General features: G+C 39.5%; 16 protein-coding genes and 7 long non-coding RNA genes across 28 annotated transcripts in view; 11 read left to right on the top strand and 12 right to left on the bottom strand.

Annotated features, from left to right (window-relative positions):
- The window catches only part of LOC135337303 (uncharacterized), a 2,049-nt gene extending 355 nt beyond the window's left edge, over positions 1-1,694 (bottom strand). The window contains exons 1-5 of the mRNA XM_064533219.1: positions 1,537-1,694; positions 1,306-1,443; positions 674-770; positions 514-608; positions 354-459 (exon numbers count right to left, since the gene is read on the bottom strand). Of these exons, the coding sequence (XP_064389289.1) occupies positions 354-459; positions 514-608; positions 674-770; positions 1,306-1,443; positions 1,537-1,626 (526 nt within the window). The 5' untranslated portion in view covers positions 1,627-1,694. The remainder of the gene's footprint in view (positions 1-353; positions 460-513; positions 609-673; positions 771-1,305; positions 1,444-1,536) is intronic.
- Positions 1,695-7,413: 5,719 nt separating this feature from the next.
- LOC135336757 (uncharacterized) lies at positions 7,414-8,578 on the top strand. The gene is made up of 4 exons (XM_064532602.1): positions 7,414-7,607; positions 7,670-7,860; positions 7,913-8,000; positions 8,050-8,578. Exons 1-4 carry the CDS (start codon positions 7,414-7,416, stop codon positions 8,384-8,386), a joined length of 810 nt encoding a protein of 269 aa, XP_064388672.1. The 3' UTR covers positions 8,387-8,578.
- A 6,373-nt stretch (positions 8,579-14,951) lies between these two features.
- On the bottom strand, positions 14,952-20,093 carry LOC135336758 (uncharacterized). 3 transcript variants are annotated; one of them, XR_010394927.1, is made up of 4 exons: positions 19,973-20,090; positions 17,660-18,003; positions 16,948-17,476; positions 14,952-15,098 (listed from the first exon to the last, which is right to left on the bottom strand). It is a non-coding gene; the product is annotated as an uncharacterized LOC135336758 (long non-coding RNA). The 3 variants fall into 3 exon arrangements; XR_010394928.1 differs by having other exon boundaries at positions 14,981-15,098; positions 16,162-17,476; positions 19,973-20,093; XR_010394929.1 differs by lacking the exon at positions 14,952-15,098 and adding an exon at positions 15,125-15,974 and having other exon boundaries at positions 16,162-17,476; positions 19,973-20,093.
- Positions 20,094-20,317: 224 nt separating this feature from the next.
- On the top strand, positions 20,318-22,115 carry LOC135336833 (uncharacterized). Its single transcript, XR_010394947.1, has 4 exons — positions 20,318-20,483; positions 20,720-20,854; positions 20,917-21,016; positions 21,821-22,115. It is a non-coding gene; the product is annotated as an uncharacterized LOC135336833 (long non-coding RNA).
- Positions 22,116-24,350: 2,235 nt separating this feature from the next.
- Positions 24,351-26,575, top strand: LOC135337817 (uncharacterized). Its single transcript, XR_010395323.1, has 3 exons — positions 24,351-24,495; positions 24,679-25,207; positions 26,442-26,575. It is a non-coding gene; the product is annotated as an uncharacterized LOC135337817 (long non-coding RNA).
- On the bottom strand, positions 26,270-30,957 carry LOC135337818 (uncharacterized). The gene is made up of 4 exons (XR_010395324.1): positions 30,694-30,957; positions 30,224-30,318; positions 26,663-26,735; positions 26,270-26,467 (listed from the first exon to the last, which is right to left on the bottom strand). It is a non-coding gene; the product is annotated as an uncharacterized LOC135337818 (long non-coding RNA).
- A 2,772-nt stretch (positions 30,958-33,729) lies between these two features.
- Positions 33,730-34,889, bottom strand: LOC135336857 (uncharacterized). Its single transcript, XR_010394961.1, has 5 exons — positions 34,777-34,889; positions 34,547-34,705; positions 34,198-34,469; positions 34,043-34,148; positions 33,730-33,989 (listed from the first exon to the last, which is right to left on the bottom strand). It is a non-coding gene; the product is annotated as an uncharacterized LOC135336857 (long non-coding RNA).
- Positions 34,890-38,512: 3,623 nt separating this feature from the next.
- On the bottom strand, positions 38,513-40,193 carry LOC135336873 (uncharacterized). The gene is made up of 6 exons (XM_064532744.1): positions 40,060-40,193; positions 39,884-40,009; positions 39,453-39,555; positions 39,093-39,208; positions 38,940-39,039; positions 38,513-38,827 (listed from the first exon to the last, which is right to left on the bottom strand). Exons 1-6 carry the CDS (start codon positions 40,060-40,062, stop codon positions 38,712-38,714), a joined length of 564 nt encoding a protein of 187 aa, XP_064388814.1. The 5' UTR covers positions 40,063-40,193; the 3' UTR covers positions 38,513-38,711.
- Positions 40,194-42,256: 2,063 nt separating this feature from the next.
- On the bottom strand, positions 42,257-43,080 carry LOC135337335 (uncharacterized). Its single transcript, XR_010395062.1, has 5 exons — positions 42,915-43,080; positions 42,782-42,861; positions 42,633-42,675; positions 42,515-42,576; positions 42,257-42,463 (listed from the first exon to the last, which is right to left on the bottom strand). It is a non-coding gene; the product is annotated as an uncharacterized LOC135337335 (long non-coding RNA).
- A 1,139-nt stretch (positions 43,081-44,219) lies between these two features.
- LOC135337334 (piggyBac transposable element-derived protein 4-like) lies at positions 44,220-48,399 on the bottom strand. The gene is made up of 2 exons (XM_064533264.1): positions 48,225-48,399; positions 44,220-46,176 (listed from the first exon to the last, which is right to left on the bottom strand). Exons 1-2 carry the CDS (start codon positions 48,361-48,363, stop codon positions 44,609-44,611), a joined length of 1,707 nt encoding a protein of 568 aa, XP_064389334.1. The 5' UTR covers positions 48,364-48,399; the 3' UTR covers positions 44,220-44,608.
- Positions 48,400-52,353: 3,954 nt separating this feature from the next.
- On the bottom strand, positions 52,354-58,868 carry LOC135337982 (uncharacterized). Its single transcript, XM_064534001.1, has 12 exons — positions 58,589-58,868; positions 57,712-57,879; positions 56,243-56,345; positions 55,904-56,031; positions 55,230-55,365; positions 54,983-55,063; positions 54,477-54,584; positions 54,025-54,154; positions 53,795-53,856; positions 53,569-53,671; positions 52,916-52,975; positions 52,354-52,605 (listed from the first exon to the last, which is right to left on the bottom strand). The coding sequence occupies exons 1-12, from the start codon at positions 58,747-58,749 to the stop codon at positions 52,487-52,489; spliced, it is 1,359 nt and encodes a 452-aa protein (XP_064390071.1). The 5' UTR covers positions 58,750-58,868; the 3' UTR covers positions 52,354-52,486.
- On the top strand, positions 53,644-58,418 carry LOC135337983 (uncharacterized). 2 transcript variants are annotated; one of them, XR_010395396.1, is made up of 6 exons: positions 53,644-53,759; positions 55,257-55,392; positions 55,763-55,800; positions 55,914-56,010; positions 56,424-56,520; positions 58,065-58,418. It is a non-coding gene; the product is annotated as an uncharacterized LOC135337983 (long non-coding RNA). The 2 variants fall into 2 exon arrangements; XR_010395395.1 differs by having other exon boundaries at positions 56,424-57,887.
- A 488-nt stretch (positions 58,869-59,356) lies between the features above and the next one.
- On the top strand, positions 59,357-66,775 carry LOC135336854 (uncharacterized). The gene is made up of 12 exons (XM_064532726.1): positions 59,357-59,619; positions 59,885-60,027; positions 61,483-61,606; positions 62,256-62,356; positions 62,975-63,087; positions 63,242-63,376; positions 63,525-63,697; positions 64,139-64,281; positions 64,449-64,528; positions 64,696-64,825; positions 66,003-66,194; positions 66,423-66,775. Exons 1-12 carry the CDS (start codon positions 59,501-59,503, stop codon positions 66,557-66,559), a joined length of 1,590 nt encoding a protein of 529 aa, XP_064388796.1. The 5' UTR covers positions 59,357-59,500; the 3' UTR covers positions 66,560-66,775.
- Positions 66,776-69,859: 3,084 nt separating this feature from the next.
- On the top strand, positions 69,860-78,068 carry LOC135337278 (uncharacterized). Its single transcript, XM_064533191.1, has 17 exons — positions 69,860-69,977; positions 70,130-70,222; positions 70,479-70,658; positions 70,904-71,032; positions 71,126-71,226; positions 71,816-71,955; positions 72,073-72,251; positions 72,467-72,555; positions 72,735-72,793; positions 73,241-73,475; positions 73,778-73,877; positions 73,937-73,980; positions 74,114-74,527; positions 74,924-75,027; positions 76,974-77,127; positions 77,417-77,514; positions 77,830-78,068. Exons 1-17 carry the CDS (start codon positions 69,931-69,933, stop codon positions 77,851-77,853), a joined length of 2,190 nt encoding a protein of 729 aa, XP_064389261.1. The 5' UTR covers positions 69,860-69,930; the 3' UTR covers positions 77,854-78,068.
- A 184-nt stretch (positions 78,069-78,252) lies between these two features.
- On the top strand, positions 78,253-85,042 carry LOC135337281 (uncharacterized). Its single transcript, XM_064533195.1, has 18 exons — positions 78,253-78,437; positions 78,661-78,765; positions 78,943-79,098; positions 79,256-79,375; positions 80,000-80,097; positions 80,380-80,463; positions 81,278-81,324; positions 81,513-81,700; positions 82,044-82,165; positions 82,293-82,351; positions 82,486-82,705; positions 82,936-83,035; positions 83,261-83,289; positions 83,456-83,617; positions 83,709-83,812; positions 84,032-84,185; positions 84,555-84,652; positions 84,876-85,042. Exons 1-18 carry the CDS (start codon positions 78,382-78,384, stop codon positions 84,900-84,902), a joined length of 1,929 nt encoding a protein of 642 aa, XP_064389265.1. The 5' UTR covers positions 78,253-78,381; the 3' UTR covers positions 84,903-85,042.
- Positions 85,043-85,165: 123 nt separating this feature from the next.
- LOC135337279 (uncharacterized) lies at positions 85,166-93,759 on the top strand. 2 transcript variants are annotated; one of them, XM_064533192.1, is made up of 18 exons: positions 85,166-86,542; positions 86,668-86,745; positions 86,888-86,980; positions 87,238-87,417; positions 87,672-87,800; positions 87,894-87,994; positions 88,205-88,347; positions 88,435-88,613; positions 88,815-88,903; positions 89,085-89,143; positions 89,613-89,847; positions 90,133-90,232; positions 90,301-90,344; positions 90,475-90,738; positions 91,138-91,241; positions 92,621-92,774; positions 93,079-93,176; positions 93,471-93,759. In XM_064533192.1, exons 2-18 carry the CDS (start codon positions 86,699-86,701, stop codon positions 93,492-93,494), a joined length of 2,043 nt encoding a protein of 680 aa, XP_064389262.1. In that variant the 5' UTR covers positions 85,166-86,542; positions 86,668-86,698; the 3' UTR covers positions 93,495-93,759. The 2 variants fall into 2 exon arrangements, with proteins under 2 accessions (XP_064389262.1, XP_064389263.1); XM_064533193.1 differs by lacking the exon at positions 85,166-86,542 and having other exon boundaries at positions 86,587-86,745; positions 90,484-90,738.
- Positions 93,760-93,902: 143 nt separating this feature from the next.
- LOC135337280 (uncharacterized) lies at positions 93,903-100,722 on the top strand. Its single transcript, XM_064533194.1, has 18 exons — positions 93,903-94,063; positions 94,283-94,387; positions 94,567-94,722; positions 94,975-95,094; positions 95,741-95,838; positions 96,155-96,238; positions 97,067-97,113; positions 97,292-97,479; positions 97,796-97,917; positions 98,035-98,093; positions 98,228-98,447; positions 98,673-98,772; positions 99,010-99,038; positions 99,206-99,367; positions 99,460-99,563; positions 99,777-99,930; positions 100,280-100,377; positions 100,587-100,722. Exons 1-18 carry the CDS (start codon positions 94,008-94,010, stop codon positions 100,620-100,622), a joined length of 1,938 nt encoding a protein of 645 aa, XP_064389264.1. The 5' UTR covers positions 93,903-94,007; the 3' UTR covers positions 100,623-100,722.
- Positions 100,723-101,307: 585 nt separating this feature from the next.
- On the top strand, positions 101,308-104,814 carry LOC135337282 (uncharacterized). Its single transcript, XM_064533196.1, has 14 exons — positions 101,308-101,511; positions 101,904-102,020; positions 102,134-102,298; positions 102,376-102,501; positions 102,594-102,691; positions 102,792-102,890; positions 103,123-103,202; positions 103,308-103,474; positions 103,521-103,618; positions 103,679-103,737; positions 103,807-104,029; positions 104,205-104,304; positions 104,363-104,397; positions 104,668-104,814. Exons 1-14 carry the CDS (start codon positions 101,432-101,434, stop codon positions 104,676-104,678), a joined length of 1,458 nt encoding a protein of 485 aa, XP_064389266.1. The 5' UTR covers positions 101,308-101,431; the 3' UTR covers positions 104,679-104,814.
- A 2,100-nt stretch (positions 104,815-106,914) lies between these two features.
- Positions 106,915-108,683, bottom strand: LOC135336756 (uncharacterized). The gene has a single exon (XM_064532601.1). The coding sequence runs from the start codon at positions 108,575-108,577 to the stop codon at positions 107,156-107,158; it is 1,422 nt and encodes a 473-aa protein (XP_064388671.1). The 5' UTR covers positions 108,578-108,683; the 3' UTR covers positions 106,915-107,155.
- Positions 108,684-109,400: 717 nt separating this feature from the next.
- Positions 109,401-115,341, bottom strand: LOC135336892 (uncharacterized). The gene is made up of 2 exons (XM_064532759.1): positions 114,968-115,341; positions 109,401-114,568 (listed from the first exon to the last, which is right to left on the bottom strand). Exon 2 carries the CDS (start codon positions 114,551-114,553, stop codon positions 109,532-109,534), a length of 5,022 nt encoding a protein of 1,673 aa, XP_064388829.1. The 5' UTR covers positions 114,554-114,568; positions 114,968-115,341; the 3' UTR covers positions 109,401-109,531.
- A 2,410-nt stretch (positions 115,342-117,751) lies between these two features.
- LOC135336846 (piggyBac transposable element-derived protein 4-like) lies at positions 117,752-119,037 on the bottom strand. The gene has a single exon (XM_064532723.1). The coding sequence runs from the start codon at positions 119,012-119,014 to the stop codon at positions 117,767-117,769; it is 1,248 nt and encodes a 415-aa protein (XP_064388793.1). The 5' UTR covers positions 119,015-119,037; the 3' UTR covers positions 117,752-117,766.
- A 2,011-nt stretch (positions 119,038-121,048) lies between these two features.
- Positions 121,049-123,845, top strand: LOC135336888 (collagen alpha-1(I) chain-like). Its single transcript, XM_064532756.1, has 5 exons — positions 121,049-121,722; positions 121,810-122,616; positions 123,297-123,416; positions 123,505-123,627; positions 123,683-123,845. The coding sequence occupies exons 1-5, from the start codon at positions 121,119-121,121 to the stop codon at positions 123,739-123,741; spliced, it is 1,713 nt and encodes a 570-aa protein (XP_064388826.1). The 5' UTR covers positions 121,049-121,118; the 3' UTR covers positions 123,742-123,845.
- Positions 123,846-128,616: 4,771 nt separating this feature from the next.
- LOC135337816 (uncharacterized) lies at positions 128,617-139,404 on the bottom strand. 2 transcript variants are annotated; one of them, XM_064533802.1, is made up of 9 exons: positions 139,274-139,404; positions 135,246-138,220; positions 132,679-132,948; positions 132,377-132,565; positions 129,967-132,251; positions 129,650-129,907; positions 129,443-129,508; positions 129,249-129,377; positions 128,617-128,724 (listed from the first exon to the last, which is right to left on the bottom strand). In XM_064533802.1, the coding sequence occupies exons 2-6, from the start codon at positions 138,178-138,180 to the stop codon at positions 129,851-129,853; spliced, it is 5,736 nt and encodes a 1,911-aa protein (XP_064389872.1). In that variant the 5' UTR covers positions 138,181-138,220; positions 139,274-139,404; the 3' UTR covers positions 128,617-128,724; positions 129,249-129,377; positions 129,443-129,508; positions 129,650-129,850. The 2 variants fall into 2 exon arrangements, with proteins under 2 accessions (XP_064389872.1, XP_064389873.1); XM_064533803.1 differs by having other exon boundaries at positions 135,246-138,236; positions 139,274-139,400.
- Between the last annotated feature and the right edge of the window lie 313 nt (positions 139,405-139,717).

The raw sequence follows: 139,717 nt of genomic DNA, 5'->3' as shown, positions 1-139,717 counted from the left end.
GTAGATAAGAGTAAGAGTGTTGAACTGCTATAGTATAATCGTGGAACCGCATTTGCCTTGACATGCGTCATCACTGTCGTCACTATTCAATTAATGAGTGCATGCATGCTGTTAAGTAAACTGTGGTCTGTGGTTTGTAGCACTGAACTGCGCAATCAAAGCATGTGCGGTTTCTGGGAAGTGTTGCTAACATATAACTAATCAGTACTGATTATACTATATCGAGTGATGACGCAGGAGCAGGAAATTGCAGCTGTTACTAGCAGTTCAACACTCTTACTCTTATCTACTCTTGGTGTTTAGCATATAAACAAGTAATTAAATGTATGTCATTATATTTTTTTTTCACTTACTTTCTCGAACAGGATTACAGCCATGCCAAGCAAACCCACATTTGTTAAAGGCTTCCTCAATAAAATAGCAGCTCTCATCCAGACAGTACGCTGTGAGACCTTCCTCCTATAGGAAGTGTGTTAACTGTATTCAAACACAGCACTATTATACGTAACTTACAGATCTTTTTCTTTGGCACTCCCCCAAGCCATCTCCAGTAGCTTCCACAAACAAGCATGTCAAGCTGCTATAATTTGTTGTTGATTCCTCGCAAGCTATATAAAAATATATATACATGACAAATTAATTGTATCACGCATGCAGTGTTAAATATGCTTACCCAACTGAAATGGATTGCATAGGCCACAGTAATTGAAGGCTGATGTGTAGTGGTTTCGACAAGTGTCATTAGTGCAGAATGTTGTTTGATTTGTCTCCTATATAATTATAATAGAAAGCATGCGTGGACAACAATTAAGGACAAGGGCTACTATGAGACATCAACATCTGATGTTGGATCCCCCTGTTTTGGTTATAATAATTCATAAGTAGTCCCTTTCACTAACAACGACAGTCAATAGGCTTTGCAGATTTTAGTGCTTGCATTGATTTGGAACAGGGAAGGTATTACAAGACACCATTGCAATTGGCTACGTCTGGTATATAGTCCTTCTCCTGCATGTCTACAAAAACAGTTACTCTTGTGGTTACAGATACCAGTGAATCTTACTATACATTATTTCACATTGATTTGGAACAGGGTATCGAGGTATTACAAGACACCATTGCAATTTACATTAATTGGCTACGTCTTATAGACAGTCCTTCTCCTGTCTACAAAAACAGTTACTCTTGTGGTAACAGATATACCAGTGAATCTTACTATAAATTATTTCACACCTATTAAGTATGGTCAATTAGCTTAAATTCTGTAGTGTCTGTGTAACTATTGTGATATCTCTGTCAACATACTAATGTGAGAGTTCTGCACTCCTGAAATGTTTTGTCACTGCTTGGTAACCTTTCAGCCAAACAGGTAAGGCCGTCTTGTTCATTGACACAGTAAACAAATGGTTGTATAATCAAAAGAATCAATGTCAGCTTGATAGCCTGTGCATGGATACAGTTATTATAGTACGTACTAACAGAAATACAGAGACAGGTCTTAATACACATGCATGCATATAAGCTATACTTGCTCACGGTATTCACAACAGCCATACTTGTCCAATGTTTAATAGTGTCCTCCAATCTTTCGTTTGGGCTAGTTAAGTGCAGAAACTGTCTCTGCATGCCATGCACGTGCGTGTATAAACAGTATCAAGTATTAAGGTGGGGTCACTCACTCAGACTATATATAATGGCTATGTGGCCAGTGGCGCCTTCATTTATTGGTAAACTACAAATAAAATGCATTAAAGTACATGGCGTCCATGCCAATAGATAATTTACTTACGTAAATATTTGCCAACTATACGTACTTAGAGAAAAAAATCGCTACTTTATGGATTCTATGTACATCATTGCATGTTATGTACAAGCTGCACTCATTATTTCTACACACAGTGTATAATAATATTATACCACAAGCATATATGCTCAGTCTGTGCAACTCACTTATATTTAAAGGTCTATGCCTATTTTAGCAGTTATAACCATGCAGCACGCTTACACGTTTTAGCAATACAAGACTATAAAGTAGCGATTTTTTTCTCGATTATAATCGGAATATGTGTGATAATTTTATAGAATAGTGCCAGCGTATAAATAGTTATACGTACTGTACTGCCCATGGTCCAAAACATCTCCATGTATGACTAAACGGCTTACAATCTGATACATGCACTAGCTGGTATGTAAAATTAGTCTGATAATGCAGGTCACTTATTTACACGCAGAGATTTCCCCAAGGAGTTGCACTAGTTGTGGGAAGAAAACCTAAGAATGTACTAGAATTCAGTAAAACTAATGAATTCACTAAAATTCACTCAAAACACGTCTTTTGTTACAGGAAAAACTTGACCAATCAGAAGAGTTTGACGTCATTGGGCAACAAGTTATTGCAGGCTCCTTCGTGCAACATGCCCTGCATGGATGACATATGCCTGAGGGCATTATGTTGCTCTAGTACAATAATTATAATATGGCATGTTGCACTCGTGCTGTGCAACTAATACATTATACACAATTTAGGCACGTGGTATACATATTTGCATATTTGTAAAGGTATATAATGCTAAAGTGGAACATTATAGTAGTTCATTCCATATAGATATTGCTTTTGGGAAAAAAGAGTTCGCATATATATGCATTTATCCTGCAAATTGGTCTTTCAAACTGTATATTTTTTGTGCTTTTTAGATTGAGAGGGCTTACTCTTCTTTCCAGTGGTGGATCAGGGAATTTAAAGTTATACCATTTATTACCTGGTAAAGGTATGATAGTTTCAGGTACAATCTTCTTGTGGAAAGGGACGGTAGGTCCACAGTATCTAATAGGGAATCGTAGTCCCTATTCCAAAGTTTTGTGCAGATTTTAAGGGCAAACTTTTGTACTTTTTCTATTTTGTGAGAATTTGTTTTTTGGTGTGGATCCCAAACAGGGGCAGCATATATTCCAGTTTTGATCTCACAAGTGGGATGTAGAGTTGTCTTAAACATTCTAGTGACGAGTGGCCATAGACAACCTGCTTGCAGGCATTTCTGCACATTCCTTCTATGTGTTTTTGACCATGAGAGGTCATGAGAGAGATCCACATGCCAAGGTACTTGTATAGAGGTCAGAGGAGGAAGTGAATGGTTGAAATTTGCATAAAACTGTTTGTTAAGGACCTGCATGGGCCTTTTCTTCATCCTGTTCGATTTTGCGGCCATTTACTATAAGACATGGGATAGAGCTATTAAGTATTTCAGAGCTGTCTAACATTTTTTTGACTGAGGTTTGAGGGTGCTAAAGAAATCTTGCTTACTCTGTCTGAGAGTGGTCACAACCTTATTTCTAATCTGTTTGTAGGTTGCAAAATCAGAGGGTTAATTTGTTGTATTTTCTGGCAAGTCTGTAGTAATAGCTTCTCTTTTTGATATCTCCTTTTTCGTTAGCCAAGGAAGATTCTTTCTGGTTGCGATTTCTGCTGTGGGAATACAATTTCTCATAGTGGTCATGAATACATTCTTCCACTCTTTCCAGGATTACTTCATCATCCATCGTGCATACATTAAAGATAGCTGTAAGTGTGTACGTAATGTAGTAAGACAGTCTGGTGTGGGTGGGACCCATGGCCAACCTAAATAGCAGCTGTTCGCCTAAAACTTTACTGGAATATCCCTTTTTACTGGGTGTGGTCAGTCATTAGCAAGTACAACACATGGCTCACAGACTGGGTGTGTTATAAATTGCTGAAAAAGATTATGTCTCGAGAAAACACAACTTTCTTATTTTGAGCAAGTTACCCGGAAAAATAGCCTCGTTTATAGGGCGTAATGCGGATAGTTTTCGAGGTTTTACTGCAGATTCAATGTAAAATGATCACGTGAACTGCTTCCGTTACCAATCCCTCTTACTCTTCTATCTATGGTTATATCCAGCTAAATTATGCTTAGCCTATAGTTCTACATAGATCTAACAAGAAATAGAACGCACCATTCACTACACTACTTAGCATAACTGCTATAGCTAACTTACATGTAGCAAAGCTATAGCAAGCTGCAAAATGTCGTGATTATATAATAATAGCTGCATGCATGGGTGGCCAAAGTAAATTTAACAACAGAAAAAAGCTCTTATCTTGAGCGTCCTTTTTAGTGTTTAATTTGCGCTGTATCAGTGTATTATGCACTTACTACGTATAAACAGAACAGGGACTTTATATTTACCACTTTGCAAGTTAAAAATTGCTGCTACGGAAATCCCAAATTTCCTTGTGCACAAAACGATTTTCGATTGCCACACCCTCCTAATTAATGCAAATCTATACTGTAGCATATTGTCTCTGCCGGCCTTGCAGCTGTATAGCCAGTGGCGTGTACAATGGGGGGCTTTGGGGGCTTGAGCACCCCCCTGTCCTCCCAGACAACCATGAAACTAATCGTATCACTCAGTAGCTAGCTAGCTAACTGTGCAGCTCTATCTCATTTGACCATAGATAGTAGTGTGATTTGACACAACGATTACAAGTCATGACCACGCCCAATTGAGCATGTGCAATCATTCCAATGTTGTTATGTAATGCTAATTGCATGCATAATAGATCCTCTGCACTATCCCAGTGAGTCACCTCTTGCTCCACTGAGAGACACTGAGAAGCAATGACTAACACTAGAATGACTGGACATCCCCATTGTGATTGACCAGTTTGCTAGGATGTACCCCAGAAGAATAGTGCATGGAGATCCTACAAGATGACTGACTCATAATTATGTCTTATTATCTGACACGCTATGCATGCATTAGATCCCATTTGAGTGTATTTGGCAGGGAACTATGAGCTATAGTACCGGTACTATAGATTACTCTGGGCTACAAACTACAACATTATTATATTGTCATTTACAAGAAGATACACAGAAAAATTATTGTAGCTAGATGCTTTGTCTAGTAACATAGTAACAGAACTAGAATGGAAGAGAGAAGCTCTAGAGGAGAATAGTAGGAGCCGCTCTTTTCTTGGGCAGTGTGCTGTACTTTTTTGCGGCAAGGCTGCATGGGGGAGGAGCTGGATGTATGAAAGATACGCTGCAATAAATGCGGGGGCGTAAAATCGCGCGCGCTATGCGCGCGGCTCCATTTTTTTTCTGTACTTTTGAGCACCCTCCTGCTTCAATCTCTAGAAACGCCCCTGATAGCTGTTCCTATTCAGCTAACAGTTCTGATTATCAGCAATCTGCTCTCTATATACGAGATAATTGATGGGCCCGAATATAGATCCTGCTCTATAATAGCATAACAAGAACTCAATTGCATTATTATAGTCTCGCAAACTTAATTGTGCGTAAAACGACTATAATAAGAGTTCATTAGGAAGAGTATGCAACTCCCACTAACCGTAGTAAGCATTCTGTCTAACCTACATCACAATCACATGCATGCTGTTGTATAAACTGTATAAAATCTTAAAATTAATCTGCGATGAATGGATGAATAAATGTTAGTGATGATTACCACTAACTGCTTTAAATTTTCTTATCAGCATTGTTATTGTTATTGTTGCATCTCAAGTGCATGGCTGTGGTTACATGCAATAGTGAGTTTGCCTCCTGTGTACAGTCTATTGGAGTAGCGTACTCTTCCTCTTGGTCCTATCTGTGTTATATGACTCTTTCTGTAGCTACACTGTAAAAACAAAACTGGTGATGTTCACCAACAATTGCTGGTGAAACCCTTGTCCCATGGCTCACCATTTTGGCTGTAGTGACCGTCACCATTTTTTTATTCACCATTATTTACTGGTGAAATTTTTAGGTGAGGTTCACTACAATTGTGCCTTGGGGCCATGCAGTATGTAAATTACAAATAAGCATGATGACATCATAACACTTAATGCTGATGAAGCAGGAACAAGAGCACATGGTAAAATAATTGCAATAATTATAGCTATAGATCTAGTTAGTTGTTTAAGTTGGTAGAGTTTTAGTTAATGCTAGTAAATTAAAGCGTTCAAGAGTTTTAGTTAAACACCAAGTGCTACCAAAAGCCTATTTACTTTAATCTTCGATGGATCTCTCTTTGAGCCAAGAAAAATGATCTCCAGTGCGGTGTAAAAGTTAGAACACCCTTCAGTGTACTCCATATTGAAGGCGTAGAAGGTGCTCAAGAGGACCAAAAGTGCTTTCTTTGCAGGTATTGTTGCAATTTTTTCTTTTTCAATCACCAGATCAACTTAGGTAGCCATGGTGCCCACACTCATCTCTTGACTATTCAATTCAATACCACATCTCCATTGACTGGTGTGGGAGGCTCCAAGCAAAATATTTCTAATGAAAGCATAAAGAAAGATGGTAATTGTTTGTGAAGGAAGGACATGCAAACTGAACATGAACGACTTTGTGCTCGTCTGAGGTATACAATTATATATATTCAGTATGTCTCACCATTACAAGATGGTTGTGCACCACTCCAAGTTCCCATAGTGACTGTCCCTCCATTAGTGTCCTCATAAGTCATCGATCGTTTTAACAACAATCATGGTCGATCATTACCCACTCTCTGAGTTTTTGCATGCAGCAAAATTTAATTGTTTTGCTATTAGTAGCAGCTTTATGTTATGTAGCTTTGACATCTCCACCGAGGCATCAGCACCTGCGGTGCTTTCATTGTTTACATATTTCAGTTCTTATTTTCGAATTCCTTGCAGTGATGTTTATGAATAACTAAAGAGAGGGTGATGTTAGACCAAGCTTTCAGGAACATGTAGCATGCATGATAGTCACCTTAGACGTTAAAAAAGACTATTGTTATAGCCCATAATATAATTATTAGCATATGCACACAGTCTACATGCCGACACATTCAGACTCCATTATTTGAGGCCTCCTTGTATATAATACAAACCTTCACACGTTGGTGCACTCTCACTCCATATTCCTGAGCTCCCTCCATCACTAACACAAGTCCTGGTAGCTTGTCCCACTAGTCCATAGCCATTGTTGCAGGAGTAGGTAGCTACAGCTCCCACACCAAGGTTCACTCCGTGTGTGCCAGTAGAAACACTGACTTCTCCGTTAGTCAGATGAGTCAACTGCTGACATCTAATAATCACTATGCAATGGTATGTAAGCATGATTGGAAAGTAAACAAAAAACTAAGTGAGAAGTTAATACAATCACAGGCAATGAGTTTTGTTTACAATACTCCAGCTATTCACTGTTTATTGTGTATACCTTCACATGCTGGCGTAGTTCCACTCCAAGTTCCAATTATCTCTCCTCTAACATCCTCACAAGTCCTGGTTACCAGGCCAACAAGAACGTACCCAGAGTCACAGGAGTAGGTAGCCATGGTGCCCACACTCATCTCTTGACTATTCAATACCACATCTCCATTGACTGGTGTGGGAGGCTCCAAGCAAAATATTTCTAAGAGTCAATGCATTGGGAAAATTTCACGACACTACTTACCATTCTTGATTTTGTGCTCGCCCTGTACACCACTGTTGCGGATGCTAATCTAGTCGCTAGTCTGACCCAAGATTTTTTGGCTGAGTTCAAGGAGCTGTACCCAGACCGACCACTGACACCCAAGATGCACTATATGATACACCTGCCATCTTGGATGAAAATGTAAGTGTCTGTTTGTTAGCTATTTCATTGTGCTTTGATCGTCATCATAATTACATGTGTAGGTGTGGTCCACTTTCTCGGTTGTGGTGTATGCGGTACGAAGCCAAACATAGTTTTTTCAAACATTGGTCTAACGTTATCGGTAACTTTAAGAACATTACTAAGACCATGAGTGAGCGACACCAACATTACATGTGTTATCAAATGTGTGAACCTACTCGATACCTAAAGAATCCTACAGTTTACCCAAAAGGTAAGTACAAGAACGTTACCAAAGTAAATTTTCACACATCTTGCCATATCAGGAAAATGCTGCACTCTAGCTTCTCTGAGCTACATATGTAATATCAAAGATGCAGAACCATCCTTAAAAGACGATACACCGTTGCAAAGGTACATGCATGTACATGTAGGTCCATGTATTGATTAATTTTTCCTGCAGAGTCCATACTGTGACTATTAGAAATGTCAGCTATGCAAAAGGTCATATTGTTGTCGTCAATGTGGACGAAGACGAGGTTCCACACTTTGCTATCATTGTGGAATTTCTCGTAACCCCACTTTCTGAGATATTGTTTGTTTGCCACTCGCTCGTTACTGTGGAATATAGTAAACATCACCATGCTTACCAAGTCTCGCAAACAAATGATGTTGATGTTGTAAAACACACAGATCTTCATGATTATCACCCGCTTTCTACCTGCTATGTAGCCGGAAGCAGTTACACCTTTGTTTGTGTAAAGTATCGCCTACTTCCCTCTGACACCATTACTCATTGACCTATTTTTTGTTACATAAATTAATTATAAATATTAAATGTTGTCTTATCTACTATAATTATAATAACGTACGTAACTATTATACCACTGCTGTTTATATACATAGGTCGTTGTGGGGCACAATCAACTTTTGGCTGCATTAATTGTTGTCGAGGCATTTATATACACAATTAATTTGAATAATAATTATGTGTAGCATCAGTTGGTCACAAATGTTGTGATTTAATATTCTGTAGCCTTGCATGAATCCTAACCACCCTCCAAGTATAAGCTGTCTTTTACCAGACCCTGTCACACCAATGTGTACTTGGGTACGTTTCCTATCAATTTAATTTGTAGCTACATTAATTTCATTAATTTTACCGCATTTTTTGCCACAACACATACACACATTGGATTTGTATGCTATTATTCTACATGTAGACCCTCTTAACCATCCTTCAACTGCTATAAATTTTGTTTGGGCTGTCTGGTTCTTTATAATGGTCGTTGTCAAGGCATTTTCACAAATTTGAGTACTGTACTAATTTGTAGCATATTTTTGGTCACAAATTTTGTGAGTTAATATTCTGCAGGTAGGCCTTCGATCCTAACCACCCTCCAAGTGAGCTGTCTGATTCTTTATACAGGACCCTGTCACACCAATGTGTACTTGGGTACGTTTCCTATCAATTTAATTTGTAGTTACATTAATTTTACCGCATTTTTTGCCACAACACATACACACATTGGATTTGTATGCTATTATTCTACATGTAGGCCCTCTTAACCATCCTTCAACTGCTATAAACTTTGTTTGGGCTGTCTGGTTCTTTATAATGGTCGTTGTCAAGGCATTTTCACAAATTTGAGTACTGTACTAATTATGCCTCGAGGCGTAGCCGCACGAGGGATACGGTAAAGCTGACTGTGTGTGTGTCTGTCTGTCTGTGTGTGTGTGTATTCCAGCTATAACTGCTCAACGGTTACAATGCGACGAAAACTAACAGCTTCTATAGGCTTCTAGCCACGTTCTCTTGGATTTTGATTCGTGGATTAGCAAACTAAAGCTTCTTTCTCGAGTTATGGCTAGTTTGACTCACATTGAAGGCTGTTGCAGTCTCTTCAGAATCTTTCATAGCATCATCTGTCCGCACAAACTTTCTATTCAACATATGAGTTAGCCTTGCACTAAAGCGCTAGCTTTTTGTTAGCTACAATACTCAGAAAATATCTGTTAACACAGCTAGCTAGCAGTAGCCATTTGTGAAATTGATCTCTTTGGACACACCCTTTAATTAACCCGAGGCGCGTGGGCGGCCACGGGTTATAGTAGTCGTTTGGTTTGTTTGTTTGTTTGTTTGTTTGTTTGTTTGTGACAGGTGAATCTACTCACCTGGATGCCACAGCACTGCGTTTACAGCATGGATAGCCTTCATACAACAAGTTATTAATTTTAATAGTGGCAGAATTTCATGTTAAACCTTCGTTGTCAAATAAAAACGAGCAAAAGCTAAGAAGCTTGTGACTGGGTCTGCTTACCTGGATGCTCTAGCACTGCGTTTACAGCATGGGTAGCCTCCACACAACAAGTCAGTACTTCTAATAGTGGCAGCTTTCGGTGTTAAAGCTTCGTTGTCTAATAAAAGCGAGCAAAATGTAGCTTGAACAGAACTTGCACATGCGTTACTTATAACTGAAGTGATCCTGTACCAGGTCCAGAAACAATGGAACAGGGTCACTAAAGTAGAAAGCTGTATATACCAGGAACAATATTGGAACAGGGTCACTAAAGCAGAAAGCTTGCTTTAGCTGACTGGGATCCATGCAGGACCTGGAGCCATACTTCTCTGAGACTCCATGCTTCTTTGCTGTGATCCTAATCCACAGTGCATATATTTATAGTACTACTACCTGTTCTCAAATGTTTCAGCATGCCTCCAGTCTGGTTTAGTTTTATTGCTCCTGAGTTGCTGTGCAAGTCATGCATGATGATGATAACAACATCACTATATGCACTGCATTATATCAGTCTTCTGGTTTCTTTATAATCATGTCACCAGCCGAGGGTTTGCACTTTAGTGCTCTAGTTTGTTTGTTTGTCTGTTTGTCACGAGTATATCTACTCACCTGGATGCCACAGCACTGCGTTTACAGCATGGATAGCCTTCACACAACAATATCTTGGTTTAAATAGTGACAGATTGTGATGTTAAAGCTTCTTTGTCGAGCAAAAGCTAAGAAGCTTGAACAAGCTTGTGACTGGGTCTGCTTACCTGGATGCTCTAGCACTGCGTTTACAGCATGGGTAGCCTCCACATAACAAGTCAGTACTTCTAATAGTGGCAGCTTTCGGTGTTAAAGCTTCTTTGTCTAATAAAAGCAAGCAAAATGTAGCTTGAACAGAACTTGCACATGCGTTACTTATAACTGAAGTGATCCTGTACCAGGTCCAGAAACAATGGAACAGGGTCACTAAAGTAGAAAGCTGTATATACCAGGAACAATGGAACAGGGTCACTGAAGTAGAAAGCTTGCTTTAGCTGACTGGGATCCATGCAGGACCTGGAGCCATACTTCTCTGAGACTCCAGGCTTCTTTGCTGTGATCCTAATCCACAGTGCATATTATCTATAGTACTAGACTTGTTCTCAAATGTTTCAGCATGCCTCCAGTCTGGTTTAGTTTTATTGCTCCTGAGTTGCTGTGCAAGTCATGCATGATGATGATAACAACATCACTATAATTATGCTATATCAGTCTTTTGGTTTCATGTCACCAGCCGAGGGTTTGCACTTTAGTGCTCTAGTTATTCCTGTGGATGTAATGCGCATGCGCGCTCATTCCCCATGTGTGAGAAAATAATATCCAAGATCCAGATCCAGATCCTCCTGGCAGAATCATCTTGTCTTGAGGGCCTGGTAAGCCACAAAACACTACCATATAACAATATAGATAACAATATGCATGTACACAGGTCTTTTCTTCTTAGATATTATATACACTGAACTACAGATCCTGGAAGAATCAATTTTCTTTTTTCTTGATGTCCTGGTAAGCCACATAATACAATAAATAACAACTTACAATAGATGCATGTAAATAAGTCTTTTCTTCTCAGTGACTTTATATAGATAAGCTAACTTTAATATAAAATTCATTATAGATAACACTCTAATACTTTTGAGCGAAAGCAAAAACATGGCGAGAGGCATTAGCACAGCGCCAGCTTGAACACTAGTTTCTTATTCTCATCAGCATTGTTATACATAATAATAACAATGCTGATAAGAAAAAGCAATGAATAAAATTAGTGGTACTCTCCCGCATGTGCAATAGCTGTGCATACATTGTACAGATACTCCCCTGTGTACTGTATGTCAATTGACACCCTGGTACAATGATTATACAATAATTATTATTGTGACATGTAAACTTATGAGTGTGCTTGATGGGTACAAAGTCTGAATAATTAAAGGTGGGTGTTTTTATTCCACAATTATTAGAAATATGAGGAGTATTCAAACCGCAGAATTTTGTACCCACGACATAAAAGTAACCTGGTAGCCCTTGTGCATGGGATTGGAACTGGTGCATTCCACAATGAACACTTCCTGATTGAATCAAGGAAGTGTTTCCTTTATAACCAACGACATAAAAGTGACTTGGTAGCCCTTGTGGGATTTGGAACTGGTGCATTCCACAATGAACACAATGAACACTTCCTGATTGAATCAAGGAAGTGTTTCCTGTATAAAACCAGTATGAACCAGGGCCATGTATGTATAGGGATTCATGAATGCAGATAATTGCTAAACAATTTTACCAACACCATAATGATATACAACTATGCCCTTTGGGAAGTTTAGGGCAAGCAAAAAACCACTTGAGATAAGTGTAACAGTTTACATAAGTAAACCACATACTATAGAGCAAGGGACCAAGTTTAAATTTTGGAATAGACCAGATCTTTGTGTTTTGTTGTTGTTGTAGTTTTTCACGCTATTTGTTGTAGCTCACATAAGCTCACGTGAAGTTTTGGCAAACAGTATTACTGTAAAATGCAAAAAACCACTTGAGGTAAATGTGTAACAGTTTACAGCTAAACCACAACTTGGCCAAATCTCTATCTATACAAGTACTCAGTTTGGGCTGTAGGAGTAGCTTCATTTACGACAAAAGCTGCTTGAGAAGGTATATATGAATCTACTAGACCTTTGCTCATTGGTGCAATCTAGTTAACTTGATTTGAGTAAGGGCCTGCTTTTTTGGCTCAATATGATTTTGGTGCAATCCAGCTGATGCATGGGTGTGTGCCCGGAAAATGGTGATGGTTGTTGTGGAGCTAGTTTAGTTATAGTTAATTAATTAAGTGTGTGTAGCTAAGTATATATTTCAACGATTATTAGTAGATATTAAGGTCCTGGCAAAATTGTGTAGCAATTATCTGCATGTAGTGAATCCCTATATAGTATTATACTTATAATGATAATTCTACACTGCTTGGGTTGCAGGAAACACTTCCTTGATTGAATGCCCACATGGGTCCTCCTAACCATCCACCAAGTGCTCTCACTCTTTTTTTGCAGTCCTGATTCGTTGTAAAGGCATTTTTTGTAGCATATTTTGGTCCCAAATTTTGTGAGTTAATATTCTGCAGGTAGGCCTTCGATCCTAACCACCCTCCAAGTGAGCTGTCTGATTCTTTATACCGGACCCTGTCACACCAATGTGTACTTGGGTACGTTTCCTATCAATTTAATTTGTAGCTACATTAATTTCATTAATTTTACCGCATTTTTTGCCACAACACATACACACATTGGATTTGTATGCTATTATTCTACATGTAGACCCTCTTAACCATCCTTCAACTGCTATAAACTTTGTTTGGGCTGTCTGGTTCTTTATAATGGTCGTTGTCAGGGCATTTACACAAATTTGAGTACTGTACTAGCATCATGTATTTTTGGTCACAAATTTTGTGAGTTAATATTCTGCAGGTAGACCTTCTATCCTAACCACCCTCCAAGTGAGCTGTCTGATTCTTTATACCGGACCCTGTCACACCAATGTGTACTTGGGTACGTTTCCTATCAATTTAATTTGTAGCTACATTAATTTCATTAATTTTACCACATTTTTTGCCACAACACATACACACATTGGATTTGTATGCTATTATTCTACATGTAGACCCTCTTAACCATCCTTCAACTGCTATAAACTTTGTTTGGCCTGTCTGGTTCTTTATAATGGTCGTTGTCAAGGCATTTTCACAAATTTGAGTACTGTACTAAGTTATAGCATATTTTTGGTCACAAATTTTGTGAGTTAATATTCTGCAGGTAGGCCTTCTATCCTAACCACCCTCCAAGTGAGCTGTCTGATTCTTTATACAGGACCCTGTCACACCAATGTGTACTTGGGTACGTTTCCTATCAATTTAATTTGTAGTTACATTAATTTTACCGCATTTTTTGCCACAACACATACACACATTGGATTTGTATGCTATTATTCTACATGTAGGCCCTCTTTACCATCCTTCAACTGCTATAAACTTTGTTTGGGCTGTCTGGTTCTTTATAATGGTCGTTGTCAAGGCATTTACACAAATTTGAGTACTGTACTAATTTGTAGCATATTTTTGGTCACAAATTTTGTGAGTTAATATTCTGCAGGTAGGCCTTCGATCCTAACCACCCTCAAGTGAGCTGTCTGATTCTTTATACCGGACCCTGTCACACCAATGTGTACTTGGGTACGTTTCCTATCAATTTAATTTGTAGCTACATTAATTTCATTAATTTTACCGCATTTTTTGCCACAACACATACACACATTGGATTTGTATGCTATTATTCTACATGTAGGCCCTCTTAACCATCCTTCAACTGCTATAAACTTTGTTTGGGCTGTCTGGTTCTTTATAATGGTCGTTGTCAAGGCATTTACACAAATTTGAGTACTGTACTAATTTGTAGCATATTTTTGGTCACAAATTTTGTGAGTTAATATTCTGCAGGTAGGCCTTCGATCCTAACCACCCTCAAGTGAGCTGTCTGATTCTTTATACCGGACCCTGTCACACCAATGTGTACTTGGGTACGTTTCCTATCAATTTAATTTGTAGCTACATTAATTTCATTAATTTTACCGCATTTTTTGCCACAACACATACACACATTGGATTTGTATGCTATTATTCTACATGTAGGCCCTCTTAACCATCCTTCAACTGCTATAAACTTTGTTTGGGCTGTCTGGTTCTTTATAATGGTCGTTGTCAAGGCATTTTCACAAATTTGAGTACTGTACTAATTTGTAGCATATTGTGCATCTCTTACATTTTCAGTGGTGTACGTCGGACTGACTTGAAGTAAGTACTAAAGGACTCTACTTAGAAGATGACCTATTGCTATTGGCTAACGCTCACAATCCCCTGTTGAAGGGCAGGAGGCTGTGAGAGTTGTCAGTGAATGCTCAATCTACACTTGTCAGATCGATACTGCTAATTTTTGATGAACAAGTTGTTATTGGACATAATCATGGACATAATTATAACACATATGTACGTACGTACGTTACATTTTCTATTGTACATGTATTTAAGAACAGATCGACTTTGTTTGTACGAAATGTACTAAGTATACATGCATGCATTCCATTAATATCTTGACAACTTCTAATCTTGACAACTTCTTTGGTTCGTCATTGTGCACCCCTGTAGCTATAGGATACAGCAATATAATAGTATAATAATTATTATACATAAAATAATTATAGACTAGATAGACATGCATGTACAGGTGTACAGTACAGGGCTAGGCTAGGGGTATTAAATTATTATTAGATTAGAATCTTAAAATTATGTACAGCTACGAGCAAATGTACAGCTACGAGCAAATGTACAAACCACAATGGTGAATGTGAACTAGTAAATTGGTGAACCTGGTATGTTGCTAACAAGAACTGCCAGTGACCTTCACCAATAAAATGGTAATAATAATACAAAATGTATCAAAGAATGCATGTATCAAGTATTGTTGCATTTTGAGTGGGCAGATCAAAGGAAACACTGTGCCAATATCTGCCATATGGCACAGGTCAAGCCTTGAACTGTGCCACTATCTAGATACTGGCATCTGCCATATGGCACATGCAGGTCAAGCCTTGAACTGTGCCACTACTATCTAGATACTGGCATCCGCCATATGGCACAGGTCAAGCCTTGAACTGTGCCACTATCTAGATACTGGCATCTGCCAAATGGCACAGGTCAAGCCTTGAACTGTGCCACTATCTAGATACTGGCATAGTATGGCTGAAGTTAATTAAACAGATTCAGTGGTAAGCAGAAAACGTTTTTCATGCGTCTGGTGCATTCCACCATAGATAGTATGATTCCACAGCCACCACAAGTAGATCTAGTTGAAACTAGTTGTCCTATAAAAGGAGTAACGTGTACACGGAAAGGAATGCGCAAGGAATGCGCAAGGAATGCAGTTGTTACACAGCTCACTTGTGCGCACATTGGATATAATTTTTATGCCTCGAGGCGTAGCCGCACGAGGGATACGGTAAAGCTGACTGTGTGTGTGTCTGTCTGTCTGTCTGTCTGTCTGTCTGTCTGTCTGTCTGTGTGTGTGTGTATTCCAGCTATAACTGCTCAACGGTTGCAATGTAACGAAAACTAACAGCTTCTATAGGCTTCTAGCCACATTCTCTTGGATTTTGATTCGTGGATTAGCAAACTAAAGCTTCTTTCTCGAGTTATGGCTAGTTTGACTCACATTGAAGGCTGTTGCAGTCTCTTCAGAATCTTTCATAGCATCATCTGTCCGCACAAACTTTCTATTCAACATATGAGTTAGCCTTGCACTAAAGCGCTAGCTTTTTGTTAGCTACAATACTCAGAAAATATCTGTTAAAACAGCTAGCTAGCTAGCAGTATAGCCATTTGTGAAATTGATCTCTTTGGACACACCCTTTAATTTTCCTGTGGATGTAATGCGCATGCGCGCTCATTCCCCACGTGTGAGAAAATAATATCCCAAGATCCTCCTGGCAGAATCATCTTTGTCTTGAGGGCCTGGTATATAAGCCACAAAACAACAATATAGATAAAAATATGCATGTACACAGGTCTTTTCTTCTTAGATATTATATACACTGAACTACAGATCCTGGAAGAATCAATTTTCTTCTTTCTTAAGATCCTGGTAAGCCACATAATACAACAATAGACGCATGTAAATAAGTCTTTTCTTCTCAGTGACTTTATATAGATAAGCTAACTTTAATACTAATATAACACTCTAATACTTTTAAGCGAAAGCAAAAACATGGCGAGAGGCATTAGCACAGCGCCAGCTTGAACACTAGTTGGCTCAGTAGTGCACTTGCCCTCGAGGCCTGCGGCCCTCCGGCCTAAGTCACTACCAGAGGCGGATCCAGGGGGAGATCTAAGGGAGCAAAGGAACCCCCCTTTTGCTCAAAATATTAAAATTGATTTTTAGCAATCTACAGTCATTTACAGTCATGTTTTACTTATTCTACTTATGTAGTAATGTCAATACCTGCATGTAGTCCACTCTAGAAGGAACAGAACTTAGCTAAAAGCAGTGGCAGGTTCTTTACTCTTTTTCAACTGATCGCGTTGCAAAAACTGCATAGTAAGCAGTAATTAATTGGATACAAGATGGGCCACATCCATGTGTCCAGTGGTCATGCAGCTTTGATTGTGGTAATTATGTTCAACCAGACTTACTTATTATACAACAATGAGTAACAGGAAGAGACCAAGTCAAGTGCCAATTTCAACATTCTTCAAAAAGAGTAAAGCAAGTACAGTTTCACAATAAATAAAAATCCAAATCATATAAATAAGGAGCTGCCTTGAGAGAGTGCCATGTGATGACATATCCAAATGTGAATCTTCTGTTGACATTGGCTCTGACACTTCCTATTACATCTTGTGAGAGCGAGAGGAGTTTCAGCCAACTAAAAACTTATTAAGACAGCCCGACGTGCTACCATGTCGGAAATCGAGATTGGGTTCACTTGCTTTAATGAATATCAATCGTGACCGATGCAACCAGCTTTTGTCTGCAGAAAATATGAAAAAACTAGTAGTATCATACAGCCAGCTACACCCAAGGAGAATGAAACTCCCTTTTATGCTACCTGCTGATGATTGAATGTCTTATAATTATGTGTTTTTTACAATTAATTATTAAATACTCTAAGCTTTTGTATAAAAATTACTCATTTACTCACTCACACACTTACCTAACTTCTTGATCTTACTATCACTGCACTGGAGCCATAGCTATAGCTAGACATAATCTTACATCTACTAAGGTACTATAATAGACCTCCCTAGCCCTTGGCCTAGCACTCAGGTGACAGGAAACGACACCGGAAATGGGCGGGTTTACAACGGAAATGAGCGTGGTCAATTTTTTCGCGCTGCGCGCGGCTTAATACTCGCCCTTTGGGGTCGTTATCCTTTTGCTTTTAGGAACCACCCTTTTCTAATGTCTAGATCCGCCTCTGCAATCACTCTACCCCTGGTGCGTGCTGCTGGCCAGAAGGGAATTACACATCAGGTGCAGCCCAGGGAATTCATATACCTGAGTGCATGCATTAAGCCACAACAGCAACAACACATGGTAGATAGCCCTGAGTGGGCCCATGACTTGAAAACCACAAATGCAATTATAGCATGGAATCTTAATTAGTGATAACTCAAATCCTATACACTTTACACTAACATGCATATATATAGAGTCAGTCAGTGTTGTTGCCTGAATCCAGAATGCCAGATAAAAATAGGGTACTGCCAGCAGTACGTACTGGAGTTAAAAGTCTCTTTGACTAAAATTAATGTGTTGAGTTTGACCTTCATTCATACTTTATTGAAATTCAAAGTTTCATATTCCATTGGATTCCTTGTTAAAAAGCGCTTCTATCTATATATGCTGTAGAGCTGGTAAGCTCCAACCAGCTAAAAGTTAGCATCCCAGGCTACTTGTCCACCACATAAAGCATAAATGAAGCCATAATTGACCACATAACTTCCGGGGTTGAGCAAATAGACTTTTATGAAAATGCTGATTCAGCAAACATTAATGGTTAGGCACACGGTTGTCGGACTTCCTCTGAGCCACAAAACAACAACACACTCTACATTGTATATATAGATGGGTGGGCCCATAACTTGAAAACCACAAATACAATCATAGCAATAATGGAATCTTAATTACTGATAACATGGTGGTATAGTTGATCTGCACACCAGTGCATGTATATTGTTGCCTGATTCAGAATGCCATTCAGTATATCAGTTTTAGGGCACTGTAGTACTAGTTGCATGGGGTTTGTAGAATATTTGCAACTTACACTGTCACATCAGTAAAAGTGTTGAGTTATGCTTCATATATATATAAGGAAAATGTTTAGGCCTATACATGCACTGTGGTCTGTTTTACAGGGCCTATAGCTATATAATATAGGTGTATATAGACTCGCAAGCTGTCACGGTTGCACAGTCAACATATCAGATACATAAGATTCTAAGACGTCAGTATAATTAAACTGCATGTAATAATTACACTTAGTGCTATGTCACTATCAATGATCTTATGGTAACCGCATGTGGTCTTAAGTTGCCACAAATAACGGAGTTTGACCAGCTATATATATAGTCTACTTTTCGCCGTGCAACAGTGACGGCTTGCGAATCTAATATAGTTCCTTGCATGTAATCACTAATAACTATAACTATACTTGTGCTTTTGTGGCACTCATTTCCATATAACTATATATAATACCTGCATGTACAGAATTATAGTTTTATGGAATATATGGACTTAGTCTAGCTGTTTTTGGCAGGAGATATCAGAGTTCTATTCACAAATCAGCGGGAAGTCTATAGCTTCCCCCTCTCCACTGTACTTAAATTAAAGGTCATTTGCCATCTATAATAATAGCATTCAAATTGCATTCTGAAAATCTAAAAGTCTGGGGAGAACCCTTACTTACTCCCCAAACAATTAATGATATCTTCTCTGATAGTTAAAAAACACACCTCCAGATTATAGGTACAAATGGCCAGATCATTAGCTTGGCTTGGATCAAAGGACACCCTATATATAGTTCAGCATTACACTGGCTTACTGCATGGTCTAATTATATTACATGTGCATGCATGGGCCCCATACAATATTGTATCAATGGCAAAATTAGAACCTTATTGTATTTGATACACAGTGCATATTTTTATAATGATGCACTGAAATATATAGGTTGCCATGCATAGTTAAGCTATATAGTGTTTTTAGGTAATGGAATGCTTTGATCTTAATTTTCAGTGGTCATGCATGCAGGCAATAAGCCCTAATAAAATGTTATGCCCATGCAGATGGCATTATAAACCGAAGATTGGCACCACTTTAATGATACTGGCTGATTAATCACAATCATTCACATCCATAATGGTATCATCACTATTATTATACTTCTTTAATTAAAAATTCACAAAAAGTTGCATGTATATACTATTAATAATCACTCTTGGTATCATACACTGTATACACATACTTTGTAGAATCCAGTCTTCAAGTCAAATTCAAATACAACACTCTCTTGATTCACACTTATATATAATCGAAGGTTAAATGTTTTAATCTGCGTGCACCGGCCAGCATTAAAAAACAAGTGATTTTGGATAGGTGTGTTCTGATTTAGTCTGTCATGTGATCTCTATATATATTCTCCTATTTGTATATTATAGCTTGACCTGTTAAACCAGTTTTGTACCTGCATGGCTGCATTTGAAGCATATGGTCACCTGACTACTTTTAAAAGCTGATTGGCTGGAGATCATGTGACAAGTATTTATTGCCAATTTCATCAATGAATATATTTTAGGTATCAGAAACAGAAACCTTTTTCAAAATTCCAGATTCCAATTTCCAAAATGAGAGTTGTGTATAAAATGAGCTGATATGGCTGGCAAATCACAAGCCATGCATAACTCCAACATCAATATCAGCAAGAGAGTAATCAGTCAAGAAGAAATCGCCCATACCAAATCGAACGGTTCAGCATGGTAAAAGAAATTATGCATGCTGTCCGCTATAACATAATTACTATAACTGTAATCATATAATTATACAATGTTATAGCCATGCATACTTTGATCTGATTTTGACACTATACTGTCTTCAAAGTATACGCATGGCGTGCATGAGACTATGTCATACGTATGGCAATTCTATATTATAATAATAATGTGCACTGCATGTAACAATGTGCATGCATGCAAGTGATTCAGTTCTTTTGCAGACAATGAAGATTGTGCTTTTCGTACTGTTGGCTTGCTTTGCAATAGTCAATTGTCAAAGTTCTACTCAACTTAATTGTGCATTTCGAGAAGCACAACAAAATCCAGCCCTAGGATCCTGCGTTACCATGTTTGGTGTGAGTTAACCCCAAGTTTGAATCCCCCTTTTTCTCATGTAACTATATATATATACATGCAGTCCTTCGAGAGTCCTCAAGAACTATGTGGACTGGCCTGCATCGACGATTTTGCAGCAATTTACGACACATGTAATTTTTCACCGAACCCCGTAACTCAGCGTAAGTCAACATTTATGTAATAGCAAATACGGGTAGTCTATATAATTTTATGCATAATTGTATATATAGCTTCTATAGTTATTATATAGGCTGCATGTATATGGTGCTTAATCGCAGCATGCATAATTATATAATGACTCCTGCCATGCATGAATTATACGTTTCTGTATCCGTGTGCCGTGGTGGCCTATGCATGGGATAGCTATTTACTAGTCAATTAACCAATTCTCATGCAAGACTAACATACAAAATGCTTTCGAGATACAACAATCCATAGAACTACAGTAGACTCTCGTTAATCCGGCCACCCTTGGGACCATGCAGCTTGGCCGGAATAGCGAGGTGGCCGTACTTCAGATAATTAGCCGCGGCTTAAAAAAGACCTTACCTCGAATCTAATCACTGATTGCAGTTCTTGTCTCGAGGATAATGAAAGATAAGGAATCATTCTGCTCTCTATTTAAGTGTAATCCAATTTTATTTACTAAACCACACCCAAAACATCATATCCAGCCGTAATACACATATAAAATTACATTGAAAACGTTATTTGGGACAGCCAGCACTGGCCGGTAAACGGAATAGCGAGTGGCCGTACTTTAGGTTGAGTTTTGTGTAGAAAACATATAGCTAGCATTCCGTGCCAAACCGAATGGCCGGTATATCGAGGTGGCCGCATTTCAGAGAGCCGGAATAGCGAGAGTCTACTGTATATTGAAGAGCTATCAATAATTATTAGCTGCTGAATAATTATCACACCTATATTATTTATCGATTTCTGTATCTATAAATTATATCTCACAGTTTGCGGTGGTGCTGCGTCTATTGTTGCCGTTCCAATGATGGTGATCACTGGAATACTGGTGACTTTGGCCACAATATTTTGAACAGTCTTTAAACAGCCCCCATGCAAGAGACTTTATACGTACATGCATGCATGTGCTTAGATTTGGACACAACTGTGTATAGTGCTATATATAAATAGATAGAGTGACATGCACATGCATGTACAATGTCGTGTATATAATTATATAGATCGTCAGAGACGATTTTGTGATGATGTGCATGCAATTGTCAAATTGTAATAACTATATTATAACTAGTGTTCAAGCTGGCGCTGTGCTAATGCCTCTCGCCATGTTTTTGCTTTCGCTCAAAAGTATTAGAGTGTTATATTAGTTTCTATAATGAATTTTATATTAAAGTTAGCTTACCTATATAAAGTCACTGAGAAGAAAAGACTTATTTACATGCGTCTATTGTTGTTATTTATTGTATTATGTGGCTTACCAGGACCTCAAGAAAGACGAAAATTGATTCTTCCAGGATCTGTAGTTCAGTGTATATAATATCAGACCTGTGTACATGCATATTGTTATCTATATTGTTATATGGTAGTGTTTTGTGGCTTACCAGGCCCTCAAGACAAAGATGATTCTGCCAGGAGGATCTGGATCTGGATCTTGGTTTCTCACACATGGGGAATGAGCGCGCATGCGCATTACATCCACAGGAATAATAAAGGGTGTGTCCAAACAGATCAATGGCTACTGCTAGCTAGCTGTTTTAACAGATATTTTCTGAGTCTTGTAGCTAACAAAAAGCTAGCGCTTTAGTGCAAGGCTAACTCATATGTTGAATAGAAAGTATGTGCGGACAGATGATGCTATGAAAGATTCTGAAGAGACTGCAACAGCCTTCAATGTGAGTCAAACTAGCCATAACTCGAGAAAGAAGCTTTAGTTTGCTAATCCACGAATCAAAATCCAAGAGAACGTGGCTAGAAGCCTATAGAAGCTGTTAGTTTTCGTCGCATTGCAACCGTTGAGCAGTTACAGCTGGAACAGACACACAGACACACAGACACACAGACACACAGACACACACACACACACACACACACACAGTCAGCTTTACCGTATCCCTCGTGCGGCTACGCCTCGAGGCATAATTATAGCTATAGTTTCCTATACTGGTACAGACAGTCTCATATCGCAATATTAAACTTTGAGGAATGGGTGATATCCAGTCTGGCCCCAGATCACTCCCTTGCACGTGATCTGACATGTGCCAAGGAGAGGGTCTGGCATTTAGAGTCACTTTCTTGGGTTCAGATGTCAAAAATTGACATCAATCAGATTGCAAGAATGCAATAAACTGTCACATGATTCCCCGTAAATGTTCTAATTATAGAACCAGTAAAAAATAATTATTTTTCTAGAAACAATGTACCCAAAAAAATGATTTTTATATGGTGGTATATGGGCGTTATAAAAGAGGGCGTCCTAACCGAGGCTGCATGGTTCTATAATTGGAACGCTTACACTTTCAGCATAGATAGAGTACGCTTTCAGCATCATCCACTACTCCATGAATGTTGTGCCCTGAAGCTATTATGTGGAAAATTCGAGGGGTGTGGTTGTGGTTAAATAACTTCCGTTCCTGACATCGAGTGAACAAAGCCAATCTCCTTTGTTCACTCGATGTCAGGAACGGAAATTATTTAACCACAACCATGTTATGCACACCCCTCGAATTCTTCACATAATAGCTTCAGGGGGGCACAACACTGATTCATAGGAGTAGTGGATGATAGTACAGCTCTAGGAGGCTTTCAGCTCTACTTTACTAAGTAGACTACTATAATTATGAGTACATTGGTACCAGGACTCCAACTATAGAACAGGTGCAGGTGGACGACGAAAACAGATCACCCATTGTTACCAAAATAACATTGAAATTAATTAATATTGAACATGATTAATTTGTAGGTAACCATTCAAGGCAATTAAATAATGTTCGATAGCATCCCATTATTGTTTCGAGCATTCGAAAACAGCATTGCGGTGCCATGTCAGTAGTTTGGTCAGCACGGTACTTTACTTCAACATCTAGTCGAACACGTCTCCAAGATACACGCGTACACACAAAGTGGGCTGTCCAGCACACATTCATGTATATGAGTTGATACTTCCCATCATTTGCTGTTTCCATTGAACCCAGCAATCATTCACTCGGATCTAGAAAACAAAGGCAACAAAAATTGCAGCTCTAACATATTCTTAACATAGAAGTGGAGACAACAAAATGTAGTAACATACGATGCTCTCGCGGAGACAAGATAAGACACTAAAACATGCAGGTATTATGTCGTTACATTTCAAAGTTGTGACACATGCACAGTGCTACATGGGATATATTGGCTCAGTAGTCAGAGGCGGATCTAGACATTAGAAAAGGGTGGTTCCTAAAAGCAAAAGGATAACGACCCCAAAGGGCGAGTATTAAGCCGCGCGCAGCGCGAAAAAATTGACCACGCCCATTTCCGTTGTAAACCCGCCCATTTCCGGTGTCGTTTCCTGTCACCTGAGTGCTAGGCCAAGGGCTAGGGAGGTCTATTATAGTACCTTAGTAGATGTAAGATTATGTCTAGCTATAGCTATGGCTCCAGTGCAGTGATAGTAAGATCAAGAAGTTAAGTAAGTGTGTGAGTGAGTAAATGAGTAATTTTTATACAAGAGCTTAGAGTATTTAATAATTAATTGTAAAAAACACATAATTATAAGACATTCAATCATCAGCAGGTAGCATAAAAGGGAGTTTCATTCTCCTTGGGTGTAGCTGGCTGTATGATACTACTAGTTTTTTCATATTTTCTGCAGACAAAAGCTGGTTGCATCGGTCACGATTGATATTCATTAAAGCAAGTGAACCCAATCTCGATTTCCGACATGGTAGCACGTCGGGCTGTCTTAATAAGTTTTTAGTTGGCTGAAACTCCTCTCGCTCTCACAAGATGTAATAGGAAGTGTCAGAGCCAATGTCAACAGAAGATTCACATTTGGATATGTCATCACATGGCACTCTCTCAAGGCAGCTCCTTATTTATATGATTTGGATTTTTATTTATTGTGAAACCGTACTTGCTTTACTCTTTTTGAAGAATGTTGAAATTGGCACTTGACTTGGTCTCTTCCTGTTACTCATTGTTGTATAATAAGTAAGTCTGGTTGAACATAATTACCACAATCAAAGCTGCATGACCACTGGACACATGGATGTGGCCCATCTTGTATCCAATTAATTACTGCTTACTATGCAGTTTTTGCAACGCGATCAGTTGAAAAAGAGTAAAGAACCTGCCACTGCTTTTAGCTAAGTTCTGTTCCTTCTAGAGTGGACTACATGCAGGTATTGACATTACTACATAAGTAGAATAAGTAAAACATGACTGTAAATGACTGTAGATTGCTAAAAATCAATTTTAATATTTTGAGCAAAAGGGGGGTTCCTTTGCTCCCTTAGATCTCCCCCTGGATCCGCCTCTGGATTGGTGTGTGCATGTGTCAGTTGGACACTGAGCTGTTTGAGCCATATACTCAGGGTGGTTAATTAAGGCATGATGTATTTAGTATGATATAGGATGAGTGCCATAAATATAATTATAATAATATATGTCAATTAATGAAGTGCCTTGTCAATGTGAAATGGCATCATCAAATGCATCTTTTTGCTCTTGAAGTATTATCTTATATGTAGAATTAAAGGACAACATCGTTGCCATAGTTACTGTCATATTGTGTACCGGCGTTACCTGTGACCATTTATTTTAAACAACTCTTTTGAGAATGCAGCCTCCAATACACGCTTTTTCATGATCCCATCTTAGTATGCTCAGTATGATAATACTATAGAGAGCCTCACCCACAAAACTACATGCAAAAATCAATGTGATCCAGCCTGTACGTAGCCACAGTAAATACCCTCAGTCCTTTGCTAAATACCCTCAGTCCTTTGCTATAAATACCCTCAGTTGTTTAGTAAATACCCTCAGTCCTTTGCTAAATACCCTCAGTTGTTTAGTAAATACCCTCAGTCCTTTGCTAAATACCCTCAGTCCTTTGCTAAATACCCTCAGTTGTTTGCTAAATACCCTCAAATGTTTAGTAAATACCACCAAAACCTTGTGTTTTTGTCATCAATATTTTGACACAAACGGCACCCCATAGTTATAGCTACATCATCATTGCTACTCCTACAATGTTATGGTTGTTAAGCTCAACATTGAAGGTTGTTACCACTACCAATATCATTCATATTACTAACATTGAAGGTTGTTATCACTACCTATATCATTGCCAATCTGACATATTACTAACATTGAAGGTTGTTATCACTATACCTACATGTATATCATTCATATTATAATTACTAACATTGAAGGTTGTTACCACAACTATATCCTTGCCAATCTTACATATTGAAGGTTGTTACTGCTACTCATCATGTTTGTGTATCTCAACCTATACTCAATATATACTACAAATGAACAATTTATCAATAATTACATAATTAAACATAATATGGCAATTGCCAACATTGTTCATTAATTGTCCAAAGATTCCATGCTGGCCTGCCTCTGCAGATGGTCCACCATGGAGAGAGTCTAATCTGTGAGGGTTAGACATGATAGTTTAATGGAGAACCAATGACAAAAGATACATTCTGTAGCACTTTAGAGAGGTTCATACATGCATGTATGTAACGTAACAGGATCTACATGTGTGTATGAGACAGCAGCCAGATACGCACAGGGAGGGGCCTGAACACTAAAAACCGCTAAGCCCAACAAACTGTCAGACTCACCAGATTCATGCTCGGCGTTGGCCGGCCTGCCTCTGGAGTGGCCCCACAGAGAGTCTCCTCCACACCGATACATCTGTGAGGGTTAGAAAGAGAGAATCGTTAATCACAATTAGTCAAAATTCAGTTAAAGGCACAAACAGGTAAAGGGTCACGAGTCCCAAAAGCACATTTCTGACATAGCACATAATCATACAAAGGGCGTATAAATAGAAGAGGGCATGTAACTACAATATTTTCTATTACAAATGGACGGGGGCGTATGTCTAGAGCACGTGCACTTATGCACCAGATGCTCAGAGACTATAGCCTCAGTCCCAGGCCGTTTTTTTTTTTCTCAAATCGTACAATGTCCTATTATTCACTGGGATTCGCACAGCGATTAATCGCGTATCAGTAATTGCATATAGCATATCCTGCTGATTCATCAGTAATTATCAGGGGCGGAGCCACCCAGGGGGTGGGTATGGGAGGGGGAGCATCCCCCTCCCGCCTCGCCGGAGGCGAAATTTTTTGCTTTTTACAATTTGCTCACACTTTTACTGTCATATGAATACTGAATATATATGAAAAAGTTAATACAAAAAACTCGTTCTAATCAACAAAAGGATGTATACTGTAGATGTTACATCTACATTCATGCACTCTTGGTACTACATGAAACTCAAAGAATCACAATGCCTACCCAGACTGCACTGAGAGTTAGAGGAGATAAGGCTGCTTCCTTGCAACTAGCTGAAAAAGTCTGAGATCTGCTCCATCCATGTTGTAGCTCAACAGCATGCATGCACAATAGCTCCTTCACAAAACATAGGAAAAGAGGCCTGGGATATGATCGAGAAAACATTGCACAAGGAGCTGACTCAGCAACAGCAATAGTTGACCTATGCACTTTATTAGTTCTATAGCTAGCTAGTTCTACAGTGCAACAACCAAAGAGAGTAGATTTTTTTTTATATTATTTTTTTTTACATTTTGTGGCATATCTTCTAAAGTAAAAGTGATATGATCTATTTGAGTGTAGGTACTGAAAGTTCAACTATTGGCGCTTCCATTGGACCACCACCTGTTACATCATATGACATCATCACTATGAAATGGCTGTCTAAAGATGTGTACCTCCGAAAATATGTTAGGAATAGAAGTAGCTTATTTGTTTGAGTTAAGATCTGAAATTTGTTGTGTATGTACCTGAGTATATTGCTCATCTTTTGAGCTTCAACGGAAGTCTGGGCTACTAGTAAGTTCTGAGAAATACTGCAATTTGCTGTTTTTTGGTGGCAAATATGTTAGGAATACAACTTTCGATTTTATGCTAGTTAAGGTCTGATTTTTGAGAAGGATGTACTACAATAGTGTAAAATTCATTTGAACTAACTTACAGGAGCTAAACAAGTCTCTTCTTTGCTAGAGCGGCCCTTCTTGTCAAAAATGGTGATTTTGCTCCGTTTTGCTACTTTTGCTGACGTATGCAATGATATTCATTGATTTGTGACATCACAAATCATCTTGTTGTTATTTGCTACATCCAAAGGTCATGTGATGTCTACCTGCAACTACACAGTTGGTATTGGTCATTCTGTGTCACACGGGCGTGGCAATTGAGATTACTACGTAGCCAAATCGCCCCAAAAGTCATAAAAAGCACCGTTTTTGACAAGATGGGCCGCTCTAGCAAAGAAGAGGCTAGCCTAACTCCTGTAAGTTAGTACAGATGAAAAGTACACTATTGTAGTACATGCTGCTCAAAAATCAGACCTTAACTAATATAAAATCTAAAGTTGTATTCCTAACATATTTGCCACCAAAAAACAACAAAATGCAGTATTTCTCAGAACTTACTAGTAGCCCAGACTTCCGTTGAAGCTCAAAAGATGAGCAATATACTCAGGTACATGCACAACAAATTTCAGATCTTAACTCAAACAAATAAGCTACTTCTATTCCTAACATATTTTCGGAAGTACACATCTTCAGACAGCCATTTTATACTGATGATGTCATGTGATGTAACAGGTGGTGATCCAATAGAAGCGCCAATAGTTGAACTTTCAGTACCTGCACTCAAATAGATCATATCACTTTTACTTTAGAAGATATGCCACAAAATGTAAAAAATGTGTACCAAAAAAAAAATCTACTCTCTTTGGTTGTTGCACTGTAGCAGAGATACAAAAGAAAGGGGATTGGAAACGAAATTTTTACGAAATTTTTGCGTGAAGCATTCCGCGTTATAGGGCGTGGCTAAAACTACAAAGGATTATATTTATAGTCAGCATGCTCATTACCTGTCTTGACTGCTCTACAATGTGCTGTACATAGAAACAGTGAAATTGATCATTTTTAATGTTGATTTTTCTAAAAAGTAAAGAGAATTTAGCTCTAAAAAGTCGACTAAGCCATGCAGCCACTATTACTAGACAAATAAATGCTATGCAAGAAGAAATAGCCTTTACTATGAAGTCGTAGGAGGGACAGGCCCATGGTGTGTCTAAAAGTATACTAAAGCAGTTTGAAGGACTATACTGCAAACGTTTATGAACAGTACAGCTTATTTATAGCATGAAGCCATTCTATGTAGCACTTAGATACATAATAACCAAGTCAAGCAATGTCCTTTGCTGTTTTGACTTTACAGGAGGGACAGAGAAAAGTTGACATAGAGTAATTCAAGCTAAACTCAAAAAAATTGGAAACAGAGTAAAGACAACGGACTTAGAGCTTGTCAGTGGTATAAGCTTACTTCTCTCAAGTATCTCCCAGGCCCTGAGTGATCTCTAGTGGATAGGAGAGCTAGAAACCAGGGATACAAAACCCTAACGCAGTCCTCCATGTAATTATTTGCGAGCGTAATAATTACACGGAGTGCTTCACCGGATGTCAGTCCTTTTACATAGGGCGTGGGCGGTCGTTTCCAATCCCCTTTCTTTTGTATCTCTGGTTCTAGCTAGCTACTAGCTAGTATAGTATGCATGTCCAGCTAGCTAGCCTACGTCCTTTATACTCTTAGAAGCTAGACTTGGCTATTGTCTAGCATATCTTAAGTCAGTGAGTCTACATGCAGATGCATAAGTAACAAGGTTGGTGGCAAAATTGTTGTAACCTCAGACTAGCAATACATAGGTAGTTTTTCAAAAGGGGGGGGCTTCAGCCCCTCAAAATCACCCCTGGATCCGCCCCTGAAATTTATGACACACAGTATACATTGCGAGTTGCAAGAGGGTCTTTATACGCCCTTGATTATACACGTAATTATTAGGGGGAGTAACAGGTAAGTATGTAGAGACCGATAGGCATGCAGTGTAATAAGTGATACACGTACAGTTATGCTACGAGAATAAGCATCCGAGTACAATGGAACCGGCCACCCCTGAATAAAAAGGCCAACTGCGATAAATGGCTAGGCACCCAGGTCCCAAATGAACAGTTTGTGTACAAAACAACCCCTCAATAAAGGCCACCCCTATAACAAAATGTTATTCCCCAAGGGTGGCCGCTATAGAGGGGTTGGTTCCACTGTACTTGCTATTTAAAACGCAAGCCCATCACTCTCGACAAACTAACCATATTCATCTGCTCGGCGTTGGCCTGACTCTGGATGGATCAGCTCAAAGAAGTGGCCCAACAGAGAGCGTTGTATCTCCTCCACATCGACACATCTATGAGGGTGATAGTTTAATGGAGAATCATTCATCACAATTAGTCACTTCAATTAAAGGGAAATAATGCATTCTGCATGTAGCGCTCTAGCTATGACGAGGGTACTGAACAGTACATGTATGTAATAATGTGTGTAAGCCAGATACGCATAGGGAGAGGCACCAGGTAAAGGATCACGAGTCCCAAAAGCAAATTTCTGACATATAGCACACACACACACACACACACATACACACACACACACACACGTAACTATTGGGAGGCAGGTGTGTAGAGACAGATGTAGTTGTGCTATAATGATAAGCATCCGAGTACCCGCGACCCGCTATATAAACCGCTAAGCCCAACAAACTGTCAGACTAAAAATATCTCACCAGATTCATGCTCGGCGTTGGCCGGCTTGCCTCTGGAGTGGCCCCACAGAGAGTCTCCTCCACACCATACATCTGTGAGGGTTAGAAAGAGAGTAGTCAAAATTCAGTTAAAGACACAAACAGGTAAAGGGTCATGAGTCCCAAAGCTGAATAGCACAGTAATTATTGGGGCGTTCCGAGCATGCAACGAGTAGAAAGGCAGGTATGTAGAGACTGATAGGCATGCAGTGTGTGCATACACGTACACACTGTAAAAAAAAAAGTGCGGTGAGCACACTAAAACCGTCGCATATAGCACACTTTTTCAAAAAAGCGTGCTATATGCGACGGTTTTAGTGTGTCCACCGCACTTTTTTTCAATCATTTTTTACAGTGCAGTTATGCTGGATCTGCAAGCCCAAGAAACTGTCACTCTTGACACGCTCATCAGATTCATTTGGAGCGTCTGCTCGGCGTTGGCCTGCCTCTGGATATGATAGAGCAGCTCAAACGTAAAAATACTCTTGAGTTGCATGTGTGAGAAGCTAAAATTTGAAGGGTAAAGATCATTATTGTAATAGTTCAAGTTGTCCCACCCATTATAAAGCTAACAACCCGAGGAGATTGTCCGCGCGTCATTCTACATCACTAAAAGCATGAATATCAGTATAGATGTTGACTCAGCAGATATGTTATGCACCGTCAGCACTATTTTTATTCTTTCTTGGAGAGTCTCCTGCTAGCTAGTCTATGTATCAATCTTAGTAGAAATAAGAACCATCACCTAGAAGTCTACTATATATATATAGGTGCTATTATTAAGACAGGAGCCAAAGAAAGCGCAACAAACACTTACATTGTAAGTTTCTTTAGTGTCTCTTTACCTTGACTATGACAAGGCTATTCACTTTCTAATGGCACAGATAGGTAGGCATTACTGCAACTACTGTGGAGTGCTAGCTAGGAGAGCAAGTTTTGGTCGTATATTCTTTTCAGGTGTTGTAATATATACCTAGACTGGAAACCACTCCCTTCGCTCTGGGCTCTTGGTAGCTTTACAATGGGTGCATGGGTTGTTAGCTTTACAATGGTGGGTTGTTTGGTATGCTAACAACAATGATAGTTACATTTACACATCTGAATGTTTTGACAACAACCCATAAAAATTGCAATAATGATAGGTTGTTACCAAAACAAATTGGTTGTTACCAAAACAACCAATTATTAACAGTTGCAGTTAGTATAGTTTGTCGTGGATAGAAAAAGTGAAATAACAACTATACTATTGCACACTTTAACTGTGTAATAATTATAAGTCATTTTAAACTATATACATGCAGTCATGCATGCACACGACTAGATTTGATGGATGCCAAGCGTTTTTTGGCTTTGTGTTAATGAATGAATGAAACATGTACAGTTATTGTTCTATCCCCTCGTCACATGATCAGCCGTCATTAATCCTATATACATATATATATTATTGTACTATGGTTGCACCAAAGATCAAAGGCTTCAGTTGTAGTTTATACTACTTATACAACCTGTCTGACCACAGCCATGGTATATGGCTGTTATACCCTAGTGTATAACAGCCATATACCGTGGCTTGTGGTCAAACTACATGTACAGCTAGAACTGAATACAGTATCCCACCTTTGCAACAAAATTGACACACTGTTTCAATTAAAACAATGACACACTACTCAATTCAATCAATATTAGCAATATTAGAGCTATATAGAGAGACTCCAATACAAAACAGACTACTAATGATTTTAGTCAACATAAAAAGAGCCGAGTTCGAGCGATGAATAGTTCCAAAAAGGAGGCAAATTTGGAAGAACTCCGTGAACCGAACGATACTGGTTTGTTTGTGTTGCTTTTTTTCAACTTTCAACATTGGTTGTCACAACCTGCTTATTACATTGCTGCATGGGACCAGGAGCATGGGTCCAGATTGCCAAGTGTTTCTCAGACTAAAGAGACTGCACTGCACTGGGCCAGTACAGTAGGCTTGTGGAATGATATTTTCGGGTACATTTGCACTCTTTGTAGACAAGTAGCACCAGTGTACTTTCTTGAAGTGCCTTCTATAAAGATGCAGAAACACAGCCTTCACAATTGCTTGCTTGAATCATAGACGCTTGCTTGAATCAGCCATCGCTTTTTAAAAAGATAGCAAATTCATTGCATAGCTATAGCAACAGTGACGTCAAACAGTAGTTATAAGCATATTCATTGAAGAAGCATGACAGGAAGTAGCTAAACATAGTAGTACAGTTCTAAACATAGTACAAGCCAGTTAAACTATGGCCTCTCGTGGTATATTTGCTTTACACGCTCGAGTAATCAGATAAACCAACTCGGCTGCGCCTCGTGGTTTATCAGATTACTCTCGCGTGTAAATCAAATATACCACTCGAGGCCATTGTTTAACTATAACTTATGCACACTCAAGCAACACAAACAGTATAAATTAATTCCGCTTCCTATATATATGCATGCATGGACGTATGTATATAGGTGTGTGTCCTGCATATCGGCTTGTTGCTCAGTGAGTGGGCAGATCAAAGCAATCCATGCAGTGCTCTGTATATGGCATGTTGCATCACCAGTACTTTCGTCACGACCATCAGCCTGAGGCCTATATACACACCATTTAATCCATATACTGACCTGTATATATACTTTCAAAACCTGCCTCATATATAATTGTTATAAAGGTTCACATGCATGCCAACATAATTCTCCAAAAAAAACGTGTCTACAATTATGCCACCAACCCATATTGCAGGCGCCCTCGTACAGCCGGGAAAATAATGCATTACTCCAGTGCAATATTTGTCATGTTGCACTCGTGCTGGGCAATAAGTAATTATTTTGGCTCAGTGATTTAAGCGTTTTTTGGCTTTGTGTGTTAATGAATGAATGAAACATGTGCAGTTATTGTTCTATCCCCTTGTTTATAAGTCTGTGCACCCCTATAAACACTATAGTCTTGATTGTTGATGCAGGGAGATCGCCCAACCATCCTGACAAAATTATTATTCACAGTTCACAAGTAAACCAACATGCATGGTGGTTGTTTGTATAATGTAGAAAGACATTCAAGTTCTATTCTCATTCTACAAAAACACATGATACACAAGTTGAATAGTGTGACGACTGATCCTTCAAAGTTTGAGCATGTGTTACTCAAATAATCATGAGCACAGAACCCATTATCAGAATCATATAATACTAGCCATTGATGAAGTTGGTTTTCCTCCACTGTTGCATTTCTGGCAGCACAGATCTGAAATGCTTATTGCAAGCTGCATGTTAAGCATAAAATGTAACTTATAAATTTCATTATTTTTTCACTTACTTTCTCGAACAGGATTACAGCTATGCCAATCAAATCCGCACTTATTGTAGGCTTCCTCAACAAAAGAGCAGTTCTCATCCAGACAGTACGCTGTAAGACCTTCCTCCTATGAATGTCTTAGTTATTCAAATCGTGTGAAGTATATAGCAACTCACTATTAATTTAGACTGACATGCCCCCAAACCCACTCCAGCAGCTTCCACAAACAAACATTCTAAATCAAGTGTGGTGCTGTAGTTTTTGTTTTCAATTGCGGATTCTTTGCAAGCTGTACAAATAGTATGAGGGCGTCATAATTATTCATGCATGCATGGTTAGCAACTTATCCAACTGAACTGGATTGCATATAGGCCACACACGTTTCGTAGGCTTGTGAGAAATAGTCTCGACATGTATCATTGTGGCAGAAAGTTGTTTGATTTGAATCCTATAAAAATAATGTGCACAATCAAGTAATAAAATCCGGTAAATGCATGTTCTTGCATGCAATAATTGTACGCATACTAATGTGAGAGTTCCACATCTCCTGAATGTATCATTACTGATTGGTATCATTCTAGTCAGACATGTAAGGCCATCTTCTTCAACAGCACATGCAGTTGACACTTATTGCATGCATGGTTGTACTATCAATACAGTGAGAAGAATCAACGTCAGCTTGATCTGTACAATAATTAGATCTATATAGGCATGCAATGACATACCGCATGCATTTATAAGCTAATTTTTCTTACCACATTCACAGCTGCCATCATACGTACTTTTACAGTTTCTAACTATTTGGTGTCTTGGGACTATATTAATGCAGAAACCTGAACTATTTTATCTCTGCATATGTGAGGTGGGGCCAACTCCTATACTACTCATTGTCTATAATGGTAATGTCAAAAGGACAACGCACTGTATAATTATGTAAACCACATTCATTTGCAACATAAATACATGGTGGCAAATATACTAAGTATTTTGTCAGCGATAGAATGTAAGGAGTATATGTGCGATAGAATAGTGCCAGGGTTATATGTACTGTCCATGCATGTGTAACTGGACTAGAAACTAACTTACTAGTATTACCTTAGCAGTAGTGATGTCAGACTGTGTGTATGGGTGTAACACGTGATGTGTTACCTTAGCAGTAGTGATGTCAGGTTGTGTGTGTGGGTGTAACACGTGATGTGTTACACGTGTTGAGTTGAATATAAGAATTCTAAGTTACACATGGTCCAAAATGTGTATGTATGATATTACTTACAATTTTTAATAAGCGGCTTACAATCTAATACATGCATTAGCTGGTATATATGTATAATTATACGCAAGAGCTCACGACAAAGATTATTGGTATGCATACACAACTATGCATGTTCATGCAGAAGCCCAATTGAGCCAACAGTTGAGTATATCAGTTTTCCATCGGTACATTTTCAACCAATATTTATAATAATTATTTTTTGCTCGTGACTATAAATCCTAGTAGTCATGTCAAACTACCAAGAGCCGTATAATATACAGCAAACGCTTTGTGTAAAGAGATCGAACACTCGTTGTTCGGTTATGATAATTATAATTTATAATTTTTATGTCAAAAGGACAACGCCTCTGTATTTGAACACTCGTTGTCTATTATAATGATTATGATATTATGTCAAAAGGACAACACCTTGATCAGTATTTGCAACATACATGGTGGCAAATACTAATAGTAAGTGTTTTCAATTTGTCAGCGATAATTATATAGTTTAAGGGTTGATTTTCAGACACTCTGGCTTTCAGATACAATTTTATTCTCACTGAACCAGCAGAGCTGCATTGAAGGGGGTGAGGGGGGTAATTCGCCCCCCCCCCCCCCCCCCTCTAGAATTTGGCAGGATGAACACAGACATGGCGTAGTGCATAAAAGTTGAGGCATAATTATATTATAGTCAGTTATTAAACAGCTATAATTATATTCTACAGATATCTGGCAGATAAAACCTGACGGTGGATGACGCGCGTCCAACCTTCCTTCCTCTGGGTTTTTCACTCGCATAATAATTATGCCTCGGTGCGCATGCGCAAGCGAGGTATACGGTAGTGTGTTTGTGTGTCTGTGTATCTGTGTGTCTGTGTGTGTGTGTGTGTGTGTGTGTAGACCGCTACAACTGCTCAAGGATGAATCAAGTGCAAGTAAGAGTTTCTATAGGCTTCTAGTCATGTTTACTTGGATTTTAATTCGTGGATTTGCAAAATAATGCTTCGTTCTCGAGTTATGCCTAGTTTTGCTTACTTGGAATGCCATTGCAGCCTTTTCAGAAGAGCACGTAGCCAAACTTGTTTACCGAGTGTTACTACTCTACTTAGTAGTTAGCTCTGTACTAGAACGCTAGCTATTGGTAGCTGCAAGAGTGAGGATGAGAGCTGCAAGGCTCTGCTGATGGCAGCCATTAATTTTTAGAATTGAACTTTTGGCATCGATCGTTTTTAACAACAATCATGGTCGATCATTACCCATTCTTTGAGTTTGCATGCAGCAAAATAATTATTGCAAAAATGTTCATCAGCTATTAGTAGCTTTATGTTATGTAGCTTTGGCATCTCCACCGAGGCATCAGCACCTGCGGTGCTTTCATTATTATACCTTTACAAATAATTATGCAAATATGTATGCCACGTGCCTAAATTGTGTATAATGTATTAGTTGCACAGCACAAGTGCAACATGCCATATTATAATTATTGTACTGGAGCAACATAATGCCCTCAGGCATATGTCATCCATGCAGGGCATGTTGCACGAAGGAGCCTGCAATAACTTGTTGCCCAATGACGTCAAACTCTTCTGATTGGTCAAGTTTTTCCCGTAACAAAAGACGTGTTTTGAGTGAATTTTAGTGAATTCATTACTTTTGCTGAATTCTAGTACATTCTTAGGTTTTCTTCCCATGCACAACTATAGTGCAACTCCTTGGACAACAAGTATACAATTGCAAGCTTGATGCACAACGCTATAAGACAATAATTTTCACAACAGCCGTACTTGTCCAATGTCCTTTAATCTGTTGTTTGGGCTGCATGCATGGTTTAAGATGCAGAAACGTTTATCTCTGCATGTAAACAGTATCAAGGTGGGGTCAATTAACTCTGACTGTCTATAATGGCTATGTGGCCAGTGACCTGCATTATCGGACTAATTTAGGTATATACATGGCGTCAATGCCAACAGATAATTCCTTTACGCAAAGACTTGCCAATTAACTAATTAGTGAAGGTTGAGTCCCACACCATGCAGAGTGCATGTCTGTCAATTATTAGTCTCACGTTCAAGCAACAAACAGCCTCTATTTTATTTTATTTTATGGTGGTTTCTGGTTAACATGAGCTCACGCTAAACAGAAACACTTGCATAGATTACAGGTAGTATACTTATATACCCAGTATAATTATAGTATAATTATATATACTGTGTCCAAAAGTACAGCTAAATGCACAACCTGTACTTTTTGTCCTGGTGGATTGTTCTGTTAGCGTACATCACGCTAAACGAAACAATCCACCGAATGAGTGCAAGCTATATATAGCTATATGAGACCAAAATGTTTTTCATGCACCTATATAATACTCTCTCGAACAAGATTACTGCATAATAATACTTATCGTAGACTCTTTCTCAACAAAATACAGTTCTAATCCGGACAGTATAATGTTATGTTACTCTGAGATATCTTAATTCCTCCTATTATATGCATTGACCTCAGTATATATATAGTTATTCAAAATTGTATAGTACGTCCTCTTCTGTCAGACCAACGGCTTTTATATGCACAAAAGCATTCCAAATCAAGTTATAGTATAGGGGTTGGTAGATTATGCTCGAGGTTATTATTACCTATTTTTATGCTCAAGTTAAAACAGCTTATTCAAACGGCCTATTATTCTTTTCAAATCGCCTATTATTGATTCCGACATTATTCTTCCAAAGCATGCACAACATATAATTATATAGACTCACTATATTATCATTTATGCTTTTTTCTACCCATTATTCTATTCTTAAACTATTGAAAAGTGTGCCTATTATTCTCACCGATTATTCTCATAAAAATCTGATTATTCCCCAAAAATGTAACACAATAATTATAGACGAAATTGAGACGTATATATAGCACAGCACACAATTAACCTACTGCCACAAGACATAATTAATATAATCATGATCTCAGAACTGATCCACCTTCAGCATTTTTTGCCATGAAAACGTCTTTATGCAAAACTTAATGTAATGATCTTTACCAAAAATGGACATTGATACCTATTTCCGATGCAATTATTCTTTAGACCCCTATTATACTATGTGCGTCTATTATGCTCAAAATTATGCTAGCATAATCTACCAACCCCTATAGTGTAGAGTAGCCTGAGTTAGGTACTGATCTGTGTATATATTCATACTCTATAGTTTCTGAGTGTGCTCACTATATATACCGAATTAATGCATGGCTCACCGCACTTCATTTTTTGCAGTGTAACAGTATTTTAATACATATTATTCCACAATAAAAAATTGATATCGGTCTCCCAAATTATGTAGTCTAAGAAGATTAAGGTTGCTCAACCATGCTATTTTCATCTATATATTATGTTGTAAACTGCAGTCATTATAGGTTTCGATCAGTGCATGCATGTATATATACTCAAAAGTCTTGGAGAAAATAGTAGAACATGACCATGATTGCAGTCAGGAATGTTGGACCAGCCGTTACTGCACTGTTGCATTCTTGTAGAGCTCCCATGAAGTGAGCATTACAGGCTGCATATATATAGATAAACCATTCAGGAATCAAGAATCATGCACGTTTTTACTATACATGTCTTATAATTATATCCTATAGTACACGAAGTTAGTTTTGATAACATTATACCTTGCCTGACAGGGTTACATTTGTGTATATCGAATCCACAGGTGTTGTAGCCATTTTCTATGAAGTAACAATCGTCAGCAAGGCAGTAATCTGTCAGGTTCTGAATTATAATGTAATAATATATTTTTGCCATGCATGCAGTAAATTGTTTACTTGTGATCTTCTCCTTTGACACTCTTGGAGATTTGGATGTGCTGCCACATCGTTAAACAAGCAAGACAGAGCAGGGGCACCGTTATTATCAGTCAGATTTAGACTCGTGCTGCAACCTGCGAAAAATATTAATTGCATGTTGTCAGGGAAAGCGCATGCATGCTTGGCTCAGGGGTGTAGTCAGAGCCTCTGACTGTACGCTAGCAGAGAGGTACAGAGGACGCTCCAGCATGCACCCCCTCTGGCCTCTGGCTCTTGATATACTGCGCTCCAACATTCCTTATGTATATATATAGCTTGACTGCGTGATCATGCATGTATACCATGGCATGTGTATGTGCATGCATGTGTATGTCATACCCAACTCAATCGGATTACAGAGTCCACAGTTGTTATATGCATCAGAAAAGAATGTTTTGCAATCTGAATCACTGCAAAAAGCATCACTTCCTCCGATTGTTGCCTGCATGTGCATGTACGTAGATGAGAATAAAAAAGGGCTTATAATTATCGGTATAATTATGGTATAAACTAGCCTCGATTCCAGCGACCTAGAATCGAGGCTAGGGGTATAAACATGTATGTGTTCTATAATTCTAGTAATCAAATGGCACTTAAAATTTCTCGGTGTGTATACATTGTCTGCATGGATGCATGTGGACACATTATACCATACATTTATAGTGCAGTAGAAAAAACTTATAGATGCCCACATAATACTGCACTTTTTAAGCTATATATAGCTATATGCATGCAGAGCAAGAATTCCTGATATTTTGTAGGCAACTCACATTTAGTATTATGCGGAGACAACGTTGGAATTCATCACTCCCTGCAGGTATTTCCTCTGCTAGACATGTTAAGCTCTGGCAATTCACAGAAAGTGCTCCCATCAGCACTAACAACACCAACGGTATCTAAAACATTGATATTCATTTATAGCGCAAGAAAAATAGTAGTTTCTTACCATGGTTATATAGTTCTGTGAATCAAACTGTTGTGGTATATAGTCAATCCTGCTTGCAAATCTCTCAATGTATTGGATTAGGCTTTGTTGTTCCGTATTTATACTCAAAGTGTAGCTATAAATATACACCTAACATTACTATATATAGACGTGTGTATGACATGTTGTGGGGACCATTATATACACACTACCTCCCACTGAGTCCCACATTCCAATAAATAATGCAGTGCAATATATGGTTGCTATGGTAGCGATGCATCATGCCATATACTGAGCACTGGATTGCTTTGATCTGCCCACTCACTGGGCAACACCATGCTATACGGTAATAATTATTAAACTGACATTAATTTTATGATTATAATCATTCTTGAAAGTAATGACTATAATTATAGATGATAGTTTTGCATGCATGCATATATATCACAAAATGTCAGTTTCATAATTATTACCGTATAGTATGTTGTTGCCCAGTGAGTGGGCAGATCAAAGCAATCCAGTGCTCAGTATATGCATGGCATGATGCATCGCTACTTGTAAAAGATCCACTTCTAGACTATTAAGTTCTCACAATTCAATTCAACAATCTTCATTTAACAACATCAATTCCACAACATCGCATAAACTTTAACATCACAAAAACAACTAAAACTCAAAATCTAACACACTGTCCTTTTATACACTCCTGAACACTTCCTGTTTGTCAGGTTCTAAAACTGGTTTGACGGGATCTTACAGGGCAGGAGAGAGGGATTAACACCTTGGGTGTACAGTCGTATACTATTGCACAACATACCAAATAAGTAAATGTAGTCTATTTAACACTATAACAGCTATAATCAAGCTAAGGCAAGAATCCTTGCCTGGCATACATGAACAGTAACCCTATACAATAACGAACAAAAGCACAAACAATAACCAACTAAGAAACATAAAAAGCACAAACAATAACCAACTAAGAAACATAGTCTTTCACACTACTATATAGCAAGCATATATTGCACTGCATTATGCACTGGATTATATGCACTTGCACTGTAAGAGATATCCATTTGGGACTTATACCCCACCATCCCCACCCAATAACTCATTTGGTCCCTTTTATATAGGCTACTACTTTTAGCACTAGAAGTGGGAAGAAAACCTAAAGATTTACTATGGAATACAGCAAAACTAATGAATACACTAAAATTCCTTTAAAACACATGTCTTTTATTACGACTTATATGACCAATCAGACGAGTTTAACGTCATTGGGCAACAAGTTAGTTATTGCAGGCGTCCTCATGCAATATATGGCATGTTGCACTCTGGCTGGGCAATAACTAATACTAATTTTCGTGGGGTAAAATATTCATTCTTTTCGTGGGCAAGCTGACATCTACGAACTTTTCCCCCACGAAAATGTAGGCGTGGCTTATCGGAATGCATGCAAGCAGTGCAAGAAATAAAATGGAACGAAATTTTACTCACCGTTTTCTGAAAGAATTTTTTAACCTCACGGAATTACCCGCTACGGCCGGTATATACGTACGCATGCATTTAACCTCATAGCAGTGTTCTTAACTTGCATGTGTGTGCCGTAATTATGGCATGTACTATACTGTACAGTGTGTATGAGATTTAAAAGCCCAAAGAAACTGATGCATGTATATAGTATTCCGAGTATGTTTTGATACATACAACACAAATACCTCCATATTGAAATAACAACGAAGCATTAGTGAGTGTGGGCACCAATAGACAAATTGGCAAAGTGCACTTATTGCCTTTTGATGTCATGTACGCCCTCGCTACTACCCACATTCTGCTATCTTTTTTATTACTGTATTGGGTTGCTTAGCTGTATATACTTATTGGCTTCTGTGTACACTTAATTGTTATGTAAACAACAAGGTTTCAACATCTTCAGTTCATTTGTACTCGAAAGAGCAGATAATGATCATGACCATCATCATTGCAATCAGGAATATTGGACCAGCCTTCACTGAACTGTTGCATTTCATGTAGAGTTCTCATGCATGAAGTGGGCATTACAGGCTGTACACTGTTAAAAATGGTGCGTTAATTAACACACTTTTAGTGTGCTCGTTGCACTGTTTAAGTTTAACACACTGAGAGGTGTTGATCAACACACACTCTTGAGTGTGTTAATCAACACTGGTGGTAGTGTGCTCACATGACATGCATATAAGTGTTACAAGTACATCACATTGTCATAGCAACAAGAGACATTGCATTGATACAGCATACTTCAAATTAAATGATTAACAGTGAACTAAGTAAAACATCCTATGACTAATCTATCTAAGAAAGTGTACAAAATAGTTACATCGTTTGGTACCCTCTGCATGTTTGATTTCTGCTCCCTCGCAAAGATTTGACAACATTAACAGCACTCCACCTATAATAGAAAATTATTATTCCTGAATAACAGAATCAATCAATTTCTCACCTAAACAGCAGCGTTACAATCAGCTTCAGAGTGATTGACCAACTTTATGACGGACCTTTTTTCTATGTACATAAAACAAGACATGGCTGTAATTAATTAATCACTAGTTCATTCTTACCTTTTGTGCTGATGACTTGATACTTCTGCTCTCCTTTAGAGCTCTAAATGTAAAGAACAGCACGGTGTGAAGGGACTTAACTTGACAAAAACCTCATGATTATTATCTATAGAAGATTAAGAATAGCTCTTTACAATTTAAAAACTCACCTAAATTGTAGCATCACAACAGCTTTAGAGTGGCTGGAAATTGACCTTCAACTTAATGCCCAACGTTTTGAAGTTTGTTTCTACATGCATAAAACAGCACAGTTATTTACGCAATTAATAAGTTCACTCTTACTTTTAGTTTATGACTTGAAAACTTCTCTTCCCCTTGAGCTCTGAATGCATAGAACAGTACAGGTCTAAAGACTTCTCAAAGGATCAGGACTAGACTTGGTACGTGGACAAGAAATAATAGAAAAGCAGCTGCTTTGAAGATTGCTACGGCAACTACACTGCTGCGCATGCGCATTCTATAATTAGTCTATAATTATGTTCTATAATTAGATAGCAGGAAAACTGATCATGTGATCCAGAGCCAGTGGCCACATGGCACAAGATGAGACAGAGAATGCAGCAGTAGTCTTTCCAGGAGGCTGCTCTGAGAGCCAAGAGAACAGCAGGGTATACTAAAGATAAGTTAAGAAGTTGATCTACAGTATGCAAATTCTTTCAAGTCCCCATTGTCAATTTTATAAACTGGACCAAGCTATATATAATATTATATGAACTGATTTTCTCTTAGCTGCTCCCATTTGTTATAGCAGCATTGAAATGTAGTATTATTACACCACTGTGCTCATACTCATATAATTCTCTGTGCAGGTGCAGCTGGCTGTGGTTTACTCACAAGATTAACTGCTATAGTAACTTGAAACCTTTAACCCTTTCCTTGCCATTCGTGAAATCTGGAACAGGAGCGTCTTTAGGTCGATCAATTAGTGTGGATCCGGCCTCACCACGCCTCCAAGTCATTCTATTAGTCTAGATCCGGCTAGCAATTCTAGCTGGGACTCCCAGTTCTAGCTCCTTTTGTTTAGCGTGTCAGAGACTGGGAGAAGATGATTGGCACTCCCTGGCTCCTTTGGATGTACAGCTGTCCAGATCCCTAGAACATACCCTCCATTCTGACGAGTTATCAGTGCATAGGGTGCTTACTAGATTCTTGCCAGCCAGTACAGTTCAAGCTACACACAGCACCGCTCAACTATTCTCTACCCCATTATCTAGCTAAATCTGGTCCAACTAGACAGCAGACACAGCTAGTTAATTCAGTAAAGCCAGGGGTAGCCCTACTTCTACGGTTGTTCAGTACCCACGGTAACAATTCCTCTGGGCTGGGCTAACTAGTTGAGCCACGCCTCCCAATTCTCAAGGCTAGGTACATGTCTCTGTCTAGCTGCTTCTTCAGCTTCTTGCTCAGTTTTGTGGCTTAGAGAAAGGCCAGCTACTCAGGGGGAAGAGTCCAGATGAAAGTCTGGCAGCCAGGTGACGTCCAAACGGTCAGTTATTCTTTCCACCAACTTTTTAATCTAGTCTAGTCCTGCTTGCACTGCTACTACTACTGCTGCCTACTGCTGCTACTCTTCCTAGCTAGTCAAAGGTTTCTTTTTTTTTTTTTTTTTTTTTTTATAACTACATATGCACAAAGAGACATCAAAGCTTACATCAAAGGACACAGATTTTTAGCCTACTTGACTGATAAGGCGGTTACCTAGACTACAGTTTGTTTGTCAGGGAGGAGCTCACATACAACTTCATCTAATTCATCATAACGATTCCTTACCCATTGTTGTAATTTCTACAACAGATTGCCAAGGAAAGAGATAATTACAACAGAATTTACAACAGAGTGGGTTAGGGCCTCTCATATACAACTGAATTCTTTATCACAATTTTATTAATCATTGAAATAATACCCCTTTCCTCCCCTCTCCAAGGCCAATTTAGACCAGGAGAGTACCATCTAACAAAAATCAGTCACACAGCACATTAGCTAGCACATGTGTGTCCGATAACAGAGTGTCCTTTGCATATTCTTATGCGACAGTGGGGACATGCCATTGCAGTGTGTTGCTGCTCTCTGCTAGGGATCTTCTCCCGAACACACACTTGACAGCGCCCACGAGACACTCCGACACTATTTGCACTCACACGTGCGCCCTGTGATGGGGGGAAAACGATATTTAGACTGGCCAGACCTGAGGCACTGCTACGAGTACGTGGCACACCCAATAGACTATGAATTAGTTCCAATCGAAACCCTTTCAAAGGCATGGCCTTTGAACCCACCCTGACACAGTTGTGCCTGTATAGAATGTATGCATTATTCACACTAACGTCAAGGAATTGAAAGAAAATCCTGAACCAATACCGCCGACACTTTCTATCGTACCCATAGGTTTTCCTCATACGCCCTGTATTGTCAACTCCTCCCATGTACATGTTATATGCAGGGAGACAGGGGGGGACACTCTGAGAGCGTAGGGTACCGTCTTTGTGCATTCGCATTACAGTGTGGGGCATATGGTCAGGGAACACATTTGTTGCAAAGGACACAACTCTACGGTCGTTAAACATAGAGTAAGAAATATCACCAACAGTCATGGACGTATAGTCACCTTTGTCGAGTACCACATCCTTAAGACTTGCTGGGAAACCAGCAGCATTCTTCAAAATTGTGCCGACAGTAAACACATTTTGCTTAGCCAACTCTTCTATCAATGGACCGGACGTGTAAAAGTTGTCCATGTACACAACATGCTGATGACCATAAAAAGGAGTGAGTAAACGATGGACTACATTTTTCACAAGCCCTTTCACAGCTATCTTTTTCCCAGAGGAATCGGTGAGCTTACCACTGTATACATCAAACACACAGAGATACCCACAGCATGAACATGAGCAGCACCATACCTTGAACCCCAGTTTAACAGGCTTCTTGGGCATATGAATTTTCCCGCTTTTACGACCCTTGTACTTTATCATCATCTCATCAACGGAAAGCTCCTGACTGGGATTATACCTCATGAAGTAGTTGGCTTTAAGAGTCTCTAAAACAGTTTTTAGCTTGCTAGTTACCTTACGTGCATCAGTGATGGACGTATTGTCCTCACAGTGCAGATACCGCCATAAACTTTGGAACCTTTTGAGCGACATTACATTGCTCACACATTGTACACCTAAAAGGGGATCCTTGGACCAGTAGTCCGTAATTTCAGGGAGCCTATGAATGCCCATCTCTAGTACAATCCCCAAAAACACCCACAATTCGGCACTGTTTGTAGCTGACCAACCCTTAGCACCACACTGCCTAGCGTACAGGTTGGTCTGTTCGGCTATGTACTCACACAAACTATCGGGCCAAAGTAACTTAACAAAATCTAGGCATGGAGTTACAGACGGATCAAGTTGATCGACAGGACCGACCACACCGCCAAAGACGGGGTATCTTCCTGTGGACTTAGCTTTTTGGAGTCCATTGTCCCTCGCCAGCTTCCTCCGTTTGGGAGTCGGAGCCATGCCATCGACCATTTCGTCATCATCCTCCACTGCAGCATCTGCACGGAAACAAAGCATGAATATCATTAGAGTACCACAAGAGTGCTCGCCAGTGCAGGTGGGGGACAGGCTATGAATGTCATTATGTGGGCGTACCACACGCTAGTGGTGCTATGAATATCATTAACTACTGGGGGGGGTTAGGGCGCATAGGTACAGTACAGCAGAGGAAAAGGCTCGTCCACATCAAAGGCTCGTGGGAGGAGCCCAACAAACCACAACAACCATGAATGTCATTAGTGGGCGTACCACACGCTAGTGGTGCTATGAATATCATTAACTACTGGGGGGGGGTTAGGGCGCATAGGTACAGTACAGCAGAGGAAAAGGCTCGTCCCCATCAAAGGCTCGTGGGAGGATCCCAACAAACCACAACAACCATGAATGTCATTACGTGGGCGTACCGCACGCTAGTGGTGCTATGAATATCATTAACTACTGGGGGGGTTAGGGCACATAGGTACAGTACAGCAGAGGAAAAGGCTCGTCCCCATCAAAGGCTCGTGGGAGGAGCCCAACAAACCACAACAACCATGAATGTCATTACGTGGGCGTACCGCACGCTAGTGGTGCTATGAATATCATTAACTACTGGGGGGGAGGGGGTTAGGGCACATAGGTACAGTACAGCAGAGGAAAAGGCTCGTCCCCATCAAAGGCTCGTGGGAGGAGCCCAACAAACCACAACAACCATGAATGTCATTACGTGGGCGTACCGCACGCTAGTGGTGCTATGAATATCATTAACTACTGGGGGGGGGGGGGTTAGGGCACATAGGCACAGTACAGCAGAGGAAAAGGCTCGTCCCCATCAAAGGCTCGTGGGAGGAGCCCAACAAACCACAACAACCATGAATGTCATTACGTGGGCGTACCACACGCTAGTGGTGCTATGAATATCATTAACTACTGGGGGGGGGGGGGGGGAGGGGTTAGGGCACATAGGTACAGTACAGCAGAGGAAAAGGCTCGTCCCCATCAAAGGCTCGTGGGAGGAGCCCAACAAACCACAACAACCATGAATGTCATTACGTGGGCGTACCACACGCTAGTGGTGCTATGAATATCATTAACTACTGGGGGGGGGGGGGGGGTTAGGGCACATAGGTACAGTACAGCAGAGGAAAAGGCTCGTCCACATCAAAGGCTCGTGGGAGGAGCCTAACAAACCACAACAACCATGAATGTCATTACGTGGGCGTACCACACGCTAGTGGTGCTATGAATATCATTAACTACTGGGGGGGGGGGTTAGGGCACATAGGTACAGTACAGCAGAGGAAAAGGCTCGTCCACATCAAAGGCTCGTGGGAGGAGCCCAACAAACCACAACAACCATGAATGTCATTACGTGGGTGTACCACACGCTAGTGGTGCTATGAATATCATTAACTACTGGGGGGGGGGGGGTTAGGGCACATAGGTACAGTTACAGCAGAGGAAAAGGCTCGTCCACATCAAAGGCTCGTGGGAGGAGCCCAACAAACCACAACAACCATGAATGTCATTATGTGGGCGTACCGCACGCTAGTGGTGCTATGAATATCATTAACTACTGGGGGGGGGGGGTTAGGGCACATAGGTACAGTACAGCAGAGGAAAAGGCTCGTCCACATCAAAGGCTCGTGGGAGGAGCCCAACAAACCACAACAACCATGAATGTCATTATGTGGGCGTACCGCACGCTAGTGGTGCTATGAATATAATTAACTACTGGGGGGGGTTAGGGCACATAGGTACAGTACAGCAGAGGAAAAGGCTCGTCCACATCAAAGGCTCGTGGGAGGAGCCCAACAAACCACAACAACCATGAATATCAATATGTGGGCGTAATGCACGCGTGTGGTGCTATGAATATCATTAACAACTGGGGGTTAGGGTACAGTACAGTACTGCAGTCAAGGCGACGCCAAAAAGAGGCTCACACAATGTAGGAGGAGCCACAAAAGGCATGCACATGACGCCTCCGCCAAAAAGAGGCCACATATCGTTAGGGCATCACAATGCTGCCTCCCCAACCACTATTTAATGGTGCAATGACACAAACCTGAATCACTCTCCAGATCTGTCTCAAAATCGTCATCACTGGGCTCGTCATGGTCATAACAGACTTCCTGGTCCTCCTCAAGCTCTCTGACAGTGTGCTCAAGCTCGCTGACAGTGTCAAGGAGTCCAATCAGCTCCATTTGGATTCAAAAGTTTTGAAAAATAATCTGTTTTTGTTTAATGGTCATCCATAAAAGTTTGTTGCGTGGATATTTGTTGTTATCGATTATAAGTTTTATAATTGTGACATAATCTCTGGGCTGTTTTGCCTGTACAGTGGTGTAAAAAGCGTAGTGTGTATGAATTACAGTTGGGCCTAGGGTATCAGTGTGTTCCTTTACACCACTTGAGTGAAGTGTGTGTGTGTTACGTTACACACTACTTAGTTGGTGTGTTCTGTTAACCCACTTCGTGTGTTAGTGAACACTGGGGTGCTCATTAACACACACTGACATTCACCAATAAAATTTAGTGTGTTGATTAACACCCCGTTTTTAACAGTGTACTGCCTCAAGAGTGACAAATCCCATGCTTGGCCAGATAGTTTGTCCTAAATTATTCTAGGAACAAAAGTGATGACTCCATAGGTAGAAGCTTATTAAACGTACCTTGCCTGAGAGGGTTACATGCGTGCATTGTATCAAATCACAAATGTTGTATATAGCCATTTTCAACAGTATAGCAGTCATCAGCAAGGCAGTATTCTGATTGCATGTAATGTGAGCCGGATATCTTACTTGTGATCTCCTCAGATAACACTCTACGAGATTAGTTTCTTGCATGGTATAAATAGTAACCAGTTGACATAGCAACCATATATATACAGTTGGAAGTTGAGTAGCACTGCCAATGCTCTATTGTATCCGACTAGAAAAACATTTGCAATGTGAAAAATTGCTAGGATTGGCCAGGGGAACCACAAAAAAGCGTGGGAACAAGAAATCAGACGAGAGCATAACTCCAATCCGTTACAACGTCAATCACATGTATATACTGGTAGTTTTCCCATGTTTTCCCAGCCAATATGCCACGCAATTTTTACTGGTGGAGTGATGACCAATCCCTATATATATTTATTATACATCCATTTTAGAATGTGGGGCACATAATCATGATGATTTGTGATGAATTGATGTTCCTAATACATGCAGTGTAGAGCACAGGTACACACAGTCCATCCATGCGTAGTAACATGCACGGACCGTACTGGTGACTGCATGGAATGATGTGGTGGATGGAAGCTGATAGGTGGATCTGGAACACAGTCTATTATTTAATATACTATGTATTGTACATGTTCATGACGTTGTAACGGATTGGAGTTATGCTCTCGTCTGATTTCTTGTTCCCACGCTTTTTTGTGGTTCCCCTGGCCAATCCTAGCAATTTTTCACATTGCAAATGTTTTTCTAGTCGGATTCCCTTTCTTTTTCAGTACAGTTTACGTATCATGACATGCATAAGTGGAACGTCAAGAGGCAGTACAAGAAGAGAAGACAGGACTAATCAGATATCTTCTCGAATATCTCTGGACTAATAATTATAGTTTAATGAGTAATAATTTATTGCTTGATAATTATGTTGAATTTGCGAATCATTATTAAATGACAGCCATTTTAAGAGCATGATATCTAGCCAGTGCATATAGCATGCCTGTCAGAGAAAGGGAGCTAGAGCTGAACAGTGTGAAGAAAAGGAACACCTCAGGCTCTGGAAAAGCACTGCTGCACTGATTTTAGGCGCACGGTTTATTGATTAGCCACGCCTATCTATTATTATTGGCCACAACGCAATTGCTGAGTCATTAAAGATGGCGGAATTGTCTAGGTAAGAGAAATAGAGACTGAGAGGTCATCTGCCTCGTGGAAGCAATCGCAAATCTGAAGAAGCGCTTTGTAATCCAGGTTGTAGTCGTTTGGAAACCCTGTGCAGAATGTCCTGGAGATGGCTGTACTTGGAGTAAATGCTGGGCAAGAAACTTACTTACTTACTCACTTACTTACTTACTTACTTACTTAGTCAGTCAGACAAAGAGCGGTGAAACGTCGAAATAGTGCAATTTTTAAAATGAAAATATTCATTCATTAAAATGTTTATGGATTATGAAATGAGAGATACAAAGAGAGAAAAGGCTAAATAAACTATCTGTTCAGCCAGTTTCTTGATGTGGCCTTTCCCTGCAGAGATAGAACAGTTTGAACATGAGTCAAAATAATTGAAATATTGCTAAACACGGGCAAACCCACTGCCAATCCTATGTAAAACCTACTGGTTTTACTAATACCATACAATTGTGTTACAGTATTGTATATAGCGTTATAGTGTGGCCTTCCAGAATGGTACCGACTGGTATAATTATTAATCAGGGCCGTAGACAGCGGGGGGGGGGGGGCAGGGGGGGCTGTTGCCCCCCCCCCTGGCATTCTAGATCTCTGCAAGAATTTCGGTGAAACATTGATCTGCACATGCCCAATGCAAATGTGGGCAGGGCTATCTGATGTGCATGCTTACTGCAGAGAAAAGTGACGGTAAAATTCTGAGCTCTACTACGCCTCTGGGAAGCAGGAGCATCTTCTTAGTACAAGCATAGGATGGTACAAGCTACCTTGTTTTAGTTGCTTCATGAATATCTAAGTTGGTGCCACAGCAAGTTACAAGTTGCCATACTCAGAGGATATGAAAAACAGTTGACCTAGTAAAAATTTTCAGCTGTTATTTTTCCACCCCTGCAAACCTAAGCTATCTACGGCCCTGATTATGTATAGTGGATATATAGCTACTTGTGCATTCTTTGATGGTCTGCATGTTACACGGTATATACACTCTGAGTCAATGGCTTAAATAATTATCTCACAGGAGAAGCTCTCTCCTTTAAACGGACAGTATATATAGAGAGAAGGGAAATTGGTGTTGTGAAATTTTTTGCCCCACGAAAGGTGTTAGCTAGGTGTGATCTGATTCAACTCACATTTAATATTATGTCCTGGAATTTAATATTGTTAGTGAGTATCTCCTCGTGCTAGACATGTTAAACTCTGGAATTTCACAGAGACTATACTCTCATGATTAGAAGTGCGAACAACACCAACTCTTCATCTGCATAAGATTCCGACAACACACTGACAAACAACAGTGCTAATAAGATTAGTGGAGTGATTAGGCAATGTGACCATCTCCGACAGTACGCTGACAAACAACAAGAGTGGTGGAGCTATTGCATGGTGTTCAATTAGGCAATGTGACCATCTCCGAAAGTACACTGACAAACAACAGTGCTCAATTAGGTAAAGCGATTAATATAATGTTAACTCAGGTAGTGTATCTATCTCTGACAACACACTGAAAAACAACTATGCATGCGGACGAGAATAGTGGAGCAATTCATATACTTACTCAGTACGTTGGTGTGTCCATTTTCAAAAGCACACTTAAAAATAACAATGCTGAGTGGTGGAGCTATTGGTGTTTATTCAGGCCGTGTGTCCATATCTGACAGTACACTAAGAAACAACAGTGCTGACGGGAATGGTGGAACAATTCATGTATGGTGACCTTGGCAGTACTGTGTCCATCTCTGACAGTATAATTATGCTGAAAAACAACACATCTACTTCGGGAGGAGGGATATTTCTGAGAGTGAGAACACTCTTTGTGTCCTTACCATTGTAAGCTGTTACATGTATATAGGCTCAATCAGCCTATAGCTCTCAGTTTGTGTCAGCAAAGTTCGTGTAAACAATACAAAGGTAGGATCATTTTCCACATATTCTGGCTAATGGCTATAATAGGTGCATGTATATTGCATGGTAAAGCACAAACCAACACTAGCAGGCATCGTAATTAAATTACCGATAATAATGTGCGTTTTTGGCTCTCATACTGGGACGTACTATTCACACCACCCTCAAATGTTATTTCACAGACATTATTATTTTACATTTTAGGTCGATCTATGTGTTACATGTACTATGATAGCTAGCTCAGTACATGTACATATAATAATTATCATCCCAGCATCTATTCACACCTGATGCTGCTTGGGTGCATGCATGACTTGGTTTGTCTAGGACCACTTTAACTAACGTTTTACTTGATTGAGTGGTCAGTGTTGAACGTTAGCATTTAATATATACAATAATCAGATTAGTTTTGAAAATTCTACATAAAATGTACTGACCAGCAGTAGTAAAACATTATCCTGCCATTTAATGGAGGAGGGTTGGGTTAAAACAAACTAAATGATGTCTACTCTGAAAGTTTTGATCAGTTAATGAGCTCTAGTACGGACTGTGCAACGCCTCTCAACACAGCATTGCAAGAATTTACTCCTCTTCTTGCTGCCTCGATGACCTCTGGCTCAATAGCACTCAGTTGACGCTTTTCTGAGAATATATTACATGCATCAGTATACGTGTGTTAATAATGCGTAAAAATCAGTGAATATTTTCAATCCTCATCACAAATAAACACACAAATTTGCCAACCAATTGCACATTCCTGAGGGTTGCTTTAAGTGAGGGCTCAGTAATGGATGTGATTTGTGCCAAACATGCTCGAAAATTGCCTATTGTGTATGTACGCACAAACAGAAGCCCTATAGTGTATGTTGCTTTTGTAGGTATATGACTCATATGAGACCTATACGTTGCAACTAACTTAATAATGCATACACAGAGTAATGGTTGCTCTCACCTCGAACATTGCCAGCACCGAGTCCTGGTGGTGGGGAGTCAGTGCCATAGTAATAGTGATCTGTGTTTGAGTGTGTGTGGTGTAACATGTGTAACATGTCAAATTCCGGCATCTATACCGATGGACCATTATTTATTAATTAAGTCAGTTGATGCTTCAAACCCTGTACAGAGACCACTAAAGTAATTCTGTGCTAGGATAATTATACTGTATACTACTGCAATCTGTTTATCACTGCATGTCGTTTTCCCTGCATTCAATTTGTACCAGCTAGTTATTAGTATATACAACCTTCTACAGGACCATTACTATACCCATAGCCTTTAATTCGGGTGCAGGCAGTGCTTTAGGAAAAACGTCTTGTCAAGTCCCATGTGAAACCCGTGCAAAAATAGGAAATTCGGACGTGCACGCCCACGATCAACTATGAATACAATGGCGATTCATAATTATTTCATGATTGATTGTGGACGTGCACGTCCGGTGCGGTTAATTACCGGTCCAGAAAATTCCTAGACTTCTACACGAGTTTGACATAGGAACTTGACCATGCAGACGTTTTTTTCTAAAGCGCGACCTGGACCTACTACCATATTGGAATACTCATGGCTTTTACCGTTGCACCACTGTCATTTTCCTTTATATATATATACCTTTATCCTCAATAACAAAGTCTTGTGGCGGCAGATTGAGCATTCTTTCCTCTACTTCCATTAATACTCTGATTACAATCCTCTCATTCTCACTAGGTTGAAACTGAAAGTGGAAAGAACGTTTGGATAAAACACAACTCTCGGCATCTGAGTATACACTGTTTGCATCATCTACATGACCGGCTGTATAGGTATAAATAACAGTACTTAAAAATTTGGGGATTACCCTTTCAAGGTCCAGTCCGTAGGTAACATAGAAAGCTGCGTTGTTTATAACAGTCAGTACTCCTGTATAAAGATAAATATGCGACATTAAGTGTCCGGCTCCAAAAGACCATAGCAATAGTACATTACTATATCCCATATTGAACAAGAATTGTCTAGTTTAGAACATTTTTAATACATTATGTGTTAAAAGCACGTTTCTTAGTTTAATTAATAAGATACGTGTGTTACCTCTTCCTCTAAAAGCTTGTAGGGTGTCTGGGTAGCTATGGAAACTCTCAATGCCATGGTAAACATTGTAAGTGTGTACTACGTCAATATTTTGAAAACTGTACTTGACAAACGTCTTGTTTACAGACACCTGTGACAGAGAAAGTGATGTGTGTGTGTGTGTGTGTGTGTGTGTGTGTGTGTGTGTGTGTGTGGAGGGGGTCATGGTAACCAATAGTATTTGCATTCACTATTATGACTACATCTTATAAAAAGTGTGTCTACAATAAAATAATAAGAAAGGTATGCGTGACCTATTGGTCTGCTTGCTAACTGTGCATAATGAGGGGGCGGTGTGTTAACACACTGTGACAGGTCCAAACACATGCATGCTATATTATAGAGACCACTTTGGGTCACATTAATCTGGCTATAATTATTATATAGGGTGAGTATAAGTTCATTGCATGTACCAGTAAGAGGTTGTCCCTAAAATAGAGTGTGGCAGTTTTGTCAATAACCATTTGCTCTGAAAGTGACCTTTTCCTTCTCTCTCTTGTGTTTCCTAGTATTGGGGACACCTGTGTGCATGCATATGACACATCATTGTGCTCAGAGGTGTACTTTTTAACTGGTAGCCTCTCTTTTCAGGTGAAGTCTGCTATTTACGCCCTGTTGTATTACTTCTTTCATGCATGTCTATAATTGCATTTAGACATTAGCCCCAGGAAATCCATATGGACAAGCAAGTGTTGTGTGTGTTGATGTGTGGCTATTGTTCCCACCAAAGTCGGGGGAGTTAATGTGTAGTCTAGACTAGGAGTATACACGCATGCATTTATGACAAATTTGTATTTTCTCTTGGCAACAAGATTATTATTAGACACAAACCTACGTTTCCACTAGACATGCATAATTATACAGACAATGTGTGTGTATCATTAAGTACTGTATGTACGGCATTGTTTCATACACAAACCTTATCGAAGTATTGCAAGTATCTGGAATGGAATGGAATTTTCCTTGTTTCATTTTCTTTGTTGAGTGAATCTTCATTCTCCTGTATGTAATCCGTGCATTTAATTTACATCTTCCTACCACAATAGTAACAGCACACTGTTTGCATTGTTTACAGTTCAGCCCCCCCTTCCCACAATTTTCATAATTGCGTTATCCCGGCAATATAGCGACTCTTCTTCCATATTTTTTGGCGTATATCTACTAACCTCATGCACATATCTTTTCTTCCTCAGGCTCTCTAGTTGTTCCAGTGCAATATCGTCAGTCGGTGAGCATCCTTCCAGATCTTGTAGCTCCGGATTGAAACAGGCAATTCTCATTCTGAAACCAGGGAATCTCAATCTATATGGAATAGGAATATTTATACAGGCAAGTCTCATTCAGAATTCTATGGTGTGTATAATTATGTGACTATAGCCTCGTTCCTGGCCCAACTTTTCTCTAATTGAACGCTAGGTCAAAAGAGTGTTTTTCTTTCCTGTCTATTAGAAAAAAATCTGCCTGGGACCGAGGCTATAGTATGTGACCATTAGGCCATTATGCTGGCATATTTTTTATGGCATAATAGGTACTGGCATATTTGGGGCATAATAGGTGACTAACACTTAGGTGCAAATGCAAAGATCTTCTGTTGCTGCTGAACGTGTTTTTCTTTTTTAAATGCCTCTTTACGTCTAACAACTAGAATTATAATTATGTTACAGTAATGTGTTGTGTATACTACTCTAAAACACCCCAGCATTTGTGGCGCTCAAAGAAGACTTTTGACTATCTAAGGTAATTTGACTGACTGCTGCTTATAATAGTGATGATCCTTACCTAAACTTTGGCACGTCTGGTAAAAGGTCATCATTATAATAAGGCATGTTTGATGTCTTACTTTGTATTAGATCTGAACTCCATTCTGATTCTGTGTGGCTCCACCTCTGTGTATGGGTTTCTGAATCCACAGGAGTTCTCTCTTCCAAAATCTCGGATCAATTCCAGGTAATCCGCACACACTTCTCTCTGTATTAAAACAGTGTATAGTCAAGATCAACACATTGATTCTGCTAATTATTTAATTAGCAAGGGATTCTATTTTCTGTACAGGGTAGTCTCGCAGAAGCCAGACCCAAAAATAGGCATGCTAGACTATGCAAAGCGTCTCCCGTAAACACTTCATGCATGCAGTGTCCCCCCCAAACAGTTTAGCTTTTCAATCAGTAGTGAGTCTCACCCTGAATAAAGATGACTGCTGCTTTGGTTCAATATTGTGCTCTGTGACGTCCAGGTAGAGAAGCTGGTCATTCCTGCACTCCACATTCCATCTACACAGCAGCCTATGTAATATAGAGCATAATAATTATACATGTACGTGTAATGCTTTATCTAATTAACTTGTTTCATGCCCTGTATAGGATATACTACTACACCTATACGCGGAGGCAAGAGTAGATAGGAGTACTACTCTTGGCGGAGGATATACGGAGTGCATATCCTCCGAGTATAGATTAGGTGAGGTATATCTGACCATAGATAGAGTAGAGAGGGATTGGAAACGGAAGTGATTCACGTGATTGTTTTACAATGAAGTCTACGTAGTGGCTCTGGGACCATCCGTGTATCTCTTCATAACTCCCACAAAAGCCCGGGAAACTTATTGTGTCCAATGCATACATCTCAGAGCTACCCCCATTACTGAATCACATGCCCCCTGATGATAGTATAGGTATCAATTGGAAACGAAGAAAATATAATCTCGATTGTCGTGAAGTAGCTAGAGGTACACAGAGCGCTTTTCATGCTTGTGTTCCTATAGTACCTTTGATATAGCTAAGGCTGAACTAAATAGTGTCCTGTGTCTCAAATGGCCTTGAGTATGAGATGAAAGTTGATGTTTAGCAGCAGAACTGCTCGTGGACTTCTTACAGAGAGCAAAACAATTCTCATGAATTATTCATGTTTAGCCCTCGTGTTAAAAAATAAGCCTCGATTAAACCGCGGAGATGCACAGATGGTACTTCGAGGGTACTTCCGTTTCCAATCCCTCTCTACTCTATCTATGATCTGACTTAAATACCACGTGACCGCAGCACGATAAAAGAACCTCCCCCTAGCAACGATTCAGTGCATCACAATGCATATAGCTAGAATAAAAGCTATGCCGGATTTTTCAGCGTCAAAGAGCTATAGTTAAGCAAAAAGTCGTCTCCTATATATTATACAGAATAATGATACTGATGCTCAGGAGCTTAATTCCTATAGGTCCAAGCGTTGTGCATTCTACGTCCTCTTTTTAAATGCATGTAAACCATGCCCATGAGCCCATGCCTGATGGAGGCTTAGCCATCTTGTTGGAGAGCAGCTTCTGTGTTTCTGCCGTCGCTTGGATTCACCTTCAAGCATGACTCCTTTCTGTTTGCTTACTTTCTTGAAACTGTGCACCTGCATGTATTATGTATCTATGTATCGTACAGCTGTTGACCAAAGAGATCAATTATATAGTGATGGCCCCAAGTGTGTAAAATGAAACATGTCACCCTCTATATACCTATCATAATGATTGTTGGTTAGGGTTGAGGTTAGGGTTAGGGTTAAAAATTCATTCTTTTCCTAGCACTTGATGGTCTTCTTTCCTTTGAAGTGTTCTTTTTACACTTAATTAATATGCTGGTGAATTTAACAGCTGCTGTCATAACTTCTCACCTATTGTTGTAGCTTCTGCCCCTGAGGCGGCCTGGAGTCTGAATATAGAACTGTGTGAAGTTTTCATTCCCAAACAGCATAGGAATCAGAGTCTCTCTCACGAGTGTAGCATCACACGTTTGGAATGGTCCCACTGATCGTGTCCTCGTTCGATAGCAAGCAAACTGACTGATGCCGTGTGTTTAATAAAAAAATATGTTAAATTAGCTGTAACAAATGCCCATCCACAAACACACACACACACACACACACACACACACACACACACACACACACACACACACACACACACACACACACACACACACACACACACACACACACACACACACACACACACACACATTCTCTAGGTGTGTGCATCTGTGTTTGTGGCTGTCTCTATGGTAACCTGTGGCAATGTTGTGGCTAGTCATATCCTTGGAAACACATCAACCCAAGAAGTCACACATTGTGGAAATGTTGTGGGTATAGTCAATCTTTGGGAGCACATCAACCCATGCAAGAATCACACATGGCTTCACTGTGCACTACTACAGTCATGTACATGTATTAACTGAGAATCCTAGCTGCCTTATTTATTCTAAAATCTAGTCTTGATGAGAACATTGTACATACTGAGCAATTACTGAGAGAGTTAACTAAACAGCTCTTGTTTTGTATGAGTTAACCACAAACTCATTAATCACATTTTTAACTTGAATAGAGACATGTGAAGTTTATACAGAGAATGAACCCTCATTTTAGTAAACCTCTATTACATGAACCCCATTCTAGAGTTGTGTTGGGTAGGGTAATGTATACTCTGTGTATTTTACGTTGCTATCATTTTGTCCAACACAATTATTGATTGGGAACAATGATGGTGTTTCCTTACTTTGGTGGAGGGTATCTTGGCAATATGTTAAGACATTCTGTGATGAGGGAGCTCACATCTTCTCCAGTTGTAGAGGCTTGTGTTGTTCTCACTCCGAGTCTGTTGATGTTCACGCTGAGTATAAAGACTAGGGTAAGCGCTAGTTTCAGCCCAAGGTTCATCTTTAGCTGCCAAATGCTGCTATTTTGATGTTGGATAAAAATACTACTATATAGTGGCTAACAAACAGTTGACTCAAAGTTTTATCTTTAGCTTGACTGTGTGGATCGGCAAGAGTTCTGCCTGTTTTTATTTCACCCATTGTTGTATGTAGACATGCCAAACAGTATAGTGTCTTTGTTTACTCGTTGCTGCACAATGGCATGTGATCTCATTTCATTTCAAATTTTGAGTGTATCAACAGTTGAACAATTCTGGTACCCATTTAAGGGGGGTGGACTGGGCAATGACATTTTAGGAGTTCTGCTTCATCACATTTTGGCTCCCTTATTTTCTGTGTGCATTCGTAGTGGTGGGACAGATTACAATCTATACTATGCAGAAGAGATCACAATAGGACTGATGCAAGATATAGAGTTTTAGTATTCCCTTCACTAATAGTCAGTGTACACGTACATGTATTTGCATAAGATGATGTGTTATGCCAGACGGAAAGTGTTTACTAGCTAAAGAAACCACAGTCATTTTGAGTCAACACAAAAGCCTTTGTTGCGCGTATGCGCCGCTAGACCCCGCACTGCGCATGCGCCGTGCTGCTGACCGGCCAAAAATGATCAAGTGTATTCTAAGCTGTGCAAGAAGCTAGCGTTTCTTCTTACCAGGGCGTATAGGTGTGTGCTGTGGGACTCACAATACAGCCCACTGGTTGCAATCATTTCGATCGTAGCTACTAGATAGCTTGTGCAGTCAAGAATGAAGTGCCTTGCACTTTTATTGTGTCTACCCATGCTGGCTCTAGCAAACTTCGAAGCATGCTCAAATGGAATCGCTCAGGTAGAGGATAGACCCATTTTCCCACCAATGAATGAAACGTAAGTAACCATTTAAATTACTGGTGCTAACTTGAATAAAAATTGCAGGCAAACACTGTATAGAGTGGTGCTGTTTAATTAGCTAGTTAGGTGAGAAGCACAGTGCTGCCAGTGATGCTTTATTATTTTATGTGCAAGGTTATGAAATCCAGCTATCTAGATGCTGAGTTGCATAATCATAATAATTATAGCCTGAATGACCTTTGCTGCATATTTAGTGTGATCGTGGCATGTTCCTCACTTGCACTCTGATTTGCTCATTCAGAGGCTATCGAAGGTACAGTTATACGACTGATGTAAATGGGATCTGTAACAGTGTTGATCTGACGTGTGTGGCTGAGTTTCCCCGTGGTAACGAAGATCTTAGAGGTAGAAGTTGGTACATAACGGAGAACAAGATAGCTGATGGTAAGTAGCGGTACGGTGTACAGTGTCATTTGTAATAGCTATAGGGGATAGGGGTGGTTTTTCCATCCTCCACTCCCCCTTCCCCCCGTTTTTGGCTCACTCAGCTAGTACCGTACCCTCGCGAAAATAAGCCCATCCCCTCTTTTGCTTCTAAGTTCTTGCACAAGGTTTATTTTGACTCGATTATACGCCCATGCACCCAGAATGAAGAGTTTGAAGAGTTTGAGCATGCGCAGTAGCTAAATGCCACATGATCACTATCAGAGTGAACAACCAATTTACCTTTTTTTTCATTATAATCTCCAGTGTAGCCATGACGTAGAACTGGAAAAAATTTGAGATTATGAAGAAAAGGTGTTAATCGTTCGGATTTTAATGGCACTTCTGCACTTTTTTAAGAGGCCACCATTGTCTAACAGCTTGCAATCAGACCTCGAAACCAGAGCTGTACATAGTGTACTAGTTGTAGATTACGGTTATGCATTGTAGCTAGCTGTTTAGAGCCTTCTGTCGATACGAGAGAGAGAGTTCGAAGAATCGTGGCTATGTTTGAACTAAATCTGTTCCGTGTTTGGCCCTGTCACTCCGCCGAGGAAGCTTTTTGCTGGCCGTGAGTTCGGACTTGAATAGAGCCTTACCTAGTCTATACCTAGGTATTATCAGCTTAGTGCTCTGAGCCGTTGTCCTCGAGAATAAGCGTTCAAAAATAGAACGTGTTCGATAATAGGTTGTTTACTAGCTCTAATTTTAGTGAAGAAAGTAAGTTTTAGGTAGTACAGCTAGTTACACTATACTCCTTGCTGGACCAAGATCAGACATATAAGTTTCTCTGTTTGCCCTTGAAGAGGTATATGCAGGGAACAACTATAGTCCTATATGCAGAGAGGGAACATCAACACAAATCTGAGAACGAAGTCATCACCCAGGCCAATTTTGCAGGTTACCTTGCCTTGTCTGAAACAAAGTATCTAATAGCTCTGTAAGAGTATGACCTACGGTACCATCCTTTGGAAAGTTCCTGCTGCTACATCTGATGAGTAACAAATAGGGTCAGAGTCCACTTCTTCTTATCATGCATTAATCATACTCATGCATTAGTTTATAACATTGTTGTGTTGTGAATGAAATGTTCATACTATGTATTGAAATGAAAATACAATATTGTCATAAAGCTAAGTACAAGCCTTGATTTAAGGCCGCGGGTGGGCGTATATTCAAGTGAAAAGTCGCCGTTCGCGATTAAACTCCCAGTTCCCTAATAAGCCTAAACTTTTTGCAGAAAAAAGTGGGTGTATTTTCGCGAGGGTACGGTAGTCTGAGAATTAATACCTGCTCTATGATTGACTGTGAACGCATAGATGTATAGATCAATTTCTTGAGAAAGAGCGTGTTTTTATGTTTGTCAATGCAATTGAAGAATTGAGATTCTTTTTAACGAGGAAAACAATTCTGCAGGTATTACATACGGAGCCTCCTCCATGCAGCTGTACAATGTGCAATGTCCGACGGGCACCTATTTGCACCTCTTACCTCAAATGTTGCAAACAGAATCTCCAGCACCCGGAGCCGATTGTCTAAGGTAATTTGGAATTTTGGATTCCATGCAACCGCTTGCTTTTAAGTAATTTTATTGTCTATAGTTATGTGTAGCTTTCCACTGAGACATCAGCACCCACACCCACGATGCGCTTTCATTTTGATGGTTTTACAAACAAATTAACCTTTACCACATGAATGATACATTTCACTTTTAACCTAAATGGACATGACATTGCTCAGCGTTGTCCATTAATCATTACTTAAGAACATCATGTATCCACCTTGGACGCTCACACTTAAGCCACAGAGCTAACTTGTATCAAGTATCAAGTATCCAATGCCCCACCCATATTTGTTTGCACATGCATGTAACTGTTACTTCAATAATTACTAATTGAGACAAACGTAGCTAGCTAGCTAGAGCTGAGACTGGTAAGTAGAGATCCAGAAAAAGGGGGGGGTATAATTGCCCCCTTTACCACCTTCTGGCTACGCCACTGATTTTGCAAATCTACGAATTAAAAATCCAAGAAAACATGACTAGAAGCCTATAGAAACTCTTACTTGCACTTCATTGATCCTTGAGCAGCTGTATCAATTTACACAGACAGACACACACACAAACTATCGTATACTACATGCGAACCGAGATAATGATAGTACTGACGGTATACTATTTCACTCTTCAGTGCAGACTTTGTTCGAGTCATAAACCCTGAATTGCTTGGTGGAGAGGAAGTAATGTGTGGTGATGATGAAGACATCAGGCAAACAGACCTGTATAATGGCGGTGAGTGTTCTGTATATTTTGTAGCAAGTATATTTGTTGTATAGTTGTTTCCCAGCACTTATGTTGCTCCAGTGCAATATTTGGCATGTTGCACGAGGGTGCTGCAATAACTAACTTGTTTCTCAATGATGTCAAACTCTTCTGATTGATTACGTTTTTCCCTATATTAATAGACAAGTAAATTCATTAGTTGTGCCGAATTCCATAGTAAATTATTCGTTTTAATTCGTTTTGATTTCATCCGCATTCAACATGCCATTTGCACTGCAATATGCAGAATTATAATAATTATTGCAGTCCAATATAATTATATGGTTGTTATAATAATTATTATGGTATAGTGATGCAATGTGCCATGTATAGAGCACTAGCTAGATCGCTTTGATTTAGCCACTCACTAGGCAATAAGTATGGTTGTATGGATTTTTCTAATTATTTTCTGAATGGACAATTTTAGTTAGCTTTATAATGGTAACCTTGAGCTTGGAGCGTCCAGTTCAAAGTCTTTCTGTAACTATAAAATCACTTCAGGCAGACTTCTACCTCTCCGATTTCTGATTCTAAATTAGATTTTGCTTGTAGCAATGCTATTTTGTATGTAACAGTATTCTTTTGTAGGTTTGGGAACGGTCTTCACCAATGGCAACGCAGCCATTGAGTTCTGTTCCAACCCTAATCTGGACGTAGGAATTCCTCCAGACACAGATGCTGGAGATCTGAATAATGGTCAGGTATGAATACAATAATAATGCAAAGCATGCATGCATGTCAATTGCAAATCATAGTTGTCTCTGTGCATTGAGGTGTGTAGGAACTTGGTAATATGATTTACTAAAAAAAAACAGGTATTGTGCCACTCAATCAAACTGTTGTATTCCTGCTTAGGTTTTCACTGGATTTGTGATTCGAGCTACTTGTGTTGAACCAACCGACCAGCTACAGGGAAATTGCGTTACTTTCGATTTTGTTAGGCTATGGGACCCAGAGTGGTTGAATCAACAGAACGATCCCTATGAGAAGGTATACCCACAATAGCTAGTTCACTAATACTATGTGTACAATGACAGGTGAAATCGAGTCGATTTTCTTTTCATTTCCTAGCTACCAATTTGAAGAATATATGTACTGTAGACTACTGTAAGAATTCCCGCATATCTATTTTATGTAGCCATTAACATTGGACGTACCTCACAAAAGAAGTGCTGAGACCCCTAAATTTAGTCGCGCAAAATTCCTAAAGACAATTCTAAAACACGAAGGGGCGAATCGAATGGTCAAGAGGTTCGTATCTCAACAGAAAATTGAATTCTCCGCAGGGCAAACTGTGACATACATTAACGGGTAAGTTTTTTCTAATGCACTGCATATTCTCTCTTTACAGTGTGCAATGCCTCTAGATTCAGAGTAGACACAACTTGACCTTTCTGCTAATCCACACAGGATGATTGCCTTGCAACTATGTGTATGCTGATGCTGATAATATAGTTTTGAGTAGAATCATCAAGCTATTGCTTTGTACTTGTATAAAACTATAGACTAGCTCTGACACTCGAATTCAGGTGACTTGTAAGTAGTATTGCCACTTAGGTAGTGATCAGGTCATGTGAGGATTAGCATTAGATTATCACAATTAGCAGAAGATCAGGTGATCGACCTCCTCTGCTCTAGATTACATCAAAAGCATGTTATAATTATGTTTGACCTGTTGTTAGTTAGTTTGCATTGTTGGTAAGACATTTTTGTTGAGCCTGTAGTTTATACGTTGTTGTGAATTTATTGCAGGAGATTTGCGTTTAATTTCAACAATGGTTCTACCATATTTGTTCCCGATGGACAGTTCTCCTGTGTGGATACTGTTAGTGACTTCCTCGGATCGCGTAAATTCTTTGGGTCAACTCCAAATAACTTTGTCTTCACTGGGCCAGGTAATGTTTAAGTCGCTTGTAAATCCTCATCACCTAATCAATGTAACAGTAGATCGGCCATGCACTCTCGACTCTTTCCTACTCTTTGATTTGATGTATACTTATTTTATTTTCAACAGCACCATAGTTAATTTAAGTTGCTTTTGTAACGTTTTTGTGTCCTATAGGCGTACTGGAGCTTGATCAAAATAGGGCTGTTCTCCAATACACGATCAACACAACTGACGCAGGAGCTGTGTCATCTGTGGTGAGTAGCATGCACCACCCACACAATGCATGCACTAACATACTCCCGCTCACATACATACACATTCATCCACTATACACATACACATTCATCCACTATACACATACACATTCATTCACTCCACATACATACACATCCACCACTCACACACACACACACGTTCCCAGTTGCTTCCATCACCTGACGTTATGCAGAGAATAAACCTAATAAATGAATACATATTCTGCTGGGTTGGTGCCTATCCTGTGGTGGACAATTTTCCCAGGAGTAGCACGCGGCCAGTTTACCCCCTCCCAAGTAAGTTGGTTATAGGGAACCTTCTCTCGTACAGTTCAATAATCGTTTGACTATAGCTAGTAGGAGCATTTATATCAGCCCTTCTCATCTACACACTATATAGAAGCTCGCATAATTATTTTCCCAGAACATAATCCTATCACTATGAGCGTATCGATCAATCTAAAGGGGGTGAGGGCATGCAGCTCAAACTGAGTGAAATACATGTATAGGATAGACTACACCTAAGAGTAGAACATGCGTCTATGTAACCTCCGCGGTTGCGGTTAGCCTGAGGCGCAAAGCCGAGGGAATCTAACCGTAACCAAGGCGGTTACTAAGACGCATATTCTACGAGTGGGTGTGGTCTATCTAACTTGGACTTCATTGCGCATGCGCGAGGCATGGTTATAAAAAGCCAGGTTTGGTGCGTAGCAACAGAAATTGAATTTGTGCGAGCTGGACGAGCTGGAGAGACACCAGTTGACAGAAAAAGACAAGAAGACGGCTTCAAAACAATGAAAAAACTTAGTAAAGCTTGTGAAACGCTTCTTGAAGATACTGGAAAGAACAGACAAGTAAAAAGAACCTAGAACTATGCTAGAACTGACTGCAACACTACAAGAAGAAGAATGAAGCTCTGTGGTGGAGTGGAGGGGGTATAGAGCAGACTGGACCGGCATGGAACCTTAAAAAACTCAATAGAAAGTGTCAAGCGACTGCTAAAGTGTTTTTGATGCTTCTTGGCCCCCTTTCCCATGCCCAACTGGAAAAAGCAATACAAGCAACAGTGGTCATGGAAAGAATGGATATTGACTGAACAAACTATTGCATTCATAATGTTTTTGTCATCTTCTTGTCACTTTCACTAAAAATGTCGTTCCAACTTTTGAGAACTTCCTGCAAATTATTTGTCACTTCCTGTAGAATATGCGTCCATTTCCTGTAGAATATGTGTCCAATTCCTGTAGAATATGCGCCCATTTCCTGTAGAATAAGCACCTTCTTGTAGATTATGCTTCCATGTAATCTACTGTTTTTAGCCAATCAGATCAATTACAGATGATGTAATGTAGTCTAAAATTATTTATAGGTATTTTTAGACTTTTTTTTACATGTAAATGTCGACTTTATGCATATTAATACTGGATCTGTTAACTTTGCCTAGTATGTCAATGCACACTTCGTTCTTTAACAGGGGCTGAATTTGTGGATGTGTTCCTCGATCAAAGTAGGAGAATGTTTGGTGAAATATTAGGGGAGGAAGGTGCGGCTGTAATGTTCGGACGAATCAAAGCATCAAGGCATTTGGGTTTTCTACAAGAAGACTTCTGGCCAATTGCTGATCGTTCTTTTGATGACACATGTTACAGAGGAGCTTTAATTAGGGGTAAGATTTCCGAACTCACTTGATTGCAGTAGCAATTAACATATTGTATAGTGGGCACACTGCACTAGCACATCAGTGGCTCTGTAATAAAGAAGTGGCCTGCTATACCACATGCAGATGGTTCCAAACACTATCATGTCATGGGGGCTTAGGAACCCGCTATGAGAGTGACCAAAATGTCATTGTACACCTTATTTTGGTCACCGTCTTTTCTTTTCTATTTTGCAGCTGCTCCAAACGCGGAGGGCACTGTACCTCGACGCATCTCGGACTTTTGCCGATTATTCATCTTTTCATGTGATACCATGTTACGAATCACCTGCAGGGAGCTTCTCCGCTTAGACCCAGTTGGAGCGCAGGGATAAAGGAAGACTCTACAAACGATTCATTTGTGTTTAACTTCTTACAATTATAGTGTTAACATTCTTTGTAGTCTGCAGCGGTATATTAATTTGTTGTGTATTATATCTATAAATGATTTTCTTGCATTTTGGTGTGTCTTTGGTGCATGTAATAACACATATGATATAGTTATATCCACAGCAAGTCTGTTTCCTTGAAATGCGAGTTTATGTTGTCAAGGTTATAATAAGTGTGTAATAAAAGTCATACAGCTGAAAGTATGCCTTTTTCACTAATTTTGTGGCTGTTATAATAATAATGCTGTTTAATTAATGATTATCAGGCCACAGTAAGTTTTTGCATGGTCTCCATAACATAAGTTGTGGCTCATTTATAGCTAAGTGAAATATACAGGAAGTTTAGCTTGTGGTACATGTAGATTTCAATATGCACTAACGTACAGTATATACTCAGAGAGCTGAGGACAGGTATATACAATGGTGACTTTTCATATATCAAAGACGTTGTTTGGTATGTCCACAAAATGTTACTGTAGTTACGGGAATCAACTTTACGTATGGTACAACATTGTGTGTCTGGATGGATACAACACTGCATCTGGAGCCTGAAAAGCTTTAATCCAAACCTCAATCAATAATTATCAGTTCCAGGATCACATTCAAATTGCAGGTTGTATAGCGAGTACAAAGAACTGACTGACATTCATGATAAACCATATAACTAAATTGGTACTAATTTTAGCAAATTTGTATAATATAACGCTTTAATAAGCCTATAATGAAAGTGAGAGTATGCTAAGCAAGCTAGAGCTTTCTTTCTCTGTATCGGATCATGACTCCAAACTTTCCATCAACCTCATACTCATACAAAGAGTGCACTTGCTCATACTTTACTGTACTAACGAGTGTTGCAAGCGTGCGCTTGCTAATGCCTCTCGCCATGTTATGCTTTCGCTCTAAAAGTATTAGTGTTATAGTAGTTTCTTTTATATTAATAAAGTTAGCTTATCTATATAAAGTCACTGAGAAAAAAAGACTTATTTACATGCATCTATTGTTGTATTATGTGGCTTACCAGGACCTCAAAAAAGAAGAAAATTGATTATTCCAGCATCTGTAGTTCAGTGTATATAATATCTAAGAAGAAAGACTTGTGTACATGCATATTGTTATCTATATTTCATTTTCACAAATGGCTACTGCTAGCTAACTGTTTTAACAGAGTCTTGTAGCTAAAAAAAAGCTAGTGCTTTAGTGCAAGGCTAACTCATATGTTGAATAGAAAGTTTGGGCGAACAGATGATGCTATGAAAGATTCTGAAGAGACTGCAACAGCCTTCAATGTGAGTCAAACTAGCCATAACTCGAGAAAGAAGCTTTAGTCTGCTAATCCACAAATCAAAATCCAAGAGAACGTGGCTAGAAGCCTATAGAAGCTGTTAGCTTTCGTCGCATTGCAACCGTTGAGCAGTTACAGCTGGAATAGACACACACACACAGCGTATCCCTCGTGCGGTTGTTTTCGAGGCACAATGAGTTTGCTGAAAATCCACCAAAAATAAGAGAAAATTTTGAAAACGCTAAAATTGCTACCTGATAAGTGACCTTAAAGGTACTTCCTCTAGATCTACATGCAGGTGTGTAGATTACACCAGAGTTACGAGGCTAGGTGGATTATGGGGTGTGACTGAAATCTGCAAACGTTGAGCAATTGGACAGTGCATATAGTGAGAACAGCTTACACATTATCTTTAATTCACTATTATACACCAGGACAACTAAGTTGATCCTTTGCATCGAATGAAGAATAGCCAGATATAGAGTACTGTAACAGTGGAACCCCTCTATATATAACGGACACCTTTGGGGAACAATGTTTTGGCCTTTATACAGAGGTGGCCTTTGTTGAGACTGAGGTTGTTTTGTACACAAACTGTTCATTTGGGACCCGGGTACCTGGCCGTTATATATCAACTGGCCTTTATTCGGAGGTGGTTGTTAACGCAGGGGAGGTTCCACTGTAGTTCATTACATGCGGAAACACTACCAATGTTTATATTTTCTTGCATGGGTTTCGAATGAGTGACACGGGGAGATTTTCTGGCATTGTTGTTGTCTCGAAGGAGCTGCTCATAGTAGTGACATAAGAAGTGATCTTGAAGACTTTGTGAAGAATTAGCACTTCAAATTTGGTGAATATAATTATGTTCATGCAAACTGGAGGTCTTGAAGTTTTAAACTGTACCCTTGTGAAAGTCAAAATGCAGGAGGAAAAGAATACTGCATGGAGATGATGAAGATAATTATTATGGGAGGTTTCGAAAACAAGGAGCTGATCTGCATAAAATTATGAGATTCAGTTCCTTATGGTGCTGCATGTATTGAGGTTTAAACAGAGTTTTCATTATTGACAGACAAAATATTGTGCAAAAAAGGTATACATATAATGTGTACAATAAGTGTCCATAAATTATATATATACCTGTATATACACATTGATATGTATAATTATAATTAATAATAATTAAGCTCATACTGTATTAATAGTGCATGTGTACTATAGTCAGCCATGCAGCTTCAGTGATGTAAGCTTTGTTCATACGTTCGATGGTGATGGAGTAAAGACAAGTTCAGTGGCCCACGTGTACAGCTGTGTTGTGATGATGCAATCTATAATTATTATAGAGAAGTATAATTATATATGTAAGTTGAGCTTCTTGTTATTATTCATTTCACTGGTCCAGGAATTTCTTGGATAGATAATTAGCCACAAATGCAGGACATGCATGGCGCCCACAATCGTATAACCTCACATTCTAATGCTGTCCATTTCATATAATTATGTGATGTTAGCCTGTTCTAGTGATGTTAGCCTATAATTATATGTATTATCATTTAATGTTAATGTAAGTGTCATGTGACTGACACATGCCTGTGATAACGTATTAAAGTGAAAGTTAAATAGCAGGCCAGATAGCCTGTGTTGAATAATTATAGGGAGAGCATCATACTTCGCTTGTATATACACACGCATGTCTGATGATGAACATATTATATTACCCATGCATGTAATGCACACAGAGGTCTGCACCCACACACTCGTACATTGTGACACATGCATGCACACATGCATGCACACACACTAGGTTTGTTAAATTGGTGGTGGTTGGAGAACATGCTTATACTTGAAAGGTTCCATCCCAGAGTGAGCAGGCCAACACTTAGCAATCAATGGCATCTCTATAATTAGTTGTTTACAGTAGCTGTTGCATGGGTATAAATAGTCTACATGCATGAGTTTTTCCTGCATTGTATTTAGCCTGCCTTCACACCAGGTTATTAAGTCTGCACTGCATGACATTGTATCTACCAGGATGAAAGTTTGGATACAGCTGATTGCTCTCAGCAGTATTTTGTCAATGTGAGTGTGCCAGAATCTATAATAATCGTATAATGACATTGTGTAGACATAGCTTAAGCCCATATATAACTATAGCTATCTTATTCTATAGCACTCACTTTATGCATGGGATATCTAGTTATATGCTTACCTATATGCTTACCTATATACAGAGGTGCTGAGGGTATCAGTAACTGTCTTGCTCACCGCATTGACCTTGTGCCGTGCAACTTCAGAATCACAAATACCCCTACTCCCGGCATTGAGTAAGTAGAACCTTAGCTCACTAGAAGATTATCTTATACGCTTATATATACTTCATCAATGCATTGTGTTCAATTATGTCCCTTGCAGGCTTATTATTTTTAAATGAGGACACAACTTGAGTATGCTGCATTAAGTCAATGTGTCAGCTAGAACTTGATAATGACATATGCAATATAATTATCATAATGTAGACTAAATAATAGGCTGCTTAAATTAATGTATAGTTACTCCATAATTATAATATTATATGCACAGTCAATACGGCATCTACACCACGCGCATTGGGAATGGTCCAGGCCCGACTCCGGGTCCTCCAGTATGCATATGTGATATTCGTAGGAGAAACCACCAGATTAAAGACGTGGATACAATAGGAGGTGATTCAAGAGTTAAACTGATCTACTCTCCAGGGATAGAACTGGAGTCTCAAGTACCGTAAGTCCAATTATAGCATTAATTCTGAGTAGATCTAGAGTGTATCTATATGGAGCCTTTTTACTACTTTTGTGGCTGTTATTGGGTGTGCTGTATCATGTATGTTGCTTATCAAACCACAATAAATGTGTAGTACTTGGAGAAAGAGGTGGTAGCTTTTCATAGCATCTATATGATTATGTGTGCTATAAATAATAATACTATTGTCAATTAGTTTGAAGTTGTTGTTTGGTATGTTACTGTAGTTACGGGAATCAACTTTACGTGCGGTACAACATTGTGTGTCCGGATGGATACAACACTGCATATTTCAACATCATGTTTTTGGATTTGGAGCCAGAAAACTGCTTTAATCCAAACCTCAATCAAAATCAGTAAGTTTGTTTCCAGGATCACACTCATAAATTGGTCGTAGCGAGCACAAAAAGTGCTGACTGACATTCATGCGTGATAATTCCTCTGTATAGGTGTAGAGATTACATCAGAGTGACGAGGTTGGGTGGATTAGGAGGTGTGACGGAAAGCTGTGGATCTGAGGGGGGGCAAAACGTTGAACAATTGGACAGTGGTGAGAACATTAATTGCTAATTGCTTACACAGATCTTTATTTTCGTATATGCTTGATCAGAGGCCGCTCTTGTATAAAGGCCGCACTCAAATAGTAGCCTCCCTTGCTAGCAAAATGAAACATTTAGTACCCGCTCTCAAATAGTAGCCTCAGTGAACTTTGACTCTAGCATTTCTGCACGTGGCAGCCAAAAAAATTATTACTAGCAGCTAGCTAGCTACATGTACGTAGCTACGAGTAGCAGCTTGTTAGTGCTTCACAAAGACTTTCTCATGGCAGAGTTCAAGTTTATACAGGTGAAAACAACTTTTGATGACAAACTAGAGCTAATAAACGCCGCTCTTGAACAGTGGCCCCTCTTGAATTGTAGCCTCCTCTTCCAGCAAAATGAAACATTTAGTAGCCGCGGCTCCTGATCAAGCATATAAGGTACATCAGGACAGCTTTACGTTAATCCTTTGCATGGTATGAAGAGTAGCTATAATTATTTTATATATAGGGCCAGATTTATCATTATGCAGGAACCTTAGCTATACCAATTAATGTTTATTAATTTTGTTATCACTTCTTGCGTGGAATTTTATACTAGGAAATCTGGAAATTCTGTTTCGAACGAGTGACACGGGGAGACAGTCTGGTTTCCGTGGTATTGTTGTATGTCTCGACTCCACGGGAGCTGTTCCTAGTGGTGGCACTGGAAGAAGAAGAAGAAGAGATCTCGAAGATTTTGTGAGGAATTCAGCAGATCAGTGGCTATTATAACTTGTATTGAAGCTGCATGATGCAAGCTGCAGCTTTTAATATTTTAAGCTGTAGCTTTGTGATATTATTATTAATCACATGCAGGAGAACGATTGGAAAAGAAGACTGGAGACATTGAAAATGATGAAGGATAAAAAAATTGGAAGATTTCGAAGACAAGGAGCTGAGCTGAGATTTGAGGACCTAACAATTCCTTTTGGCACTACATTGACGTTTGAGAACAGAGTTTTCACAATTGATGGGCAAAATATTGTGCGACGAAGGTATTAGTGTACAACAATAAGTCTCAACCTGTATATAAATTATACACAACCATTGCCCTATACCCACATTATTATGTACATAATATTATGCTCACTCAGTTTCATGTAAATAAACACTCTGCATTAGCTGCTTCCAACATTTTATGTAATGTAGAATGTAGTATGAAACACCTGTGCTTGACCATCGTATAAGGCACCTGTACTTTACCATGCAGCTTCAATGATGTCCTCTTTGTGCATACGTTTGATGGTGATGGAGTAATTGACGAGTTCAGAGAAACTGCTCCCACCTTCAGTGGCCCAGGTACAGCTGTGTTGTGATGATCTATTATGCAATCTTCATTTATCCAAATACTGTCCATTTGGAGAATCATAATTCATGATCAGTTGTATAAACTCACGTACACACACATGACTCAAGATCACATATACACCCATGCACACATGCACACACATAATTATTGTGACACACACACACTATAGGTTTTCTTGTGGTTGTTGGAGAACATGTTTACTTCGCAATGTTCCTGATTGATCCCAGGGTAAGAAGCCAACGCGTATATGAATTGTATTTGTTGTTATCAGGGCCGAGGCTGCATTTTTATGGGCTCTGTTATGGATATCGTAAATTCCACCATACCAAAACAGCTCTTTTATTTTGGTGCTTCCTGCGCTGCGTGCTCTCACTTGGTGGCACTAGTCCTACTAAATCTTTCTAAGTGCATTAGCAGTGTGAATAAAAGGCTTTGCCAACTGTCAACATATGATATATACATAAGTCCCTTGAATGCCAAGGTTAACTTGTTTTGCCTCTATACTTATTAGAATGGCAACTTACTTTATAACTGAAGTAATGAAGCATGCAAGGACTCACTGAGTGCATGATTAAATTTATTTTTGGTGTCTCATGGCATGAGATTAACTGGCACTTTACAGACTGTACACAAACTTAATAAGTGACGTTCATTGTATTACTTGATGACATTCAGGGCATCCTTCCAGCCAATGAAGACGAGAGACGTATTATTAATCAACTGAGCACATCTTTGTTCGACAACTTCAATTTAGAAGAAGATGTGGAACGATTGTGTGACGAGCTACTAGATCCACCGCCAATCAATTTTGAGGAGCTTCTGTCAGGCATTGTATTTCCCACCTCTCCCATCACTGAGACTGAGCCTCCAGAATGTCCGTCACCAGGGAACATCACCCCTGACCTTTGCAGTGAGTCATTTGGTAGGATATAGGAGTTGTAAAACAATTTGTCGATATTTCAAGCCCGTTGTTCTTTACATTTACAATCTATACCTACGTATATTGCAATGATTTCAGTGCATATCAATAAGTATAAGACCTTAATAACAACATTGTTATAGTTATAATAATAGTGAGAAAGTGGTGTGTATCACTTAATTTGAAAGAGTAGTGACTGTTACAGCATTAACTATAAAGCTGACTTTCTGTACTCGAGTGTACTGTTATATGACTGTGTTAGTAGTCTGTATTATGCTTAATCTCATTTATAGACTTTACTGATGCTGATCTATTCCTGGTGCTCAACAGTACAGAAGCTACCAACTTGGTCATCAGGCAACTAGTCGACGTTATCATGGCCTGTACTGACCGGTAAGGACATACTTTATAACCATAGCTTATCCCTCTCTCTATCTCGTATACACTCATAGATCTCAACCTGGGAGGATTGACAATCTGCGTGCTACATTGTCTCGTAAGTCTTCACTAAAAATTTATGACCATACTCACTGTCAGTGTCAGTCGTTCACTCTAAACCTACAGCCTACAAGTTTTTGTAATCTTGTTTTTATCCATACTTGCAAGTTTTTAAATCCCAGCTTCTGCAGCACCCACGTCCACTCCTCCCCTCACGTCCACTCCTCCCCTCACATCCACTCCTCCCCTTACGTCCACTCCTCCTCTCACGTCCACTCCTCCCCTCACGTCCACTCCTCCCCTCACGTCCACTCCTCCTCTCACGTCCACTCCTCCCCTTACGTCTACTCCTCCCCTTACATCTACTCCTCCCCTCACGTCCACTCCTCCCCTTACATCTACTCCTCCCCTCACGTCTACTCCTCTCCCCACGTCTACTCCTCCCCTCACATCCACTCCTCCGTCAGAGGGCCTGATGATATTTTGCTCAATCACACCGGTTAATGTGAGCGTTGGCGTAATGTGTGCGTCTAATCGGCTTGGAGAGGCTGATGAAGTGATTGTAATATCTGAATGTTTTCTGGATGGACTGGAGTCTAACTTCTGTTAGTTCCCATTAGTGCATGTGTGAAGTGAATGTTGTGAGATATGAATATTATAGGTAAAGATCATTAACCTACAAGATGAATTATGTAAAACCAGAGATGTAACAACCATGTGCTAAAGATGTTTAGCTAGCTAGACAGTCACACAGTCCACTCTGGACACAGTCAAGACACTCAGGAGCACCTGCATTGTTACTATGTTTAGTGTGTCTGTTTGAGTGCTTCCATAATTTTCTATGACCATGCACTGGGTGATAAGCAGCATGAAGCTTATACTATACACCACCCGTCATGAGCCGACCTTACTACTTACATTTTAATGTGTTTCGTACATAGATCTAGATTTATTTTACAACTTTTGATCTGCCTTAGCAAAATCTCTTGACCCTCCCCCAGGTCGGTACCCCAGGTTCACGATTCCTCTGGTGGGAGCGGGCATTATGCTTGGAAGCCATAGACTGGATGTGACGTTTGTAGATGGGTTTGGATTTGAAAACACGGTGAGATTACGTACATGCATGGTACTGACCTGGAGATAACAATCATTCAGGGCCCCAGGCCGCACTTCTTCTGAGAGTGGGCCTGGTATCGACTGCTTGCGCATGCGCTAACCATCCGAGGGTATCTAGGGGCTTGGATAACAATGTATATGCTCAGTAAAACAATGGCGTGACAACGAACGGAATGGATTGAAGGAAGTAGATAGAAAGCTCGATTGAAGGTTTCTAGCCCATCTAAGTCTGATAGCATTCTGATAGCTACCCTTAGCCTGCTATGCTAACAGACTCACAGCCTGCAACAGTGTGGATGACAATCGTCTGAACAGAGTGAAAGCTGACAATAGCCGTATGGACAGCTTCCATTCAACTCGAAATGTGTGCCTATATATAATTAAGTTTCTGGCTCATTAATGCTTCTAGCGTGACTATATGCTACCTGGGTATTTTTAACTACTAGTATGGAGTGCTACAATCGTTTGCAGTACGTCTTTTGGCTTAGCTAGGATAGCTACTATAATTATCTTTCCATGCACACATTTCCTCCGTAATTAAAACATTATAATACGTGTCGAACCTCCTCTGAGCCTTGCGTGGGTCTCAGATGTGGAAGTCTGTTGTCCAGGTTAATAATTTCAAGTGCTTTGCTGGGTTTTCCATATCCTTCGTGGTTTTGAGTTCAATCCCTCTCATCTCTCATCTTATGCAGTTATAGACTCTCTGTGTTGTAAGTGTGCATAATTAAAGTGTGTCTTTTCCTGTTACTCATAAAGCAAAAGTAGAAAATAATGTTGACCTCAGAGCCTATCATGTGGTCCCGTGTACACTCTATATGGTTGATTATATGTTTTCTACACAGGGTGGTTGACTGTAGTTTAAAGGTGAAGTGTCAACCATGACCACTAATTGCATTATTAGAAAGAAACACACAGTACATGCATAGTTGTGGTTGACTGTACTTCAACGTGTAATAAGGTTTCGACATGACCAAGTTGCTTATGTATATTATCATAATTATGTGCACAGTTAAAGCGGCTAGTCAGAATGCTCAGCTGACCTAGTAGCTGCTAGATAGAGCAGCCCATACAGTCACATGATTGACTATTGTAGTACATTCAAGTGTCTAACAAGTGTGTCTATTCTTTAGTCCTTTCACAGATTCACACATGAGTTAATTTTCGAGGGTCAAATTTTTCCATAGATTGGCTGGTTTTGTGAATACCGTATATCTTCTAATTTATCTGACACTCTTTTGGGCAATTTTCGTTGTTCTAATACAACGGACACTCCAGTGCTTTAATATTACATTTGTTCTAAATCCGGACAATACCTTGAAAAGTTGATTTACATTCATAGACGGCAAGTATAAGACTTAGAGTGCTGCAGTTACCGTATAGCGTGTAATTTTCGTGGGGCAAAATATTCGTGGTTTTCGTGGTTGGAGGTCTGACCACGAATATTTTACCCATGAATAAGCGACCTTGCCTACCTTTACCTGCAGTGCAAGCAGCAACCACGAAAATATCACCCACGAAATGTCTCAATATTGCTGAACCACGAATATTTTGTCCCCCGAAAATTACCCGCTATACGATATATAGCTTTGTGTAGCTAGTTTTAGATAGCTAGTGCAACTATTCAGTCGCACACTGTTCTATTAAACCTAGCTAACTCGCACGCAGCTGCTTGCTTGTTCTAATTATTCCGGACACTTCGCATGCTCTATAAAAATCTGTTCCAATTATACCCGGACAATTTCCAAAATAATTATTTTTTGCTGTCCGATAAATTAAAAGATATACGGTAGCCAGTTTTTGTAGCGGACTCGTATAGAAAATGCAATTTCGCACTTGGTTAAATTCATGCCCTCAAAAATACCTCTATACGGTACTATACGATCATGCATGTGTACACATAGTTAATATTTGCTCTTGTTCTCTTGCTACTAGGCAACGGTAACTTTTATCACTCCATTTGCTGTGACCTGTGACTTGTCGCTACCTCTAGAGGGCGGACAAGCGTCTGTCACCTGCAACTCCAACACCAATGCTGACATATTCTCCACTAGCTGTATCGTGGATAGGTTTGAAGAGGATCAGTTTTGTGAGTGCTCAAAATAGCAGTATAAAACTATACCTATTATAGTCCTTTAATATTGAATCATGTTTTGTAGAGCTCTTTTTAAGAGTCGTGGAAGTATCTTCCCGTTTTGCTATATATTCAATAATTTTAATATCTGATCACAACATGACTGTGACAGAACTCTTCAAGAGCTACAGTGTGAATCGTTTCTTTTGTCTCAATTTTGCATACTATCGATTAGCAACTCTTTGTTTATGCTAAAATGGGCCAATTGCAGATACAAATTAAACATAATTTTGTTTACATGCAGGTGGCTACCCTAATTTCTCGTTTGATACGACAGTATACGAGCGAGGCAGCCACACGTTGAATGTCGGGTTCAGTTCCTCGGGTCAGATGTTTGCTGAGGTAAATTTGTTGACCTTATCAATAATTATTTAGACATTTTGCTTGCTCTCCTCCCTTACTGTAAAAATTTATCCTTGCTTTCACATTACTAATCTTTTATCCCCACTTCCCTAAATCTAGGTGAAATTTTCTTTGTACTACATATATCTTGACTTGTCATGCATATCTCTTGAATTAAAGTAATCCAAGGGTAATATACAAATTGCAAGCTAGTGTTTGATTCCCTTCAACTCATAGAGTCGAGTTTATATGCAGTGTTATGCGTGTTTGTCTGTGCTAACTATAAATTCTACCTATATTCTTGTACATTTACAGGTTTTACTGAACTTCACAGTATGAACGTATGAAGGATATTTGAACGATGACCCTTCGCAGTAGTGAGACGAATTGTAGAATAAATTACACATGTTAACAGTCATATTCATTGTGCCATCATTACGTAATGTTATGTTAATGCTTCATCATCATCATAATGCAACTAACTTGTTTACTGCTGTGTCTACTCACTTCCATCTATGGCTCTATTATAAGGAATCAGTATTACCCTATGAAAATTGAAGAAAACTCTGTATGGCGTAAACGTTTGCAAGGGTGTAATTGTAATGATCAAGTGTTGCAGACATCCTGGACTCAGGGCCACACATCCTATTGCAGTATTTGCAGGGGAAACCACAAGCCTTGCTAGTGCTCTTAATGTGGTTGTTGTGACTTATAGTCACCACATCCAATGCAATATGCAGCTGTGCAATGCACTATGTGAGCACCAAACATTAATTGTAGCATGCCAGTGCCTATAAAAGCTCAGTCTATTAGCTCAATGCTATCAATTTTTTGATTTTCCATTACTGCTCCAGTTCTTAGTGCAGAATGAGAGTACTTGTAGGAGGCCTATGGCTATGTTTGCTGATTGCTGCCCTATGTTGGTGAGTTTATAATTATAGGTTAAGCGTTGAGCAGTGTATTAAAGGTATACTGTACATTAAATGTGCAAGTATTATATGTATTTGTGTCTTGCTTCTATTACTGCATTTGTGAGTTTTCAATCCAACTCCAGTAAGGCTTTATGTATATAAGTGGTTCAGTAACTATACACAATCATGCTGGTATACTAGCTGCAACATAATTATATTGTTCTCCCAACTACAGTCTCCAGAGAGTGGAGGGTCAATTGCAATCTTGTGCGCTGAACAGAATTGATGTGAATCCATGCAGCTTCAGACACACTGCAACCACAGACATGCCCGAGGAAAAGTAAGAGATATTTTGTAACTCTATAAAATCAGTTGACTAGATTCTTTGCCTATGTCGTTGTTGCTCTGTAATAATTGCTGTGTTTCCAAGTGCGGAATATACGTCCCTGTATACATATGCTTATATGCACTGCACTTTGAACTATGCTATACTTATCACTCTCTATAACACTTGCAGTGAATATGGAATATACAGCACCAGGATATTGGCCGGTCCGACATGTTCCATTCGCCGTAGAAACCATCAGGTGAAGGACATCCAAGTCCTCGGTGGTGACCCTCGACTAAAGTTCATCTTCTCACCTGGTTTTGAGATTGATGATGACCCTGAAAGGTTTGTGGAATATGTACTTTAGGATTTTTCAGTGATAGCTCATGCTGTATTGTTTGCATGTGCATTTTGCTCTAACATAACTAGAAGCGAATATTCATTTGGCAAGGAAAAAAGTTCTCTGCTAATTAATTGTTACAAAAAGCGATATCATTTGCAGCTATGGCAATCAGATGATTGTCATGTACAATGTCAACTGTCCCCCTAATCACGATGCATTCTTCAACATCACCGAGATCATTATGGAGGAACCCAATTGCCCTGTCGAAGATGAGCGTAGGTAAGAATAATTATTCACACTATATATATGACTTAAGTTACACGTCTTCAAATCAAGCGTATATGCCTCTGTCGTACATGTACTATATCTTTTTGAGAGTGCAAAGTAAACTAAAATACCAACAATATGTAGAGATATATAGTTATCTGACACTTCACTTGGGTCTGTGTCGAATCTCCTTTGATTGTTGCAATTATCTCTCTCCTGCATGGTTTTCCATTAGCAGCTGTTGCGCCATATCGGGTTTCGAGTTTCCATGTAAAAAAACTCAAAGCTAACCATAAATTTTTGGACTTCCACCTCCACATTTTTGTAATGCAATAATTATGGTGCCTGTCCTAAACTTCGGCAATGGGATAATATATTAATTCATTTTGCATGCACGAATGACTGTTTTATTCATGATGAGGCTATAATACAATGTAAGCGGTAATCCAGGTTCCTAGTTAATTATTCAACCTATATACTGGACATTGTGACCTACTATCAGTATCAGAGAGTACGAAGTATCCGATCTTGCATGTGTGAAGATGATATAAAACTATTATAGCCATGCAACATTAATTGTGCATACATAGTTTGTATAGTATTGCAATTATCGTTGTTATTGTTATTGTTGTGCAGATGTGTGGATTATGTACAAGTGGTACCCAGTGGAAGCTTCGGACGTTCAGAAAGTTGTGGCAATGACCCGGGGTTGAATTCTGAGCTCCTCATTCCAGGTTAGGAGACTCAACGTCTCTCGCTAATAACTATATCTACAGTAGTGAGCATAATATCGATCCTACTGAGTACCTGTTAGTGTAGTCACTTCTTATTTCCCTATTTCTAGAGTGGAAAAGTGTTGAATGCCTGATTTTCAGTAATATAGATTAAGGCATGTAACTGCTTACACACATTGCACTCTCTGTCCTGTACCCCTCCCCCGTTCATTTTCCTATAGAGAAACAGTTCGTGCTGTATTCATACACAGACTACGTTATAATGGTTATTGTGCCACGTAGGTGTTTTTCAAGTCATCTTTCGTACCAGTAGCAACAGACGGTTCCCGGGTTTCAAAGCCACAGTCACCTGTCTGGATAGAAGCGGTGAGTGTTGCTAAGATACTTGTATGTGCACAATATAGGCACCATGTGTCCGGTCAGAATCTACGAAGAACCAAGGCCTTGGATAGGCCTAATTCTATCTTTTATTGAGTGTCTCTAGAAGGTGTCGATGTCCATCGTTATGTTTGCTATTCACATGAGAGTGCTACTTACATGAGAGTGCTTTTTACTTGCGAAATTGAAAGCAAATCTTGCATTACTTAATTTCAATTGAATTATGCATGAGAACGTAGACACATATTGTGTACAGTAAAGGTTAGGGTTATTGCATTCTTTTACTCGTGTTGAGGCTCTGCCCTGTGGCCACACAGGAATCGTGCATCAGTGGCCATCCCCTGCATGTGCATGTGTGTCAACACCAGTGTTTATGTACACAACAGAGGCCATAGAAATGGCAGCACCCACATGTGCTGCCATGGTGATTATGCTAACAAAGACTATTCTATAGTGTGGGTGTATAGGTGCAAATTTAGTAATTGGTTTCTTTCAACCATTTTTGGTTAAGCTGCTACTTCCTGGTTTTGTAATCTCACTTCCTGGTTTTGTCTAGGCCTGGTGTTAGATTATGGGATGCATGAGTGATGTACCTACGTAGTATGTAATAGCAATATCGTTGTCTACGTAGCTAATATGGACTGTCTGCGTATGTGATGATCTAGTTGTGAGGGAGTATAATGTTGCGTTCTTGTTACCGAGTAAGCCAAATAACTACCTAACTACAAATTTATTAATTGCTAAATTCTGTTATTGCTGTCTGCTCTGCACATTAATTAAGAACTTATATTTCCATGTACAGCTAATACTGGCAGACGAAAGAGAAGTACTGACCAAGTTGAATATTTTGTGAGTTTTTAATTGAATAATTCACCCATCAACAATTAGTTGACCACCCTTAGTGTGTTTTGGTTGTGTATTTTGTCTTCTGCTTTCATTGGATCTATTAGTTCAATAGTTTTCTTCTCTATCTGTTTGTGTTCTATGTTACATGAAAATATTAATATTTAACGTCCTCCCATTTGACCCCTCTTCAGGAGACCAGTCTACAAAATGACAAAGAGTATGTACAAAGTTTCACAGACTACTACAGACAAACTGGCTACCTTGCACTGTATCAACGATGGTATCCATGGCTGTTTAGGATCCAAACCATTATCATTCAGTTCGAAGGCAGCTTCACTTATGCCAACAACCGGTTGACCATCTCACCAGGACCAAACCAGTAAGCTTGACAAGTAGGGTAAACACTAAAGTATACAGTTTTATATCCGCATTCAACAACACTATGATTTTCTATTTTCTATCCCACTGCTTCACGAATTGACCAAGCACATACATTGTATATAGATCTAACTATGGGATATGCTTTTGGCAGTTACATACACTACTTTACTGTTATCACTTAGCGTCTTTAAATGTATTCGCTGTGCAACCACAGTCTCACTGCATTGCTCTGATCTCACTAGCCATTGGTAATCACAGCCCTTTGCTGCACTGCCATTAAAAGCCAATGCTGTACAGTACATGCAGTTACAGTCATAATTATATGTACCTCTGCTATGCAGGGACATGATTGAAAGTGAGCAGGTCTTTGCACTCAAAGTACTCGACCCCAACAGCAATTTCAAGATTTTCAAACGATCCGCCCGGGACAGAAAATGGAAACAGATTGTGTTTGAAGGAGCAGGTAAGACAGTACATACAGTGCTTATAATTATAGGAAAGGGTATCGGAAGTAGTAATGGTTTTTCACCCGATGACCCTACAATACTCTCTCTGTCGAGTGGATTTAAGTATTGACCATTCTTCTGTAGGTACTCTAATTGTGGTTGGCTGTAATGCGTTCTACAAGCAGTTTATTGTGAATCCCAGGGTAAGTCAAGACATCATAATTATGCTATATATATTGCACACACTCAGTGTACAGTATTATAAGAAAATGATGCCTCTTGTGCGAGCTACAATACTGACCCATCTTAACCGATTTCCTCCCCCCTCCCCCCATAGGGCATACTACCTCTAACTGAGGAGCAGAGATTCCTTGTGTACGACCTAACCACGGCCTTCTTTGAACAATCACTGGAGAATCCCGATGAGCGTCTGTGTGATGAGGTGCTCAACCCGACACCCTTTGACCTTCTCAATCTCCCCGTCAATGACATAGACGACGATAATTTCACTCTACCACAGTGTCCAAGATCAACCAACATTGCCAATAGGACGTGCAGTAAGTGGAGGTTATTAACTCTAAAACATCAGTATGGTTATATAGTATTTTTCCTTGCCAGTCCATAATTTGATCCCTCCTCATGCTATACATATTTTTATGATCTGTAACTACTCTAATAATTATACCTAAGTGTTCACATGCATACACGGGACATTCGGTATTATATATGTACGTGTCTGTGTGTCTCACACAATTTCAGTGATACTGACTCCCCCCTTCCCCCTTAGACTATAGCGACGAGAGACTACTCATGGCCTTGGATAACATTGACTCCCCCAACCTCTTAGTGAGTACTGTGGTCGATGTACTGCTCTCGTGCACACGCAGGTGAGGGCAACTAGCTGTACGTAATTAGTGCTAGCATAGATGTGTTTTGAGGGCATGCAGCTGTTAGGTGTATGGCTAAAGTTGAAAGCATTGTTTGGTTGTACAAAGTCTGCCAGTACTAATACATGTATAGTGACGTGCCATTCACAAATCAAACGCACTATAATAATTATAGTCACACAATTATTGGCTGAAGTTAATATTGCATGTGTTCCTCCTCCTCAGAGAGATGCCAGGGAGAATAGAGATTCTATGTGAGTTACAAGGAATTAAGAATAGTACATCTAGTTCATTGTATATAGCTTTCATTAGGATTGGATTTCTTGAAAGTTCATATTTGTTTTTTCTAAAACCGTAGTTACAGTAGTTGAGTAATTCAATAGTTTGCTTTTTTATTTGGTATCTGGCCGGTATATGCAGTGAACTCCCAGTTGGATGCCAGCTGTACTATTATGCCAGAAGGTACAGGAGGAGCACCATCTTTCTTCGTCACGTGTACCTCCAACAGGGACACTGTGAGGGTCATCGGGTGTAGAACCATTGAGCCAAGGAGTGGAGCTGCTATTCCACTCGACCGATTCTGTGAGCAAACGGGAGTAATTAATTTGTGCGAAGAAGTCGGAAAGCAGTGGACGTAGATATTTTACGCTGAATGTTCTCTATTCTCATACAGGTCGATTCCCCAGTTTCACATTCCCGGTTCTGGAGACAGGAATACGCCCTGGAGTCCAGGAACTGACTCTAGACCTAGTGGACTCTACTGGGCTATCTACCACTGTAAGTGTATACAATAAGAGTGTGTGACTGACTGCAAGCATGCATACAATTGTGGCTAATGTGTGTAGGTCTGAACTAATACCATAGAAATCTAGTTTCAGTAGTGCATTAAAAGGGAATCACAACAGCTAGTAGCTAATGTTGATTTAGGGTAAAATCATCGACAGTTTCTGACACTATTGTCTCCTCCACACACACACCACACATACACCCACACAGGAGGTGGTTGAGTTTATTGCTCCCTTTTTCGTCAACTGCTCTTCACGATCTAATCTAGTTCCTAGTGTCAACATCACCTGTGTGTCCAATCAGATTGCAGAAAGGTTAACTGTCCGAGAGTGTCTTCTAGATGGAACAACACCTCTTCGACAATGTGAGTATACCCTCATACACACAATATTAGCACAGATGATTTGAGGTATATATATCTATACTCGCGGATTCCTGCCTTACTGGTTTTTGAGCTAATGTCCCCCATATCTTTTAGTTTATGTACCCTAAAATGATTGGATTAATTTGACATTGCATTATCCTGTGCATATTAAGCCATGCACAAGGCAGCCAAATGAGTTCTCCACTGCATGAGTTCAACACAATTATGTGTAACAGGATACCTCTCTATGTAATTATTACAACCTCTATACACATTATGTTGGTCTACCCAAGATTTACCACAATACATGTATTCCTAGCTATATACGTAATATAACTATAGTCATAATCCCCACTTTACCACATGCAGGTGCCTTCCCGATGTTCATGATCAGTACCGTTGAGTTATCTAGAGGCAGACACACTGTAGGCGTTGTGTTCAATGACAGAACATTCGGAGATGTTGAGGTAGGGGGTACTTCTAGCTAAATCAGGAAGCCTTTTATTAAGTACCGATTAATTTGATAAATGTATAGCCACGTGCACAGCTGTGGTCACCCATCTACATTAATTGTATTGTGTGGTCACCCTCTAAAAGATGGTGATGTATGTACATGTATATATCGTTGGTAGATATTATACCAGTAATAATTATTTGTAACACGTTGTTTGTATAATTCTGTTTATACAGCTGACCGTTGGCTTTACTGTGTTTTGAGTAAGCTGCTAACAATTTAACAATTTCCAGCTCATAATTATATCTATATTACTATAATTTGTGTTCTTTTTGAAACCACCTTAGTATACCACTGTATAAGTGTACTAGAGTTGTGTCTGATTTTATACACGTATACTTGGTAGATTGAAATCTGGGTGGGTATTCATTGCAATCGCATAACCATAAACCATTTATAAGGTGACCACAATAGGGGGGTGCATGACTCAGCTGCATGAGCAAAGGAATTTGTAATGTTTTGGTTAACATACATTTGTGGTCATGAGGGTATGAAATAGGTCTTCTCTTCTGCTGAAATCTACTTTACTTCTGACATTATTACCACTGAATGGAGATTTCATCAATGGCACAATTGTTTTAATTGTTTTACATCAAAAGATACATTAATTGATGTGCTAGACCTTAGCCGACAAATTTGCTTGAGTTCCATCGCTAAGTGAAAAAGCACCTAAAAACCTCGAAAATTCCAGTTTGTGTACATATGTAAACTTACGAAATCATGCATATGTTAGATAAACTATTCAAGAATGTTGTGCCACAGTTCCCTTACCTTAGCCGACAACAATTGGTATTTTCCATCGCTAAGCGATTGTCCACTATAAAACATTTTTGCTCTTATAACCACCACATACCTACCACCTTTGATTTGTATGGAAGCGATTTTGGGTAGAGTATTCTTTTATCTACACAATGGTATCAGCAACATTTCTTAGAAATGTTCCCATCAAAAGATATTCACATTAATTATGTACCAATAGCTACCAGCAAATTTGCGGTTTTTTTTACTCTCTAGGCTGCAAGCACTTTAGCATTTCATTAATTTTGGTGAATATGTTCATGCAAACTGGAGGTCTTGAAGTTTTAAGATGTACCCTTGTGAAAGTTAAAATGCAGGAGGAAAAGAATACTGGAGATGATGAACATATATGGGAGATTTTAAAAACAAGGAGCTGATCTGCATATGAGATTCGAGGACCTAACAATTCCTTATGGGTGCTGCATGTACTGAGGTTTGAGAACAGAGTTTTCATTATTGATAGACAAAATATTGTGCAACAAAGGTATTCATAATGTGTTCAATAAGTGTCCATAAATTATATATACCTGCATGTACACATTAATATGTATAATATGTGCTCATACTGTAAATAGTAGTTAGCCATGCAGCTTCAGGGATGTAAGCTTTGTTCATATACGTTAGATGGTGATGGAGTAATTGACAAGTTCAGTGGCCCACGTGTACAGCTGTGTTGTGATGATGTAATTATTGCAATCTCAAATTATTATAGAGAAGTATAATTATATATGTACGTTGAGCTTCTTATTATTATTCATTTCACTGGTCCAGGAATTTTTTGGATCAATAATTAACCACAAATGCAAGACGTGGCGCCCACAATCGTATATAATAACCTCACGTTCTAATGCTGTCCATGCATTTCATATATATATAGGGAGAGCATCATACTTCACTTGTATACACACGCATGATGCACATTACCCATGCACGTATGCACCCACACACTTATACATTGTGACACGCATGCACACACACACTATACAGGTTTGGTAATTGGTGGTAGTTGGAGAATATGCTTATACTTGAAAGGTTCCATCCCAGAGTGAGAAGGCCAACAATTATCAATGAATGGCATCTCTATAATTAGTAGCTGTTGCATGGGTATAAATAGTCTACATGCATCCTGTATTTTATTTAGCTTGCCTTCACACCCATTAATAATTATAGGTTACTATAAGTCTTCACTGATTCTACCAGGATGAAAGTTTGGATACAGCTGATTGCTCTCAGCAGTATTTTGTCAATGTGAGTGTGCTAGAATCTAATAATCGTATAATGACATCGTGTAGATATAGCTTAAGCCCATATATAACTATTGACATAGCTATCTTATTCTAGCACTCACTTTATGCATGGGATATCTAGTTATTTGCTTACCTATATACAGAGGTGCTGAGGGTATCAGTAACTGTCTTGCTCACCGCGTTGACCTTGTGCCGTGCAACTTCAGAAACACAAATACCCCTATTCCCGGCATCGAGTAAGTAAATCTTAGCGTCACTAGAAGATTATAATCTTATACACTTATATATACTTCATCAATGCTCAATTATGTCACCTTGCAGGCGTATTATTTTTAAATGAGGACACAACTTGAGTATGCTACATTAAGTTTCAATGTGGTAGAACTTGATAAATAATGACATATATATGCAATATATCGTAATGATATTTTTTATAGCCTAAATATAATAGGCTGCTTAATGTTGAATAGTTACTCCATAATTATATGCACAGTCAATACGGCATCTACACCACGCGCATTGAGAATGGTCCAGGCCCGACTCCGGGTCCTCCAGTATGCGTATGTGATATTCATAGGAGAAACCACCAGATTAAAGACGTGGATATAATAGGAGGTGATTCAAGAGTTAAATTGATCTACTCTCCAGGGATAGAACTGGAGCCTCAAGAACCGTAAGTCCAATTATAGCATTAATTCTGAGTAGATCTAGAGTGTATCTATATAATTATATGGAGCCTTTTTACTACTTTTGTGGCTGTTATTGGGATTGCTGTATCAAATTTAATGTATGTTGCTTATCAAACCACAATAAATGTGTAGTATACTTAGAGAAAGAGGTGGTAGCTTTTCTATATGATTATGTGTGCTATAAATGATAATACTATTGTCAATCAGTTTGAAGTTGTTGTTTGGTATGTTACTGTAGTTACGGGAATCAACTTTACGTGCGGTACAACATTGTGTGTCCGGATGGATACAACACTGCATATTTCAACATCACGTTTTTGGATTTGGAGCCAGAAAACTGCTTTAATCCAAACCTCAATCAAAATCAGTAAGTTTGTTTCCAGGATCACACTCATAAATTGGTCGTAGCGAGCACAAAAAGTGCTGACTGACATTCATGCGTGATAATTCCTCTGTATAGGTGTAGAGATTACATCAGAGTGACAAGGCTGGGTGGATTAGGAGGTGTGACGGAAAGCTGCGGATCTGAGGGGGGGCAAAACGTTGAACAATTGGACAGTGGTGAGAACATTAATTGCTAATTGCTTACACAGATCTTTATTTTAATATACATCAGGACAGCTATATACGTTAATCCTTTGCATGGTATGAAGAGTAGCTATAATTATATATAGGGCCAGATTTAAAGTAGTTCATTATGCAGGAACCTTAGCTATACCAATTAATGTTTATTAATTTTGTTATCACTTCTTGCGTGGAATGTTATACTAGGAAATCTGGAAATTCTGTTTCGAACGAGTGACACGGGGAGACAGTCTGGTTTCCGTGGCATTGTTGTATGTCTCGACTCCACGGGAGCTGTTCCTAGTGGTGGCACTGGAAGAAGAAGAAGAAGAAGAGATCTCGAAGATTTTGTGAGGAATTCAGGAGATCAGTGGCTATTATATCTTGTATTGAAGCTGTATGCTTTGTGATAATTATTATTATTAATCACAATGCAGGAGAACGATTGGAAAAAAAGACTGGAGACATTGAAAATGATGAAGGATAAAAAAATTGGAAGATTTCGAAGACAAGGAGCTGAGCTGAGATTTGAGGACCTAACAATTCCTTTTGGCGCTACATTGACGTTTGAGAACAGAGTTTTCACAATTGATGGGCAAAATATTGTGCGACGAAGGTATTAGTGTACAAAAATAAGTCTCAATAATTATTATTATACCTGTATATAAATTATACACAACCATTTGCCCTATACCCACATTATTATGTTATAATTATGCTCACTCAGTTCATGTAAATACTTTTCTCTGCAATAGCTGCTTCCAACATTTTATGTAATGTAGAATGTAGTATGAAACACCTGTGCTTGACCATGCAGCTTCAGTGATGTCCTCTTTGTGCATACGTTTGATGGTGATGGAGTAATTGACGAGTTCAGAGAAACTGCTCCCAACTTCAGTGGCCCAGGTATACAGCTGTGTTGTGATGATCTATTATGCAATCTTCATTTATCCTAACATTCAAATACTGTCCATTTGGAGAATCATAATTTATGATCAGTTGTATAAACTCACGTACACACACATGACTCAAGATCACATATGCACCCACCCACCCATGCACACATACATTGTGACACACACTATAGGTTTTCTTGTGGTTGTTGGAGAACATGTTTACTTCGCAATGTTCCTGATTGATCCCAGGGTAAGAAGCCAACGCGTATATGAATTGTATTTGTTGTTATCAGGGCCTGAAGCTGCATTTTTATGGGCTCTGTTATGGAGACTGTAAATTCCACCATTATTGATACCAAAACAGCTCTTCCATTTTGGTGTTTCCTGCGTTGTGTGCTCTCACTTGGTGGCACTAGTCCTACTAAGTGCATTAGCAGTGTGAATCAAAGGCTTTGCTAACTGTCAACATATGATATATACATAAGTCCCTTGAATGCTAAGGGTACCAATTAATTTGTTTTGCCTTTACTTATTATATAGAAAGGCAACTTACTGAATTTATAAAGCAAGGACTCACACTGAGCGCATGATTCATTTTATTTTTGGTGTCTCATGGCATGAGACTAACTGGCACATTACAGGTCTTACAGTTGCTGAACTTAGATATAGCTTTGTTTCATTAATAAGTGACGTTCATTGTATTACTTGATGACATTCAGGGCATGCTTCCAGCCAATGAAGACGAGAGACGTATTATTAATCAACTGAGCACATCTTTATTCGACAACTTCAATTTAGAAGATGATGTGGAACGATTGTGTGACGAGCTACTAGATCCACCGCCAATCAATTTTGAGGAGCTTCTGTCAGGCATTGTATTTCCCACCTCTCCCATCACTGAGACTGAGCCTCCAGAATGTCCGTCACCAGGGAACATCACCCCCGACCTTTGCAGTGAGTCATTCGGTAGAGTTGTACAAAACAATTCTGTCGATATTCCAAGCCAATTGTTCTTTACATACGCAATCTACCTACGCATTGCAAAGGTTTTTCATGATTTCAGTGACAAGTAAATAAGACCTAAGTTGTATGGCATCGTTATAATAATTATAGTGAGAAAGTGGTGTGTATATCACCTATAATTTGTGACTGTTACAGCATTAACTATATAAAGCTGACTTTCTGTACTCGAGTGTACTGTTGTATGACTGTGTTAGTAGTCTGTATTATGCTTAATAGACTTTACTGATGCTGATCTATTCCTGGTGCTCAACAGTACAGAAGCTACCAACTTGGTCATCAGGCAACTAGTCGACGTTATCATGGCCTGTACTGACCGGTAAGGACATACTTTATAACCATAGCTTATTATGATTATCCCTCTCTCTATCTCGTATACACTCATAGATCTGAACCTGGGAGGATTGACAATCTGCGTGCTACATTGTCTCGTAAGTCCTCCCCCTTCACTTAAAATGTATGACCATACACACTGTCAGTGTCAGTTGTTCACTCTAAGCTACAGCCTATAAGTTTTTGTAATCTTGTTTTTATCCGTACTTGAAAGTTTTTAAATCCCAGCTTCTGCAGCACCCACGTCTACTCCTCCCTTTATGTCTACTCCTCCCCTCACGTCCACTCCTCTCCTCACGTCCACTCCTCCCCTCACGTCCACTCCTCCCCTCACATCCACTCCTCCGTCAGAGGGCCTGATGATATTTTGCTCAATCACACCGGTTAATGTGAGCGTAATTGGCGTAAACTGTGCGTCTAATCGGCTTGGAGAGGCTGATGAAGTGATTGTAATATCTGAATGTTTTCTGGATGGACTGGAGTCTAACTTCTGTTAGTTCCATTAGCGCATGTGTGAAGTGAATGTTGTGAGATATGAATATTATAGGTAAAGATCATTAACCTACAAGATGAATTATGTAAAACCAGAGATGTAACAACCATGTGCTAAAGATCTTTAGCTAGCTAGAACAGTCACACAGTCCACTCTGGACACAGTCAAGACACTCAGGAGCACCTGCATTGTTACTATGTTTAGTGTGTCTGTTTGAGTGCTTCCATAATTTTCCATGTGACCATGCACTGGGTGGTAAGCAGCATGAAGCTTATACTATACACCCCCCCGTCATGAGCCGACCTTACTGCTTACGTTTTAATGTGTTTTGTACATAGATCTAGATCTATTTTGCAACTTTTGATCTGCCTTAGCAAAATCTCTTGACCCTCCCCCAGGTCGGTACCCCAGGTTCACGATTCCTCTGGTGGGAGCGGGCATTATGCTTGGAAGCCACAGACTGGATCTGACGTTTTTAGATGGGTTTGGATTTGAAAACAAGGTGAGATTACGTACATGCATGGTACTGACCTGGAGATAACAATAAAAATCATGCATTTAGGGCCCCAGGCCGCACTTCTTGAGAGTGGGCCTAGTATCGACTGCTTACGCATGCGCTAACCATCTGAGGGTATCTGGGGGCTTGGATAACAATGTATATGCTCAGTAAAACAATGGCATGACAACGAACGGAATGGATTGTAGAAAGTAGATAGATAGCTCGATTGAAGGTTTCTAGCCCATCTAAATCTAATAGCATTCTGATAGCTACCCTTAGCCTGCTATGCTAACAGACTCACAGCCTGCAACAGTGTGGATGACAATCGTCTGAACAGAGTGAAAGCTAACAATAGCCGTATGGACAGCTTCCATTCAACTCGAAATGTGTGCCTATATATAATTAAGTTTCTGGCTCATTATTGCTTCTAGCGTGACTATTATGCTACCTGGGTATTTTTAATAATATTTACTACTAGTATGGAGTGCTACAATCGTTTGCAGTACATCTTTTGGCTTAGCTAGGATAGCTACTATAATTATCTTTCCATGCACACATTTCCTCCGTAATTAAAACATTATAATACGTGTCGAACCTCCTCTGAGCCTTGCATGGGTCTCAGATGTGGAGGTCTGTTGTCCAGGTTAATAATATCAAATGCTTTTGCTGGGTTTTCCATATCCTTTGTGGTTTTGAGTTCAATCCCTCTCATCTCTCATCTTTTGCAGTTATAGACTCTCTGTGTTGTAAGTGTGCATAATTAAAGTGTGTCTTTTCCTGTTACTCATAAAGCAAAAGTAGAAAATAATGTTGACCTCAGAGCCTATCATGTGGTCCCAGGTACACTCTATATGGTTGATTATATGTTTTCTCTACACAGGGTGGTTGACTGTAGTTTAAAATGTGGAAGTATCAACCATGACCACTAATTGCATTATTAGAAAGAAACACACAGTACATGCATGGTTGTGGTTGACTGTACTTCAACGTTTAACTGTAATAAGGTTTCGGCTTGACTATAAGTTGCTTATGTCATAATTATGTGCACAGTTAAAGCGGCTAGTCAGAATGCTCAGCTGACCTAGTAGCTGCTAGATAGGGCAGCCCATGCAGTCACATGATTGACTATTGTAGTACATTCAAGTGTCTAACATTAATTTGTGTCCATTCTTTACTCCTTTCACAGATTATTCACACATTCATAGTTTTGAGTTAATTTTCGAGGGTCAAATTTTTCCGCAGATTGGCTGGTTTTGTGAATAGCCAGTTTTTGTAGCGGACTTGTATGTATAATTATCCATTTCGCACTTGGTTAAAATCCACGCCCTCGAAAAAATACCTCTATACGACACATTCTTAATTTGCTCTTGTCTTGCTACTAGGCAACGGTAACTTTTATCGCTCCATTTGCTGTGACCTGTGACTTGTCGCTACCTCTAGAGGGCGGACAAGCGTCTGTCACCTGCAACTCCAACACCAATGCTGACATATTCTCCACTAGCTGTATCGTGGATAGGTTTGAAGAGAATCAGTTTTGTGAGTGCTCAAAATAGCAGTATAAAACTATACCTATTATAGTCCTTTAAATATTGAATTTAAATATCATGTTTTAGAGCTCTTTTTAAGAGTCGTGGAATGTATCTTCTCGTTTTGCTCTATATATTCAAGCTAGCTCAATATAATATCTGAACACAACATGACTGTGACAGAACTCTTCAAGAGCTACAGTGTGAATCGTTTCTTTTGTCTCAATTTTGAATACCATCGATTAGCAACTCTTTGTTTATGCTAAAATGGCCAATTGCAGATACAAATTAAACATAATTTTGTTTACATGCAGGTGGCTACCCTAATTTCTCATTTGATATGACAGTATACGAGCGAGGCACCCACACGTTGAATATCGGGTTTGGTTCCTCGGGTCAGATGTTTGCTGAGGTAAATTTCAATAATTATTTAGACATTTTGCTTGCTCTCCTCCTTTTTCCTGTAAATTTATCCTTGCTTTCATTTTATCCCCACTTCCCTAAATCTAGGTGAAATGTTCTTTGTACTACAATGATGTATCTTGACTTGTCATGTATATCTCTTGAATATTAAAGTAATCCAAGGAAATCGCAAGCTAGTGTTTGATTCCCTTCAACTCATAGAGTCGAGTTTATATGCAGTACTAGTGTTATGCGTGTTTGTCTGTGCTAACTATAAATTCTACCTATTCTTGTACATTTACAGGTTTTACTGAACTTCACAGTATAAAGGTATGAAGGATATTTTTGAACGATGACCCTTTGCAGTCAGTGAGACGAATTGTAGAATAAATTACACATGTTAACAGTCATAATCATTGTGCCATCATTACGTAATGTTATGTTAATGCTTCATCATCATCATAATGCAACTAACTTGTTTACTGCTGTGTCTACTTACTTCCATCTATGGCTCTATTAGAAGGAAGCAGTATTACCCTATGAAAATTAAAGTCAAAACTCTGTATGGCGTAAACGTTTGCAGGGGTGTAAGTGTTGCAGACATCCTGGACTCTGGGCCAGCATCCTATTGCAGTATTTGCAGGGGAAACCACAAGCCTTGTTAGTGCTCTTAATGTGGTTGTTGTGGCTTATAGTCAACCACATCCAATGCAATATGGTGCAATGCACTATCTGAGTACCAAACATTAATTGTAGCATGCCAGTGCCTATAAAAGCTCAGTCTATAAGCTCAATACTATCAATTTTTAGATTCCATTAATACTCCAATTTTTAGTGCAGAATGAGAGTATTTGTAGGAGGCCTATGGCTATGCTTGCTGGTTGCTGCTCTATGTTGGTGAGTTTATAATTATAGGTTAAGCGTTGAGTTTTGTAAAGGTATACTGTACATTAAATGTGCAAGTGTTATAAATGTATTTGTGTCTTGCTTCTATTATATACTGCATTTGTGAGTTTTCAATCCAACTCCAAGTAAGGCTTTATGTAAGTGGTTCAGTAACTATACACAATCATGCTGGTACTAGCTGCAACATATTTATTGTTCTCCCAACTATAGTCTCCAGAGAGTGGAGGGTCAATTGCAATCTTGTGCGCTGAACAGAATTGACGTGAATCCATGCAGCTTCAGACACACTGCGACCACAGACATGCCCGAGGAAAAGTAAGAGTTATTTTGTAACTCTATAAAATCAGTTGACTAGATTCTTTGCCTATGTGGTTGTTGCTCTGTAATAATTGCTGTGTTTCCAAGTCCAGAATATACGTGCCTGTATATACATGTGCCTATATACACTGCACTTCGAACTATGCTATACTTATTACTCTCTATAACACTTGCAGTGAATATGGAATATACAGCACAAGGATATTGGCCGGTCCGACATGTTCCATTCGCCGCAGAAACCATCAGGTGAAGGACATCCAAGTCCTCGGTGGTGACCCTCGACAAAAGTTTCTCTTCTCACCTGGTTTCGAGATTGATGATGAACCTGAAAGGTAATTTGTGGAATATGTAGAATTTATCGAATTAAGTTTGCACTCAGTATAGCTCGATCATGCATGCTGTGTTGTTTGCATTCTGCTCTAACATAACTAGAAGTGTGTCGAGTGAATTATTGATTTGGCCAGAAAACAAGTTCGCTAATTAATTGCAAACAAATGTGGTGTCTGATATCTGGACATGCATTTACATATAATTGAAATGACATCTCAGGGGATCTAATTTTATCTCCCTGCTCTGATTTGCAGCTATGGCAATCAGATGATTGTCATGTACAATGTCAACTGCCCCCCTAATCACGATGCATTCTTCAACATCACCGAGATCATTATGGAGGAACCAAATTGCCCTGTCGGAACACAGGAAAGGTAAGTTAATTGTCAATTACCATGTCGAAGATGAGCTTATGTGAGAATATTCACATGACTTAAGTTATACACGTCTTTAACTCAAACGTATATGCCTCTGTCGTACATGTACAATAACTCCTATACCTTTTTGAGAGTGCAAAGTCAATTAAAATATCAACAACAAAAAAACATGATTTTTTTATAGTTATCTGACACTTCACTTGGGTCTGTGTCGAATCTCCTTAGATTAATTGTTACAATTATCTCTCTCCTGCATGGTTTTCCATTAGTGCAGCTGTAGCGCCATATTGGGTTTCGAGTTTCCATGTAAAAAAACTCAAAGCTAACCATAAATTTATGGACTCCCACCTCCACATTTTTGTAATGTAGTATGGTGCATGTCCTAAACTCTGGCAATGAGATAATGCATTAACACAAATGACTGTTTTTTTCATGATGAGGCTATAATACAATGTAACCGGTAATCCAGGTTCCTAGTTAATTATACAACCTATATACAGGACATTGTGAACCTACTATCAGTAAGTATCCGATCTTGCATATGTAAAGATGATATAACACTATTATAGCCATGCAACATTAATTGTGCATACATAGTTTGTATAGTATTGCACTTATCGTTGTTATTGTTATTGTTATGCAGATGTGTGGATTATGTACAAGTGGTACCCAGTGGAAGCTTCGGACGTTCAGAGAGTTGTGGCAGTGACCCCGGGATGAATTCTGAGCTCCTCATTCCAGGTTAGGAGACTCAACGTCTCTCGCTAATAATTGTATCTACAGTAGTGAGCATAATTATTATTATTTTATCGATCCTACTGCAGTGAGTACAATACCTGCTGATGTAGTCACTTCTGTCCCTATTTCTAGAGTGGAAGAGTGTTGAATGCCTGATTTTCAGTAATATAGATTAAGGCATGTAACTGCTTACACACATTGCACTCTCTGTCCTGTACCCCTCCCCCGTTCATTTTCCTATAGAGAAACAGTTCGTGCTGTATTCATATACACACTACATGTATACAGTTATAATGGTTATTGTGCCACGTACATGTAGGTGTTTTTCAAGTCATCTTTCGTACCAGTAGCAACAGACGGTTCCCGGGTTTCAAAGCCACAGTCACCTGTCTGGATAGAAGCGGTGAGTGTTGCTAAGATGCTTGTATGTGCACAATATAGGCACCATGTGTCCGGTCAGAATCTACGAAGAACCAAGGCCTTGGATAGGCCTAATTCTATCTTTTATTGAGTGTCTCTAGAAGGTGTCGATGTCCATCGTTATGTTTGCTACTTACACGAGAGTGCTATCCCTGACGGACTGTTTACTTGCAAAATTGAAAGCAAATCTTGCATTACTTAATTTTAATTGAATTATGCATGAGAACGTAGACACATATTGTGTACAGTAAAGGTTATGGTTATTGATAATATTTACATTCTTTTACTCGTGTTGAGGCTCTGCCCTGTGGCCACACAGGAATCGTGCATCAGTGGCCATCCCCTGCATGTGCATATGTGTCAACACCAGTGTTTATGTACACAACAGAGTCCATAGAAATGGCAGCACCTACATTTGCTGCCATGGTGATTATGCAATCTACACTAACAAAGACTATTCTATTGTGTGGGCGTATAGGTGCAAATCGGTTTCTTTCAACCATTTTTGGTTAAGCTGCTACTTCCTGGTTTTGTAATCTCACTTCCTGGTTTTGTCTAGGCCTGTTAGATTATGGGATGCATGAGTGATGTACCTACTACGTGTACCTAGTATGTAATAGCAATATTGTTGTCTACGTAGCTAATATGGACTGTCTGCGTATGTGATGATCTAGTTGTGAGGGAGTATAATGTTGCGTTCTTGTTACTGAGTAAGCCAACTAACTACCTAACTACAAATTTATTAATTGCTGAATTCTGTTATTGCTGTCTGCTCTGCACATTAATTAGGATCTTATATTTCCATGTACAGCTAATACTGGCAGACGAAAGAGAAGTACTGACCAAGTTGAATATTTTGTGAGTTTTTAATTGCCCATTAACAATTAGTTGACTACCATTAGTGTGTTCTGGTTGTTTATTTTGTCTTCTGCTTTCATTGGATCTAATAGTTCAATAGTTTTTTCTCTATCTGTTTGCGTTCTATGTTACATGAAAAGATCAATATTTAACATCTTCCCATTTGACCCCTCTTCAGGAGACCAGTCTACAAAGTGACAAAGAGTATGTACAAAGTTTTACAGACTACTACAGACAAACTGGCTACCTTGCACTGTATCAACGATGGTATCCATGGCTGTTTAGGATCCAAACCATTATCATTCAGTTCGAAGGCAGCTTCACTTATGCCAACAACCAATTGACCATCTCACCAGGACCAAACCAGTAAGCTTGACAAGTAGGGTAAACACTAAAGTATATTTGTATCCGCATTCAACAACACTATGATTTTCTATTTTCTATCTCACTGCTTCACGAATTGACCAAGCACATACATTGTATATATCTAACTATGGGATATGCTTTTGGCAGTTACACTGTTATCACTTAGCGTCTTTAAATGTATTCGCAACCACAGTCTCACTGCATTGCTCTGATCTCACTAGACATTGGTAATCGCAGCCCTTTGCTGCACTACCATTAAAAGCCAATGCTGTACAGTACATGCAGTTACAGTCATATATGTACCTCTGCTATGCAGGGACGTGATTGAAAGTGAGCAGGTCTTTGCACTCAAAGTACTCGACCCCAACAGCAACTTCAAGATTTTCAAACGATCCGCCCGGGACAGAAAATGGAAACAGATTGTGTTTGAAGGAGCAGGTAAGACAGTACATGCAGTGCTTATAATTATAGGAAAGGGTATCGGAAGTAGTAATGGTTTTTCACCCGATGACCCTCTCTGTTGAGTGGATTTAAGTATTGACCATTCTTCTGTAGGTACTCTAATTGTGGTTGGCTGTAATGCGTTCTACAAGCAGTTTATTGTGAATCCCAGGGTAAGTCAAGACATCATAATTATGCTATATATATTGCACACACTCAGTGTACAGTATTATAAGAAAATGATGCCTCTTGTGAGAGCTACAATACTGACCCATCTTAACCGATTTCCTCCCTCCTCCCCCCATAGGGCATACTACCTCTAACTGAGGAGCAGAGATTCCTTTTGTACGACCTAACCACGGCCTTCTTTGAACAATCACTGGAGAATCCCGAGGAGCGTCTGTGTGATGAGGTGCTCAACCCGCCACCCTTTGACCTTCTCAATCTCCCCGTCAATGATACGGATGACGATAATGTCACTCTATCACAGTGTCCAAGACCAACCAACATTGCCAATAGGACGTGCAGTAAGTGGAGGTTGTTAATTCTAAAACATCAGTATATGGTATAGCATTTTCATTTTTCCTTGCCAGTCCATAATTTGATCCCTCCTCATGCTATATAGATTTTTATGATCTGTAAATACTCTAATACCTAAGTGTTCCCATGCATACACCATGAACATTTGGTATTGTGTGCGTATCTGTGTGTCTCACACAATTTCATTGATACTCCCTCCCCTTCGCCCTTAGACTATAGCGACGAGAGACTACTCATGGCCTTGGATAACATTGACTCCCCCAACCTCTTAGTGAGTACTGTGGTCGATGTACTGCTCTCGTGCACACGCAGGTGAGGGCAACCAGCTGGACGTAATTAGTGCTAGCATAGATGTGTTTTGAGGGCATGCAGCTGTTAGGTGTATGGCTAAAGTTGAAAGCATTGTGTTTGGTTGTACAAAGTCTGCCAGTACTAATATACATGTACCAGTATAGTGACGTGCCAATCACAAATCAAAAGCACTATAATAATTATAGTCACACAATTATTGGCTGAAGTTACTATTGCATGTGTTCCTCTTCCCCTCAGAGAGATGCCAGGGAGAATAGAGACTCTATGTGAGTTACAAGGAATTAAGAATAGTACATCTAGTTCATTGTATGTAGCTTTCATTAGGGATTGGATTTCTTGAAAGTTCATATTTGTTTTTTCTAAAACCGTGGTTACAGTAGTTGAGTAATTCAATAGTTTGCTTTTTTATTTGGTATCTGGCTGATATATGCAGTGAACTCCCAGTTGGACGCCAGCTGTACTATTATGCCAGAAGGTACAGGAGGAGCATCATCTTTCTTCGTCACGTGTACCTCCAACAGGGACACTGTGAGGGTCATTGGGTGCAGAACCATTGAACCAACGAGTGGAGCCACTATTCCACTCGACCGATTCTGTGAGCAAACGGGAGTAATTAACTAGTGCGATAAAGTCGGAATAACAGTGGGCGTATATATTTTACGCTGAATGTTCTCTATTCTCATACAGGTCGATTCCCCAGTTTCACATTCCCGGTTCTGGAGACGGGAATACGCCCTGGAGCCCAGGAACTGACTCTAGACCTAGTGGACTCTACTGGGCTATCTACCACTGTAAGTGTATACAATAAGAGTGTGTGACTGACTGTAGGCATGCATAAAATTGTGGCTAATGTGTGTAGGTCTAAACTAATACCATAGAAATCTAGTTTCAGTAGTGCATTGAAAGTGAATCACAACAGTAGCTAATGTTGATTTAGGGTAAAATCATCGACAGTTTCTGACACTATTGTCTCCTCCACACACACCACACATACACCCACACAGGAGGTGGTTGAGTTTATTGCTCCCTTTTTCGTCAACTGCTCTTCACGATTTAATCTGGTTCCTCGCGTCAACATCACCTGTTCGTCCAATCAGATTGCAGAAAGGTTAACTGTCCGGGAGTGTCTTCTAGATGGAACAACACCTCTTCGACAATGTGAGTATACCCTAATAAAAAAAAAATTATCACAGATGATTTGCGGTATAGCTATATACTCACGGATTCCTTGCCTCTGGTTTTTGAGCTACATAGCTGTAGCTAATGTGTCCCTCATTATTTCGACATTGCTTTATTCTGTGCATATTAAGCCATGCACAAGGCAGCCAAATGAGTTCTCCACTGCATGAGTTCAACACAATTATGTGTAACAGGATACCTCTCTATGTAATTAGTACAGCCTCTATAAATTATGTTGGTCTACCCAAGGTTTACCACAATACATGTATTCCTATAGCTATAACTATATAGTCATAATCCCCACTCTTGCACACATAACCACATGCAGGTGCCTTCCCGATGTTCATGATTAGTACCGTTGAGTTATCTAGAGGCAGACACACTGTAGGCATTGTGTTCAATGACGGGACATTCGGAGATGTTGAGGTAGGTGGGATTTGAGTGTTTACACTTATAGCTAAATCAGAAGCCTTTTATTGAGTACCGATTTGATGAATGTAGCCACAGTGTGGTCACATCTATATTTATTTTGTGTTCACCCTCTAAACGATGCATGGTAATGTACGTACATGTGCATTGTAAGTTACCTACTGCAACTATAATTATTGTTTACAATATTATTTCTGTTTATGCAGCTGACCGTTGGCTTTATTGTACCAGGACTGTTATGAGTAAGCTGCTACAATTAAACATTTTCTAGCTCTAATGTATATAGCTATATCTGTGCATGTACTTAAGTAATTTTAATTTGTGTTCTTTTTGAAACCCTTATACCAGTATAAGTGTACTAGTGTGTCTGATCGTACACGTAATTTGGTAGATTGAAATCTGGGTGGATATCCATTGCAATCGCATAACCATAAACCATTTATAAGGTGACCACAATAGGGGAGTGCATGACTCAGCTGCATGAGCAGAGGAATTTGGTTACCATACATTGTGGTCATGAGGGTATGAAATAGGGCTTCTCTTCTGCTGAAATCTACTTTACTTCTGACGTTATTACCACTGGTTGCTAATGGAGATTGCATCAATGGCAATCGTTTTAATGAGTGTTTATCTGTTCATGGCATCACATGTACAGTTTTCAGAGTAAATTACTATACCATTCGTTATGGCATTCAGCTTAGTATCTTATAATATACTTCTGTTTATAGAATGATGTACATAGACAATTAATTTTAGTAGATCTAGCCATTTGAAGTTGTGCTCTTGAAAATCAATTTCGATACTGTTTGCATGTACCATCTGTTTCTGGCCTCAACAAACAATCTCAAAGAGTATGCAAATTAGTGGCCAGCCAGAACACCTTCAGAGTGTGTGCTGTGGTTACAGCCATCTGTGCAAACTCTACACCACATTGAGGTTAACCAGCATAATTTTGTACACTGCTGTGTACTACATGCATTGATCAGTGTACAAGAGCAGCCCTGTGTATAGTCTACTTACTTGAGCCTGATAATCGAGTACATAGGTAGCTATGTTATGTAGTACAGCTGTCATGTTGAGGGGCACCATCTACTTCCTCGGCCTGCTGCTCGTGATTGTTTCTCAAGCTGGGTGAGTATCATAATAGGTAAATGTGTGTGTGATTGTATAATTATTATTACACTTGTTTTAGTCAGCAATAATTAAACTCTTAATTAACACGGACATGGACTAATCAGGGGAACTAAGTTTCGGCGTTTTGTTTGAAACGTGGCCTATGTCATAGTAGTCTATATCGCAGTTAGCCTTTTCTCCGGTATTATTGCAGAATCTGTACGGAAACACAATGTTGAGCATTGCGCTAATTGTAGTTCTTTATAATTATGAGAAATGCTCACACTTAACGTACCTCAGTATGTACGTACACATAATACATATAAGGAACGTGTAGCACCCTGCTTGACTGGTGTGTGCAAATATTCTACAAACTCCAGTATAATATATGAACATGTGCTCAATACCAGCCTAATTGAGGCCCAGAGCAGCTCGTATGGGGATCCAGCATACTGTCTGTTGAGTAGAGTGGACGAGTTTCCATGCACACCAAGAAGTCCCAGGAATACAAAAATGCCTAATGCAAAGTGAGCGTGTACTTATACAATACCTTGAACACTAAACAATCTACCGGTACACCAGGACTGAATACGGAATTGTACACATCCCTCATAAATTATTGTGATAATCTTATTCGTAGTGAGATCGGGAACTACACCACTCGAGTACAAGCGGGAAGTTCTGGGCGCCCCACATGCCAGATACGGAGAAGAGGACATCAGATTCAACCAATCCCAACACTTGGTGGAGATGAGAGGTTAAAGTTTATTTTCTCCCCGGGAATTAGACTTGATCCACCAGAAAAGTGAGACCCGTCTTAAGTTATTTTTATGAGCTACCCTGGTAGTTTAATATTGACTAATCATTTTGACCTAAATGCAGCTACGGCAACCAAAAGTATATTCTGTACAACATAAGTTGCCCAGCAGGACACCTGGCATTCTTCAACATGACCAAAATTCAATTGGAACCTCCTAACTGCTTGAATCAAAATCAAAATCGGATGGTGTAAGTGATAAGCTGTTATATAATGGCTAAGAGCACGTGTTGAGATGATTGCACTGTGTAGATTTATAATTTATACCTGCATGTCCATATAGGTGCCCGGATTATGTGCGCATAAACAGGACTGGTTTTGGTATTACTGAAGGTTGCGGAGCTACGTCAAATGTGGACATCCAGAATCAGCTGGAGCTAGGTAAAAATATGTACTGTTTTTTTAAAGTTGAGTTGTGTCCATTGTTTTAATATGTACCTCAACATGTTGTTGTGACAAGCGTCAATGTGTTTTTGTATAGGTGAAATAAGCATTTTGTTTAGAACCAGCCAGTCGACCAGAATGTCTGGATTTGAGGCCACTGTCATTTGCTTCAAACGTGAAGATGCTGATCAACCAGGTAAAAATTTGTCTCTAGCTTCTATAATTATTAAGCTCACTATAGCCCAACATCCTTTACTATACTTATAGCCTCATATATGCAAAGTCTTCATAGCATGCATGGGCTGGACCTGTGCTATATAGCAGGCCAACTTTTTTACACGCTGTTGTTAGTTATAATTAATATATGAGCAACTGCTATAATTATTATGCTAACGTGATTCTATTTCAATTTGCCTCTCTCACACTAGGATGCACTCGACCGGGGCAAAATGACACTGAAGTGACCACATCCAGTCCAGGTCGCAGGAGAAGGGACCTCGATGAGTTTGTGAGTATGCTTATTGAGTCTATAACAGTAATGAAAGTGTACCTTGGGATTCATTTGAGTTTTTATGTTATTGTAATTTTCATATTATATAATTATTATACACAGCACAGAACCTGGAAGAGACAGCTGGTTCGTATGCGTCGTCGCCGAAGAAGACAGGCCGAATTTTCTGTACGCTTCGAGAATTTCAATGTTCCATTTGGAGTCCGTGTGTTTTACGATACGGGGATACTGTCCTTTATGATTGAGGACGGAATGATGGAATTTAGAGAGTGAGTATTTTAGACACTTAATTATTTTAACAATTTTATTTTACAGACCAATTGATGGCATCATTTTCTTGAGCACTTTTGATTCAAACAGTAGTGCTCTATTTTTTCAAGGAAGTGCTCAGAATAGCATTTTCAGAGGACCAGGTAATAAAGTCAGTTCCCTATACCATAGTGTCATAATTAGATCGAATGTTACTCATGCAGGACCAATGTCGATTGTTGGAGCATATGCATACTTCCAACTATTTGCTATTGATCCAAGGGTGAGTTTTGTGCTCACGTAATTTTAAAAACTATCGCAAAGCAGACTTATAATGTTCATTTACTTACAGGGAATCATGCCTAATCCGGAAGAGATGGTTGCTATTGGCAATCTTACGGACGCACAGTATGCTCTGGTGACTGAAGACAACAGTACTCGACTGGGTGAAGAGGAACTGAATCCTGCGTGTGCTGATCCACTGGCAGACCTCAACGTGCTGCCCATCCCTGGGGTAACCCCAAGTCCAAACTGTGTACAGAGACAAAAGAGACAGGCAGACAATGTGCTACTCAGTATGTTCTATAAGATGACCATTAAACATGCATCTGTTTGCATGCTACTATTGTCTGGGTGCATGCATGTAGCAAATTCAACTATCGCAATCTACACTCATAACGCACCCATGCATGCAGCATTCATGTTTGGTCTCAGCGTGTATCTATTAGTTTCATTATATCTTCCATGCAGTGCTGGAGGACAGCGCTATACGGACTGCTATCGAGAACGAGAATGCTTGTAATCCAGTTCTCAGGACCTCAGCCAGAGCTACTATCAACTTAGTAGAGAAGTAAGATTCAACCTCTGTCCTAGTATATGCAATGTGTGAGCAATTTTTTCACTTGCAGAGAGAATCCTAGTCATCTAGCTGAACTGAGGGAAGGTATCACTACCATAGTTATTACTTTGTACATACCATAAAAATAATATAGCTATATACTGGCTTTTTCAAATGTCAAGACACTAGCTGGGGAATGAATTAATTTTATTGGGAGGTAAAAACTGGCTTGAGTGTATACTGCATGTTATAGATTAAAATTAATGTGTTCACTTTGAGCTTATTTATATTGATGCTTAACTTCAGTTGGTACACATAGGACTGTATGACCTTTATAAGAGGTTTCATTTAACGCTATAATATTATAACTTTCAGGCTCTACGTGACCATTGTCACCATTGTGTCCGCCGTATACTCAAGCAGAAGAAACTGTATATACTTTGTCGTGTGTGTGTATATTATGACTCTACCATTGTACGTGCACTTTCCATTATTGATTGTGCAAATAGAATGTTTTGCGAGCATTGATCACTTCGCAATAATCAAAACTTAGTACTGGTATAATGACCCACGATCCTTGCCAGAAAATATTTAGATCAAAGGGTCAACTTTCAGCTGATTTGGCTCATTTGCAAAGGTTTTTCACTCGCAAAATATTCTAGTAGATCTAATACGGTACAATGAAAATTATTGGGCAAAGGTTTTTCACTCGCAAAATATTCTAATACGGTACAATGAAAATTATGCTGAATATGGGGGCTCACAAAAAAGACGAGCTAATGTATATGTACAATGAACAAGAAGATATTTGAGAGAAAGCACATCGAGATGATTTGTATACCAATGGTGTGAGAGAAGAAAATGACCCTGATTACTACATCGCTCCTCCCATCATCAGACCAGCCACAAGCCACTGAAGGCCCGACCAGCTGAGAGAGCCTGTCCTGGCTCCCATCACCACAGAGGACTACAGGGGCGGATCCAGGAAAAATGAAAGGGGGGGGCTAGTAGAGAGGGGCGAAGCCCCGTACGAGGGTGGCAGAGCCACCCAGGGGGTGGGTGTGGGAGGGGGATCGCCAGAGGCGAAATTTTTGCTTTTTTACAATTTGCTCACACTTTTACCTTTGAACTGTCATATTAATAAGTGAATACTGAATATGAAAAAGTTAATCAAAAAACTCGTTCTAATCAACAAAAGGATGTGTACTGTAGATGTTACATCTACATTCATGCACTCTTGGTACTACATGAAAGAATCACAAAGCCTACCCAGACTGCACTGAGAGTGAGAGGAGGTAAGGCTGGTTCCTTGCAACTAGCTGAAAAAGTCTGAGATCTGCTCCATGTTGCAGCTCAACAGCATGCTTCACAAGGCCTAGGAAGAGAGGCCTGGGATATGATCGAGGCTACAAACATTGCACAAGGAGCTGACTCAGCAACAGCAATAGTTGACCTATGCACTTTTATATTAACTAGCTAGCTAGTATGTACGTCCAGCTAGCTAGCCTACACCCTTTATACTCTCAGTAGCTAGACTTGGCTGTTGTCTAGCATCTCTTAATTAAGTCAGTGAGTCTACATGCAGATGCATAAGTAACAAGGTTGGTGGCAAAATTGTTGTAACCTCAGACTAGCAATACATAGGTAGTTTTTTCAAAAGGGGGGGCTTCAGCCCCTCAAAATCACCCCTGGATCCGCCCCTGGACTACAGACAAGCCCACCCCCTTAGCCTCGATCCCAGGCCGAGTTTTCGCTTTTATAACGGTTAGGTAAACGTTATAAAAGCGAAAACTCGGCCTGGGATCGAGGCTAGCCCACCCCCTCCTCATGCTCTTGTTCAGTGACACAAACAGGATGCTTCATTCAAATCTCGATTTAGAAGTTCAATAAAATTAATGATGTCAGCCATGCAGTTATATGGCTGTTGAGATGCATAAAAACAGCATAGCAGATTATTGTAACACATTAACTAACAACACAGCTTCCTAGCAGATTTTTACGGAGGTCTGTTGGACTGTTGGACTGTATCATCTGAAATTTCTTCATCAAGCAATGGACTTCAGTACCTGAAAAATGCGGTGATCTTCTCTTTGATATAGCGCCAGATCGAGATGTTGTAAGAGTGCAGACAGACCATTTCTGTTAGGAAGAATTATGGCTGTACATCAAGTTAGAAATCCAGTTAATGCTACAATTCGAAACTGTGGTTTATGACTGAAAGTATACAATTAAGACTATAAGAAGCCCCCTCTTCACATTCTCCACACAAAATACTTTGCACTTTGATTATATAGGCACACTGTTACAGTATTCCCACTTTCATGTTTATAGTTGTCTTATTATTATTATACGGGCCAGTATAGTTCCATTCTTACCTCTACATGCACCAGTCTCATTATACTTTCTGCATGCCACAATATATTCCTCCTCCACTCCACTCCACACGTGTCATTGTGAACTTGAAACTTTGCTGTAGATACATACCACCTCCACTACACTATACACACTTGCAGGTAAATTCCTGGATTCCCTTAAGGTACATGGACAATTACGTAGGGGAGTATAGTCACATTCAAGCAACATGTAGCTAATGTGTTAACTTTTTTCGGTTTTATAATAATCTCAATTGACAAAAAGAACAGAAACATGTGCACAAAAAAAACATACAATGTTTTATATAGAACTAAGCCATAATAAGTAAAACACAAAGCGATGAGGTAATCATCAACATCTCATACATACCTAGTATACATTCAAGTTTGAAGTTACAACAGCTAGTACCATGTTTTTATTGTAAAAGCTATCTAGCAGATACAACAATAACATTAATGTTGTGTGACTGATATTGGCATGCCATTGATTTTCAGTTTTTCCATTTTCCACAACCAGGCTCATAGCCATTCCTGGATAATAGAGAACAAATTGACCAGAACATCTCTGGATTAATGAAAATAGCAGGGTCTCTGGAATACGAGTTCCTCCTGCCATTAATACCAACAACGGGCGCCATTTTCGTATTGTCTATCGATCGACCATTGATTACGAGAGGTCCACCGTATCCATCATACAGGCCTTGAAGCCCACAACTCAATACACTACCCACAGTACAGTCAACAAAATCCATTCTAGTCGAATCAGATCTCCAAGACCTTTGTAAGCGGTTAAAGTACCCATAAGCAGTCACTGCACTAGCTAACTTTTCTGAGCAAAAACTGAATGGAATCCAAACGGGCGACGAATGTGCTTCGTTGAAAACAATCACAGCCCAAGATCGACTCCAGTCATCAATTTCACTCTGGCTGAAATATGTTTGGGGAATGTACACTTCCTCCCACTCCATTCTTTGAAGGTATTGTTGTTCATTTCTTCCTCGCAGAAAATCTATTGTCTCTTTCCACCCTTGATTCAAGTACACTTCGTCGGTTCTTTGCCGGTATACTGGGATTCTACCACCATTATATCTTTTCCATTTTTGTCGCCAGAAACGATTGAAAACACAATGAGCCAGAGTTAGAGCATGATACGGTCCAACAAGAAAAGCCGTGCACCCATTGTCCAAACGACCAATTGCATACTCAGGATAGTCACTCACATTTATCACTTGTCGAGGAGTATTAGGCTCATCATATTCCGTAACATAGCTAGATTGTTTGCGTCTCTTGGCTTGGTTAATCGAATATATCGGGCCGTCAGAGGTGATATCGGTTCCTTGTGAACTAAAACAGTCGTCAGAACTACTCTGAGAAGATATTAGCTTGAACAATTCTCTTACATTCAAGGCATCAACAAAAACAGTATTTCCATTTCTTGAGTGCTTAACCCATCCGAGAGGGTGTCTGTGTTTCGTTTTTGATTCTTCCTGTTTGTCAATTGCACCTGATCCACTTCCAGATCCCGATTCCTGTTCTCCAGATCCCGATTCCAAATCACTCGGCTCCTCTGAGTCTCCCGATTCTAAGTCGCTATAAGCCGGCTCTGATCCACTTCCAGATCCCGATTCCTGTTCTCCAGATCCCGATTCCAAATCACTCGGCTCCTCTGAGTCTCCCGATTCTAAGTCGCTATAAGCCGGCTCTGATCCACTTCCAGATCCCGATTCCTGTTCTCCAGATCCCGATTCCAAATCACTCGGCTCCTCTGAGTCTCCCGATTCTGAGTCGCTATAAGCCGGCTCTGCCAATGTGTACGCTACTCTCGGCTCCTCAGGTTTCTTGTTGTCAATAGCAGCACATGTGCAGCTATATATGATGAGAGCCAAAACACACAGCAGAAATTTAGAGCACATGTTAAGTTATTATCCTCTATAGTAAGTAGTAATAGTTTGAGACTACTTTATACTGAGGTCATGAGAATTTCTCAGTACTATACCCGAACCAAAGGATGTAGGTAGACATAGTGTCACTGTGGGCACAATACGTGGCACACCTAATTATATTACACAGTTCATCAAAGGACAAATTAAACCCACACTGAAATATTCCCAGACTAATTATGAATCCCACGAAGCACTACTGCAGTATGATGCAAGCCCACAACCACCTTCTCAATAATTGGGTGGACAGACCGTGGGATTCTATTATTGTCAAACCATACCAGTGTGTGATCTTAGACTGACTGTATATATTATCCGTAATACACAGACAATACAAAATTAATAGGAACTGATGTTTTGGTGGGAGGAAATTTAAAGTCTCAATGCATTTATATACTGTACTACATGTATAATTATAAATTATTAAGTGTTGGGTTTCAGGTAATATATACATACATACTCTCACGCCATGCACGATTAGGAAGTTGATGTCTGGCAACTGTCTTCCCTCATAATGATTACTTGTAATAATTATGGCACTAGAGACATTGCCCAACAACCTGCATGCGCTTACTCTGGACATTCGTAAACAATGAAGATTTGGTGTTCCATGGATAGTCACTGAGACCCCGACCACATGCACAGGCCTCCATTACTCAGTCAGAGATAGAGGCCGGGTCCAATTCCTCAGCCGATAACACATGCAATCTCCAAACACAAGGTGCATGGTACTGTAGAATGTAGATGCTCACAGATTTTATTGGCTTTGTTTTGTCTTTACTGGTAGGTAAATGTACAGCTATAATTATAGTGCAACATTCTATTAAACATTACAATCACAACACAAATCGTAATAGCAGTACTGATATTAGAATCAGCAATGTGATCATGATAATACATATCCAATTCATGTAAATAAGTGACAGTTCAGATTTCATTATGTATAGGGCCAACTTCTGTGCGTGTAACAACTGGATGACGATTAATCCTTGGAAGGGGAGGGGCTGGTTTGTAGTCATCTGTGGTGAGAGGGGATAGTTCATCCATGTAGGGTAGTCTCAGCTGGTCTGGCCTTGTAGCTGGTCTGATTATGGGAGGAGTGATGTAGCAATCAGGGTCAGCTTCTTCCACAACTCCATCAGTGTACTCGGAGTCTCTTTGCTCATAATCGTCTACTGCTTCAAGTAATTCATCTTCATCGTTTTCATTAGATACTTGCTGGTGCATTTCTCGGCTATTGTTAGCTCGCTGGAGTCTCTTATCTGCAACAAAATCTCCTAAACTCTTTATGATATCCTTCACCTTAGGCCATGTATTGCTTTTCTTGAGTACATATTGGTAAAAATGATAGCTGAGTGTTATCACAACTAAGCTAAATGATAAAGCCATCGAAGTATTGCCTAGTGCTGATTGATCGCCCTTTGTTTCTTTGACGTAGGAGGTGCCAAATGCTAGAATAGCAACATTGAGTAGATAGAGAGTTTCGAGTGAATCACAGAATGTATCTCTATAAATACGATTATTCAGTAATTTCCAGCCGATCAGTCCTACTGATAGAACCCCACACGATAGAACAGGGAGAGAAGTATCCACAGCCATGGCAGATACTATATTATGAGCAATCAAAGCAAAGAGGAGTAGTCCCACCCAGTAGCGATGTTTAGGAGTGAATGGAGCATGGAACACATCCATGAAGCCGATGTATTTTGTGTTTTTGGTCCATTTCATAACTTTTGAATAGCTCGAAAACCATTGTCCAAAGAAGAGCAGTACAGTGAACAATCCACCAGCAATGAGGATTAGGGTGGCAGCAAAAAACCGAGGGATGTGATTGGGTGTAAAGTATTTCACGTTACCGTCGTACAGCCAGACTAAATCCCTTGAATTACTAGAGACCTTGGTTGTATACATACTATCAGAATGACTCAAGACCCTGTATTGTAGTGCAGAAATGATAAACCGTAAGAACTTGGAATAAGAGAGTAGGATGAGTGTGCCTAGGGCAGCAACTGGGTTCCTGTTGGAGAGGAGCTTTGCAAATGAGTTAAAGTACTTGCTAAAGATGATTATTAAAAACATCAGTAGAAACAGGTAAGCTGGGAAGACAAGTTGAAGGAGCACTTTTGCTTGAGAGTTCATTCCATCGTAAAAGCATGTTTCAATACCCAAATCAAGGTTCACCCACGATATGAAAACTGTCAAAGCATTATGGAAAGGTATGGAAATAGACTGATTTGCAGCTAGTATATTGGTGTAGAAGATCAACCCATGGATAGTACCTTTTGCTATCGTAATGTTGAAAACGAGAATAAATGTAACTAGTAATATGCCTGCCAGAGCAAATGGAATTGCTAGAAGAAGGTAAATGTTTGAGCACTGTTCACATCTTGACGTACCCAACACAAGACTGAAATTTGATTTACATTCTCCACACAAGACACCACTTCGATTGTAGGCACACTGTTCGTCAGGGTTGCTTAGACTGATGTTGACTGGTTTTTGTACACAATAGTCAAATGTACAGTTACTAACAATATAACCTGTTCCGTTGGTAGTATTACATGCAATTCCTATCCATATATTGCTTTCCAGTTTTATGGTCCCATTTTCCTCGAAACAGTTTGTTATCTGATATTCTTGCCGCAATACTGGATCACAGTCACACTTGCACTCAATCGAGGGCTGAAATGGCTTGAGTCCAATAGGACAATTGCAGGTGAGAAAAGAGACACTGAAAACTTGTCTGGAAATTCCCAAGTTGATGCATGGACCATCAGCGTAGAGTTCCACTTGAGCAGAGCTGTCTTGTGAGAATACATTGTACTCTAATTCTGTGCACTGATTGCTAACTGTTTGTTTTGCCTGTCCTTCTTTGAGACGACCAACTCCACTTTCAGTAATAACAGAGCTGTGAATTGTAGCATTAATTACTGGATTTCCAACTTGGTCAACAACCATAACACTCACTACGAATTTTTGTCCCTTTTTAACAGGAATGGTCTGTTTGATTGTGTTACAAAATTCCACTCTTACGGCATCCGAAGCTATTGATGAGAAAAGCACAGTATTGTTCAGATACTCCAATCCATTGCCTGATAAAGAGAATTCAGCTGATACACCCACTGTACACCTGTCCAACAGACCTCCGTAAATATCTGCTCCCTGGGTAGCTGTGTTATTGGTGAGAAACGTGTTACGATAATTGTTTTTACTGTTCTGGCATGGTAAATTTCCCCCAACCTGGATTTCTTCAGTCAAAATAATATGAAGAAGATTAGTATTGAAACCATGCAGATTTAGAGTTTGAATGAAGCATTCTGTTTGCGTCACTTCTCCAGCTGTTCCATTCTTTCCTCTACATGCACCACTATCGGTACTGTCTGCTACAAATATCCCTCCCCCGTACTGAGCGGTGTTATTGAAAATTACTAGTTCGACCAGTGTTTTACCACGTTCGAACTCCACTTCTTTTTTCAGAATATAAATCTTGGAATTTTGCTGTAGATAAAATCCACCTCCATTGCTGTTTGCCGAGTTTGACTTAATGTGGACGTAAGTGTGAGAAAAAACGTCAATGTTTGAAGCGACTGCATAAATTCCTCCCCCATTTTGAGCCTTGTTTTGATCAATGATACTTTCAGGCAGTTTAATTATGTCACTACATGTACACAGAATTTGCTGATTATCCCTTTCACAACCAATAGTATGCCGTGGATCAAATTCAATTTCACTTGCGTATGCATAAATCCCACCACCATTTTGTGCTGTGTTATGAGAAATCTCTATGGGATGGCGTACCAAAAATGCACTCTCTTTCAGAAACACACCTCCTCCAGACATAGCTGTATTGTTAGTAATGACTACTCCTTCTGCATTGATATAGATTTGACTCTGGACTGCTCTGATGGCTCCACCCTGGACACCACGATTGTTACTAAGAGTTGTGGGTCCATTGAATTCTACTCGACTGCTTTGAGCATGTACAGGATTTGTATTATTGCTAACGTTGTTAACTCCCATAAAAGACAGATTAGAATGCACTGCGTATATGATATCTTCGCCTTCTAAATTGTCAATCATTTTTACATTAGTAATTATCAAGGTTGAGATAGCAACCGCAATCACTCCACCTTGTTGGGTGGCACTGTTTTTTGTAAACACAGAGTCAGAAATGATGACATTGCTTTCAAGAGAAACAATAGCTCCGCCATAGTCAGCACTGTTGTTTGTTAAAATGCTTTTGAACACAGATATACTTCCATCATGAACTAAAACTGCCCCACCAATACTGGTGCTTGTGACAGCCTGTCCACTACCAATTACAGCTTCATTGTCCAATAGAATACAGTTCGAGATAGAACATTTACTTTTGAAAATTGTAATCGCTCCACCAAGGATTGCTTTGTTGTTTGTTAGATTGCTATAAGATATTACCAAATCTCCAAGGAAAACAAAACTCACTCCTCCTGATCTTTTAGCATTGTTATACGCTAGCTCACAGCTAGAGATCAAGACACTGCCAGCATTGTTATAAATTGCTCCACCATACTCGGCACTGTTATTTGTTAGATCACAGTTGTAAATTGACACATTACCTCTTATGTCATAAATTAATCCTCCATGAATATCAGCACTGTTGCTTGTTAGATCACAACTGTAAAAGGACACACTACCACTGTCAGCGTAAATTGCTCCACCATCTTGAGAAGCGCTATTATTCGTAATGTTCGAAAAACTAATGTTCACATCTACAGAGGACGCATCCACTGCACCACCCTTTGTAGCAGCATTGTTGTTAGATAGTTCAGTGTTGTAAATGGACACACTACCAGTGTAGGCAAAAATTGCTCCGCCCGAGTGAGCACTGTTGTTTGTTAGCTCACTGTTGTAGATGGACACACTTGTTTTGCCATAAATTGCTCCACCATTACAGTCAGCGATGTTGTCTGTTAGCTCACTGTTATAAATTATCAAACTACCTACGGAGGCATAAATTGCTGCACCATACTTAGCGTTGTTTTTGGATAAATCACAGTTCTTAATGAACACACTACCTGTGTAGGCGTAAATTGCTCCACCGTAAGTATCAGCAATGTTAATTGTTTGATCGCAGCTGTGAACAGACACACTTCCTTTGTAGGCGTATATTTCTCCACCATACTCAGCAATGTTGTTTAGTAGCTTACAGTTGTAAAATGACACACTACCTCGTCCTGTGTATACGCTAATTGCTCCGCCAAATTGAGAAGCTCTGTTATCGGTGAAGTTACAGAAACTAATAGTCACATTTGCAGAGACCATATCCACTGCGCCACCACTTGCAGCAGTATTAGAATAAAAACTTGAACCATTAATAATAGTTATATCTGAGTCAATGTAAACTGCACCACCATTGTTACTGAAGAAGACACTCTTTTCGATGTACACATTATCAGCTTCAACAATCAATGCTCTGTGAGTGTCAGTGTTGTTCACAAAGAGAACTTGTTCAATTGTCACAGCTACCGTACGATTGATCCGGAGTCTGCAAGCTTCTAGCTCGAGCAATCTTAAGTATACCAAATAGCATTTAGTGATTAAAACGTTTTGCAAGACTGAAATATTTTCATCACTTGCTCCAGTGAAATACAAACCTTCAATACTCAATTTGCTGATGTTGGATAACTGCAAACTACCAGTTCCCTTAAATTTGATAGTAGCGTCATTGCCGATAATCAGTACCTCTATGAAATCACCAATCAAAAGCTGTTCATTTAACACGTGATCTCCAGGTAGAAATCTCAAAATTAGATTATCTGCACCAGATAACAGATCCGTTTGAACAAGCTGCTCGAGAGTGAAACTTTGATAGTCATGACATAAATCAGTACAATTCACCGATACAATGTGATATTGGTTGGCACTGGAGACAGCAAGTAGAGACAAGACAAGTAGCAGCCAGCTGTACATGTTCTCGGAAAATTGCTATAGATTAAAAGAAAACTCTATGCCACATCTGAATAATCACCTGAATGAAGATTTCTAACTTATTTCTAACTGAACATCTGTATAATTATAATATCACCCATGCATGAACATTTTGAGACTAAACTTTTGCACTGCTATATACCTAGCAACCATAATCGCTCACCATCCTAAGCGCAAAACCGAGGGGCCGGCTACAGGTGTTCTAGCGTACGAGATTTCAATTAATAGCTAGAAGTTTCCCTTTTGCGAATTCAAGATGGATTGTACGAGATTTTATATGTTGCCGGCCCCTCGCGCAAACACACTAACTAGATCCAAAATAAATTAATGGTCACAAAGCTCCGTAAAATTAACATGAAGGTGACATTATGCACAAAACAATCAGCATTCACTTACCTGTGGGTATATACTCCGTCTGTACTTTTCTCTTTTCTACTCCAGGTATAATTATATAGACCCACAAACACACAGCAAACACATGCAGAGTACAAATCAATACAGCAGTATAGAGTATATATACTGAGCTGAAAAAGCTGTAAGGAATTAAATTCAAAGAACCTTTGGTTAAATAGTATCTCAGCAGCATAACTGTTTACAATGGCTAGTTAATAATGAATTATTGTGACCAGAGTACACTTCCTGCTTTTAGGGTATTTTAAAATACATCTCTACAATGCACACAGCCAAACAAATGTTTACTATGGTTTTGGCTACATGTGTGAACCCTAATATAGCCATGTAATAGAGTTAACAAAATTCCCTGCCATATTGTATGTGTAAACATCATATGTTTCCTAATGAAACACACTTGTAGACTATACCCAAAACAAATCAAACCCACAATGAAATTCCATGATGATGTAAGCCAAAAACCACCTTTATACAATAAATTGGCAGACATGCAGATGATGAAATTCTAATCATACCATCAACAGAAATCTTATTTCAGGAACTGTACTGTTAGGCATTTTAAACGAATGCACATGCACAGACAATACACTAACAATTTACTTATAAATCTAGAAAAAATGGTTATAATTATATATAAACGACCTCACCAGAAGCACAGTCCTATATGGGGTGCCATTTGTGTCTGCCAAAACACCATGTGTATATAAAAAAAACTGCAGATTAATGTATAAAAATCCACTTACTGCATGTGTATCAGTTACAAATTTAGTAAATTGGGAGACGAGTGTTCATTACCACAAATTAATGGCACCCACTATAAATTACAGCCAAACAATATACTTATTGGATGACCATCAGGATAATCCAAAACCCAAAACCCCACGGTAAATCTTGTAATAAGAGCTAGATCTAGAGTAGTATATAGGATGAGTGTGCCTATAGGGCAACAACTGGGTTCTTGTTAGAGAAGAGCTTGGCAAGTGAGTCGGAGTATTTGCACAAAATGACCATTAAGACACGAGGAAGTAAATGTAAGTTGCATGCATGGGAGTACAAGTTCTGTTGAAGGAGTACCTTTATATATTTGAGAATCCATTCCATCGTAAAGCATGTCTAAAATCTGGAAAATGTTAAGACTTGCAGCTAGTATATGTTGGTATAAGATCAACCCTACCTATTTCTACGGTAATGTTGAAAATGAGGTTGAATGCGAAATAACTTCGATTGTAGGCATGTACACTGTCAGTCTATCTTGTCTTGCATGGCAGCAGGCTATATACGTATTCATCTGATCTGAAGCGTTTTCCTTCTGTATAATCAAATACTTAGACTTAATTTCCCTGACCTTGGAACAGTTATCTGTGTGTCTCATGATCACTCATTGACTGATTGAAAACTGAAGTCACTCTAGACTATGTTAAACTTTAATAGCTGAGTATAGCTGTAGACCTATCTACAGTGGAACCTCCGTTAACAACCACCTCCGAATAAAGGTCAGCTACCCAGGTCCCAAATGAACAGTTTGTGTACAAAACAACCTCTCAACAAAGGCCATGCACCTCTGTATAAGGGCCAAAACATTGTTCCCCAAAGGTGTCCGTTATAGAGATCGAGGATCCACTGTAATACAGTTGTGTCTTATATACAGCTGACTAGCAATTGGTTAGCAGTTTTACTTGCAAACCACACCTAAATCACCACGTGAAACTAGAAATGACGCAGATACTTCCTTACCTTTTGCATCACCTACCTAACCTACTTAGATCCGCCACAAGCAACGATTCTTGTTGCCCAGTGAGTGGGCAGATCAAAGCAATCCAGTGCTCAGTATATATGGCATGTTGCATCACTACCATAGCAATGCCTACATAATACTGATGCGAATGCTTATAATTAATTTTAGAATAGTATGGAATAATTAATTGTACTCATGCATGTGACCCTAGAACACAACGGTGGTCGGACAATGTACACACTCCCTTTGTCAAGCAAAATCACAACAATGCATGGGAGATTATTTCTACCCACCTTTACCTATTTGTGGGTAGGGGTTATGTCACAGGGTAAGATTGTGCTGCATGGGTTCCGGTTGGGATCATCTAGCTTCTCTTCATGCAGGCTGAGAAATCATTGTCATCATCTTGATTGTTATCAGTACAGCTATAAGCTGTTCCTGCATGTGTGTGACTGCATGCATGTGTACCAGAGTAGCACAAGATGTTATACCTAATGCCCCATGATCCATGCAGGGGAGTACCATGTATAGATCTATATCATAAACATGCAGGAGGCAGACTAAAAAGTTTTTGCCCGGGAAAATTATAGATCTAGATATCTATCTCATGATTCCTACCCAGTATTTCTGATATATTGGATCATACAAGCAGCTGTGTGGTATCTACGGCTATATATATTACTATCATGATAACCATGCAGTGTTTCTGGGTGAGAGACTGCATGCTGAGAGTATACTGAGGTGAGTTTCTTTCAGTTTGTCATTATGCATTGCATGTTTAGCTAGTGCAAGTCTAGCTAGTGGGTTTGAATGTGTGTGGTGTATGCATGCTAGGCGGCTGGCCCTGATAAATTATGCTTAGCATAATAGGTGTCTTTAATTAATACAACAGAATTTACAACAGAGTGGGTTAGGGCCTCTCACATACAACTGAATTCTTTATCACAATTTTATTAATCATTGAAATAATACCCCTTTCCTCCCCTCTCCAAGGCCAATTTAGACCAGGAGAGTACCATCTAAGAAAAATCAGTCACACAGCACATTAGCTAGCACATGTGTGTCCGATAACAGAGTGTCCTTTGCATATTCTTATGCGACAGTGGGGACATGCCATTGCAGTGTGTTGCTGCATGCTCTCTGCTAGGGATCTTCTCCCGAACACACACTTGACAGCGCCCACGAGACACTCCGACACTATTTGTACTCACACGTGCGCCCTGTGATGGGGGGAAAACGATATTTAGACTGGCCAGACCTGAGGCACTGCTACGAGTACGTGGCACACCCAATAGACTATGAATTAGTTCCAATCGAAACCCTTTCAAAGGCATGGCCTTTGAACCCACCCTGACACAGTTGTGCCTGTATAGAATGTATGCATTATTCACACTAACGTCAAGGAATTGAAAGAAAATCCTGAACCAATACCGCCGACACTTTCTATCGTACCCATAGGTTTTCCTCATACGCCCTGTATTGTCAACTCCTCCCATGTACATGTTATATGCAGGGAGACAGGGGGGGACACTCTGAGAGCGTAGGGTACCGTCTTTGTGCATTCGCATTACAGTGTAGGGCATATGGTCAGGGAACACATTTGTTGCAAAGGACACAACTCTACGGTCGTTAAACATAGAGTAAGAAATATCACCAACAGTCATGGACGTATAGTCACCTTTGTCGAGTACCACATCCTTAAGACTTGCTGGGAAACCAGCAGCATTCTTCAAAATTGTGCCGACAGTAAACACATTTTTCTTAGCCAACTCTTCTATCAATGGACCGGACGTGTAAAAGTTGTCCATGTACACAACATGCTGATGACCATAAAAAGGAGTGAGTAAACGATGGACTACATTTTTCACAAGCCCTTTCACAGCTATCTTTTTCCCAGAGGAATCGGTGAGCTTACCACTGTATACATCAAACACACAGAGATACCCACAGCATGAACATGAGCAGCACCATACCTTGAACCCCAGTTTAACAGGCTTCTTGGGCATATGAATTTTCCCGCTTTTACGACCCTTGTACTTTATCATCATCTCATCAACGGAAAGCTCCTGACTGGGATTATACCTCATGAAGTAGTTGGCTTTAAGAGTCTCTAAAACAGTTTTTAGCTTGCTAGTTACCTTACGTGCATCAGTGATGGACGTATTGTCCTCACAGTGCAGATACCGCCATAAACTTTGGAACCTTTTGAGCGACATTACATTGCTCACAGATTGTACACCTAAAAGGGGATCCTTGGACCAGTAGTCCGTAATTTCAGGGAGCCTATGAATGCCCATCTCTAGTACAATCCCAAAAACACCCACAATTCGGCACTGTTTGTAGCTGACTAACCCTTAGCACCACACAACCTAGCGTACAGGTTGGTCTGTTCGGCTATGTACTCACACAAACTATCGGGCCAACAAAATCTAGGCATGGAGTTACAGACGGATCAAGTTGATCGACAGGACCGACCACACCGCCAAAGACGGGGTATCTTCCTGTGGATTACATTAAGTTTTGCATAACGACATTTTCAGGGCAAAAAATGGCTGAAGGAGAATATTGTGGATCAGTTTAAGTCAGCTAGATAATACTGAGATCATGATAATTATATTATTGTGTCTGTTGGGTGCTTTAATATTTTAATTTAACATTTTTTGGGAACCAATTTTTTGGGAACAGATTTTTTAATAGGCATATTTTTTAAGAATTGAAGTATAGAAGAATGTGTAAAATAATTATCAGGGCCTAATGCATACGTGTGTGCATGAGGAAGGAAACATTTTGTGAGTGAGCCTCTCCCTCCTCCCCTAACATTTAATTTATGAATTTTCATTCAGCACTGAACAAAATTGTGCTTACCTGTTGTCACTGGTTTATACCTGCAGGTCGAATACATTCAAATCACAAACATGCACACGTGGAACTACATGTGTTATGCTGCTAGCTAGTACTATTTACCTGACCAAGTTGCACGAGTGATTATGCAATAATTTGATTTGTTGCGTGGGAGAAGCATAGTTATAATGATACATTCTGCATTCTTTATTTCGATACCACAAATTAAAGGTGAGTTGTAGGAACAATATAAAAGAGATTATTCCAACTTTCGTCCAAGCTTTCTGGCTGTGCAAATATATGGCATATTGCACTGCGGTAACTTATTAGCTTTGATGTACCAACCTTGACTGCATGTGCAATATGCCATATATTTGCATTGTGGTTTCTTTGATCTTTTGCTCAAACATGCAACAATCCCTAGCTAAAACTTTATTGGAATCCTATATCTTGTCTTGTGTCAGTTGTGTGGTCTACTCAACAAAACTGTGCTCAGAGTGGAGGGTGCATGGGTGTAACAGACAGAAGAGTTTGAGAACCAGAGAATTGAGCTCGTCGCCCACACACTCAACGCCCATGCATGCACTCTAAAATAATTACTGCATGCATGCCCAGAGGAGGTCCAACATGTGTGCACGAATCACTACAAGTTCAGTGCATTTGGCCTGGGCATTATCACATGATCGCAATGACATCAATGCACTGAACTTGTAGTGATTCGTGCACGCATGTCGGACCTCCTCTGGTGCATGCCCCTTACTTCATTACATAGCCATACTATAATTATAGTAATCAATCCCAGGAAGGTTTTTTAGCGCTGAATCTTGTAAGATATGGACTTATAGTAAATGTCACTAAGTGATCAAATACTCCCCAATGTTTGCACGGGTGAAGCCGCATGTGTAATAACTGACTGGTTGTATTTTTACCGTATATGGCATCATGTGTCATGTAGTCTGGATGACATCAATTCATTGACATGGCTGGATGTGGAGGTCGATCACTGTTGTGTTTACTATGCATGAAAACCACTATAATTATACCAATGTCGTGGATATGGATCCTTCAGTCTGCAGTGCCATAAGTATGTCAGATTCTAGAAAGATTGAGGATCAAAATGTAACAAGGACAACTATAACTCGAGTCTGCCTATACACGACTCGGCAATGTAAAACGAGTTAGAGGCCCTGCCATTGCGGCTCTTGTTACTCCGGTACTGACTATTAATCCCATATTTCAATGCCTTAACCATGCATTATTCCAGGCCATGGCTGTCAACAGCCTGAGAGAATACATGAAACTGCACCAGTATGCACCAGTATGCACAATAATTATGAGAGAGTTGGCCACAGCCTGAGGGAATACATAAAACTTGATGAGTGTTAAAACCATGCAGGCATATTCTAGGCGGGCTGGCTGGCTCTTGCCAGCTGGCATGTAAAGACAGGATGTCTATGGGGACCCATTAAAATTCTGTGGTTTTACTGAATCAGCAACTATAAGTACAATTACTCTGTGTGAGACATTGAATAAGTCCTGTGTTCAAATTGCTGCAAAATCATGGGTTACAATCCATCAAGTAGTTTGAATGTGATTTCAGTTGTGCTGCTTACTGCACTTGTGTGTTCTAACGTCTACACACTTTATTCTGTTTCTACTACAAGGAATGAATTGGTAGCATTCAAGGCAGAGCTTACTCAGCGGAACAAAGAGCTGCATTTTTCAAAGCAAAGTAAATCAGGGGTCTCTAACCCTGCTGCTGCACGTCTCAAAAGAAATGAAATGGGGAGTGAAAGCGTATCAAGTATCTTGTATGAAGTGCTATCATTATGGTTCGGAAAATCAAATCCACGTCCAGTCGTAAGGTGTACAACCGATGAAAAGAACTCTACTTCATGTTTTGTAAAGCCAGCCACATCGGATGACAGGAAAGATATGACATATTCCACCATTCTCCTAGAAGAAGCTATCTCTCGCGTAATTGTAGGAAAGATTCAGTCTGCCTTAAACTGTAGCTTTTCGAGCTCAGGTGATGACAGATGTGGATTTCGCCCTGGTCCTCCCGGTGCTGATGGTCAGAGAGGTGAAAAGGGAAACCGTGGGCAGAGGGGAAAAAAGGGTACACCAGGACGTAATGGAATTCAAGGAGACAGGGGCTCACCAGGTATACAATGCATGAGAAAATAGATAATTTGTTCTATGAAGTGTTTTAATTGCTACCAGACATCATCGTGCATGCATCACACTGCAGGTACCCATGGTGTGCCTGGGAGTCGAGGTGATCCTGGTGTAAATGGTTTGGACGGTCGAGATGGTAGGCAAGGAAATGATGGAAGTCTAGGCCCAAAAGGGGAAGTTGGAAACTCAGGACAACCGGGAGATACTGGTGATTCAGGTGTACCGGGACTTAAAGGAAACACTGGTGCTGCTGGAGTAATCGGAGCAAAAGGTGATACCGGTGATGTAGGTTCTACCGGATCTCAAGGACCTAAAGGGAACCCTGGTGCTGTAGGTGCTACTGGACATCAAGGGAACCCTGGTGCTGCAGGTTTAAAAGGATCTCGTGGAATAAATGGAGAAAGAGGGCCTAAGGGTGATACAGGTTCCACTGGATCACAAGGACCGAAGGGGATTCCTGGTGCTGCAGGTTTAGAAGGGACAAATGGAGAAAGAGGACCGAAGGGTGATACAGGAGCCACTGGACCTAAAGGAACGCAAGCAGCTAAGGGAGAAAGAGGACCTAAGGGTAACACAGGAGCCACTGGACCTAAGGGAGCTCAAGCAGCTAAAGGAGAAAGAGGAACTAAGGGTGACACAGGAGCCACTGGACCTAAAGGAGCCCAAGCAGCTAAAGGAGAAAGAGGAACTAAGGGAGCCGCTGGACCTAAAGGAGCCCAAGCAGCTAAAGGAGAAAGAGGAACTAAGGGTGACACAGGAGCCACTGGACCTAAAGGGCCCCAAGCAGCTAAAGGAGAAAGAGGATTACCTGGTCTAAAAGGACGGAAAGGTGAAGGCGGAGCTCTGGGTCAGAAAGGCCAGAAAGGGGAGCCTGCTTTAGGTGAGGATGACATTTAGTACTAAAGTTCTATGGATTACTATCAGTTGTATGCTTGTGAGGTAAACAGCTAGTAATCCATCGTAATGCCTAGCTATATAGTGATGTCATACGGTATACATGTGTATAGTGTGTAGTTAAGAAGTGGTATGCCATATAGACTTGACCATAACTGATCATAAGATCAAAAGGTCAATTATCTCATGTGTCATGTCGCTTCTTATCACATAATTTATAGGAAATTGAGTTTTACATTGCCCTTTGCATGGTTGAGATAAGACTGTCCATGAGTACATTCCTAGCATAATTATAAATTTTAGTTAGTGGAAATTAGCTTTTTGCAATAGCCACAGTTAGCAGAGCTATATATAGCGTATTATTTTTGATGCTATAGACTGCACTGTAGATCTATGGGATGGGTATAGCAAATGTGCATGCAAATAATGATTCTCTTACTGCATGCAAGGACTGCAGACTCTATCTATACCATGCAAAAGTCAAGAATGTTTAAACCCGTCGTACCTCCTTTGATGCTAACTTTTAGCTGGTAGATAGGAGATCACCACGGGATAATAATAATACATGCACTTAAGGAACAGCATGGAGACGTTAATCAATAAGTTACTCTTGATCAAGTATGCCTGCATGTATGTTGTTCACGTTCAATACCCTCGACACTATAGTTAACGAGTGTGTGAGTGGAACACATAATTGCCAACAAGTCTGCACTGACACAGCGGCATCCTTTGTCTGTTCGTGCAACAGAGGATATGTCTTAAATTCTGATCGTCGAACATGTCGAAGTAAGCTTTTTCTTAGTTTAATTGCAAGTATCTTTAATTAACTCTTTCCATGTATGCTGTCATGTTCAATAACGTCTACACTTTATAGGTGTTAATGAGTGTGTGAGTGGAATACATAATTGCCAGCAAGTCTGCATTGACACAGTGACATCATTTATTTGTTCATGCCACAGAGGATATGTATTAAATTCTGATCGTCGAACATGTCGAAGTAAGTTTATCTTTGTTTCATTGTACATGTATAAGTTATAAATGTGTTCCTTCAGGATTTTTTAATCCAATAGAAGAGGACGACTGTATTCGAAATGGCGAAATTTGTCCTTGACCATGGAATGAGATACATTGTACCACTATATAGCACTACAAAATACCGTAAACAATATTTGCGTAGTTGTGTTGACTTAACATAATAATTATTATCTGTGTGCATGGTTCGTTCCATTTCAATGTGAAAGTTGTATTTTCAGATACAGTTAGATACAGTGTATAGACTAGTAATAATTATGGTATTATCTTTTAAACTTGAGAATAAGCTTATACATGCGCATACAAATTAATAGCACGAGTAACAAGCAATATAAGGCTATATACTAATTGCACGAGGCGTAACCGATAACATTGCCAGTGCTTGCTATGAGTGCTAATATATTGGCACAACACCATACTAAATTCTGATGAGGTTCTCTCGATGGGCGTGGCTCAGCTCCCAAAGACGGTTTTTAAGCTTATAATTATGTGGATTTGTACCAGCTTGGACCAAACATCCATGCACCTTGCATGTTTCTAGTAGATCTCACTGGCAAGCTGCTGTGTTGAGAGTTGTCCCAGTGCTTGACGCTCCTACATGTACAAGAATACAAACGTCACTGTGCCATCGCCCATGTGCTAACTATAATTACTGCACAAAATGTTATCAGCCTCGAGTATATAAGTACATCACTGGCGGTTAGGCCCTGATAAATTATAGTTTTAGCATAATAGGTGTCTCAAAGAATGATTGGGAATAATGGGCATCAATGTCCAAGATCATTTTGCGTAACGATATTCTCATGGCAAAAATGGCTGTAGGTAAATATTTAGTCTCATGAATCAGTGTAAGAGACTGGAACATTGTGCGTGTGTGTGTGGATCGTTTTGTAGGTAGATGTATTTACCTTATGTTTGATTTTGGTGACGTAATGCCAGTTTATTTATGAGTTTTGTGAGAGACCTCGTGTAGAACTGAAACTCTGTATGCCTGCATGTATTTTGTGTGTTGTTGTTGATTTTCTTGTAATAAACCATTCAAGCTACCTGGAATAGCTAGTCCTACCTATAGAGAAGGATCCGCTCGGTGACAATCAGCCGCCCTTCATTTTGGTTGGTGTATACCCCTGGGATTCTCGCTCATTTTTGGCACTGTATTGTTAATTAATGAATATTATGATCAGCGAGATAACACTGAGAATCATGATTATTAATTATGTCTCGTGTCAATTCAATTTGATTTTAAACAGAAGTAAAAGTTCAGCAGCATGCAGGATTCTCACACTGAGTGACAGTAAGACAATCATTTAACTCTTTTTGTGTTTTTGGCCATGTACAGTAGGCGGCCTCGATTAAACCCCGGACGAAACGCGTATAGTTTTCGAGGTGCTAAACATTTCCACTCTTTTATTTATGCATGCACTGACTTTGGATATATTTTACTATGAATGAAAAAATTAATGTCACATTACATTATCGAGGTAAAGCTGAAATGCAAGCTATCAATGAGGATATCGATGTTGTCTTTTATAATTTTGCACATGTAACTGTATGCCTGTATGTCACTATATAGGTGTTAACAAGTGTTTAAGTGGAACGCATAATTGCGAACAAGTCTGCACTGACACAGCTTTATCGTTTGTCTGTTTGTGCTACATCGGATATGTCTTAAATTCTGATCGTCGAACATGTCGTAAGTTTTATCTTTGTTTAACTGTGTTAAGTTTTATCAATGTATTCCTTCAGTGTAGTTGCTTTGGCACTACATATACTAAAATTGGAACGATATAACATGGCCCCTGCGCCAGGGTGTCCAACTGGCCAAACTTGTCCAGATTGATCTTGACCATTGATACATGTACCTCTACTACAAAATACTTATAACTACGTAGTTGCGATAACATCATATCTGTGTTGTTTCGTGGACATGAAACTTAGTAATGTCAATACAAATTTATTGTCAATCCGTGAATGCCTTAACGTAACTGCAATAAAGAATGTCCTCACATTGAATGCATGAATCTATAGTGGTACTTGCTATTGTAACTCCTTATATCAGTAGTTTCAAGAGTATCGATCTTGTCCACTAGTTAGTTGAAATTCCAACAGGAGCCGAATTTTTTTATCACCATCACAGAGCTTTATCCCACCTAAAACCATTCATTATATTCTAGTGGTCGTACTCCATCAGCACGTATGCTTATGCATTTCCTGTCAAAGAATGTTGTCTGCAAATTTATAGAGGATCGAGTGCTTGGATTCTGGGATTTGGAATCATCTACTAATCATTGATTTGGTATTTTCACTTACCTTATAATTATAATAATATGATATTATCCTATGGATACTGAAGATTATCACGAGTCTGTGCCAGTAACTGCACAAGTGCCTGCAAGGCACGAGTGACAGTTACTAGGCACGGACGAGTGATAATCATCAGTATCCATGGGATAATGCATTTATTGCTTGGCAACCAAAATGCAGGTTGAATCTGCGCATGCGCAACATGCGGTTGCTTTATCAACCAGAAGAATGCGTAGCAACAAAATTGAGTTCTCCCAATTGAAGACGAGTTTAAGAGAAAGAAAACAGCTAGAAAGACAAAGAAATAAGACTCTAGAACACCAAGAGAGCTTGCAGAAGGCTACTTAAAGATTTTGTAGAGAACAGACAAGAAAAAAAGACAGAAAAACGTTGACAACCAGCAACCCGTTTTGAAAATGGATAGTTCTGAAGGATAAACAGCATGTGCTTGCTTTCTATCATGCTCCAGTGGCTCCAGTGTATCAGAAGAGGAAACATGCACCGCTATAACTGAAGAAAAGTGTGACAACCGTTTTTGAAGCCAAAACGACTTTATACAAGCCTGAACAGGCTTATATGGTGGTGCAGTACACTTCTACATGTGCAATACTCCGCTCAAAGTACCCACTCCCAACACTGATGCCTGTTTGATGCATTAAATATGAATACTGACAACCTCCTGACCCTCAGCTTCACTGCAAAAAGAGCACAGAAGTGATACAGAGCATCAGAAAACAAGAAAAGAGACTGATAAACATTGCAATGCATGATTATAAGTGTGTAAACTATGTTTTTCTTGTTCTCTCACTGCTGAAAACGTTTTATTCCAAATAATAATCACTTCCTAGTGTGCAATAACAAGTGTGCAATAATACTTCCGGGTGTGCAATATGGAAAAATATCTGCACAGTCGGTGATGAGTCGCTTCCTGTGCAATTTGAATGTAAAACGCTGATGTCAGCACTTATTAAAAAGCAATAATTATTATTATCAAACCTATCAAGAGCATAATTATAGCCTTATTCGAAATATTTTTGGTAATCGGAATAGTTATTCAGCAAGAGATTCTGTTCTGAAGTCTGTATCCGAGTGTCTTGGGCAATGGAAAGCAATTTGAAATCCTTAGCTACTGAACGCAAGCCATGCTGCATAGATTGAATACATGCATACACTTGTTAGAGACTGTACGTGCATTTTACATGAGAGGACAACTATTTCACTGAATGACATCACTACAATTATATCTGGGAGCTGCCTATAGAGACACGGAACTCACAATACCGTGACAAAGAAATTACAGTGACATACCGAAATTGAAATTTAATCAGTCTTTTAGAGCTGGTTGCTTTCACCAAAGAGTATAACAACCAGCTCTAGCTCTAAAGGATTGATTAAATTTCGACGATTAATTTATATTGTCCAAAGCCGAAAAATCGAAGGACCACAAAACTACAGAAACGGTCGACAGCTATTGGTCAGAAAAATATGGTGGTGCGATGGTTGCAAACCAAAAATATCGAGAAACCAAAAATTCCACAACCAATTGAGATGCTGGCCATTAAACCATGCAGTTGTTTAGTAAATTAACTTTTGTAGGTACGAGTCATTTAATTATAGAAAGAATCTCCTCATAACTTTCTCAAACTGAATAGTCATAATGATACAGCAAAATAAAATTACATGATTCAGAAAATATACCTATCAATTATTTTATTCTCTCTGAGTGTTCTGCATACAGTTCGAAACCTTTTTGGTATTAAAACTACTAAAAATGTGTATCTATTTTATAAATTAAATCAATGTCAACGTTCCTATCAGACATTTCTGAAATCTAGTACTATAAATGGATAGCTATATAATTATATATGTATAGTCAACTACTAATTTAAAATGAAGCACACGATTACATGTCAATTATAATTATATCTACTAATAGTGTTCTGTATAGTCCGATACTGTGTAATCAATTCATCAATCTAGTGTACAATCTGCACAATAGAAACAACGAACAACAGATAATTTTGATAACTATAATTACAGGTTGTCAAAATTAACAGTGCACTGCTAGCTATAATTATAATTTATACACTATTACGAATTTTTGTAGGCTTCTCCGGTGATATTTCAGTAATACGAGTCAAATTTTTGTACAATAGTTGCTTTGTAGAGGGAAGAGGAAAAGGGAGAGGGGCACTGATAGATACACATGTACTTACATTGGGTCAATTGCTGACATATTTTACCAGCTGTGTCTCCTTTCCCCAAACTTAGTGCGATATCCAGTAGAGCTCTGTAAGTTGCTCGTGAAGGATCGTGTTGTTTCCAGACTTTTAAGCACTTCATCATGGCTGCTTGATTTCCTTCTCTATGGTACAACATATTCACATCAGCTTGTTCAGCAGGAGGTAGTCCCATTGCAGTTGAATACATTTCCACAAAATCGAAATGTAAGGCCATTTTAGGAGTATCAGTGATCTTTATTTTACTGTCAAGTTGCTCGTTAGTCAGGCTGTATTGCTTTATTAGTTTTGGAAGAGTGATTTGATTAGCATCAGGTAGTCCTATATAATTATAGTATTAAATTGTTGCGCATGAAAAATCATAATGTATATTTATATAGGTTATTAATTTTGATCAGTACGATATTTACCTATTCTAGTGCGGACTTGACTGTCATCACTAGCTGATAATGATATTTGAGTTCCTACTGTTTGGACTGGAGCTGCTGAGTATTGGAGCCTTTCTGATGACAACACATCTATTAATACGAGTGATCAGTGAACAACAGTGCATTTTACAGTTTGTACAAACAATCAAGACGTCTTCACATCATAGCATTTCGTAATAGTTGAGTCTTCGCTTTTTCCCCGCAGAGGAATTTTCAGGAGCTTAGAACAAGCGATATTATTGGTTGTACATAAATGCATGCACACACACAATAGTACAATGACAACAGTAACTAACTGATAACTAATTATACTTAATTACCGAGCATGAGACATAATTTAAGGCTTTCAGCTCACGCATGCATGTATACCGTATAGCGGGTAAGTTTCGTGGGGTAAAAAATTGGTTCAACTCGAGAAACGGTAGTTTTCGTGAGTAAAAATTTCGTTTAGTCTCGTGGCTGCACGGCATTCCTACGTTCAGATAGCCACGCCTACGATAAAATTTCGTGGAGGTCAGCCTGCCCACGAAAATAACGAATATTTTACCCCACGAAAATTACCCGCTATACGGTATATAGTGTAACACTCATCGAACATCCTATATTATGTGTACCTGAATAACTGTCAGATTTTGTCTGAACAGAAGCAAGGAGTGGTTTCATCCTTTCCTTCTCACCCATGTTAAAGTCCAGCATGTCAAGCTGGAGATGTTTCAGTTCTCTAATACTTGTAAATCCATTTTCTTTATACAATTATGAAAGAAATAGTCAAGAATTGAATATACACATTAAGTTTATGCTTACTCACTCTTTAATATATTGATTTCTGATTGTTTTAATTTCCAAGTTCTTCTGAGCTTATCTTCGAAGAGATCTGTTCAAAACATGAATCATTATAATTATTGTCACGCACGCATGCACGCACGCGCACGCACGCACGCACGCACGCACACACACACACACACACACACACACACACACACACACACACACACGCACACACATTAATGCTTACCAAGCTCATCAGATTCAACACACTTGCCAAATTTATCTTTCACTAGGCATTTGAAAACACCTTCCGACAATAAATCGTTGTCCTTAATGGTAAGTTCATTTGTTGCATAGCCCTCATAGTCTTGATCGTCACCATCACAGACCTTTATCCCACCTAAAAGCCATTCATATGTTAGCGGTTGTACTCCATCAGCACGTATGCTTAGGATATTCTTGTCAAAGAAGTTTGTTCGTAAATTTTTAGAGGAGTGCTTGGTTTCTGTAAAACATAGGATTGAAATTATTTACTGACACTATTGGATATGCATTTTAACTTACCTTACCAAACCAAAACATCATTTCAGGAGTTAGTGGATGAATAGCAGTTTTACATTTTGTGCATATAGCCTTATCCGGAATAATTTTGTCAATCTGTTGATCAGAATAGTCATAAACAAGTTCAGCGAGAGGTTCCTGTCCAAAGTCTGCGTTCGAGTGTCTTGGGCAATGGAAAGCAAATTCATAGATTATGGAGTCCTTAGCTACTGAACGTAAGCCATGCTGCAAAGAGTGAATAACCTTATTGGAAACTCTACGTACATTTTCCATAATACGAGGACAACTGTCCTCATTCCAAAACTGAGTGACATCATTATCTAGGAGCTGCCTAGTGACACGAAACTCACAATACCGTGACAAAGAAACTACAGTGACATTGAATATACCCCGGAATCGAAATTGAATCATATTCTTATAGAGCTTGTTGCTTTCATCCTTTACTAGTAGATTGAATTCTTTTTCAACGGTAAGATTTGCAACTAAAGCACACACAAATCCTAGAGGTATATACCCCGTTTTGAATCGAATGCAGATTGGTTCTGGAAGCAATTCATCATTTTCTCTTTTCTGGCTTCTTTTAACAACATCTGTTTCGGCAGTTTGAAGAACCGCAGGTAGAAAGTACAATACTTCTTCCTTACCAGAAGATACAGGAACTTTAGCAGCAATGTTTAGGTACGCTAGTAGATCAACTAAAGTGGTAATAGAAAGAAGTTCCTTCTTATCTTTTTTGATTGGTAGATCTGTATTATTTATTAGAGTGACATCTTGAGGGGAAAAGCAACCAGTTTCGACAAAGCGGTCATACTGTGCTTCACTAACTTGAAGCTTGTTGTGATCGTAAACATTAAAGATTAGTTCACTGATAGTTGAAAATACTACTTGGGGATCACATATTACGATTTTCTTAAGGTTTTCGTGATGAGGAAAATACATAACAAGCCCAATGTATTTGTGGAGAAATTGCAAGGCGACGCTTACCATGTTTTCGTCCATGTCGAAATGCTTTCCCAACTTGGCACAATTCTGAAAGGAAACATGATACTTGTTTTGATTTCCAGCAAGAAGCTTAAGACAGATGCTGAGCATTAACCATTGCGCTGGAATTTGATACTTTCGAAATTTTGCAGTGAGTATTCCTTCTAGCTTCTTTCTGTGATTATCTATTTCACTGTCATCGGCACTCATGTTGTTAACTAATAAACTGAAGCTATTGCTGAGAATGAGTCCTTCTTTATAAAATGCTGTGTCTTCAAGTCGTTTCATTATCTGCTCGTTAGATAAATCTATATCTTTGTCATTAACTTCGTCAAGAAACGTTCCCACAAGCACCGCAAGAGAATCTTTCCGCTCTTTGTCACCTGATTCTGGTTTCTGAACGTACGTTTCCACTTGCTCATCTGGGTGTCCAAAGCAAGCTATGCTTGAAAGTGCAGAAAATAATACTTCTTCAGAAGTATAAGAGTAATTTTTACAAATATTTGTTGTTCGATCCTTGCATTTAAACGGCACAGGATATCTTGAACCTAGCTCTTGCTTAAGATTCATAAATACAAGGTATAGAGCTGGTCCTATAGTTAAGGATGGTAGCATTTCTAGAAATGCTGGTTGGCCACCAACATCAGCTACATTAAATAGCATTTCAAATTCCATTGTATCTAGTCTATGACTGCATTCACGTTTTAGTTCTTCAAATTCTCTGATTGATTTATCAATATCTATCAATGCACTCTGTCTGGTAGCAATTGGCTCTTGAATAGTAACTGGCAAAGATTCCAAAGTTTGAATTCCTGTGCTCTTATTACTAGGGGATAATGCATATGCTTGATCGTCATTGCTTACTTGAAGATCAGGATCATCAACCAGTGATGCTTTAACTGCAGTTTCAATCGTGCTTGCTGTTTGCCTATTATTTTTATGTGATTGAATAGTTTCGGTAGTTTCATGGCGTGGGCCTTGCTGATATTGCTTAACTATTAAAGACATTAAGCCACTTAGTTGATTGTGTAGCTCATGTTGCAAAACACACCACTTTCTTTTATTATTTATAGCACCAGTTACTCTTGTATACTGTATACAGGCTTCTCTCATCTCCGAAATACCTGTACTAGATAGAGGCTGTGTTTCTGGAGAAGATGTTAGGATGTTTCCTTCCATAATTCCTAACAATCTACGAAGAAAAGTAGACTTTCCAACCTGGCCAGGGCCCAGGGCAAGAATTTTGGTGTAGGTAAGGGAGACCTTATCTTTTATGGCTTTGGCATAGAGTTGCTCCTCTTTCAGTCCTGTACAATAGTAGAAATTATTCACAGGGACATTTACTACACTCATAAAATCAGTCACACTCTTTTGGTATAATGAACATATTCCCACTAGTCTTAGTCACACTAGCTGAAAATTTAATTCTTACTTGATGTGATTTCCTGCTTTAGGTTGATGGACAACACTTGTGTCCTTGGATTTAAATTCATTACAAACTCCATCTCTTTGTAAGTAACATCCCTCTCGCCATTGAGTCCGTACTTTCCAAAGTCAATTGCAGATTTTTCCAGAATTTTCCCTATAAATTTCAATTCTTGCTTTTCAATTTTTTCTCCATCTGTGAAAAACAGTAAAAAACTATTCAACGAGGATACACTGACATCATACATGTATAATTATGCTTTACATGACGATTGCAAGTATAATATTATAACTGAGCAGACAAGTTACCTGCAGTGAGTACTGCATGACGTGAGGTGATCTGTGTGCCTGATCCATCTCCAGCAACACACCAGTAAGCACCTTTATGCTTAGGAAAGAATTTTGATATCAGGAGGCGTTCAGATGTTTGTCCTTCATAGTCAGGAAATGATATTGCTTGATTTTTAAAATACCACTGATAGGTAGTTGCAGATGGTGCTGTCGATATCGTAAACTCAACTTCCTCCCCAGGTTTACAGCAAACATCATTGGGTTGAATTGAAATGATAAATGGTGATCCTGCAGTATTAAAATACTTACTATACACACTCTACTTAGCTAGAGCAAAATTACAGTAGACTCTCGTTATTCCGATCATTCTAGCGAGGTGGCTGCATTTCAGAAAATTTTTACCTCGAATCTATAATGACTAATTTTACGGTTCTGCCTTGAGGGATAATGAATCATTCTGCTCTCTATATAGATCTATTTAAGAGTAATCCAATTTTGTTTGCCAAACCACACCCAAAACGTAATATCCGGCCATAATAAACGTACATTTAAACTTTTTTTTTCCGTTTGAGCGAATTCCAACCACGCCCAGATACAATCAGTACCAGGCCTAGGAGTCAACCTAGCGTTCAATTAGAGATCGGCCTGGGACACTGGCCAGTATATAGAATAGCGAGTGGCCGCATTACAGGGGGAGTTTTGTGCATTAAACATCTAGCTTATAGCATCCGTGCCAAAAAAAATGGCCGGTATATCAAATATCTCAGATAGCCGGAATAGCAAGAGTCTATTAATACTGTATAGGGCTGACTTGCAAGCTTTATAAAAAAAAGTGGCAAGTTTATAATTATAATTATACTCAAACAGTTATATGGCTGGAGAAAAAATGGTCCTATATATAATTAAGCTGAGTAATACAACTGAAACAACTAGCAAGGCTGGTGATACCATGCAAGTTTAGTAATTATAAAGGCAAAGTGTTGGTGTTATAATATGCACCCCAGTTTCTCAATAAACTAATAGGGTGGTGGGTGGTGCTTTGAATCGGTATGCATCCCGGATGATATAATTATCAGAATAATAGATGATGGCAAAGAGAGAGATACTGACACAGAGGGAGAAACACCACTCGTACGACTCAAGATTTAAGCTTGAGAGCTGGTGGCAGCAAATAATAACTGCTGCTCTTCTGCAAGAGTCATAACAAAGACCGCCAATAATAAGCGCCCATCTCGTTTAAACACCCCCTTCTCCCCCTCTACAGATGTTGCTAGGAAATGAACGTCCAGGCGTTTAATAAAGTAAATATATGGTATTAGAGGAAGAGGTTAGTATCAGATGGGCATGGCCTGTCCATAGGCTAGTGTCAGCTTTCACTCCGTTTAGATTATTGTCATCCATAATTAATGTTGCAGGCTGTGAGTATTTTATTAGTGTAGCAGGCTATGGGTAGCTATTAGAGATAGGATGGGCTAGAAACCTATACAATCAAACTTTTATCTAATTCCTTCAATCTGCTTCCGTTCATTGTGACGTCATTGTTTTACTGAGTATAATTGTATGATGTTATCCAAAGTGCCCAGTTCCTGGGGATTAAGTGGTGCATGGGCAAACAGTCGATAGTCTCGACACTAGGCCCACATTCAGAGGAAGTGTGGCCTGGTATCGAGGCCAATGCCTGTTCACGTGAACATCTCTATTGTATGAAATGAACACGAGGTTAATTATCTTTCGTTATTATTATTGTGGGATGCTCACTATTATAATTCTATGTTATAGTTGTGACACATGCACGAGTGCCACATGGGATATATTGGCTCAGTAGTGACTTAGGCCCGAGGGCCGCAGGCCTCGAGGGCAAAGGCACTACTGAGCCAATATATCCCATGTGCGCACGATTGAGCTGTGTAACAACTGATTTGTTGCATTCCTTGTGCATTCCTTTCTGTGTACACATCACACTCCTTTTATAGGACAACTAGTTTCAACTACTTGTGGTGGCTGTGGTGTGCTCCAGACGCATGAAAAACGTTTTCTGCCTACCACTGAATCTGTTTAACAGTGTTATACTACAAAAGGGACCGTTTCAGGTTACTGGGTGGAGGGTGGGCTTTAGGTAACTTCAGCCATACTATGCCAGTATCTAGATAGTGGCACAGTTCAAGGCTTGACCTGTGCCATATGGCAGATATTGGCACAGTGTTTCCTTTGATCTGCCCACTCAAAATGCAACAAGCGGCACATAATCGTACAGTGTGCTATTAGTGACTATATAGAGAGTGTACAGCAATTAATCCCGTATCACATCCGGTCCAGTAATTGCACGTCATGCAATTATCTGTCAACACGCTGTCAATGACAACGGGGTGTTTTCAGATAACGGACGTTGCCGAAAATGTTAATAAAAACTGCAGAGAACTTCATCATACGATTAGAAATCAATAGTAGGCTAAGAGTGCAACATGGGACTAATAGCACAAATAATTAACAAGGCTACTAATTGCACGAGGCGTAGCCGGCGCTTGTTATGAGTGCAATTAATCCCTTATTGCACGAGTATGGTGAGCTAATTATAATCAGCTTACTTGGACTGAGTGTTGTTCTGAGGTTGCCAACCAAATCCCCTCGTCCTCTCTGAGTAAGAAATGTCACCAATAAATCCTCAGCACCAACCGCGTTAGAAGTAGCATCTAAGTGTTTGGTTAGGCACAATACTGGAATGTCTCTTTGTGAATGTTTCTTAGACAGTAATAGTTTTATTCCATCGATACTAAGACTGCATTGGGACAAGTTTATCTCATCCCACACGTGATCTTTGGGAGTTAGGGCGAGAAAGTTGGCCAAGACAAGGCAGTCAAACTGAGAGAGATTGTGCCCTGACAAGTTGAGTGAATTGGTCACCAGACAGGGCAAGAGCCAGTTGTATGTTGTTTGACGGCTTTCGTATAGAAGATGGGCTAAGAACAAAAAGTGAGATCTCTCTTGTTTTCGCAGAGGTATTGTTTTGTTTTTGTATTTATGTTCCACACCAGTGTCTATAGATATCGAAGCTGGGAAGGCTTGTTCAATGGGAAGAAAATCAAGTTGAGTCAGTCCAGAGAGAAAGAGTAAAGTCATTCTACCGGTATCATCACCAAGTTTTGACGTAATAAACTCTAGTTTGTCTTTGTTGCTCTTTGTTAGTGCGAGATGTCTGGCAGCCAGAAACTCTTGAATGGTTAAATGAAGGAATTGATAATAATGAGCCTCCAATACTCCAGTACATTTTATTAGGTTTAGCAGTCCCAGTGACAAAGCACCTCTTTCTTTGGTGACTTCTGTATGTTTAAAGACCAGTTTGTCTTGAGTCATTCCTGTGAATGCAGTTTCTGATAGGCAGTCTAGACATTTGATAACTTGATGTGGCAATTTCTTTATAGTATTAGCATGTTCTATCTCTTCATTGTCAATTTCATGCTCTCGTTCTTGAAATATTTTGTTCTTGTAGTGTTTGACTGTGTACAGAATGAATACCTCATAGAGTTGTGTGAGTGTGTCGGGTAAGGTATCTTGTTGCTGGTAGACATACAGTACAATCCTGCAGTTTAGAGGGATATAGCATAGGGAGACAATATCCAACCTCTCTTTCAGCATCTGTATTAGCTTCTCTGCTTTTCTCTTGTCTGTAACGTTTTGCTTAATACAATGTTCAATATCCTTTTTCTTGAATCCTAATACTTCAACATGTCGATTGACACGATTGATTTCCAGTAATGGGCCTGAGGCGCATGAGCGTGAAGTAACTAGCACAGAACAGTTGTGTAGGCGATTCCCTCGAATAATATCCCAGAAAAGAGTATTCTTATCAGCTCGTTGCTTACTGCTGAGCTCATCAAAACCATCAAAGATGAACATGACTCCAGAGCCAAACGTGCTCTTTATGTGCTTCACAATTTCCTCTACTACAAGTTCATCAGAATTTAGTATGTCATTGAGTGAGGTAGCTGTGTGACCTTTTAGTTCCCTTAGTGGTTTGAGGATAACAATGTGGTGGTCCTTGATGAGCTTCCCTTGTGCCCAATCACTACATATCTTCCTGCTGAGTGTGGTTTTGCCTACTCCTGGCGCTCCGTCCATTACAACAATGTACCTGTTTGGTTCAGCTATTTCGGAATAGCCACTTAAAGGTTCGAAAGTATGCTCAAGCGTAATCGCTATTTTTCTCTCAACAATATTGTCCACATTACCAGTAGCGTAATCATATTCAATTGATGGTTGGTATTTAGTTTGAGTTAAGCGAATCTGTTTCTTTCTCTCAATTAGAGCTAGTTTCGAAAACTTCTCTTTCAGTGGTGGTGGCCAATCGTCTGGAAAAGGTGTCATCTGCTTGTATTTGTGTTTGAGGAAGCTGGCGTACCTCACAACACATTCTGGCATACTTTCTGGCGCAAACTTGGTCTGAATTTTATTAGCCAGCTGGTGTTTTCTAACAGTAGGTTGTCTTAAAGCTTTTATAATTTCTGTCCAAGTTAATTTGGTGGTATTGTCTCGTTGTTTTAGGACTTCCCTCAAACAACCTTCACAAACATCTTTATTATTGTGTTTTATGCTATCGAGGGTACCTGTATCAAGGCCCAGAACTAGGCCTAGGTTGTACCAGTTTGCACGCGCTTCGAAAAGTGTTTCGTATATTTTGTTGAAATCTAAAAATTGGTCACTAGCTGGTGGAATATACTTTCGCTGCAATTTATCTGCCAAGGTGTTCTTTCCAACAGTAGGTTGTCTTAAAGCTTCTATAATTTCTATCCATGATAACGTTCCGATAATATTTCGTTTGCTCAGGGTTTCTCTTAAACGTGTTTGATTTTTCCTGTTGTTATCTTCAATGTCGTCAAGAGTATTGCTATCAAGGCCAAGTGCAAGGCCTAAGTCATACCATTTTGAACTGACTGTAATAAGTTCTTCGTACTTTTTGTTGAAGTTTGAAGATTGTTCGCTAACTTGACTAGAAGTTGCTATCAAATTTTGTTGGCTTGTGTCATCATCAATCTCACTATTTTCACCGTCAGATTGCTGTGAGCTGTCACTATCATCACTCTCGAACTGACGTGAGCTACCTGCCAATTGTTGAGGGCTGTCGTGGTGAACCCTTTTAGCTGGTGGATTATCTGAAGGACTACTAGGACACTGCAGAGTGGAGCTAGGTTGGAACGTTTCGCTAGTAGACAACCGTTTCCTAGCTAGTGGGGAGTTGATATCAGAGTGAGATTGTTTGGATAGTTCACGTTCTTCTTTTAGAGGATAAGGAACACTCACATTTTTCTCCGACTCTGCAGCTCGATGATGTATTCTCGGGATACTAACAATTAGTTGTAGAGTATCATTAGAGGCAATTTCAGTGATATGTTGCTCTCTTATAGAGCGTGGAGTACTCACAATTAGTGGTGGAGTAGTTGTGTGTTCAGCTGACAGACTATGACTGCTCTCTTGTTGTGGCTGTTCATTCTTCTCTTCCTCTTGTGTCGGTGGAGAGAGATCCATTGCGCTTGTGTTTCTTGATTCAATGTAGCAGTTAACTGAGCTGCATGGTATAATTACTATGTATATGAGGTACCAATTATTGTACAAGTTATAGTTAAACAATGGCCTCGAGTGGTATATTTGATTTACACGCGAGAGTAATCTGATAAACCACGAGGCGCAGCCGAGTTGGTTTATCTGATTACTCGAGCGTGTAAAGCAAATATACCACGAGAGGCCATAGTTTAACTGGCTTGTACTATGTTTAGAACTGTACTACTATGTTTAGCTACTTCCTGTCATGCTTCTTCAATGAATATGCTTATAACTACTGTTTGACGTCACTGTTGCTATAGCTATGCAATGAATTTGCTATCTTTTTAAAAAGCGCGATGGCTGATTCAAGCAAGCGTCTATGATTCAAGCAAGCAATTGTGAAGGCTGTGTTTCTGCATCTTTATAGAAGGCACTTCAAGAAAGTACACTGGTGCTACTTGTCTACAAAGAGTGCAAATGTACCCGAAAATATCATTCCACAAGCCTACTGTACTGGCCCAGTGCAGTGCAGTCTCTTTAGTCTGAGAAACACTTGGCAGTCTGGACCCTTCTTACTGCTCCTGGTCCCATGCAGCAATGCAATAAGCAGGTTGTGACAACCAATGTTGAAAGTTGAAAAAAAGCAACACAAACAAACCAGTATCGTTCGGTTCACAGAGTTCTTCCAAATTTGCCTCCTTTTTGGAACTATTCATCGCTCGAACTTGGCTCTTTTTATGTTGACTAAAACATTAGTAGACCCTTTTTTGTATTGAATTCTCTCTAGCTCTAATATTGATTGAATTGAGTAGATCTAGTGTGTCATTGTTTTAATTGAAACAGTGTGTCAAAAAACCCAATTTTGTTGCAAAGGTGGGATACTGTATTCAGTTCTAGCTGTACATGTAGTTTGACCACAAGCCATGGTATATGGCTGTTATACACTAGGGTATAACAGCCATATACCATGGCTGTGGTCAGACAGGTTGTATAAGTAGTATAAACTACAACTGAAGCCTTTGATCTTTGGTGCAACCATAGTACAATGCTGATTATGATATTGTTAGCTGGCACTTACATTGTGTGTATATTTGGAGAATACAGTTCACTTTCTTGTGTTTAGGTTGGGGGACCTCAAAGCAAGTCCACAACTTTTTCTGGTTTTACATGTTACATGTTTGTCTTCGTGGCCTGCTCCAAGCAAACATTGGTCACATGACTATCATAATTTAGCATTGGACGGTGACTTGCTCAGCTTCTAATCCATTGTGGTTGAGCTGAGCTTTAAGGGCTGCATGTGTGAGACATCAGAGCATGTTATAGATAGTACGATGTTATATAGCCCATGCATTAATTTTGTTGATGGTAGATCTATATGCCAATTCTAATGTTAATGCTCTCATCCACATTCCGTGCATGCAGACAAGAGATCCACGGAGAGATTACTTGAGCTTAGCTTCACGGGTGTAATTCTTCGTACTTCATGCGGTAGGTGGTGATTGTGGCTTTAACACGTGTTCCT

Source organism: Halichondria panicea, chromosome 6, assembly GCF_963675165.1.
Source record: "Halichondria panicea chromosome 6, odHalPani1.1, whole genome shotgun sequence".
NCBI classification, from domain to species: domain Eukaryota; kingdom Metazoa; phylum Porifera; class Demospongiae; order Suberitida; family Halichondriidae; genus Halichondria; species Halichondria panicea.
This window is presented reverse-complemented; position numbering and strand designations above follow the sequence as displayed.

Coding starts and splice junctions, on each gene's coding strand:
- LOC135336854 (XM_064532726.1), top strand. CDS start 59,501: ATGAAGTGCCTTGCACTTTTATTGTGTCTACCCATGCTGGCTCTAGCA. Junction 63,088..63,241: donor GAGATCTGAATAATGGTCAG/GTATGAATACAA, acceptor ATTCCTGCTTAG/GTTTTCACTGGATTTGTGAT. Junction 64,826..66,002: donor GCCAGTTTACCCCCTCCCAA/GTAAGTTGGTTA, acceptor GTTCTTTAACAG/GGGCTGAATTTGTGGATGTG.
- LOC135337816 (XM_064533802.1), bottom strand. CDS start 138,180: ATGGATCTCTCTCCACCGACACAAGAGGAAGAGAAGAATGAACAGCCA. Junction 132,949..135,245: donor CAGAACAACACTCAGTCCAA/GTAAGCTGATTA, acceptor TTAATACTGCAG/GATCACCATTTATCATTTCA. Junction 129,908..129,966: donor TGATGTTTTGGTTTGGTAAG/GTAAGTTAAAAT, acceptor TATGTTTTACAG/AAACCAAGCACTCCTCTAAA.
- LOC135336756 (XM_064532601.1), bottom strand. CDS start 108,577: ATGTGCTCTAAATTTCTGCTGTGTGTTTTGGCTCTCATCATATATAGC.
- LOC135337982 (XM_064534001.1), bottom strand. CDS start 58,749: ATGAACCTTGGGCTGAAACTAGCGCTTACCCTAGTCTTTATACTCAGC. Junction 56,032..56,242: donor AGCAGTCATCTTTATTCAGG/GTGAGACTCACT, acceptor GTTTTAATACAG/AGAGAAGTGTGTGCGGATTA. Junction 53,857..54,024: donor ACAAGCTTTTAGAGGAAGAG/GTAACACACGTA, acceptor ATCTTTATACAG/GAGTACTGACTGTTATAAAC.
- LOC135337279 (XM_064533192.1), top strand. CDS start 86,699: ATGAAAGTTTGGATACAGCTGATTGCTCTCAGCAGTATTTTGTCAAT. Junction 89,144..89,612: donor TGTTCCTGATTGATCCCAGG/GTAAGAAGCCAA, acceptor GATGACATTCAG/GGCATGCTTCCAGCCAATGA. Junction 89,848..90,132: donor CATCACCCCCGACCTTTGCA/GTGAGTCATTCG, acceptor TATGCTTAATAG/ACTTTACTGATGCTGATCTA.
- LOC135337334 (XM_064533264.1), bottom strand. CDS start 48,363: ATGGAGCTGATTGGACTCCTTGACACTGTCAGCGAGCTTGAGCACACT. Junction 46,177..48,224: donor AGATCTGGAGAGTGATTCAG/GTTTGTGTCATT, acceptor GTTTCCGTGCAG/ATGCTGCAGTGGAGGATGAT.
- LOC135336846 (XM_064532723.1), bottom strand. CDS start 119,014: ATGGGCATTCATAGGCTCCCTGAAATTACGGACTACTGGTCCAAGGAT.
- LOC135337278 (XM_064533191.1), top strand. CDS start 69,931: ATGAAAGTTTGGATACAGCTGATTGCTCTCAGCAGTATTTTGTCAAT. Junction 70,659..70,903: donor GAACTGGAGTCTCAAGTACC/GTAAGTCCAATT, acceptor ATGTTACTGTAG/TTACGGGAATCAACTTTACG. Junction 73,476..73,777: donor CATCACCCCTGACCTTTGCA/GTGAGTCATTTG, acceptor TCTCATTTATAG/ACTTTACTGATGCTGATCTA.
- LOC135336873 (XM_064532744.1), bottom strand. Junction 39,556..39,883: donor GTCTCCGCATAATACTAAAT/GTGAGTTGCCTA, acceptor ATGCACATGCAG/GCAACAATCGGAGGAAGTGA. Junction 39,040..39,092: donor GTCAAAGGAGAAGATCACAA/GTAAACAATTTA, acceptor ATTATAATTCAG/AACCTGACAGATTACTGCCT.
- LOC135336888 (XM_064532756.1), top strand. CDS start 121,119: ATGGGTTACAATCCATCAAGTAGTTTGAATGTGATTTCAGTTGTGCTG. Junction 121,723..121,809: donor AGGAGACAGGGGCTCACCAG/GTATACAATGCA, acceptor ATCACACTGCAG/GTACCCATGGTGTGCCTGGG. Junction 123,417..123,504: donor TGATCGTCGAACATGTCGAA/GTAAGCTTTTTC, acceptor TACACTTTATAG/GTGTTAATGAGTGTGTGAGT.
- LOC135337281 (XM_064533195.1), top strand. CDS start 78,382: ATGAGAGTACTTGTAGGAGGCCTATGGCTATGTTTGCTGATTGCTGCC. Junction 81,701..82,043: donor ATCTCACCAGGACCAAACCA/GTAAGCTTGACA, acceptor TCTGCTATGCAG/GGACATGATTGAAAGTGAGC. Junction 84,653..84,875: donor GAACATTCGGAGATGTTGAG/GTAGGGGGTACT, acceptor CTGTTTATACAG/CTGACCGTTGGCTTTACTGT.
- LOC135337280 (XM_064533194.1), top strand. CDS start 94,008: ATGAGAGTATTTGTAGGAGGCCTATGGCTATGCTTGCTGGTTGCTGCT. Junction 94,064..94,282: donor CTGGTTGCTGCTCTATGTTG/GTGAGTTTATAA, acceptor TCCCAACTATAG/TCTCCAGAGAGTGGAGGGTC. Junction 95,839..96,154: donor TTCTGAGCTCCTCATTCCAG/GTTAGGAGACTC, acceptor ACGTACATGTAG/GTGTTTTTCAAGTCATCTTT.
- LOC135337282 (XM_064533196.1), top strand. CDS start 101,432: ATGTTATGTAGTACAGCTGTCATGTTGAGGGGCACCATCTACTTCCTC. Junction 103,619..103,678: donor TAGCATTTTCAGAGGACCAG/GTAATAAAGTCA, acceptor TTACTCATGCAG/GACCAATGTCGATTGTTGGA. Junction 104,030..104,204: donor GGCAGACAATGTGCTACTCA/GTATGTTCTATA, acceptor TCTTCCATGCAG/TGCTGGAGGACAGCGCTATA.
- LOC135336757 (XM_064532602.1), top strand. CDS start 7,414: ATGCATTGGGAAAATTTCACGACACTACTTACCATTCTTGATTTTGTG. Junction 7,608..7,669: donor CTGCCATCTTGGATGAAAAT/GTAAGTGTCTGT, acceptor TTACATGTGTAG/GTGTGGTCCACTTTCTCGGT. Junction 8,001..8,049: donor GACGATACACCGTTGCAAAG/GTACATGCATGT, acceptor TTTTTCCTGCAG/AGTCCATACTGTGACTATTA.
- LOC135336892 (XM_064532759.1), bottom strand. CDS start 114,553: ATGTACAGCTGGCTGCTACTTGTCTTGTCTCTACTTGCTGTCTCCAGT.